General features: G+C 44.2%; 2 protein-coding genes across 2 annotated transcripts; one reads left to right on the plus strand and one right to left on the minus strand.

The window, feature by feature from the left end:
• Positions 1–529: 529 nt before the first annotated feature.
• On the minus strand, positions 530–19,248 carry METRN (meteorin, glial cell differentiation regulator). The gene is made up of 4 exons (XM_081966110.1): positions 18,856–19,248; positions 6,794–7,218; positions 3,655–3,720; positions 530–1,472 (listed from the first exon to the last, which is right to left on the minus strand). Exons 1-4 carry the CDS (start codon positions 18,945–18,947, stop codon positions 1,156–1,158), a joined length of 900 nt encoding a protein of 299 aa, XP_081822236.1. The 5' UTR covers positions 18,948–19,248; the 3' UTR covers positions 530–1,155.
• Positions 19,249–56,185: 36,937 nt separating this feature from the next.
• Positions 56,186–113,821, plus strand: FBXL16 (F-box and leucine rich repeat protein 16). Its single transcript, XM_081966092.1, has 6 exons — positions 56,186–56,786; positions 97,756–98,468; positions 105,152–105,660; positions 109,307–109,391; positions 111,163–111,226; positions 113,434–113,821. Exons 2-6 carry the CDS (start codon positions 97,770–97,772, stop codon positions 113,580–113,582), a joined length of 1,506 nt encoding a protein of 501 aa, XP_081822218.1. The 5' UTR covers positions 56,186–56,786; positions 97,756–97,769; the 3' UTR covers positions 113,583–113,821.
• Positions 113,822–117,538: the final 3,717 nt, after the last annotated feature.

Below are 117,538 nucleotides of genomic sequence, written 5' to 3' on the forward strand. Positions count from 1 at the left end.
GTGGGTTTCAAAATTTTTTGGAACCTCTTCTGTAGGTGTGGCCTGCTTTGTGGGAGTGGCTTGCTGCCCATGTGACTGGGTGGGAGTGGCTTGCTGCCCATGTGACCAGGTGGGAGTGTCCTGAAGCCCTTTCCTCGCGAAAGCTGCGAGCTGGCATAAGCTAGGCTGCCATCCCCCCCTTTGGGCCACGTAGCATACGCCACCTCACAGCTTTTGCAAGGCAAGGCCTGAAGGCCTTTTAAATGGGTGTTAGAGGCAGGCGGGTCGACTCCAGCCTGCTCACTGATTGGCTGGAGTTCAGCCAATCAGTGAGTCGCGGGCTGGGCTAGTTTAGTGTGGATGGGCGGGGGAGCGAGCGAGCTGCGATGGAATGGGCAGGTGAGCGAGCAACAGCCCGGGGCAGGCATTCCGGAACTTACTTCCGGATCCATCGGTGGAACCCCTTCTAACTGGTTCGGTAGATTTGATGAACCGGTTCTACCGAACCAGTGCGAACCGGTAGGAACCCACCTCTGATATTTTTGTCTCTCTTTCTGGCATGTTGGAAGCGTGAAACTTTCTTCCTCCCCCTCTTGAAAATATCTGGCTCTTCATTTAGTTTAGGATGGCCCCCGTGGATGACAGAACCTAATGCTGATCAGCCACGCAACCCCCAAAGAGAAAACTGGATCATCTTTCTTGACTGAACAGTTGAATGGATCATCCATCTAGACCTGAAAACCATGGTCCATCGTGTTGGCTTGGTGACGTATCTGCAGACATCCGCAGTGAAGTGGAAGAGGTGTGGTTTGCTGCAAACTCAGGAATGATTTAGGAGTGGTGGGAAACTCAAAGACCAGAACTCCAAGTCCCACCTCATCCCCATGTTTGGAAAGTTCTGAAAGCTTTTGTCTGTTTTGTTGATGTTCCCCAACTTGACCAGAGAACATCTCACGAGGTTCCTCTCGGACTTTGCCAAGAAAACTCATTGGCGGACAACCAGGAAAAGAGTTATGGGTTGGTAGAAACATTTGGTCTCCCAGAGGAAGGAAAGAGCTTGTCCTGCTTGGGTCTAAGGACAAGGTTCTCCTCCCACAGCCAAGATGAGGGCGGTGGATTCTGGCTTGATCACAGCCCCAGAGGTTCCCCTTCTTCCTGAGCTCGTCTCGTCTCAAGTCAGTCCAACGAGACTTCGCAGGGGTTCTCGTGAGCTTGTCGTGCCTCCTCATAGACGCGGATGAAGTCTTTGTATCGGGGAGCACAGGTGAGCCAGGGCTCTGCAAAGTGCATCCACCCGGTGAATAAAAAACTTCCTGGGCCAGGTTTCACCCCACATCGTAGGAGGGTGTGGATGTTGCCGGTGGATTTTCCAGATTTGCCGACCGGTTGAAACAGAGCAAACTTCTGGCGATGGATCCGCGTGGCGCTCACACTGATGATCGATTCTTGGGCTTTCCTGTCATTGGAGACAGACTTGATGTTGCCACGGATAACTGCAAGGAAGGTTGGGGGGGAAGGGAAAGTGATCATAAAGAAGATCAGCAATTGTTCAATTCCCACCCTCTCTTTTTATAAGATCGCTAGCTGGATACCCGCGCTTCACTACAAAACTATGTGATCGGGCTTGATACTTAAAGCTTGAAAATTAATGTAGAATGTGTAACTCCTTATCATCGGCATGTGTTAATATAAGGCAACTGGCAGTTGGAACAGAGTTCCTTTCAGGTGGGGAGGGGGAGTAGAACATCTAACTCCTTAGCATTGACGTGTGTTAATATAAGGCAACTGGCAGTTGGAACAGAGTTCCTTTCAGGTGGGGAGGGGGAGTAGAACATCTAACTCCTTAGCATTGACGTGTGTTAATATAAAGCAACTGGCAGTTGGAACATGTTCCTTTCAGGTGGGGAGAGGGAGTAGAACATCTAACTCCTTAGCATTGACATGTGTTAATATAAGGCAACTTATATTAACACATATAAGTTGTGGGGGGTTTGCACATGCGCAGGGAGCCCTGGTGCCAAGGGTGTCGCATGTGCATTGCATTATGGGTGTGGGCATGCCCGTGAGCTCTGTCGCGCGCTCATACGCTCTTTCGGGACGCGGCGACAAAAAAGTTAGCCATCACTGTCTCAGGGTAATGTCTGAATCCACTGTAAAAGTATCTGAGTTAAACTATAGGAGTAAAATGAGCTCTGTATTTCTTTTCTTTTTTTAGATAAGAGGGAGATTTGAGATCAATCAGACCAGGTGGCTGCACTCAATTTCATGACCCTTTTCGCCGTTCAACGAACGTTGCCGTTGTTAAGTGAACACAGCGGTTGTTAGTTAAGGGACTCCGTGCTTCCTTCTAGGGGGAAGCTGAAAGTAAATGCCAGTTTGGGGCCAAAAATTATCACCCAAAAACGGTGGCTGTGGGATGCTGCCGTAAATGGGGCCCAGTTGCAATCATGCGACGATAAGGGGTGTTCTTAAAAATTTCCACTGACTCCGATTTCAGGGTGGCAAAAGGGCCTCACTCAGAGAGGCATCTGGTGGGCATTTCTTTGCTGACCTCTCTCTTAATCGGCTGCAAGGGCTTTCGAGGGGCTGCAGAATTGTTAGGATTCCGCCAAGCCCCCCTTGCCCGAAAATGCGTTCGCCTCCCTTCAAGCCATCAAGGAGCCTCTCGGAGGTCTCCCGATAGGCCCCTGGTCTGATCTGGCGTGACAAATCCGCCTGTTCTCTTGTCTGACTTGCCAGTTGCTGTAGCAACCCCAGAGCTGGGCACTCGCGGACGCTGTGACCTCTTTCTTCCACTGTTGAGGATTGCAAATGGGGTGGGGGTGGGGGGTGGGGGGTTAGCGCTTGCAAGGCTGCAAGAAGCAAAACGGAGTGGGGGGGGAGGCGGGTGGATGACCACAAGCATTGCAAAGGGGGAATGCAAGCACTGTACACCTCCAACTATTTATTTGTTTTCTTTCTTTTTCTTTCTTTCTTTCATCATTTATCCATCTATATCATCTCTATCTATCATCATTTCTCTCTATCATTATCTCTGTCTGCCTGTCCATCCATCTCATATATTATATTGTATGTTACATCATATCCATCATTTATCTATGTCATCTTTATCTCTATCTATCTCATCATATCTCATCATATCTATCCATCTATCTATCTATCATCTATCTATCTATCTATCTATCTATCTATCTATCTATCTATCTATCTATCTATCTATCTATCATCTATCCATCCATCCATCCATCCATCCATCCATCCATCTATCTCATATATCATATCATATTATAACCATCATCTATCTCTAGCTATCTATCTCATCATATATCTATCTATCTATCCATCCATCCATTCATCTCTATCTATCCATTCATTCACCCATCCATCCATCAATCTCATATATCATATCATATTATGACCATCATCTATCTATCTATATCTATCTATCTCATCATATCTCTATCTATCTATCTATCTATCTATCTATCTATCTATCTATCTATCTATCTATCATCTATCTATATATATATCTCCATCCATCCATCTCTATCCATCCTTCCATCCATCCATCAATCCATCCATCCATCCCTTTGGGACAACCATGGCCTGGATGATGGAGAATCTCCACAGATGGTGAAGAGAGCAGTAAATTAACGCTGGAGAAAATCTACTCACCAAAATCACTTGTGCAAACGGCCATCAGGATTTCGGTGTTGTTACACGGACGGCAAGTCCCTGCATCTTTGAAAGGGGGGAAATGAAGGAAGAGTCACTAAACAGCAATGGAGTCCATAACCAACATAGAGATAGTCCTTGATTTACGACCTTTCATGTATGTATGTATGTATGTATGTATGTATGTATGTATGTATGTATGTATATGTATACATTTTTCTTTAACATACCTATGTAACTATTTAGTAAACAGTGTATTGTCTGGGTGATTTTACGTTTACATAATTCTAGTAACAATAATATGCTTTACTTATATATAATAGTGTTCTTCCAGTTTCTAATTTTGACCTTTATTATCTAACCATTGATCAAACAAATCCCAAGTTAAAAAGTATTTTGTATCTTCTTTGTCCTTTATCTTTAAGGTTAACCGTTAACCTATCCATTTCTACACAATCTAGTATTTTTTTTGGGGGGGGGGTGTAAAAAGATTTTTATTCAACACAAATTAAAACATTGGACACAGTGCAATTGTCCTGGTGAAATTTATGCCATACAAGCTAAGATATAAAGTCATATATTGTAACCACCCTGCTTTTTAACATTTGATCTATTCCATTTTTACAAATATTGTATTTCCAACCATGTTGCTTTGTGTTTATCTTATGCATTTTCAATGTTATAGCTTCATACATAATTTTAGTCTCCATTCTATGAATCTTAGACATTGCCTATTTTGGGTCTTTCCTTTTTTGTTCCAACCCTCAATAAAATTTATCCCAGATCTTATAATATTCTGATTCGTCTTTATTCTTCAATTCTAATGTCAATTTATCCATTTCAGCATAGGTCAGAATTTTCCTAATTATTTCCCCTTCTTGTGGAGTTTCCCTGTTTTTCCAATTTTGGGCAAAGACCATTCTTGCTGCCGTAATAATATGTATTGTTAAGTAAATTACCCCCTTGTTATATTTATTATTTATAATTCCCAAGAGAAATAGTTCCGGCGTGAATTCTATTCTAATTCTAGTAACAATAATATTCTTTACTTATATATAATAGTGTTCTTCCAGTTTCTAATATCCACCTTTATTATCTAACCATTGATAAAACAAATCCCAAGTTAAAAAGTATTTTGTATCTTTTTTGTCCTTTATCTTTAAGGTCAACCTATCCATTTCTACACAATCTAGTATTTTTTTGATTATATTTTCATCTGTAGCAGTTTTCCACATTTTTCCAGTGTTGTGCAAATACAATTCTCACTGCTGTCAAAACATGCAATATTAAATATACATTCCCTTTGTCATAATTTTCTGGCAATATACCTAAAAAAAATATTTCTGGATTTAAATCTATGTGTTGCTTTATCATTTTCTCTAACCATGTATGTATTTTTTGCCTTTGGACATGTCCACCACATATGATAGTACAAACCTGGTATCTGCTTGCATTTCCAACATTGTAAAGGTAAAGTTAAAGGTTCCCCTCGCACGTATGTGCTAGTCGTTCCTGACTCTAGGGGGCGGGTGCTCATCTCTGTTTCAAAGCCGAAGAGCCAGCGCTGTCCAAAGACGTCTCCGTGGTCATGTGGCCGGCATGAATAGACACCAAAGGCACACAGAATGCTGTTACCTTCCCACCAAAGGTGTCTCTATTTTTCTACTTGCATTTTTACATGCTTTCGAACTGCTAGGTTGGCAGAAGCTGGGACAAGGAACGGGAGCTCAGTCCATTATGCGGCGCTAGGGATTCTAACCACCCACTGAGCCACCCTTTTCCAACATTGACTTATGACCTTTTGTTTAGCAACTGTTTAAAGTTGCAATGGTGCTGCATAAGGTGACTTATGACTGTCCTCGCTCTTATGACCAACCCATCCTCTCCAAAGTTATTGAGCAAAACGCAACTTCCCCCAATGGCTTTGCTTGTTGGAAGCTGGCTGGGAAGACAATCCCATGATTCTGGGATGCTACAACCATTGTAAATACATGTCATTGGCCAAGCGCCAAAATTTTGATCAAACGATCCTGGGGCCACTGTAATAATCGTAAGTGGGAGGACCAGTTGCAAGTCACTTTTTTTTCAGCAGAGGTCGTCCTTGACAACTGAGCCCCAAAATGGATGCCGTTAAATGAAAAATGTATTCAATGAGTATTGCCCCATTTTGCGACTTTTCTTGCCACGTGTGTTAAGTGAAGCGCTGAAGTTGTTAAATTAGTCACACGGTTGTTAAGTGAATCTGGCTTCCTTATAGATTTGTCAGAAGGTCCCAAAAGGGGATCACATGACCCCAGAATACTAAAAAAACAGAGGCATCAGCCTGCCAACACAAGTGTGTATAATCGAGGCGATGGTTTCCCCAGTTGCAATGGATGGCTGTGAAGGTTGGACCATAAGGAAGGCTGAGTGCCAAAGAATGGAGGCCTTTGAACTCTGGTGCTGGAGAAGACTCCTGCATTGAGTTCCTTGGACTGCAAGGCCATCCAACCGGTCAATCCTAGAAGAGATCAACCCTGAGTGCTCTTTAGAAGGCCAGATCCTGAAGAGGAAACTCAATGACTTTGGCCGCCTAATGAGAAGGAAGGACTCCCTGGAGAAGAGCCTCATGCTGGGAAAGACTGAGGGCAAAAGAAGAAGGGGACAACAGAATGAGGTGGCTGGATGGAGTCACCGAAGCAGTCGGCATGAGCTTAAATGGACTCTACAGGATGGTAGAGGACAGGAAGGCCTGGAGGAATGTTGTCCATGCACAACTTCGCAACTAACCACAACTTTGGTGCAAGCCACAGGAGGCAGTAGCTTTTAATATTATACTTGGAGTGTGCAGAAATTCTGTTCAGAGGCTATGTAGATGGTGACATGACCAAATACAATACTCCTTGACTTATAGCCATTTGTTTAGTGATCGTTAAAAGTTATAATGGTGGTGAAAAAAGGGATTTTTGACCTTTTTTCACGCTGACAATCACTGCGGCATCTCTAAGGTTATCAAAATTGGGATGCTTGGGAACTGGCATGAGCTTACGACGGTTGCGGTGTCTGTCGGGCTCACAGCTTCGCAACTAACAACAACAACACGCCCATCTGGTTTTGATTCCTCTCTGGTCCATCCCCGCAAAAGCCAACCCAAACGCACCTTCCACGCTGAGGTTCCTCCAGGGCCAGGAAAAGTGGGCATTCCACTCGCCCCGCAACTCGTACCGGAGTGCTGCGATTCGGCGGCTGATGTCTTGGTGCAGAGTGGACTGGAGGAAGAGGGCCACTTTCTCTCCTGACAGCCACCTGAAGCAGCGCACCTTGGGCTGCAGGGCCGCCTCCGTCTCCGAGAGGAGCAGTTCCAAGACCCCGTCCCGTTCCAGGTAAATCTGGGCTCCCCGGAAGCTGCCGGAGGACTTGATGCAAGCGGTGACGTGCTGCGGTTTCTCTTTGCCGGCGGGGCCCGTGGGCAGGCGGGGAGACAGGCTGAGGCGCAAAGCTCCGGCTGGATACAGCCATTCCAGGGATCCCTCAGCGCAGTGCAAGGAGATCTGTTCCACGCTGCCAGCTTCTTGGGACAGGCCACTGCAAGGGAGAGAGCAAGACAGGATTAGGCAAAGGAGGGGAGAGGGACTTGGCCTGGCTGGCAGGCTTCCTCAAACTGGCGCCCCAGGCACAACTCCCAAATGTACCTGTCCAGTTTCCTGTCCCAAAAGTGCTTTTTCAGGAGGCAAATGGACTTTCTGGGTTTTCTTTGAAGATGTTTCGCTTCTCATCCAAGAAGCTTCTTCAGGTTCTCCTGCTTGTGCAGTGGGCTGGACGAGAAGACCTCTAAGGTCCCATTCTGTTCTAGTCTATTTTGCTCTATTCTGCTATTCTGTTCTGTTCTGTTCTATTACATTCCTATTTCTATTCCTATTCTGTATTCTATTTGCATATTCCATTCTATTCTATTACATTTCCATATTCTATTCCTATTTCTATTCCTATTCCTATTCTGTATTCTATTTGCATATTCCATTCTATTCTATTACATTTCCATATTCTATTCCTATTTCTATTCCTATTCTGTATTCTATTTGCATATTCCATTCTATTCTATTACATTTCCATATTCTATTCCTATTTCTATTCCTATTCTGTATTCTATTTGCATATTCCATTCTATTCTATTACATTTCCATATTCTATTCCTATTCTGTATTCTATTTGCATATTCTATTCTATTCTATTACATTTCCATATTCTATTCCTATTTCTATTCCTATTCTGTATTCTATTTGCATATTCCATTCTATTCTATTACATTTCCATATTCTATTCCTATTTCTATTCCTATTCTGTATTCTATTTGCATATTCTATTCTATTCTATTACATTTCCATATTCTATTCCTATTTCTATTCCTATTCTGTATTCTATTTGCATATTCTATTCTATTCTATTACATTTCCATATTCTATTCCTATTTCTATTCCTATTCTGTATTCTATTTGCATATTCCATTCTATTCTATTACATTTCCATATTCTATTCCTATTTCTATTCCTATTCTGTATTCTATTTGCATATTCCATTCTATTCTATTACATTTCCATATTCTATTCCTATTTCTATTCCTATTCTGTATTCTATTTGCATATTCCATTCTATTCTATTACATTTCCATATTCTATTCCTATTTCTATTCCTATTCTGTATTCTATTTGCATATTCCATTCTATTCTATTACATTTCCATATTCTATTCTATTCCTATTTCTATTCCTATTCTGTATTCTATTTGCATATTCCATTCTATTCTATTACATTTCCATATTCTATTCCTATTTCTATTCCTATTCTGTATTCTATTTGCATATTCCATTCTATTCTATTACATTTCCATATTCTATTCCTATTTCTATTCCTATTCTGTATTCTATTTGCATATTCCATTCTATTCTATTACATTTCCATATTCTATTCCTATTTCTATTCCTATTCTGTATTCTATTTGCATATTCCATTCTATTCTATTACATTTCCATATTCTATTCTATTCCTATTTCTATTCCTATTCTGTATTCTATTTGCATATTCCATTCTATTCTATTACATTTCCATATTCTATTCCTATTTCTATTCCTATTCTGTATTCTATTTGCATATTCCATTCTATTCTATTACATTTCCATATTCTATTCCTATTTCTATTCCTATTCTGTATTCTATTTGCATATTCCATTCTATTCTATTACATTTCCATATTCTATTCCTATTTCTATTCCTATTCTGTATTCTATTTGCATATTCCATTCTATTCTATTACATTTCCATATTCTATTCTATTCCTATTTCTATTCCTATTCTGTATTCTATTTGCATATTCCATTCTATTCTATTACATTTCCATATTCTATTCCTATTTCTATTCCTATTCTGTATTCTATTTGCATATTCCATTCTATTCTATTACATTTCCATATTCTATTCCTATTTCTATTCCTATTCTGTATTCTATTTGCATATTCTATTCTATTCTATTACATTTCCATATTCTATTCTATTCCTATTTCTATTCCTATTCTGTATTCTATTTGCATATTCCATTCTATTCTATTACATTTCCATATTCTATTCCTATTTCTATTTCTATTCCTATTCTGTATTCTATTTGCATATTCTATTCTATTCTATTACATTTCCATATTCTATTCCTATTTCTATTCCTATTCTGTATTCTATTTGCATATTCCATTCTATTCTATTACATTTCCATATTCTATTCTATTCCTATTTCTATTCCTATTCTGTATTCTATTTGCATATTCTATTCTATTCTATTACATTTCCATATTCTATTCTATTCCTATTTCAATTTCTATTCTCTATTCTATTTCCATATTCTATTCCTATTCCTATTCTATTCTCTATTGTATTTCCATATCTATTCTATTCCTATTTCTATTCCTATTCTCTATTGTATTTCCATATTCTATTCTATTCCTATTCTATTCTATTCCTATTTCTATTCTCTATTGTATTTCCATATTCTATTCTATTCCTATTCTATTCTATTCCTATTTCTATTCTCTATTGTATTTCCATATTCTATTCTATTCCTATTCTATTCTATTCCTATTTCTATTCTCTATTGTATTTCCATATTCTATTCTATTCCTATTTCTATTCTATTTTACTCTACTCTACTCTACTCTACTCCATTCCAAACTCTAACTCCTATTCTATTCCATTCCATTTTACTCCATTCCTATTCCTATTCCTATTCTTTCTACTTCTATTCTATCCACTGGATGGCAGGGAATGGAATGATTTATATTCCGTGCAGACAGCTGGTCATTTGCGTTCTTTTAGAGAGTCGTTGAGGCCACTTGGAGGTTTGTCCAGTCAGAAGAAGCTAAAGAAGCTTCTTGGATGAGAAGCGAAACATCCTCAAAGAAGAACAAGAAAGTCCAGTTGCCTCCTCCCTTAACAACGGTGGCAACAAAAGTTGTAAAGGGAGCAAAACTCACTTAACAAATTTGTGGCCATAAATCGAGGATTACCCGTAGTTGCCCCCATTCGTGATAACACGGCTTCATGGAAAATGGATTGCTTCCATTAAAATTAAATTAAATTAAAAACAAAAGAAAATGGCGGACTTTGATCAATGGAATTTGGTAAGTGGGCACAGCTCACCTAGCAAACCTTTGTGATATCCCAAAGCAGGGGTCTCCCACCTTGGCAACATTAAGACCGGTGGACTTCAACTTCCAGAATTCTGGAAATTGAAGTCCACGCGTCTTTAAAAGTGGCCAAGGTCAGAGACCCCTGCCCCAAAGCAAACTTTAGGGTCTACCTTTTTTCCCCACCAACATTTCCCAGGGATCCCTGTCTTCCAATATCTGGGATTTGTAGCTGCTCTGAGGTCATCCATGTGCTTCCCCTTGGATCCTCCTGGGAAGATTGTGGTCGGCTAAACCAATCAGTTCTGCATCTCTGCCTTCCATCACCCGCCGGGATGTGTGGGTGACGGCCATGACTCAGCCTCCCCCACAGCCCATCTGCTCCGAGGCTGCATCCTTAGAGCCTGACCACCACTCTCCACAACTGGTTCTCCTCCACCCTGCCTTGACCTGCTCGGTGCCATCGGAGAGGGTGGGAAAGCTTTGACGGACGCCTGCCATTTTCACAAGCACCGTGACTCATCCCCGCTCGTCTTCTGTAAAGGATCAAGCCTTCCGAGAACCAGATGTGGCAGCTGTGTCCCTCCCCCTCCGCCCTAGTTAATCACCAAAAATAAGCTCTATTGAAGCTCCTCTTCAGAAGCCCCATAGATAATGAGTCTTGAGGACCATTCTTTAGGCATGAAAAACTGCCTGATTCCCAGGGAAAAAGGGATGCACGGTCCACTCCGATACTCAGCGTTGTAAACAGAAACTCAGGATCCCCAAATGCCTTAAATTTCCCTTCTTTTTTCCCACTCTCTCTCCTGTAAACAGTTCTGGAGTCATTTTCTACCAGCTGCTTGGCCCACAGACACGATTTTTCCTGTTTCCTTTTTAAACACTCTACCAAAAGGAACAGGGGCGAAACAAAAGACGGAGTTGCTAATGGTATTAGCTTGATTTCTCGCATGCGAGAGCTCAAAACGATTAACACATTCGCCCCGAATCTCTCTGCCAAACCAAAAAGTATTATCCTTTGGCGACCAGGAAATATGTAGGGGGGAGGGAGAGAGGGAGGGAGGGGAAGGGCAGCAGAGAGAGGGTTGAAAACAGCCAGATTAGAGAGAAATGGCTTGCAATCATGAGATTGACTTGTAGGTGAGGGGGCAGGGATAGGTTGCTACCGGCATTACTACCAGTGGCAGCCCGAGTGACTACCTACTCGGTCGAACTGGTAGGAACCCACCTCTGGTGGAGGGCTGGGGGCTTCTTCCCTAGCCTCCTGGATTTCTGTTTCTCCTTTCTTTTTTGAGCTTTCAAACTTAAGGACATTCCCAAAGCCATCACACAGTTGGGAGTGGGTTGCAAATGTTGACCATTTGACTATGGGACCCTGAAACTGTCAAAAATGTATGACGGTTGCTATGAACCCGAATTACGATCAAATGACTGCAGGGATGCTGAAATGGTGATAACTGCAAGGACCTGAACTAAGTCACATTTTTCAGTTCCAGCATAACTTTGAACAGCTGCTAAACAAATGGTCATTAAGTGAGAACCACCTGTAGCCTAGCATCTTCAACTCCTGCATCCTAGGGCATCATCATTACGAATGGGTACCCTATAATTCCTTCCCCTTCATTAGACGGGCCCTAAACAGTTGTCTATACGGTTGCTAAGAGTCAACACTGCCTTGATAGCATATAATCAATCAGTCAATCAATCAGTTGTCTATGTCTTCAGGAAGACCATCCAATAGCACTGTCAAATATACAACCCCAACCCAAAGCAATTGGTAATATTTACTTTCCATATAATTTGATCCACAATTATCAACCCATCCAATGTCCCAAAGGTGCTTTTTTTTTTTTTCAGAGGCAACTGGACTTTCTTGTTTTTTTTCCTTTTGAAGACGTTTCGCTTCTCATCCAAGAAGCTTCTTCAGCTTCTGGCAGGATAGTGGGCAATGGAAGGATTATCTATCCATCCTGCCAGAGCTGAAGAAGCTTCTTGGATGAGAAGCGAAATGTTTTCAAAAGAAAAAAAACAAGGAAGTCCAGTTGCCTCCTGAAAAAAAAGCACCTTTGTGACAACCATGATCTGGATGACTGAGAATCTCTACACACTTCTAGAATCCATCCAATTTGTTGATTTATTCCATAATTGTCAACCCATGCGATGACTTGATCCATAATTGTCAACTCATCCAATGCGATGATGTGATCCCCAATGATCAAACTATCCAATATGATGACTCAATCCACAATTATCAACCCATCCAATTTGTTGATTTAATCCATAATTGTCAACTCATCCAACATGATGACTTAATCCATAACTATCAACCCATCCAATGCGATGATGTGATCCCCAATGATCAAACTATCCAATCTGATGACTTGATCCACAATTATCAACCCATCCAATCTGTTGAGTTGCTCCATAATTGTCAACAATGATCAACCCAATAACACTCCTTGATTGGATCTGGGGATCAGTCTGAACCACCTTCAATGATAATTCTGACTGAATGGTCTTTTTGAGATCCCCAAAATCTCCAAATCGATTTTATTCATGCTGCGCTAGAACAAACCACTTCCATCATCCCCTGCCCTTTTGGAAGAAAAGCAGGATAACCCCCCACCCCCAAACCTAAGTGAGGTATGCCATGAGGAATAACCAATTCAGTTCTTTCAAGACACTCCCTGAAATAGATGTCTCTTGCTTCAGCAACCCTCTTCGGTTAAAATGACCATCTTTATAATATTATGATAACAGTAAAGCATTGGACTCAGTGTAAAGAATAGCCAGTTATAGCAAAGGCAGTTTCTTGCCTGGGCAGGGGTTGGACTGGAAGACCTCCAAGGTCCCTTCCAACTCTGTTATTCTATATTCTCTTCTGTATTCTATTCTCTTCCCTTCTCTTCCATTCCTATTCTATTCTATTCCATTCCTATTCTCTTATATTCTATATTCTCTTCTGTATTCCCTTCCCTTAACTTCCCTTCCCTTCCCATTCTATTCTATTCCACTCTATATTCCATTCCTATTCCTATTCTCTTCTATGTTCTCTTCTGTATTTTCTCCTCTTCTCTTCTCTTCTCTTCCCTTCTCTTCCATTCCAATTCTTTTCTCTCTTCTCTTCTTTATTCTTCTCTTCCCTTCTCTGCTTGCTATTCTATTCTGTTCTATTCTATATTCCATTCCATTCCAATTCTCTTCCATTCTATATTCTCTTATGTATTCTCTTCCCTTCTCTTCCATTCCATTCCATTCCATTCCTATTCTCTTCTCTTCTATATTCTCTTCTATATTCTTCTCTTCTCTTCTCTGCTTGCTATTCTATTCTATTCTATTCTATTCTATTCTATTCCATTCCATTCCAATTCTCTTCCATTCTATATTCTCTTATGTATTCTCTTCCCTTCTCTTCCATTCCATTCCTATTCTCTTCTATTCTATATTCTCTTCTGTATTCTTCTCTTCTCTTCTCTGCTTGCTATTCTATTCTATTCCATTCCTATTCTCTTCTATATTCTCTTCTGTATTCCCTTCCCTTAACTTCCCTTCCCATTCTATTCCATTCCACTCTATTCTATTCTATATTCCATTCCATTCCCATTCTCTTCTCTTCTATATTCTCTTCTGTATTCCCTTCCCATTGTATTCCATTCCACTCTGTTCTATTCTATTCCTTCCCATTCCATTCATAACATTTCATCAGTCTCAAGAAATTCCTCTTAAGCTTTCCCTCTAAAAAGGATGAATGAACTCCAAGGGGGTGGAGAGATTGGCATTCCTTCCTTTCTGAGCTCCTTTTTCAAAAGAAAAAGAAAGAAAGGGTCATCTCGCCCAGCTGCTTCAGGATTTGCATAAAATATCTGAACTAGTTTTATCTCCAGACTGTTAGAGCCCCACTTGCCCTTGACTGCCAATCCCCAAAATTACCCACCCACCCCCAAATGCTCAACTGGATATCTTTTTCTCCTAATCTTTAAAGCCTCAATTCCATGGATTTTATTTATTCATTTTGTGTGTGTGTGTGTGTGTGTGTGCCTGCCTTTGAGTCAGGCTTGGTTCCTGGCAAGGACATGGACAAAACCGTGCAATTTTCTTTTCCAAGATTTTTCAGAAGTGATTGGTCCTTGCCTTCTTCACTCCCAAGCTGAGAAGTTCACCCAGCTTTAGATTTTGAAGCGAAGGCAGAACTGGAACTCAGGATCTCCTGGCATCTAGCTTGATGCCTTTAATCAGAGGTGAAATTCAGAAGGTTCTGGAGAACCGGTAGCACAAATTTTGAGTAGTTTGGAGAACCGGCAAATACCACCTCTGGCTGGCCTCAGAGGGGGTGGAAATGGAGATTTTGCAGTATCCTTCCCCTGGAGTGGGGAGGGAATTGAGATTTTGCAGTATCCTTCCCCTAGAATAGGGAGGGAATGGAGATTTTGCAGTATCCTTCCCCTGAAGTGGGGAGGGAATGGAGATTTTGCAGTATCCTTCCCCTAGAATAGGGAGGGAATGGGGATTTTACAGTATCCTTCCCCTGGAGTGGGGAAGGAATGGGGATTTCACAGTATCCTTCCCTTGGAGTGTGGAGGGAATGGGGATTTTGCAGTATCCTTCCCCTGGAGTAGGGAGGGAATAAGGATTTTGCAGTATCCTTCCCCTGGAGTGGGGTGAGAATGGGAATTTTGCAGTATCCTTCCTCTGGAGTGGGGTGAGAATGGGAATTTTGCAGTATCCTTCCTCTGGAGTGGGGAGGGAATGGGGATTTTACAGTATTCTTCCTCTGGAGTGGGGAGGGATGGAGATTTTGCAGTATCCTTCCACTGGAGTGGGGAGGGAATGGGGATTTTACAGTATCCTTCCCCTGGAGTGGGGAGGGAATGGGGATTTTACAGTATCCTTCCCCTGGAGTGGGATGAGAATGGGAATTTTGCAGTATCCTTCCCCTGGAGTGGGGAGGGAATGGAGATTTTGCAGTATCCTTCCTCTGGAGTGGGGTGAGAATGGGAATTTTGCAGAGCTCTCATTGCTTGTCCCAGCTTCTGCCAACCTAGCAGTTCGAAAGCATGTAAAGATGCAAGTAGAAAAATAGGAACCACCTTTGGTGGGAAGGGAACAGCGTTCCGTGTGACTTCGGCATTTAGTCATGCCGGCCACATGACCACTGAGACATCTTCGGACAGCGCTGGCTCTTTGGCTTTGAAACGGATGAGCACCGCCCCCTAGAGTCGGGAATGTCTATCACATATATGCAAGCGGAACCTTTATCTTTAACCAACTTGCTCAGACTGAAGAAGCTACCGTGGTGCCTTGCTACTCATCATTAATGAGCTACAGTGGCACAGTGGTTAGAGTGAAGTACTGCAGGCTATTTCTGCTGACTGCCGGTTGACTGCAATTTGGCAGTTTGAATCCCACCAGGCTCAAGGTTGACTCAGCCTTCCCTCCTTCCAAGGCCGGTAAAATGAGGACTCAGATTGTTAGGGGCAAGAGGCTGATTCTGTAAACCGCTGTAGCAATATATAAGTCTAAGTGCTATTGTTATTAATTTGTTCCAGGAGGCGCCACAAGTACCAAAAAGAATGAGCATCAAACAATTTTTTCCCCATAGGGAGCAATGTATTGTGTTACAACACAGCCAACATCGACAAGTTCTGGCTTGTGCATTGAGTACCAAAGAATCGATGAGTACCGGTGGACAACATTTTTGCGTCAAAATGTGTGGAGAACCAAATCCGATGATGAGTTTCAAAGCAGTTGAGTACCGAGGTACCACTGTACTGGGATAAGCAGCGAAATGTTTCAAACCAACAAGGCAAGAATTCTCCAGTTGGCATGACCCAACTTCCAGATAGTTCTACCTGGATGGGTTGGGAATCTTCATTGGCACTTTAACCACTACACCATACTGTCTCTCGAGATGGACTGATCTCTCAAATTGCACTGACCAGCATTGGCTTGGTGAAAGATACATCACAAGCATTAAAGCCCCTTTACTTTCATTTCTCCCCAGACCAACTCATTTCATCTAGAACACCCTATTCCAGCGATGGCGAACCTTTTTTGGCTCGTGTGCCATAAGTGGGGGGAGCGCAGGGGGATCATTTGCAGGCGTGCTGCACCCATAATGCAATGCGTGACCCAGCCCAGTGCGCATGCGCGCACTACAGGCACAAACCCCCCCCCCATTTTTGGCATGCTATTTTCGCCCTCCCCAGGCTCCAGAGGCTTTATAGGAGCCTGGGGAGGGCAAAAACAGCTTCGCCCGACCCCCCCGGAAGCCCTCCGGAGGCTTCAGGGACCTTCAGGAGGCTTCCCTGAAGCCTCCGGAGCAGTCAAAACGACCCTCCGAACAAACCGGAAGTCACTTCCGGTTTGCTTGGAGGGTCGTTTTAAGCACTCCGAAGGCTTCAGGAAGTTTCCCTGAAGCCTCTGGAGCAGTCAAAACGGCCCTCTGAACAAACAGGAAGTCCATTCCTGAACTTACGGTTTGCCCGTAGGGCCAGTTTTTTGTGCTCGTGAGGCTTTAGGGAAGCTCATGAAGCCTCCTGAAGGCCTCCAGGGGGCCCGGGACGGCTCTTTTCGCCCTCCCCAGGCTCCTATAAAGCCTCCAGCTGACAGGGCAGCGCCTCGCATGCCCTGACAAATGGCTCAGCGTGCCACCTGTGGCACGCATGCCATAGGTTCACCATCACTGCCCTATTCCAACACACAAACCCTTGGAGAAGGTGGCATCAAGGTGCCCCCAAAACAGCGTTCATGGCAGGAATCCCGGGCGCTCCTCCACTGGATAGATAGGCCCGTTTAAAAGATGCTTGCATTCCTGCCTAGCGATGCTAAGGAACATGACTAACTGGCATAGTTGTTGTATCAGAATAACAGAACAAGAGAGTTGGAAGGGACCTTGGAGGTCTTCTAGTCCAACCCCCTGCTCAAGCAGGAGACCCTACACCATTCCAGACAAATGTCCAGTGTCTTCTGAAAAACCTCCAGTGATGGAGTACCCACAACTTCTGGAGGCCAGTTGTTCCACTGGTTGATTGCTCTCCCTGTTAGGAAACTTCTTCTTAATTCCAGGTTTCTCCTCTCCTTGATTAGTTTCCATCCTTTGTTTCTTCTCCTGCCTTCTGGCGCTTTGGAAAATAAATTAAACTGGTCCCCACCCCCTCCTTTCTTTATGGCAAACCCTCAAATATTGGATCACTGCTATCACGTCACCCCTAGCATCTGAGTCTCTAGCATAATATTTCTCGAACTTGGGAGCTTGAAAATGTGTGGATTTCAACTCCCAGAATTCCTCAGCCAGCTTTTGCATTTAGAGCAGGAGACGCTAACCTTTCGGATCTCAGGGACCACCAAATTCATAATTTTAAATCCCACGGATGATTTTTTTTTAAAAAAGAGAGAAATAGTATTTAGCGCGATATAAAAAGGCAAAAAAAAATTCGGCGGATTACCAAAATTTTCTCATGGATCACACTGGTTGGTGAATTCTTGTCCAGGGGTGCCTAACCTTGGCAACCTTATGACCTATGGATTTCACCTCCTAGAATCCCCCAAGCTGGGGAATTGGGGGAGTTGAAGTCCACAAGTCTTAAAAGTTGCCAAGGTTGAACACCCCTGATCAAGAATTCAGCAACTCCAGTTTTAGGAGACAGGAGTGGCGATGGAAGAAAGTGGGAGATGTGGAAATCCAATTTGGCAGCAACTCTCAGGAAAACCCTTGGAGGGCATCTAAGGACCCCATCCAAAACACACAGCCTCTTCTCCGCCCCTGCATGGCGGATCGGAGTTTTGCAACTACTGACTACTTCAGCTTCAACCGCAATAATACAGGAGCACACAATACAAACTCAAGGCAAATCGCTCCAAATTCTACTGTTGACCTCACACCACTTCTAAGAGGTCTGTAAGGGGGCGTGCATAAGTGTGCCTAACATCCCTGTCCTACTGTCCCCATTTATTTGTCCCCATTTCCTGTGTTCATATTCATGTTTGTTCTTATTCCTGTTATCTTGTACATGAGTGACAAACTTAAATAAATAAAGATGGATAGATAGATGATATATAGATTATATCTTGTACAAGAGTGACAAACTTAGATAGATAGATGATAGATAGATAGATAGATAGATAGATAGATAGATAGATAGATAGATAGATAGATAGATAGATGATAGATAGATAGATAGATAATACCTTGTACATGAGTGACAAACTTAGATAGATAGATATCTTGCACATGAGTGACAAATTATGATAGATAGGTAGGTAGGTAGGTAGGTAGGTAGGTAGGTAGGTAGGTAGGTAGATAGATAGAGATAGATAGATAGATAGATGATAGATAGATAGATAGATAGATAGATAGATAGATAGATAGATAGATAGATAGATAGATAGATAGATAGATAGATAGATAGATAGATGATAGATAGATAGATGATAGATAGATAGATAATAAAACCTGCCCGGGATGGAAACCCAAACGCGACCAAAGCGATCGGAAGGCGCAACGGGCATCCTCGGAGTTGCCAAACTCCGCCGCTCGGCTTCCTCGCCGTCCTTACCTTCCCCTCCAACTGCACTGATCCTCGGAGTAATTGCAAAAAGCCGGGTCCAAGAGAAGGAGAAGGGCGAGCAAGCGCCTGGTCCAAGGCATGCTTCCACGGACTTCCCTGGCCAAAAGGGGAAAAAAAGGAAAGAAAAGAAAAGAAAGGGAAGGAAGGAAGGGGGGAAAAAAAAACCACGGACGGTACAAGCGCGGAGTTCAAATCTAAAGCAAGGAAAGCAGCCGCCTCTCCCAACGCGTGGGAAGCCTCAGCCGCCCCGCCGGCTCTCCATCCCCCATCGCCGCCGCTTCCCAGCCTTTCCGGGGGGCTTCCGCTCCCCCTTTTCTCGGACGGGGCTGGCTGGTTGGGCGCCAAGATTCGCCTTCTCGCCGTTCCCACCGAGCTCCCGATGGAAACGGCGCTTCGGGACGGGATGCGCCCGGAGGAGCGCTGGTCAGTTTCCAAGCCCAGCTCAGGGATCGGGCGGGGCGGGGCTGGAGGAGGAGGGGGGGCTCGCCCAATCAGAACCCGCCTGGGGGGAACTTGGAACCAACCGTGGGGGAGTTTGGGGGGAGGGAAGCCGAAAGGAGAGGGGGGGGTTAGTAGGATGTGTCGCAGCCGTTCGGGAGAACAATGCCAGTCAGGCACTCGGAGTGGATGGAGGGCGCCTTGGGGGTCTCTGAGCTTGGTTGGGTTTTTTATTTTTATTCTTTTGCAGACGTTGCATGAGCTGACTAGGAAACAGCATCAGTGTTAGGAGGGAGGGAGGTTTGTGGAGGAGGAGGAGGAGGAGGAGGAGGAGGAGGAGGAGGAGGAGGAGGAGGAGGAGGACCATGGGGTCCTTGATGCTCTCTGAGCTTGGTAGTTTTCTTGCAGAAGTTTCATTATCCAACTAGGTAACATCATCAGTGCTAGAGGGGAGTGGGGTTTGCAGGGAGGAGGACCACGATGACTATGGAATCCATGATGCCGTTTGAACTTCTTTCTATTCTTGCAAACGTTTCACTACCTAACTAGGGTACATCATCAGTGTTAGTAGGGTTTGTGGAGGAGGAGGAAGAGGAAGAGGAGGAGGACTATGGGGTCCGTAGAGCCCTCTGAGCTTAGTTGTTTTCCTGCAGATGTTTCATTACCCAAATCCCATTGCCCACTAACACTGCCAGAGCAAGCCACTAGAATACAAACTGCGAGCAAAGCCCACTCCATACTGATGATGTTACCTAGATGGGTCATGAAACATTTGCAAGAAAACAACCAAGCTCAGAGAGCACCAAGGACCTCATCCTCCTCTCCACCAAGGTCATCCTCCTCTCCACAAATCCACCTCCTTCTAACACTGATGATGTTACCTCGTTGGGTCATAAAACATCTGCAAGGAAACTACCATGCTCAGAGAGCACAAAGGACCCCATCATAAATACCTGCCAGTTGCCAAGTGCCCAAATTTTGATCTCTTAACCGTGAGGGATGCTGCAACGGTTGTAAATGCGAGGACTGGTCATAAGTCATTTTTGTCAATGGGTTTGTAACTTTAGTTACTAAACAAATGATTGTAAATACCTGTATTTAGCTATTGTGGCAATTCTCCCTTTCTACTAGATATCTGCTAATGGTTTGGTAAGCAAGTGTGACACTTTTGAGTATTTCTAAATCTCAAATTCCCTTTCTGAGTGGGAACAACATCGCCTTCATCAGCCCCCCCCCAAAAAAATTGGAATTCCCCTGAAAAAATGCAAACTTTTTTTTTTGAACTTGTTTTCAGCTTTTTGAAATACGCCTGTATTTCTCCTGGGGACATGAGATCAACTCTTAAAGCTCTAGTAAGACCACACCTAGAGTACTGCATGCAATTTTGGTCACTACACTATAAAAAAGATGTTGAGACTCTAGAAAAGAGTGCAGAGAAGAGCAACCAAGATGATAAAGGGACTGGAGACTAAAACATACGAAGAACGGTTGCAGGAACTAGGTATGTCTAGTTTGATGAAAAGAAGGACAAGGGGAGACATGAGAGCAGTCTTCCAGTATTTGAGAGGCTACCACAAAGAAGAGGGAGTCAAGCTATTTTCCAAAGCACCCGAGGGCAGGACAAGAAGCAATGGGTGGAAACTAATCAAGGAGAGAAGCAACTTAGAACTGAGGAGGAATTTTCTGACAATTAAAACAATTAATCAGTGGAACAGAAGTTGCCTCCAGAAGTTGTGAATGCTCCAACACTGGAAGTTTTTAAGACGTTAGATAACCATTTGTCTGAAGTAGCGTAGGGTTTCCTGCCTAAGCAGGGGGTTGGACTAGAAGATCTCCAAGGTCCCTTCCAACTCTAGTCTATTCTAAGAACTCTATATAAGAGTTGGCATTTGCTGGAGACTGGAGACTAAAACATACGATAAACGGCTGCAGGAACTGGGCATGGCTAGTCTAGTGAAGAGAAGGACCAGGGGAGACATGATAGCAATCTTCCAATATTTGAGGGGCTGCCATAGAGAGGAGGGAAACAAGCTATTTTCCAAAGCACCCGAAAGCCAGACAAGGAATAATGGATGGAAACTGGTCAAGGAGGAGAGATTCAACCTAGAAATAAGGAGGAACTTTCTGACAGTGAGAGCAATCAACCAGTGGAACAGAAGTTGCCTTCGGAAGTTGTGCGATCTTCATCACTGGAGGCTTTCAAGAAGAGATTGGAATGCCCTTTATCAGAAATGATGTAGGGTCTCCTGCTTGAGCCGGGGGGGGGGGGGGGGTTGGACTAGATGACCTATAAGGTCCCTTCCAACTCTGTTAATCTGACATAAACAAACTGACTTAATCACGATTTTTTAAAAAAGGGAATTGGGAGAAAGAACCTGGAGGCAATTAAGCCAGGCCAACGTAAGGTTAGTTATCCACAATCCAACTGCGGTTAACTTTTGGGGTTTTTTTTTAAAGAGAATTTTCCCACTGCTCACTTTAGATGTGTTGACAGCCAGCAAGGATTTATGTGAACGAATTGGCTGCCAGCTTCTTCTGGTTTTCCTATACTTCCAATTTTTATATAAATGAGATCTTAGCTGCTCCTTTGCACCGAGCAATCCATTAAAAGTCAGCATCTGTTTGCTTAAAGGTTGTTTTCTTTTCGAGGATGGCTGGGTCAGGGGGAAAGGGGAGTAATCTAGCAACCTCGATTAACCACAGCCATGATGTGACTCACATTTTTTGGTCACTGGAGATCGGACTGGATTAAACCCAAAGGAATTTTTATCCAAGCGTCCTCAAGGATTGGAGTGAAGCAGCCTAATCCCCGGTGCGATGGACGAGTAAGATGGATTTTAAAAAACTCAACAAAACTGCTCTTAGCCATCTGATGCTTGTTCTGATAATGAACCATTTGAACACCAAAGAAAAAGACCACAACATTTTCTGAATTATTCGTTTTTTTTTAAAAAAAACACCACCCTTCTTTCCCCAGACAGCCTTGTCCTAGATCTTGACATTAATTACTTAATACTAATAATTAGTATTTTTACTCCAGAATGACTGCCCACCAAAATAAGTGAAGTAAACACGGAACAATTGCAGGGCAGCGATTTGGGCTGAGAACAGGGTCCAGGGGGAAGGCAAAATAGAATGAAAAAAAAATGGACAATGCTACATTTGGAAGGGGCAAAGGGGGAGGTGTGCCGGGTCTGGGGGAAGTGAGAGAAAGTATTCTGGAGGCAACCTAACACTGGAATGAATCAATAGGTCAGAATCCATAGAAAATGGGTGAGAAAGAAAGACAGGCAGGCAGGCAGACAGGCAGAAAGAGAAAGACAGGGAAAGGAAAGAAAGAAAGTGAACAAAAAAAAACAATGAGGAAGAGAAAGAAAAAGAAAGAAGAAAGAAAGAAGCAAACAAACAAAAAAGAAAGTGAAAGACAGTGAGAGAAAGGAAAGAAAAAGGAGAAAGAAGGGGAAAAGGAAAAAAAGAGAATGAACAAAAAAGAAAGAAAGGAAAGGAAAAGAAAGAAAGAACCAAAAGAAATAAAAATAAAAATGTGAAAGGCAATGAGAGAACGGAAAGAAAAAAAGGAAGAGAAAGAAAGAATAAATGAAATAGATAGATAGAGATAGATAGATAGATAGATGAAGGAAGGGAGAGTGAGAGAGAGAGAGAGAGAAAGAACGAAAGAAAGAGAGAGAGAGAGAGAAAGAAAGAAAGAAAGAAAGAAAGAAAGGAAGAAAGGAAGAAGAACAAGCAGATTACAAAGCTAATCAATCTAAATCAATCTAAAAATTAAGGCCACGGAGGGAAATTAGTTGATATGACCAGGTCTGCTTCCTGATAAATTTTTATTTTCTGGGCCTTTCTTAGCTGAAAATTGGTTGCTACTGAGAAAGAGTCTTTTGATCTTGGATCAATATTAATTTATAATGGGTTGTGTTCCTTAGCGGTCCATTATTCCTTGTCTGGCCTTCGGGTGCTTTGGAAAATAGATTGATCCCCTCCTCTCTGTGGCAGCCCCTCCAATATTGGAATCCTGCTATCCTGTCTCCCCTGGTCTCTTCACTAGACTAGACACACCCAATTCCTGCAGCTGTCCTTCATATATTTTAGCCTCCAGGCCTCCTAATCATCTTTGTTGCTCTTCTTTGCACTCTTTCGAGAATCTCAACATCTTTTTATAGTGTGATGACCAAAACTGGATGCAGTACTCTAGGTGTGGTCTTACTAAGGCTTTATAGAGTGGTGTTAGTACCTTGTCCAGAGAGGAATGGACAAGGTCTACTTCCTGCCTCTCTGTTTTGCCAGTCATCAATTTCACTTTCCTCACTTTGCCATTTCTTTCCCGAAAGTCAACAGAGTGAGCTCCCGCTACTTGTCCCAGCTTCTGCCAACCTAGCAGTTCGAAAGCACATAAAAATGCAAGTAGAAAAACAGGAACCACTTTTGGCGGGAAGGGAAGAGCGTTCTGTGCGCCTTTGTCCTTTAATCATGCCGGCCACAGGACCACGGAAACATCTTCGGAAAGTGCTGGCTCTTCGGCTTTGAAACGGAGATGAGCACTGCCCCCTAGAGTTGGGAATGACTAGCACATATGTGCGAGGGGAATCTTTACTTTTACTATGTTGTCTAGAGATCCTGGACTCCAGCATCTTATCTCCACCGAGAAGTCACACCAGCAATAGCATTCAGTTTCAGGACAGGACGGCCAAAGAAAGTCCATGAGTCTCTTCTTCTGTAGTTTCTTTCAGTCCTCCTCCATGATCCTCATCATTTAAACGTTCAAAGCACCAGGGGTCACAGTGCAAAAGTCACAGGGGTCACAGGGTGAGGGTCACACAAGCTAAAAAAAGGATTCCCCCTCCCTGTTGGCTGTTGTTAAGCCTGTCTAACATCAAAAGCCCATCTTCCTATGGGGCTGGAAATATCAGTGGGAGCCTCTGTCTCTTGCCCCTCCATGCCTTTCACTGCCCCTCGGGGCTGGCTTGCCAAATTTTCACAGTGGTGGGCTTGGCCTGAACAGCTGCAAGAAGAATGAAGGGGACCCTTAAAAAGTCAGGATCATTATGCATTAAAAAGTATTTACAGGTTTGACCGATGTTTGCCTTTCCAGGGTTTGATTCCTATGGAAAGAAGCTAGAGAGGGAGAGAAGTTGATGGACAAGGAAGGAAGAATAGCAATTGCAACAGCACTTACAATACAATACAATAGTAGAGTTGGAAGGGACCTTGGAGGTCTTCTAGTCCAACCCCCTGCCTAGGCAGGAAACCCTATACCGTTTCAGACAAATAGCGATCCAACATCTTCTTAAAGACTTCCAGTGTTGGGGCATTCACAACTTCTGGAGGCAAGCTGTTCCACTGATTAATTGTTCTTAGTGTCAGGAAGTTTCTCCTCAGTTCTAAGTTGCTTCTCTCCTTGATTAGTTTCCACCCATTGCTTCTTGTTCTACCCTCAGGTGCCTTGGAGAATAGTTTGACTCCCTCTTCTTTGTGGCAACCCCTGAGATATTGGAACAATGCTATCATGTCTCCCCTAGTTCTTCTTTCTCTTAAGCTAAACATTCCCAGTTCCTGCAACCGTTCTTCATATGTTTTAGTCTCCAGTCCCCTAATCCTCTTTGTTGCTCTTCTCTGCACTCTTTCTAGAGTCTTCACATCTTTTTTACATCGTGGCGACCAGAACTGAATGCAGTATTCCAAGTGTGGCCTTACCAAGGCCTTATAAAGTGGTATTAACAATTCACGGGATCTTGATTCTATCCCTCTGTTGATGCAGCCTAGGACTGTGTTGGCTTTTTTGGCAGCTGCTCCACATCGCCGGCTCCTATTTAAATGGTTGTCCACTAGGACTCCAAGATCCCTTTCACAGTTACTCCTACTGAGCAAGGTACCACCTATACTGTACCTGTGCATTCCATTTTTGTTGCCTAAATGTAGAACCTTACTCTTCTCACCATTGAATTTCATTTTATTAGATAGATAGTTTTATTAGATACTTAGACTTCTATACCGCTTTCCAGTGCTTTCCAGCCCTCTCTAAGCAGTTTACAGCCTATTTACAACTATTACTGGAATCAGAATTTCCATTTGATAAGCAAGGAGGTTGTTAAGTGAGTCGAACCACTTTTTTTGCCAGAAGAAAGGCCTGACATAAATCAGGCCTGCAGAACTCTAGATGACCACCAGAGGGCAGCCAAGGGTTCCACGTGTCCTTGCTGCCCTCTGGTGGTCAGTGAGGTTTTTTTTTTGGCAACACAGAGCTGTTCGCCCCCCACTAACACTTGAGAGCTGGCTCATGAACTGGGGTTAGGGATGGCATGCAGTCCTCTGAAGAGCTGTGTGGCCGAGAAACCGAATCTTTCGCGGCCTACCCCTTCTCCTTTTGTCCGTCTGAGAAACCTGGAGGCCGGCCAGCCTCTTTCCTTCCGTCAAAAGCTTCCGAAACATGGATTTCTTTGCACCTCAAGCGCTGGCTTAATCACTTTGAAGCCTTCACGTCCTTCCTTACAGTAAGCCAGTCTTTCGGGCTTTGCTTGCCAGCTTTCTTTCTTTTGTTTGCTGACTTCCACCCAGCTCCCCGCGTTAAATTTATGAATTCCAATGAGCCTGGGAAAAACAGACTCTCACCCACCCACCCCCAGCTCTTACCCTCCCGGTCTGTGTGTGTGTGTGTGTGTGTGTGTGTGTGTGTGTGTCCATGCCTCTCTGTGTCTGTCTGTCTCTTTGTCTCTCTCTCTCTCTCTATGTCTCTCTCTGTGTCTCTCTGTGTCTCTCTTTCTTTCTCTGTGTCTCCTTGTCTCTCTCTCTATGTGCCTCTCTCTGTCTCCCTCTCTTTCTTTCCCTCTCTCTCCATCTCTCTCTCTCTGTGTGTGTGTGTGTCTCTCTCTCTGTGTGTCCATGCCTCTCTCTGTGTCTGTCTGTCTCTTTGTCTCTCTCTCTCTCTCTCTCTCTGTGTCTTTCTTTCTTTCTCTGTGTCTCTATCTCTTTCTTTCTCTCTCCATCTGTGTGTGTGTGTGTGTGTGTGTGTGTGTGTGTGTGTCCATGCCTCTCTCTGTGTCTGTCTGTCTCTTTGTCTCTCTCTCTCTGTCTCTCTCTCTCTGTCTCTCTCTCTGTGTGTCTCTCTTTCTTTCTCTGTGTCTCCTTGTCTCTCTCTCTCTATGTGCCTCTCTCTGTCTTCCTCTCTTTCTTTCCCTCTCTGTCTCTCTCTCTCTTACTCTCTCTCTCCATCTCTCTCTCTGTCTCTCTGTGTGTCTCTCTGTCTCTCTGTCTCTCTCTCTCTCTCTCTCTCTCTCTCTCTCTCTGTGTCTATCTGTCGGTCTGTCTCTGTGTCTCTCTGTGTGATTCTCTTTCTCTTTCCCTCCCTCTCTCCCCCTCTCACTCCCTCCGCCAACACATCTTCCTTATTGTGTCAAGGCATTGCTGAGGGGTGAAGTAAGGGATGGAGCCAAATGAGATTCCGCATTCAGCCAGGAATTGGGAAAGTTGGGTGGGTGACACAGCCAGCTCAAACGGGTTTCTCTGCGCTGCTGGAATTTTAATTCAGTCAAACGTGGAACTTGCTTTTTCTGAGCCGAGAAGGGCATCTCTAAGACATTTGAAGGATCTCCTGAATCTATCCCTTCTTTGAGGAAAGGTGTTTAGGTGAAAAGGGAGTACAGCTTTTCTCCTGATCTGTGTTCCGTTCTACGCTTTGCCTCTTCTTGTTGCAAAGAGAACTTCTCCAGCATTCTGGAAGATTTTCTTTATAAAATGCAGGACGCAGATAAATAAGAAGTATAGTAAAAGTTTGCCCTCTGGGGTGCATTGTCTGGTATATCAACCAGATCGTCTATGTCTGAAACACAGATTTTCATGCCCTGCAGACTTTGCTCATGCCTTGCAACCTGTTGTGTTTCTCCAAATTGCTCTGTTAAAGGGGTGTTTTTCAACCTTGGCAACTTTAAAGTGTGTGGACTTCGACTCCCAGAATTCCCCAGCCAGCAACCCTTTAAGATATGTGGACTTCAACTCCCAGAATTCCTCATCCAGAATCCCTTTAAAATATATGGACTTCAACTCCCAGAATTCCCCAGCCAGCAACCCTTTAAGATATGTGGACTTCAACTCCCAGAATTCCTCATCCAGAATCCCTTTAAAATATATGGACTTCAACTCCCAGAATTCCCCAGCCAGCATCCCTTTAAGATATGTGGACTTCAACTCCCAGAATTCCTCATCCAGAATCCCTTTAAAATATATGGACTTCAACTCCCAGAATTCCCCAGCCAGCATCCCTTTAAGATATGTGGACTTCAACTCCCAGAATTCCCCAACCAGCATGAAAACACACAAACCGGGCCAGTAGCTTCCTTATTCCTCTCCCTTTCCATCCCTTCAATTATCAATGCAGCCCGTTGGAGCTCAGTTTTGCACAACCTCTTTGGCCCTAAAAGGAATTTGTCAAAGTGTCAGTGGTTCAGGGTTGGGTTTAAATAAATATTTCTCTCGGGAAAGTTTGCAAGCCATGTGTTTTTTACCCCTTCCCATTCTGCGCTCTGTTGGGTGGGTGGGAACCATAGCTGTATTTTGGCAAGATCCTTGTCAGTTAATGAGCTTATTTGGCTCAGATTTCTTCTCCTTTTTATTGTCTGTTTCTTTTTTTCCTATTGCTAAATTGGCCGGGGGTGGGAGTGGGGGGAGCTGGCAGTTGAACTTTTGACTCGTTGTCTTGGCTGGTTCTTATTGGATTAATATTTCGCTCTGACTGGCCCTTATGCCCACAGATGCAACTGCGGGAGAGAAGATGTGGTTTTTGAAGGACAGGAGCTGAAGTAGGTGGCCAGGTCTTGCCGTGTTAGAAGAGAGAACATCGAATAATAGAATGGGAAGGGACCTTGGAGGTCTTCTAGTCCAACCCCCTGCTTCAGCAGGAGGCCCGATAACCTTTCAGAAAAATAATTGTGCAGTCTTTTTTTTTTAAGTCCTCCAGTGATGGAGCACCCATAACTTCTGAAGGCAAGTTATTCCATTGGTTGATTGCTCTCACCATCAGGACATTTCTCCTTAACTCTAGGTTGCTTCACTCCTTGGTTGGTTTCCATCCATTGTTTCACTTCTTGCTGGAAAATAAGTTGAATTCCCCCCAGCCATCTTCTTTTGTAGGAGCCCATCAAATGTTGGAACACTGCTATCCCTACTCCTTCTTTCCATTAAACTAAAAGGTAAAGGTTCCCCTTGCATATCTGTGCTAGTCGTTCCCGACTCTAGGGGGCGGTGCTCATCTCCATTTCAAAGCAAAAGAGCCAGCGCTGTCCGAAGACGTCTCTGTGGTCATGTGGCCGGCACGACTCAACGCCGAAGTCGCACGGAACGCTGTTCCCTTCCCACCAAAGGTGGTCCCTATTTTTCTACTTGCATTTTTTATGTGCTTTCCAACGGCTAGGTTGGCAGAAGCTGGGACAAGTCGCGGGAGCTCACTCCGTTACGCGGTGCTAGGGATTCGAACTGCCGATCTTTCTGATCGACAAGCTCAGCGTCTTAGTCCCTGAGCCCCCACGTCCCTCTTCATTAAACAAGAAAGACTCAATTCCTGTAACCGTTCTTCGTACGATTTAGCCTCCAGCCTGCTAATCATTCATGTTGCTCTTCTCTGCGCTCTTTCCAAGCGTGCATGGTGACCAAAACTGGATGCAATGTTCCAAGTTCATAATCTGCTATTAAAATGTTCTTTGTGGCATCCGGAAATGCTTTCCATCGGTGGTAGGGAAGAAGGGAGACATATGTTTTATGCTTTCCTACGTCTTCTTCCTGTAGTAAACTTCAGGCTACGGTTGGCCTGGCTTTGATTATTCTCCAAGGCTGAAGAGGAAAGAGAAGGACAACATTTGAACTGGAGGCAAATCCAATTCCCAGGAGTTGTGGCTGCTCCGTCACTGGAGGTTTCTAAGAAGAGATTGAGCAATCTTTTGTCTGAAATGAAATGTATAGGACCGGGATGGGGAACCTATGGCACGGGTATCAGAGGTGGCTTGCAGAGTCCTCTCTGTGGGCACATACGCCATCGCCAGTTCTCTTCTGGTTTCTGGCGCATTGGCCAGCCGGTCTTTGCAGGCAGTGGAACGGTGGAAAAGAAGGCGTTTTTTGGGGGCGCTTCCGGATTTGTTCGGGCTGTTTTCTAGGCTATTTTCCGGCCCTTTTTGGTGGCCTGAAAACAGCCCAAAAAAATGGCCTGGAAAACAACCTGAAAAACGGCCACAAATGGGCCACTTCTGGATTTTTTCAGGCTAATTTCCAGGACATTTCTGGGTTTTATGGGGAGGATTTTCTAGGCCTTTTTCAGGCTATTTGGGGGTCTGTTTTCAGGCCATTTTTGGCCCAAAAAACAGCCTGGAAAACAGCCCCCAAACAGCCATAAAATAGGCATGCGTGCACCAGCCAACTGGTCTTTGGGTTTCTGGTATTCCGGCATGTGTACATGCATGCACTTGCACAAGGATTCTGGTTTGATCACTCAGTGCCAAAAAGGTCCACCATTACTGGTATAGGATCTCCTGACTGAGCAGGGAGGGTTGGACTAGGTGACTCAGTGGCTAAGACACTGATCTTGTCGATCAGAAAAGTCAGCAGTTCGGTGGTTCGAATCCCTAGTAAAGCTCTCCTGCGTGAGCAGGGGGTTGGACTAGATGACTTCCAAGGTCCCTTCCAATTCTATTATTCTGTTATCTGGGCAATTCACCTTACCTGGGTATTCTTCTTCAGTTATGCTAGTCGTGAGGATGTTGAGCCTACAGATGTTTCCAGCTGCTATTCTTTCTGTTCCTGGGAGCAGAAATAAAGGATTCAACGTCAACCCAGTGACAAGCCTGAAGTGTATTCATCTCCAGTAAAGCATGACCTAACCCTCTCCAAGTCTTTCACTTCTCAGCGCCCAATTTTCCCCGTTGCCATGGAGTGACATTGTTCGAACCAAGGGTTGTTCTGCGCAAGATAGCGAGGGCCAGAGGGTGAGTGAAGACTTCTGGTGACTGTTCTCACCCATCACCTTTTGACTGCCCAAGCAGCTTTATCTGGTTGAGCAAGAAAGAAAGTAGCAGAAGAGAAAGGAGATGATGAGGTGTGTGGGGGGGAGAGAGAGAGAGAGAAGAGAAGAGAGAGGAGAGGAAAAGAGGAGGGGAGGGGAGGAGAAGAAGAAGAGGAGAGGAAGAGAGGAGAATAAGAGGAGAGGAGGAGAGGAAAGGAGAAGAGAGGAGAGAAGAGGAGAAGAGAGGAGAAGAGAGGAAAGGAGAAGAGAGGAGAAGAGAGGAAAGGAGAAGAGAGGAGAAGAGGAGGAGAGGAGGAGAGAAGAAGAGGAGAGGAGGAGAGGAAAGGAGAAGAGAGGAGAGAGGAGAGGAGAAGAGGAGGAGAGGAGGAAAGGAAAGGAGAAGAGAGGAGAGGAGAAGAGAGGAGAGGAGAAGAGGAGGAGAAGAGAGGAGACGAGGAGAGGAAAGGAGAAGAGAGGAGAGGAGAAGAGAGGAGAAGAGAAGAGGAGGAGAGGAAAGGAGAAGAGAGGAGAAGAGAAGAGGAAGAGAGGAGAAGAGAGGAGGAGAGAAGGAGAGAAGAGAAAGGGGGGAGTGGTTACGTGATCCCCTTTGTAACCTTCTGACAAGCAAAGTTCATGGGAAAACCAGAGCCTGGAATACTGCTTCCAGTTTTGGTAACCACACTATAAAAAAATGAGTGCAGAGAAGAGCAACCAGGACAATTAGGGCACTGGAGACTAGAACATATCAGAATTATGATCAGAATAGAGCTGGAAGGGACCCTGTAGGACTTCTAGTCAGCCCCCTGCTCAAGCAGGAGACCCTATACCATTTCAGACAAGTAGATTGTCCAGTCTCTTCTTAAAAACCTCCAACAGTAAGCACCTACAACTTTTAGTGGCAAGCTGTTCCACTGGCTAATTGTCCTCACTGTTAGGAAGTTTCTCCTCAATTCCAGGTTGCTTCTCTCCCTGATTCGTTTCCATTCATTGTTTCTTCTCTTGCCCTCTGGTACTTTGGAAAATAAGTTGACCCCTTCCTCTTTGGGGCAGCCTCTCAACTACTGGAATACTCCTATTATGTCGGTCCCCCACCCCCATCCTTCCTTTCTCTAGACCAGCCAAAAACAAATCCGGCAATCGTTCTTCAAATGTTTTTATCTCCAGGCCTTTAATCATTTTAGTTGCTCTATTCCAGCAGACAGACGATGCCAGAGTTCCCCTCAATTTAAGGGTGAATTGCAGTAAACAGATATACCAACTTCATCCCAGGAGAACCAAGTTGATCAAACATTTTCTTGATTCCCAAAGGAAGGGTAGAAAGGAGGTTGGAGCATTGTGGATTCCAAGTGCTCCCTTGTGGCTAAAGTTGAATGCAACAAGAACAATGAAATAGGAATTTTTTTTTTCCTATCTGCCCATTCAATATCCAGGCAGACCTTAGATATTAACAACCTTATTTTCATCGCTTATTTTCTGAGCTTCTGTTTCTTTTATGGAATTGCAACAGGAAAGTTATAAGGAGCCGAGGTGGCGCAGTGGTAAGAGTGCAGTACAGCAGGCGATTTCTGCTACCTGCCTGCTGCCTGCAATTTGGAAGTTCGATTCTCACCAGGCTCCAGGTTGACTCAGCCTTCCATCCTTCCGAGGTGGGTCAAATGAGGACCCAGATTGTTGTGGGGCAAGAGGCTGACTCTGTAAACCTCTTAGAGAGGGCTGTAAAAGCACTGTGAAGTGGTATATAAGTCTAAGTGCTATTGCTATATTGGCCCAACACTTAGTGGTAGGGTGTAAGAAGCTAGCAGGGAATAACATACAATGAATAGTACCACCAAGTAGCTGGCATTGTATACAGGAACATCAGGGATTACAATCAAGATCAAGGGAGGTATTAACACCACTCTATAAAGCCTTAGCAAGACCACACCTAGAGTACTGCATCCAGTTTTGGTCACCACACTATAAAAGAAGATGTGGAGACTCTAGAAAGAGTGCAGAGAAGAGCAACAAATATGATTAGGGGACTGGATGTTAAAACATATGAAGAACCGTTGCAGGAACTGGGCATGGCTAGTTTAATGAAAAAAAGGACCAGGGGAGACATGATAGAGTCTTCCAATATTTGAGGGGCTGCTAAAGAGAGGAGGGGGTCAAGCTATTCTCCAAGGCACCTGAAGGCCAGAGAAGGAAGAATGGATGGAAACTGACAAAGGAGAGATTCAACCTGGAAATAAGGAGACATTTTCTGACAGTGAGAACAATCAACCCATGGAACGTTCAGAAGTTGTGGGAGCTTCATCACTGGAGGCTTTCAAGAAGAGACCGGACTGTCATTTGTCAGAAGTGGTGGAGGATCTCCAGCTTGGGCGTGTGTGTGTGTGTTGGACTAGATGACCCACAAGGTCCCTTCAAATTCTGTTAATCTGTAAAGGATACTGAGACTCTAGAAAGAGGGCAGAGAAGAGCAACTAGGATGATGAGGGGAGTGGAGGACAAAACATACGAAGAACGCTTGCAGGAACTGGGCATGGCTAGTCTAGGGAAGAGAAGGACCAAAGGAGATTATGATAGCAGAGTTCCAGTATTTGAGGGGCTGCCACAGAGAGGAGAGGGTCAAGCTATTTTCCAAAGCACCCGAAGGCCAAACAAGGAATAGCAAAATAATATTCCAGATTAAATAGTATTCTGTTTCTCCTTTGTCTTCGATTTCCATTGTCAACCTATCCATCTCAGTGCAGTCTAATATTTTTTTTTTATTACCCCTTTCCTCAGAGGGTATGTTTCCATTTTTCCAATTTTGAGCATATGCTATTCGGGCCGCTGTTATTACATGTAGCATTAAGTATTGGGGTTTTTTTTGTTCTATTTCCCTTCTAATACACCTAGTAGAAATAGCTCCGGTTTTAATTCTATTTGCTGTTTTACCATTTCCTCTAACCATTTTTTAATGAATTTTGATCAGGTGACGATGGGGATGATGGGGGGGGGAACCCCTTATGATGGGGGTCATAAGTGTGAAAAATGGTCATAAGTCACTTTTGTCAGTGCTGTTGTAACCTCGAAAGGTCACTAAATGTTGTAAGTCGAGGACTATTGGTAGTCACTAATCAGGACTGCTTGCTCCTTTGCTTGGGACTAAACTCAAACAGCAGAGGGCAGCATTGCACAGCAAATCCAATGATGGGATTTGAAATGTGTGCCTTCGAATGAGCCTGGACTTGAATGAATGATCAGTTTCCATCCATTATTCCTTGTCTGGCCTTCAGGTGCTTTGGAAAATAGCTTAACCCCCTCCTTCTATGGGAGACCCTCAAATATTGGAAGGCGGCTATCCGGTCTCCCCTGGTCCTTCTCTTCACTAGACTAGCCAGGCCCAGTTCCTGTAACTGTTCATCGTATGTTTTAGCCTCCAGTCCCCTCATCATCTTGGTTCCTCTTCTCTGACCTTTTTCTAGAGTCTCCACATCTGAAGATCTGAAGATTCTCGCATAAAGACAATACTTTCCCCTTCTCCCAGGCCCTCCCTCCTTGTCATCTTGCTAGTGTCCAATAAAGTTCAAATTAATTGTTTCGGTAACAGTTTGTTGCCTCTTTGGTGGGCACTCGTATTTCTTTCCCATGTCTGTGTCCATTCAACCAGTTGACTCTGGTTGGCACTTCTGGCTCCTGTCATCCCCCTCCCTGTATCTTCCTCCCCCCCCCCCATTTTATGACAGGCTGCCATCAAAGCGAAGCAAGGCCGAAGAGGAGTGACGACAGATCCAACGGGTTAAATAATGTGCTAAGATGGAATTATGGGTTAGCATGTGGCATGAACGCAATCTTAGCTAGATTCCTAAACTGTCTGATGAATCCAGAGTAGTTCCTCCTCTCTTTTTGCAGCAAGAAGCAAAGGTAAAGGGAAAGGTTCCCCTCGCACATAAGTGCTAGTCGTTCCCGACTCTAGAGGGCGGTGCTCATCTCCGTTCCTAAGCCGAAGAGCCAGCGCCGTCCGAAGACGTCTCCGTGGTCATGTGGCCGGTATGACTAAATGCCGAAGGCACATGGAATTCTGTTACCTTCCCACCAAAGATGGTTCCTATTTTCCTACTTGCATTTTTTACATGCTTTTGAACTGCTAGGTTGGCAGAAGCTGGGAGAAGTAACGGGAGCTCACTCCGTTATGCGGCGCTAGGGATTCAAACCACTGAATTGCCGACCTTTCTGATCGACAAGCTCAGCGTCTTAGCCACTGAGTTACTGCATCCCTGCCAGAAGCAATTGTCCCCTTCCTCCTTGCTCCAGCTTCTATCCTAACTAATGACTAATGCTTGCATATTCATAATATACTGTGCGTCAACCAGCGTTGACTCATCGCAGATTCTGAATGGATCCACATTCTTTCAATGAGTAGATCATGTCTCTTAACACCCCCATAAATTGCTGTTGCTTAGAATAACTGTCTCCGTCAGAGAGAGATGTGCCATCTAATAATTGCTCCATCTCAACCTTTTAAAAAAAACAACAACCAAACTTTAGAATCATCTCGTTGTTCAAGGAAGGATCTTGAAGAACAGTTGGAGACCATCAAAGTCCATCTTATCTTGTGTGGGCCTTTCTCAGCCTTTCAAGTTGGTTGAGGTCAAGACACAAGAGCAGCAGTGATTTATTTGTTTGTTTTCAAACATGTACAAGATAAACAAGTATAGGTATGAACATAAACATGAACAAAGGAAGTAAGTACAAATAAATGAGGACAATAGGACAGGGACGGTAGGCACGCTGGTGCGCTTATGCACGCCTCCTTTACGGACCTCTTAGGAATGGGATGAGGTCCACGCCACGGTAGACAGTTTGAGATTGAAGTTGTGAGGGTTTGAAGCTGTAACAATGATGTTGGGTAATACATTCCAAGGCATTGGCCTCTCTGTTGCTGAAGTTGCATTTTCTGCAATCGAGTTTGGAGCGGTTTACCTTGAGTTTGTTTCCCTGTGCATTATTGTGATTGAAGCAGAAGTAGTCGTTGACAAGTAGGATGTTGCAACAAACAATTTTACGTACTACGCTTAGATCGGACTGTAGGCAGCCTCGTTCTAGGTTGTCCAAGTCCATAATTTCAAGACTGGTGGGAGAAGGGATTCTATTGTGAGCAGAGGAGTGGAGGACTCTTCTCGTGACCCGCTCAATCGTATTCATGTCCAATATACAGTGTGGTTTCCAGGCAGACGAGCTGTATTCGAGAATTGGTCTGGCAAAGGTTTTGTATGCCCTACTTTGCAGTACAATTTTACTGGAGAAGAAGCTTCAGAAATGATTTCAGAAATGTTCTTTATTCTTCTAGGATAGAGCAATCAAATTTTGAACGTTGGTTTTTCCTCTTTCCTACCTCTTGTACCAAACAGAGTTTCTTTCTTGTTTCCTAGGGTTGAAAAGTCTTCGGAGTCCTTGACGCTCTCTGAGCTTGGTTGTTTTCTTGCAGATGTTTCATTATCCAGCTTGGTAACATCTTCAGTTACTAGCTAGGCCTAGCACTGAAGATGTTCTCTAGTTGGGTAATGAAACGTTTGCAACAAGCTCAGAGAGCATCAAGGATTCCTCAATTCAACCCTGAGTTATAAATACTCTCTTCTATTGAATAATATTTTGTAAAAGTCTCTCCTTAACTGCACCTTCCCAGGTGCAGACCAGCATTCCATCACAACCTCAGATGGAACCAACCAAGATAACCAAGGAAGACCTACCATGCTTGGTGTGTCTGAAGCCCCCTCAATTCTTATAGTCATCTTCTTTTAACAACCCCATAATCCCTTGCTGGGCAACTGAATGGAGCTGAATGTATACTGGCCAGATGCCCTTCCTGTCACCAATACGGAGTTTTGTTCGGCAGATATATGCCCTGAGAGAGATAAATATCTGCTGCTACCTAGGATTGAACTCACAGCCTCCTGATTGTGAGGTGAGAGCTCCACCTCTATGCCACCGCACCACTCCCCCTCAACTCTCATATCCTTCAGCTTAACTCTCTCAATAAATGTATGCCCTTCCTGTTAGGACTTGTCCCAAATTTTACCCAAGCTCTCTAGTAGTCATTGCCAGGTTAAAGAACCTCCCAGTTTCAGACCTTGAAGTTTCCAATGAATAATTTCTGATGCCACCAGGAATTCTTGATCTCAAGAAGTGGAGCTGGACTCCATTAACACCTGGATTTAACATCACCGGGAAACTCTATGCCTGTCAAACAAGCTATGCCATCAAAAAGACTTCCTGTAGGAGGCACACGAGTGGTAAATCATTTCCACTCTGATGTCAAGAAAATTGTGTCTCCAGGAAATGACCAGAAGTAGAGAATCTCCACTTAAAGGCAACTTTTATCTTAATGAGTATCCTCAGGCCAGGGGTGAAATGCTAACGGTTCGGGCCAGTTCAGCCAAACCGGTAGTAAAAAATGCTTAATAAGGTAAAAAAAAGATTTGCCGATCAGCTGTGCTAATGGTAGGAACTTTTTAAAAAACATTTTTAAAGCATTTGCTCCAAGGAGGCTTCCCTGAGGCTGCTAGACTTGGTTCACAATCCATTGGCTCAGGGATGGTCGGTGATTGAAACACATAAGGGGATATTGTTCCCGCTGCCTGGAGTCCGGAAGCAGTTTCATAGGTGGAAGGCGTAGACATTTTGGTGAGGTACCGACGTTTAGTACTGTAAGGAGCCCCAGACCGCTCCTGAGTGAAGGAGTGGAACGTCTGTCGGTTTGAACTGAGGTAACGGAATGTGAGGCAACTGGCAGTTGGAACAGAGTTCTTTTCAGGTGGGGAGGGGGAGTAGAATGTCTAACTCCTTAACATCAGAGCGTGTTAATATAAAGCAACTGGCAGTTGGAATAGATTTCTTTTCAGGTGGGGAGGGGGAGTAGAATGTCTAACTCCTTAGCATTAGAGTGTGTTAATATAAGGCAACTGGCAGTTGGAACAGACTTCTTTTCAGGTGGGGAGGGGGAGTAGAACTCCTTAGCACCAGAGAGTGTTAATTACTGTATAAGAAATACTAATGATCTGATGGTCGTTTCGAAAAATCCTTTCTAGCGAGTACCTAGAAACCAAGAGGAACATGCCAAATTTCAAGTTTGTAGGCTTTGCGGTTCTGGAGATTTCGGGATGAGCGAGTGGCATTTGGCTTTTATATATTTAGACACATTTGCTTGTCAAGCATGATTTCAACCATCGTAAATTAAGGATGAGCTGCTGCCATTATCTGGGCCGGGCAGAAGATGCCTAAGACGTTTTAGCATCTCCTGTTCGGCTTTTTACTTTGGCATATAAAACCTTTGAGAAAAATCTCTTGTCTTTCTTTGACCCACTCTGGCATGAAGTCATTTTCATCCTGCAAACTTGTGAAAAGAAATCCAGGAGAGGTGAGATTTACACTTGTTTAAACAGCACACTTGACTTGAGGTGGGGGGGAAAAAATCCATAGCCCTGAATTTAATTCACAGTCTTTCTTCTCTCCAAGGGGAAACATTTAATATTATGTTAGACTTTATGATTCTTTTCTTATAGTTTATGTTGATCAAGTAGAGGGCTATGTTTCTTGGGGAGCTTGTTTCCTGGTCTATCTTAAAGGGGTGACCTCAATATTGAGAGGACAACAGTGTTTGACTTACTCTCCCTCTGATGCCAAAGACAGTCAAGAAGGAACAAACTTCAGGGCTTTTTTTCCCTCTCTCACACCTTCTTCCTTTCCTGGGTTAATTTATGATTTGTGAATGGCTTTTATATTCCTGCTCCAAAGTCAGCGTTGCAATTCTCTATGGAGCAATGTTTTTCAACCTTGGCAACGTTCAGATGTTAGGACTTATTTTTTCTTTTATGTATTGATTGATTTTGCCAAGCGTGCAGAAGATAAACAGATATAAGTATAAACATGATTACAATACAAAACAATAGCAGAGTTGGAAGGGACCTTGGAGGTCTTCTCGTCCAACCCCCTGCCAAGGCAGGAAACCCTATACCGTTTCAGACAGATGGCTATCCAACATCTTCTTAAAGACTTCCAGTGTTGGGGCATTCACAACTTCTGGAGGCAACTTCTGTTCCACTGGTTAATTGTTCTAACTGTCAGGAAATTTCTCCTCAGTTCTAAGTTGCTTCTCTCCTTGATTAGTTTCCACCCATTGCTTCTTGTCCTGCCCTCAGGTGCCTTGGAGAATAGTTTGACTCCCTCTTCTTTGTGGCAACCCCAGAGATATTGGAAGACTGCTATCATGTCTCCCCTAGTCCTTCTTTTCATCAAACTAGACACACCCAGTTCCTGCAACCGTTCTTCCTATGTTTTATTCTCCAGTCCCCTAATCATCTTTGTTGCTCTTCTCTGCACCTTTTCTAGAGTCTCCACATCTTTTCTACATCGTAGCAACCAAAACTGAATGCAGTATTCCAAGTGTGGCCTTACTAAGGCCTTATAAAGTGGTATTAACCCTTCACATGATCTTGATTCTATCCCTCTGTTGATGCAGCCTAGAACTGTGTTGGCTTTTTTGGCAGCTGCTGCACATGGCTGGCTCATATTTAAACGGTCATTCACTAGGACTCCAAGATCCCTCTCACAGTTACTGCTATTGAGCAAGGTACCATGATTAGGAATACAGGAAATGGATACGAATAAGTGGGGACAGTAGGACAGGGACGGTAGGCATGTTGGTGCGCTTATGCACGCCCCTTACAGACCTCTTAGCAATGGGGTGAGGTCAACAGATAGACAGGTTAAAGTTATGGGGGTTTGGGGAAGAAACCACAGAGTCAGGTAGAGCATTCCAGGCATTGACCACTCTGTTGCTGAAGTCGTATTTTCTGCAATCGAGTTTGGAGTGATTTACATTGAGTTTGTATCTGTTGTGTGCTTGTGCATTGTTGCGGTTGAAGCTGAAGTAGTCTTCTCCTTAGCTAGCCAGGTAGTCAGAACAGAACAAATTAACAGAGTTCGAAGGGACCTGAGAGGTCTTCTAGTCCAACCCCTTGCTCGGGCAGGAGACCCTATACCATTTCAGACAAGTGGCTGTCCAGTCTCTTCTTCAAAGCCTCCAGTGATGGAGCATTCACAACTTCTGAAGGCAAGCTGTTCTACTGGTTGATTGTTCTTACTGTCAGGAAATTTCTCCTTAATTCCAGGTTGCTTCTCTCCTTTATTAGTTTCCATCCGTTGCTTCTTAGAATAGAATTGAATAGAATTGAATAGAATTGAATAGAATTGAATAGAATTGAATAGAATTGAATAGAATTGAATAGAATTGAATAGAATTGAATAGAATTGAATAGAATTGAATAGAATTGAATAGAATTGAATAGAATTGAATAGAATTGAATAGAATTGAATAGAATTGAAGACCTTCAAGGTCCCTTCCAACTCTGTTATTCTATTCTAAAAGAGAAGCTAGAATGAGAGGCCACGATAGCGTCTTTCTGGATGTGTGCATGTGTTGTTAGTCAAAACACCCTCCAGAAAACCTTTGGTGTCTTCAAGTAACGTCCTGATGGTCCTATTAGCTCTTTGAGGTAATCCATTCAGGAAACCACAAATACTAAGATTACCTTTATTGTAAGGTTGTAGTAACAGAATCTTGCAAGTCTGAAAGTACTTCTCCCCTCCCCCTGCCTTTAATTTCTGGAGAACTATGGAGGATCCTTTCTGAAATGTTTTCTCCACTCCCATTCCTTCCTTCTATTTCCCAAGGCCAAAGGCTTGGGAATTCAGGTCCACATTTCCTTAATGGAGTCTAGATGGAATGGAATGGAATGGAGTAGAGTAGAGTAGAGTAGAGTAGAGTAGAGTAGAGTAGAGTAGAGTAGAGTAGAGTAGAGTAGAGTAGAGTAGCATAGAGTAGAGTAGAGTAGAGTAGAGTAGAGTAGAGTAGAATAGAATAGAATAGAATAGAATAGAATAGAATAGAATAGAATAGAATAGAATAGAATAGAATAGAATAGAATAGAATCCTTTATTGGCCAAGTGTATTTGGACACACAAGGAATTTGTCTTTGGTGCAGATGCTCTCCGTGTACATAAAAAGACAAGATACATTTGTCAAGAATCATAAGGTACAACACTTAATGATAGTCATAGGGTACAAATAAGCAATCGGGAAACAATCAATATCAATATAAATCATAAGGATACAAGCAACGAAGTTATAGTCATGCAGTCATAAGTGGGAGGAGGTGGGTGATAGGAATGATGAGAAGACTAATAGTTAGATAATAGAATAGGATAGAATAAGAGTTAGATAATAGAATAGAATAGAAGTTAGAGAATGGAATAGAATAGAAGTTAGAGAATGGAATAGAATAGAATAAGAGTTAGATAATAGAATAGAAGTTAGAGAATGGAATGGAATAGAATAGAAGAGAATGGAATAGAATAGAATAGAATAGAATAGAAGTTGGAGAATGGAATAGGAGTTAGATAATAGAATAGAATAGAAGTTAGATAATAGTATAGAATAGAAGTTAGATATTAGAATAGAATAGAACAAAAGTTAGAGAATAGAATAGAAGTTAGAGAACGGAATAGAATAGTTAGAGAATGGAGTAGAATAGAATAAGAGTTGCATAATAGAATAGAATAGAAGTTAGATAATAGAATAGAATAGAATAGAGCTTAGATAATAGAATAAAATAGAATAGAGAATGGAATGGAATGGAATAGAAAAGAATAGAATAGAATAGAAGGGAGAATGGAATAGGAGTTAGATAATAGGATAGAATAGAAGTTAGATATTAGAATAGAATAGAATAAAAGTTAGAGAATGGAATAGAATAGAATAGAATAGAATAGAATAGAATAGAATAGAATAGAATAGAATAGAATAGAATAGAATAGAATAGAATAGAATAGAATAGAATAGAATAGTTAGAGAATGGAGTAGAATAGAATAAGAGTTACATAATAGAATAGAATAGAATAGAAGTTAGAGAATGGGACAGAATAGAATAGAAGTTAGAGAATGGAATAGAATAGAATAGAATAGAATAGAATAGAATAGAATAGAATAGAATAGAATAGAATAGAATAGAATAGAATAGAATAGAATAGAATAGAATAGAATAGAATAAGAGTTAGACAATAGAATAGAATAAGAGTTAGATAATAGAATACAATAGAATAGAAGTTAGAGAATGGAATAGAATAAGAGTTAGATAATAGAATAGAATAGAATAGAATAGAATTCTATGCCAAGGGTGTTGTTGAGGAAGGGAATCAGAGGAATAACTACGTATACTCCCTCCCCGGGGTCCTAGGTTATAAATATCATGAATGAATAACATAAATAAACCCGGTTCACCGCAGTAGCCCCTTCGCCAGTGAAGGAAGCTGTCTTCTGAACTCTAGGCTAAAAATAGCTTTCAACTCTCCATCTCTAGCTGTGTGAGATATATATATATATACACACATACACACACACACATATATATATATTCATCCCTTGTATTGCTAGGAGACTGGGAGGCAGGCATTGCTAGGCGACACTAGTTGCCATGGTGACAGCTGGGTGCCTGAGTCATCTCCAGTGCAGTCTATCTTGAGCTGGGTAAATAGCGATGGAGCTGCTGCTAGAGATTTCACAGTCTCCCGCTTGTGAATGCCTTTCTTTCGGGGAGGGAATCATGGTGGAAGGTTTGACTAAGCAGGCATCGGTCTTCTTTCCTTCCTTCCTTCCTTCCTTCCTTCCTTCCTTCCTTCCTTCCTTCCTTCCTTCCTTCCTTCCTTCCTTCCTTCCTTCCTTCCTTCCTTAGCAATAGCAATGGCACTTAGTCTTATATACCGTTTGACAGTGCTTTTACAGCCCCCTCTGAACGGTTTACGGAGTCAGCCTATTGTTTCCCCTAACAATCTGGCTCCTCATTTTACGCACCTCGGAAGGAGGGAAGGCTGAATCAAACTTGAGCCAGTGAGATTTGAACTGCCGAACTGCAGCTAGCAATCGGCTGAAGTAGCCTGCAGTTCTGCACTCTAACCACTGCACCACCTTGGCCCTTCCTTCCTTCCTTCCTTCCTTCCTTCCTTCCTTCCTTCCTTCCTTCCTTCCTTCCTTCCTTCTTTCCTTCCTTCCTTCCTTCCTTCCTTCCTTCCTTCCTTCCTTCCTTCCTTCCTCCTTCTCCTCCTCCATTCTCTTCTCTATTTTCATCTCGTCATCCTCCTCCTCTCCCTCTATTCTCTCCTCCTCCTCTACCTCCTCCTCCTCCTCCTCATTTCCTTCTGCTTCTCCGTCTCTGTCTCCCTCTCCTCCCCCTCCTCATCTTCTCCTTCTCCCTCTCTCCTCCTCCTCCCCTCAAAACCTAAATATTTTCTCAGGTTCATACCGAGATCAGAGAGGCATCATGGCCGCAGCTAACATCTGAAATTAGGAAATGCAATCCTAGGATCAGACAGGATCTGGGCGTTGTCTTTCAGACTGCCCTGCAAACGAAAGTTGATGTGTTTGGTTGCTCCTCCACAGCCTGCTTTGTGAGGTCCCCACACATAGAGAGGGCTAGCATAACTGGGAGTCAACTAAAATACAAGCTATTATTTTTCCTGGATCATACGGTCCAACGCATTCAGGATTATCCCGTCTCAATAAAGCTTTCCAAAGCACCAACCTGTCATTGGTATTTTTCTCCTAAAACCAGCTACTAGGACTACAGCCTCTTCCAGGGTGGGTGGAAGTAAAAATAGCTGCAGCCACACAATTGAAGCCCTGTTCCTTTTTAATCACAGACGGCTGGATGGCGATCAAAGTATATTTGTAAACCAAGGTCCTTTTCCTACAAGTCCATTGTCAGGGTCTCCTAGCCCCCAACTTCATAACTGAAGGATTATTCATAAATGAAGGATTATTTAACGCCAAAACGTAGGGTTGGAATTTGTTTCTCTTATCTTTTCTGTACCATCATTTTGTTCCCCTTCTCCTTTGGTTCTGTAACCCAACAAGACGGACACAGACTTCAGAGGATAATCAGAACTGCAGAAAAAACAATGGCTACCACCCTGCCTTCCACTGAGGATCTGGACACTGCGCGAGTCAAAAAGAGGTCCGTGAAAATATTTACAGACCCCTCACATCCTGGACATAAATTGTTTCAACTCCTACCCTCAAAATGACGCTATAGGGCCCTGCACACCAGAACAACTAGACACAAGGACAGTTTTTTCCTCAACACCATCACTCTGCTAAACAAATAATTCCCTCAACACTGTCAAACTATTCACTAAGTCTGCACTACTAATACTATTAGTCTTCTCATTGTTCCTATCACCCTCACACTTATGACTGCAGGACTGTAACTTCGTTGCTTGTATCCTTACAATTTATATTGATATTGATTGTTTCCTGATTGCTTATTTGTACCCTATGACTATCATTAACTGTTGTACCTTATGATTCTTGACGAATGTATCTTGTCTCTTATGTACACTGAGAGCATCTGCACCAAAGACAAATTCCTTGTGTGTCCAATCACACTTGGCCAATAAAGAATTCTATTCTATTCTATTCTATTCCATTCCATTCCATTCCATTCCATTCCATTTAGACTCCATCAAGGAAATGTGGATCTGAATGGCCTGTGTAACCTTGGGAGACAGAAGGAAGAACCTGAGCCTAGACAACGGTTGTGATACCATAAATTTCAGCCGTCAGAAGGAATGGGAGTGGAGAAAGCATTTCAGAAAGGACCCTCCATAGTTCTCCAGAAATTAAAGGCAGGGGGAGGGGAGAAGTACTTTCAGACTTGCAAGATTCTGTTACTACAACCTTACAATAAAGGTAATCTTAGTACTTGTGGTTTCCTGAATGGAGTACCTCAAAGAGCTAATAGGACCATCAGGACGTTACATTGAAGATACCAAAGGTTTTCTGGAGGGTGTTTTGACTAACAACACATGCACACATCCAGAAAGACGCTGTCGTGGCCTCTCATTCTAGCTTCTCTTTTAGAATAGAATAACAGAGTTGGAAGGGACCTTGGAGGTCTTCTAGTCCAACCCCCTGCTCAGGTAGGAAACCCTACACCACTTCAGACAAATGGTTAACATCAAATGTCCCTTGATTGATGCAAATCTGACAACCTGATAATTCATCTAAGAGGCTTAAAATGTCTCCAACCTTTACAAGATACAGTTGATGGAACTGTTCAACTTAGGAACACGTGATTGCAATCAGTATTTACAAAAAAAAAAAAAAACACCTGCACAAATGCTCTCCATTGGGAGAGTTTAATTGGAAGTTTTCATATTTGTTTGGTATGTTGCACGAGGCTGATTTTTTTTACTCCTTCCAAAAAAAAGGGTATCAAACTTCAGTTTCAAATACCGTACAGCTCACGCATAAAAAAAGTTGATTTAGTTTATGAACTCAGCTAATCTCATATGATCCCAGAGGCTGGCTGTCAGTTTTTTAAAAACCGATGCTGTTCTTGTATGCTGTCAGATTTATCAGATAATCTACACCAGTGTTTCTCAAACTTGGCGACTTTAAGTCCTGTGGACTTCAACTCCCAGAATTCCCCAGCCAGCTATGCTGGCTGGGGGATTCTGGGAGTTGAAGTCCACAGGACTTAAAGTCGCCAAGTTTGAGAAACACTGATCTACACCAATATATTCCATCACCCTCAGGCCTGTTTTTCAAATGTTTCTATTCACTGCATGAAACAAAAAAGTACTGCAGGAAGTTAGCACCCACCCACCGCTCTCCTAGAAGAATTAAATATTTTAATGTTAAAAAGGCAGCTTATTATATTTCCCTGGATGAGAAAAGGAGACACATGTTTTAAAGACAAAGCAGCTCCCTGCAGCTTCCTGCCCCCCTCCCCCACTTTTGTCAATGGGCCATTAAGACCTGATCCGGTCTATTCTACATAACAAAGATCTACCTCCTTCAGGCAGAGCCATAATAGGAATCCCAAAACCCTTTCATTACATCATCACCCAGCAAGAGTCAACCAAGCTTGGGACTCAAAGGACAGACAGCCTACAAAGTTAGCTAAGACCCCCCGCCTCCTGGGAGTCTGACCACCAATTAGAATACATTTCTTACACAGGAACAGGAAGCTCCAAGGCGGGACCGAGGAGAGGGTATAAAACACAGGCTCTCTCAGCATCTTTTCTCTTTTTTCTTCAAGATCTATAAAGCATGTGACCCCCTTTCCCCTCCACCCCCCCACCCCCCCAGGATCTCAAATCATGTGGTCCTGCCCACCATCAATAAACCTTCTTTCCAAGCAACTTCCATGAATCTGGTGTCTTTTTCCCCACTTGGAATTGAATCCAGATGGGCATTTCTCCCTACAGTTCACAAAATGGAAAAGAAAGCAACAGCTGTATCTTTTTTTTTTTTACTCCTTCTGTTCAGAATTTTAAAACACCCAATCTTTCTTGCTTTCAAGTTGTTTCAGCATGAAATCGATTGGGCCAGAAACGGAAGGCCAGACGATCAGGTCAATTTCACCCTTTGGCTGACTTCTGTAGCGCTGGGAGAGCAAGTGTTCTCAAGGATCAGAAAAGAATTCACCTCCACCTGCAACTTGGTGCCTTTCTCTGGGGTTTTTTTTTTTTTGTTTCTTTTTTGCACATGGGCAAAGATGCTGATGTTATATTGGAAACTGAACACAGTTATGTTGCTCCAGATGCTGTTTCGAAGAGGAAGTGATGCCTCGTTTGTAACTTGCATCCTTTCCATTTGGATGCAAAGCTGAGAAGGAAATGTTTTGAATGCTGCGTGATTTTGAAAACTGAATTAACACTTAGCTGTAGCAGCACCTTGGAGAGAGAATAGAAGAGAACAACAGAGTTGGAAGGGATCTTGGAGGTCTTCTAGTCCAACCTCCTGCTTAGGCAGGAAACCTGATACCATTTCAGACAAATGGTTATCCAATCTCTTCTTAAAACCTTCCAGTGTTGGAGCATTCACAACTTCTGGAGGCAAGTTGTTCCGCTGATTAATTGTTCTAACTGTCAGGAAATTTCTCCTCAGTTCTAAGTTGCTTCTCTCCTTGATTAGTTCCATCCATGGCTTCTTGTCCTGCCCTCAGTGGCTTTGCAGAATAGCTCGACTCCCTCTTCTTTGTGGCAGCCCCTGAGATATTAGAACACTACTATCATCTCTCCCCTAGTCCTTCTTTTCATCAAACTAGACATACCTAATTCCAGCAACCACTCTTTATATGCTTTGGCCTCCAGTTTCCTAATCCTTTTTGTTGCTCTTCTCTGCACTCTTTCTATAGTCTCTTTTTGACATCGTGGTGACCAAAACTGGATGCAGTATTCCAAGTGTGGCCTTACCAAGGCATTATAAAGTGGTATTAACCCTTCACGTGATCTTGATTCTATCCCTCTGTTGATGCAGCCTAGAACTGTGTTGGCTTTTTTTGGCAGCTGCTGCCCACGGCTGGCTCCTATTTAAATGGTCGTCCACTAGGACTCCAAGATCCCTCTCACTGTTACTATTATTGAGCTAGGTGCCACCTATACTGTTCCTGTGCATTTTGTTTTTCTTGCCACTCAATTCCAATCAAATCTGATTTGCACACTACGTTTAGGAATACCCAAAGGTTTTACTGAAAGGCAAAATCTACGATGAGCTGCAACTCACTTCATCGGACATAGGGTAAACCGGTTCACTTATCGAGACTCACAGATGATCTCAAAGACGTAGAGATGAATCTACTTAGCAAGCATCCCTTCAAAGATGCGTAGATGTTCCGAGAGAGGAGCTACATAGTTATGTGTCACTTCATAAATGCATAGATGACTTCATAGATGGATAGAGGAAACAACTTCGATGCATCGCTTCAAAACTGCGGAGATGAGCTCATAAATACCTAAAGATATCTATATGGGTGCATCCCTTCCTAAAGGCACAGATGTTCTTACAGATACATAGAGGAGCTTACAGAGATACATCAGATCTCCAGAGATGTCCTCATACATATCTAGAGGAATCTATTTGGATGCATCACTTCCTAAATGCACAGATGTTCATAGGTGTAGAGCAGCGGTGGGTTTCACTTATTTGTACCACCGGTTCGCCCCACTGTGTACGCTCGCTTTGCACCTGCACACACCTTCTGCCCATGCACTCAGCCTTCCGTGCATGCGCCTAGCCTCAAAAACGTGAAGAAATAGGACGGCATAAAGCTGGAGCCGCTACTGGTTTGCCTCAACCGATCTGAACCAACTGAATGCCACCTCTGGTGTAGAGGTAAATTTGCATAGAAGCACCGTTTTAAAGATGCACAGATGTTCTTCTAGAGATGTACATTGTAGAGGAATCTACATAGAAGCATCGTTTTCAGAGCTGCAGCAATGACCTCATAAGGTATCTAGAGGAATCTATGTGGATGCATCGCTTCACAAAGGCGCAGATGCATCTCTTCAAAGAGGCAGACATGACAGGGGAGGACAGCAAAGTGTTAGAGAGACAGAGGAGATCAAAAGGCAAGAGGGAAGGCTTGCTTAAATGTGGTCCTTTGGCTCAGAGGTTTTTTTTTAAAGGGGGGGTGGGAGACTACGAAAGCAGCAGAGTGCCAGGGCATTGCCAGATTTCTACTTATCAATGGGATACTTTCATTGTTGGTAAACCATGGGGTAAGATTCAGGGAATGGCCAATGTTGAGTGATAGCCATGATTCAGACAGTGTATTGGTTGTAAAATGCATAATTAGAGAAGTTCTCATTCAAATGGAAACACAAAACTATTTTCTCCAGCACTTCACTGTGTTGTTGTTGTTGTTGTTGTTGTTGTTGTTGTTCTTCTTCTTCTTCTTCTTCTTCTTCTTCTTCTTCTTCTTCTTCTTCTTCTTCTTCTTCTTCTTCTTCTTCTCCTTCTTCTCCTTCTCCTCCTTCTCCTCCTCCTTCCTCCTCCTCCTCCTCCTCCTCCTCCTCCTCCTCCTCCTCCTCCTTCCTCCTCCTCCTCCTCCTCCTCCTCCTCCTCCTCCTCCTCCATCTCTTCTCCTCCTCCTTCCTCCCCCATCTCTTCTTCCTCCTCCTCCTCCTCCATCTCTTCTTCTTCCTCCTCCTCTTCCATTTCTTCTTCTCCTCCCTCCTCCTCCTCCACCTCTTCTTCCTCCTCCTCCTCCTCTATCTCTTCTCCATCTCTCCTCCTCCTTCTTCTTCTTCCTCCTCTTCCTTCTTCTTCCTCCTCCACCTCCATCTCTTCTTCTTCTTCTTACTCCTCCTCCTCCCCTTCCTCTTCCTCTTTGGCCTTGGACCTCTTGAGCAACTTCTTAATTTTATCAATAGCAGGCAAAAAACTGACCCCCACAGCATTAAACCATGGGGCAATTTACAGCCAAGGAGCTGCTGAATCCCTTGGATTTCCCATGGCCTGCAGCAAAAAAAGGATTTGGGCTGATTCTGCAATGACCAAACTCTTAAAGCCTGGGAGGAAAGATATTATTCCTAGCTGAAATCTCATTTCCATCCTCTTGCCCTGTGTCCATAATAAACCGAGGTCACTGGGGCAAGCAAGCCAGCCTGCTACCTCTTCCAGCTACATTTCTTGACAGTTAATCATTTCACAAGCAGGGCTGATTCCTCTCAAAGAAACAAGTGCAGGGAAGGCGAAAGAGGGAAAGTATGTTTGCAGCTCATTAACATTTCATGTTTCAGCTTCTGAGCAGGGATGCGTCTTGCATGCACTAAATATCAGCAGGGATGGGGGAGGCAGTTGCCAGTTGAGAGACATTCCGCTCCATTTTTTTCTTTTGGGTCTCTGGACCGAAGGGAGTCTTTGTTTATTGGCAAGCAGCCCTCCCCGCCCTTCGATACTACAACTCCCATCACACCTAGCCGGCAATCTGAATCCAGGGCAAGTGTCACTCAAATGGAACCTGCCTTTGTTCGGTAAAGAGTGGGCTATTCAGCTACTCACTTTAGTGAAATTGCATTTCTCTTCCTTACTTCATTAAATGCATTCAATTCTCTAACATAGAAGATCCCCTATGTGTTGTGGGTGGAGCTGGCAGCAGATTCGGACAATGAGGAGGTTGGGGAGGAAGATGGGCCAGTCCTGGAGTCTGGGGAAGGCTCTGATGAGGGCTCTGTGTCGGAGGCAGAGAGGGGGCCAGAGCTGTATGCCAGTTATCAGCTGCCTTCAGAGTCAGACATCAGTGAGGCAGAGGAACAGCTGGAGCCTGTTCCCAGTGTGCGCATGCGCAGAGTTGCCAGAGGAAGGGGACAGCTAGAGAACAGGGGTCGACTTGGGAGTAAAACCACAGGTGAATGGCCCCTCCCAGAGGAAATAAAAGAGGAGCGAAAGGGGAGTGGAGTTTGCAGGAGACAATTAGTTCACTTAATTGGTTCGTGACTCTCCAAGACTCCTTGCCAGGTTTTGCAGAGATCGCCCTGGCAGCTCTCCAAACCAGATAAGGTCTGTGACCGTAAATCCTCCCTTGAAAGACTTTGCTGGATGTGAATGAGCAGAATTCACAGGAAATTAATAAAAGGGTTTTGCAGCAACTCAAACGTTCATTGCACGTATCCATCCCAGGGGCCGTGGTTTGAAGTCCCCTGATTTAGTGCAATATTAAAAATGCAAATAATCTTTCTGCGGGCCACCACAATTTTCTCACAGACCACCAGTTGGTGACCGCTGGACTAGAGGACCTCCAAGGTCCCTTCCAACTCTTATTATTCTCCGTCTTCACAAGTTAAGCTTGGTTAGGCGTTGAGTTTTAGGCACGGGGGCCCCCTCTGGCTTGGTTGGGTTTCCTGTCGAATACCCATCCTTCATTCTCGCCCTCCTCTCCAAGTCCACAAGATGGTAAAAATTGCACGCGCCATCTGGCTGTCACTTGCGGGGGGGGGGCTAAATCGATTTCATGTCAGGGCAAGGGAAGCGAAAGCAAGGTGCCCTTCTCCCTCCATGGGTGGGCGAGGCAAGCTGAAGCAGATGGGGAAAGAGAGGCTCCCTTTGCAGGGGAGAGCTCGGTTTTTAGAAATTCACTCACATTGCCCCCCCCGCCCCACCCACCCTCTTCCACCGCGGTTGCTATGGTGCTGGCTTCCTGTCCCACCAGGAGGGCAACCGGCTCATCGAATTCGAGGCGCAGAACAACATCGCCTGCCAAGGGACGGCTGCCCCTGCCATATGCTGCCCACTACCCAACCGTCAGCCGAACGTCTTCCTCCCAGGTGTCTTCGGGACTAGCTTCTCCCTGGAGCCCAGGGAGGCCTGGCTGGCAAGATCCCCACATGGGCCTGTGAAGCCGGGAAGCCTGATTACCCCTTCCCTTTGACTATTTAAAAAGCAGGTCAGGTTTCTTAATTGGGCAGGCGTGCAAAATATGGCTGGGAGGGGAGAGGAAGCCAGAGGCCGGGTTGAAAATAGACACTGTTTCTCCTCTGCTTCGCCCTGCCTGCTGCTCACATATTACCCCCCACCCTCTTCGCTCATCACTTCTCGTCTATTTTTCTCCTCCCCCCCCCCCCCAATCCCCGTCCCCACCTCACCTCCCCGGATCAAGATAGCATCCTTCTTAGTGCCTGTTAAATCATGCAACATCCATTTCGGAAGGCGATGCCAAGGAAACAGGGCGCAATAACCGTAAAACCACATCTCCTCTTGCGTATTAGCAGTTCTTGTCCATGCATTAAGGATTCCTCCTTCTAACCTTTTTCTTTTATAGAAAGTTTTTTATTTATTTTATTTTTGGTTACACCAATAAAAAAATTCTTTTGGGAACAGAGTGTTGTCCGAATTCCCCTTTTCACCTTTCCACAAGCACATAATTCATTCTACATTATATTTCCAATGTTTAGCCGTAGTTTTTCTTCTCGTATTTTCCAATTTCTAATTCTTTACATGTATAAACAGTATCATTTTTTTTCTTTTTTTAAAAAACAAAACAAATCAACTTATCATGTCTTTTCCATCCATTTTCTATTATTAACAACATATACCTTCAAATTCACTTTTTAATATGCTCAGCATTTAACATAATTACTTTACCCCTTTAGAAGTACTAATATAGCTCGCACGCCTCCTAATTAGTACCTATTATTACCTTGTTTACCGTATTTCATTTCGTTCTACTAGAACTAGATCATATCATTGTACTAATCTCCTATTCCTAAATTTTATTTTCTCTTTTTCTTCTTTTTATATGTCTTATATCTTCTCTTCTGAATTTTTTTCTATTGATCTTCAATAGGTTATTTGGATATTTCTCCCCACAATTTTTATTTCCAATCTCCCATTATTTCGCTCTTTCTTTTTGGCTGACTTCTAACTTTTATTGATTGATTGATATATTGATATATTGATATGTTGATATGTTGATATGTTGATTTATTTACTTATTTACTTATTTATTTATTTGTCAACAAGTACAAGGAAACAAGTATCAGTATAGACATGGACGCAAATAAATGGATATAAATAAGCAAAACCTAGCCATAAATACATAAAAAGAGTACATATAAATGGGGACAATGGGACAGGGACGGTAGGCACGCTGGTGCACTTATGCACGCCCCCTTTACGGACCTCTTAAGAAATGTGTAAGGTCCACAGTAGGCAGTTTTTGGTAAAAGGTACGCGGGTTAGATGAAATAACAAAAGGATCAGGTAGGGTGTTCCAGGCATTTACTCCTCTGTTGCTGAAGTCATTTCTCCTGCAATCAAGATTAAAGTGGATTACATTTAGTTTGTATCTATTGATATCCCTTGTGTTATTGCGGTTGAAGTTAGAGTAGTCATTAACAGGTAGGATGTTATGGCCGATAACTTCCTTGGGATTCTTTTTTAGAGTGGGTGGGATAGACAATAGGTGCCCCCTATTGCAGCGCCGTTGATGCAGACAAGGTCTGCTACTCCACAGACACATTTTATTTTGAAGGTGTTGAGACTCTAGAAAGGGTGCAGAGAAGAGCAACAAAGATGATTAGGAGACTGTAGGCTAAAATATAGGAAGAACAGGAATGGGGTATATCTAGTTTAATGGAGAAGACTTCTGTGAGTCCCTTGGACTGCAAGGCCATCCAACCGGTCAGTCCTAGAGGAGATCAACCCTGACTGCTCTTTAGAAGGCCAGATCCTGAAGAGGAAACTCAAATTCTTTGGCTGTCTAATGAGAAGGAAGGACTCAATGGAGAAGAGCCTCATGCTGGGAAAGACTGAGGGCAAAAGAAGAAGGGGACGACAGAGAATGAGGTGGCTGGATGGAGTCACCGAAGCAGTCGGCGTAAGCTTACATGGACTCCAGAGGATGGTAGAGGACAGGAAGGCTTGGAAGAACGCTGTCCATGAGGTCGCGATGGATCAGACACTACTTCGCAACTAACAACATGTTTAATGAAAAGGACTAGAGCCGACATGATAGCGGTGTTCCAATATCTAAGGAGTTGCCACAAAGAAGAGGGGATCAAGTTACTCTCCAAATCACTTGAAGGCAAGTTAAGAAACAATGTTGTTTCTTTCCACTGATTTCATTCTCTTTATTCTGTTAAATCAAAGAATGGAAGAATGTGGAAGAATGAAAAGTCAGCCTGGGGGAAAGAGATGCTCAAACTGTGGAAGAGGTTTAGAAAAGATGACTCCGTCCCAAGAAAGAGGAAAGCATAAGAAAGAAGCTCAAGAAAAACCTATCTTGATTTTGTTTCGTGGCAGAAACTCTGAACCACTTTCCCGATTCGGTTATTCAACTCCAAAGGTCCTTCGTGGAGTCCCTGATGCTTCTGTTTCTTGACCTTTGAAAGGCTCAGTTCACTCTTGAAAGCCTATCACAGTTACTATCCAATCCGTGTTATATACCAAATAAAATTAAGTCAAGGTTATTTTGAAGTTTGGTGTTTCTTTTTAATAATAAATAAATATTTATTTCTTAGCCGCACCCTCTCCCGAAGGAGAAACATTCCATCATGTTTTCCTCTTTCCTGGGAAGGAGTCATCTTTTCTGGATCCCTCCCTTAATGCTTCCATTGTTCCTTCTCCTTTCCCAAGGCTACATCTCCAAATGGAAGAATAGCAGAGTTGGAAGGGACCTTGGACGTCTTCTAATCCTCAACTCGGTTGAGGAATTCTGGGAGTTGCACAAGTCTTAAAGGGGTCCCCAACCTTTCGGATCTCAGGGACCACTAAAATCATAATTTTAAATCCCGCAGACCACTAATATGATCCGCCTAATGACTGGCTGGGTGGGTGTGGCTAAGTGGTCATTTGACTGGGTGGGTGTGGCCAACTCGATGTGTCTCACATTGAGGAGCGCCTGACCAGCCTCTACTCGCCCTTCCCCTCCCAGCCACTCCTCACCTACTCGGGCTTCTTAGGGCTCCAACAGGAAGCAGTTGCTGGAGCTAAGCAGCAACCATGAGAAAGAGTTGGCAAAACAGCTCAGTTCAAATTGGATCTGACCGAGAAGGAGGCTCAGCAGAAGCACCTCCCTGAGGACTAGGAGCATAGGCTTTTCAAGCAGAGGGAAGACCTGCAGGAGTGCAAGGCCAGGAACCGGTGCCTGGAGGCTCACTGGGCTCAGATGGTCAGCCAGTTCCAGGCCATGATGTAGTCTCACTGGAACGAGGCCCTCCGGCTCTTCACCACCAGTGGCACTTCTCTCCAGCCTTCGCTCAAAGTCCCTCACCAGGAGGATGAAGCAGACCCCAAGTTGGAAATTCTGTCCCCCTCCGACCTGCACAAAAATACCCCGAAGGGGGAGACTCTCTGCAGCAACTCAAACGTTCATTGCACGTATCCATCCCAGGGGCCAAAGTTTGATTTAGTGCAGTATAAAAAATGCAAATATTTTTTCTGCGAACCACCAAACTTTACTTGCAGATCACCCGTTGGTGACCACTGGGCTAAAATACATTAAGAACGGTTGCAGGGATTGGTTATGTCTAATTCAGGGGTGTCGAACTCATGTCCTGTGGGCTGGATGCATCATGCGCTGCCCACACGCACTCCGGCTTTAGCAAAAGGGAAAAAAGTTGCGACAACAACGTGATGATGCAAGTTTGCGACCCCTGGACTCCAGTTCAATGAAAAGAAAGACTAGGGGTGACATGATAGCAGTCTTCCAATATCTCAGGGGCTGCCACAAAGAAGAGGGAGTCAAGCTATTCTCCAAAGCACCTGAGGGGAGGAAAAGAAGCAATGGGTGGAAACTAATCAAGGAGAGAAGCAACTTAGAACTAAGGAGACATTTCCAGACAGTGAGAACAATGAATCAGTGGAACAGCTTTCCTCCAGAAGTTTTTTTTTTTGAATAATTTTTTATTGTTTTTGTCTTTTTATCACATATTACACTCTTTATATCAACAGTTTGTACAATGTTACATCGTCGTATCTATGTATGTTTTCCTCTCTTTACCATATATTACAATCCTTATGTCATTTTATCTATACATTTTTATGATATTTAACATATTTACCTATTTTTATATACAGTTCTATGTTTATTTATGTATATTGTTTTCGGCTTAAATGTTTTTCTTATTATCCAACCATTCATACCACTTATTCCAAATTTCGTAGTATTCCAATTCTTCTTTGTCCTTTAATTTTTGAGTTAGTTTGTCCATCTCTGCGCACTCCAAGGTTTTTTTTTATCACTAATTTGTCTGGCGGTGTATTGTTTTGCTTCCAGCATTGGGCGAAGGCAATTCTAGCTATAGTTAATATATGTGTTAGTAAATATTTAATTTTTTTTGTATAGTTCCCTTTAATTATTCCTAATAAAAAGGTTTCGGGTTTATACTTTACTTGTTCCCCCGTAATTTCTTGTGCCCACTTCCAGATTCTTTTCCAGTATTTTTGCGATTCCGGGCATGTCCACCACATGTGGTAGTAGGTCCCACTCTGTTATTCGGTTAATAAGGCTTAGCAAGATTCCCAACACAAATTGACTTCAATCCCATCTTAACCTGATGGTTTGGGTTATAAAAAGCTTCTTTGCTGCCCGGTTATCCACCCAACATGCTTTGCATTGATCAGTATCAATTCCTCTCCCCCTAACCCCCATTCCTGCCTTCCAACCTGACCCTGGCCCACTCCCCTCCTCTGCTCTTTGCTGCCTGCCCTTTGCCTATCCAGCGTCCTCTGGAAGACCCAATGTTTGATTTCCCTTTTCTTTAAAAAAAATGAGGGGGGGAGAGGGTCCTGCAGGTTGGTTGAAGAGAGACCTTCTGTTTCTCTCCATGGAAAGGCTTGTAATCTCTTCTTGGATCCCAGCCAGGAGGTGGGGAGGGAGGGAGGGAGAGAAGAGGGAAAGAGAGAGAGGGAGGGGGAGAGAGGGAGGGGGAGAGAGGGAGAGAGAAGAGGGAAAGAAAGAGAGAAAGAGTAAAGGGGAGAGAGGAGGGAAAGAAAGAGAGAAAGAGGGAAGGGGAGAGAGAAGAGGGAAAGAGAGATAGGGAGGGTGAGAGAGAGAGAAGAGGGAAAGAAAGAGAGAAAGAAGGGAGGGGAGAGAGAGAAGAGGGAAAGAGAGATAGGGAGGGAGAGAGAGAGAGAGAAGGAGGGAGAGAGAGAAGAGGGAAAGAAAGGGGGAGAGAGATGGAGAGAAGAGGGAAAGAGAGATAGGGAGGGGGAAAGAGAGGGGGAGAGAGAGGGAGAGAAGAGGGAAAGAGGGAAAGAGGGAAGGGGTGAGAGAGAGAAGAGGAAAAGAGAGATAGGGAGGGGGGAGGGAGATAGAAGAGGGAAAAAGAGGGGGAGGGGAAACAGTGGGAGAGGGAGAGCAAGAGAGAAGAGGGAAAGAGAGGGGGAGGGAAAGAGAGAGGGAGAGAGACAGAGACAGACAGAGAGAGAGAGAGAGAGAGAGAGCAGCTGCTGGAGAGCGAGTGGCATGATGGATAAATCAAGCTCCTGTGCCTTTAACTGGCTTGGCTTGAGGACACTTGAGTGTCAGGCTAGCTAGGAAGCGTGGATGTGCGTGTGGACGTGAAGGCAGTGAAGGAGGGAGGGAGGGAGAACGCAGGAGAAGCGGCTCCTGCATCTTGCTTCCTTGCCGTCTTAGATAACTCCTCATCCCCACCATCCCTCTTTCTTGGGTTTTTTCTTGGGCTTTTTTGGACCCCCAACTCCTCTCCCTGTTGCTGTTATTTTGCTGGCCATGGGGAGGGAAAGCGAGGCTGGGGGTCCCCGCTTTCCTTTGGCTTCCCAGCCAGACCCCTGGTTCTGATTGCGGGGGTGCAGCGGGGATGCCTGGCTTGGGGGCCCCCTTTTTCCAGATTCTTCTTTGGCTTGGCGGCTCAGCGAACAACAGACCGGTGGATTATTGCATGCTGGAAGAATAAGGGAGAGAAGAAGAGAGGGAAAGAAAAAAACAGCCAGCCATCCGCACCACAAGCCAACATCCTGCTGAGGTCCCTCTAGCTGGGTTAGAAAAGAAGAAATAAATCAAGGGGCCTTCCTGCTTTGCTTCTCCCGTGAAGTCCTTTCTCCTTTTTCTCTCTCCAACGGAAGGATTGTGATATATTATTTTTTTCCTCCCCACCCTGCTCTGGCTGCTGTTTGCAGTGGGTGAAGAAGGGATGAGCTAAGACAGCGGTGTTGGAGGTAAGCGTGCTAATTTGGGGGGCATCAAAGCGGGTTGGGTTACAAAGCTCCCCTTTCCCATCACTGAAGCTCCCCCCAGACCTCAAGATCAGGGTTTTGAGATCTGCAGGAGGCAGAAGACCACCAGGGTCTTCTCACATCTGCCGGTGGGAAAGATCCCCCCCCCTCTCAGTGGCTTTCATCTCCTTTTTTAAGAAGACCTTCTAGGTTGGGATGCCAGGTTGGCGTTACATAAGAACCAGCTTTCTTGTCTTCCTGAGTAGGGGACAGGGGGGGGATGGGAAAGCGGGGAGGAGGTCTCTCGCCTTTGCAGTCCAGATCCCCTCAAAGGATCTCTCTCCCTCCAGGCTTGGGCTTTGGTGCATTGGATGGAAAAATTTTGAGTGGCCAGCTCTGGAAGCCAGCTTGAGGAAGGATGGGGCAGGGTTGGGCAGTGATGTTGTTAACCCTGTTGTTTTGAGGAAGGGGTGGCTTCCTCAAGGGAGGGATTTGAGGCACCTTTGGATGGGCAGAGCTTCTCCCAGGTAACCTGGATTGATGGAGAAGCTCTGGAGAGGCAATGGTGAATTGCGTACCCATCAGGGGAGGGTTCCTGCTAGTTCTAACCTTTTCTATAGAAGAGGTTCCACAAATCTACAGTGCCGTTTAGAACCAGTTCCAGCTGCCTCCCCCCCCCCCCCCGCCCGTCTGCATATCATCAAGATGAAGAGCGAGAGGAGGGATTCTGGGAGTTGAAGTCCACAAGTCTTAAAGCTGTCAAGTTTGAACACCCCTGGGTTTTTTTTCTAAAGGGTTAGGGGTGCAAAGGTCTTGTAACTTGACAGCTTTAAGACTTGCACACTTCAATGCCAGAGTTTCTGAGCCAACATGACTGGAGGAAGAATTCTGGGAATTGAAGTCCACAAGTCTTAAAGCTATCAAGTTTGAACACCCCTGGGTTTTTTTTTCTAAAGGGTTAGTGGTGCAAAGGTCTTGTAACTTGACAGCTTTAAGACTTGTGTGCTTCAAATGTCAGTTTCTGAGCCAACATGACTGGAGGAAGAATTCTGGGAATTGAAGTCCACAAGTCTTAAAGCTATCAAGTTTGAACACCCCTGGGGGTTTTTCTAAAGGGTTAGGAGTGTAACTTGACAGCTTTAAGACTTGCGTGCTTCAAATGCCAGAGTTTCTGAGCCAACATTTTGGTTGCTAAGCAAGAGCGTTGTTAAATGAGTTTCACCACATTTTATAAGTTGGCCACAGCCATCCAGTCACATGACTGCCAAGTGACTCCCACTCGGTCACATGGCTGGCAAGCCACTCCTACCCGGTCACATGGCCAGCAAGCCACTCCCACAAAGCAGAAGAGGTTCTAAAATATTTTGAAACCCACCACTGGTACCCATGTGGCTTTGGAAAGAAGGTAGAGAGACAAGAGAGGAATCTTGGCCAAGCTGTTTGGATTTGGCCCTCAACCACAGTTGGTAGAATCGTCTCTTTTAATGTTGACCCTTTCCTGCTATCTCTCCCATCTCTCTCTTTCTCTGTGTCTCTAATTGAAGATCTAGTTTGGGTTGTAGCTCTCTCGATTTAATCTTGAAGAACCATCACTGAACCTCAGAATGACTCCTGTCCACAAAATTGGCCTGCTTGGATAGAGTTCAGGGCCCTTGGTCTTCAGCTAAGGTAGCCCATTTTTTAATGGACACCTGGTTCTGTGCTTTTTTCCTCTTCTTTTAATGCCAACCTGGATCACCAAGAGATGAGCAATGATGTTTTTCATAACATCCAGAGAAGCCCCCTAGAAAAACTTCACCTGTTAGATTCTTGAAGATGTCTCTTCAGTAACTGTATTAGGATTGTTACAACTTTATTACAAACCATATTTTTAAGGGGTTTTAAGGGACCAAGGGTTGAGATCAGGAATAATTTGGTGCACAGAGGAAAGAGGCAGGGAGAGGGAGTAAGAAGGAGAGAGGGCGGAGGGAGGGAGGGAGAGAGAGAGGAAGAAAAGGAGGGAGAGAGGGAAGGAGAAAGGGAGGGAAGGAGAGAGGGAGGGAGGGAGAGGGGGAGAGAATGAGAGAGGGTGGAGAGAGGGAGGAAGAGGGGAAGATGGAGGAATAAAGGAAGAGGGAGAGAAATGGAGAGGGAGAGAGAGGGGTAGAGAAGGAGGAAGGGAGGGAGAGGGAGGGAGAGGGGGAGAGGGAGAGGGAGAGAGAAAGAGGAAGGAGACACCCCAGCAGATGTTAATAAATAGATATTTGGCTGGAATTTCCTCTTCGTGGGTGAATGAAAGAGGAAAAGAAAGATTATTTTGAAGGTGGGTTCTCTGTGGTTCTAATTCCCTTTCTGGATAGAAGGACTTCCTGGTTCTCTATTCCCAATGTAGAGATGGTGTCAGTCTTTCCAGAATCTACTGCATCCTTGTGTGTCTTTAGCATGCAAACATGTGGGACCCCAAAGAAGGACCCTCCCCATTAACAGAGACCAATAAGGTTGCTTTGATTGGACCTCCTGCATTTTTCTGCCCAACTGCATCATCAAACCTTAAAGAACATCATAGAAACGCTTTCCTTTAGATAGGCTAAAGCATTCAATTAACAGGTTGTGGGAACTGGGTATGTCTATCTTAATGAAGAGAAGGACTAGCTGATGACATGATAAGATACGTCTTCCAGTCCTTGAGGGGTTGCCACAAAGAAGAGGGAGTCAAGCTATTCCCCAAAGCACCTGAAGGCAGGACAAGAAGCAATGGGTGAAAGCTGATCAAAGAGAGATACAACCTAACAGTAAGGAGACAATTCCTGACAGTGAGAACCATCAACCAGTGGAAAAGCTTCCCTCCAGAAGTTGTGGGTTGTCCATCACTGGAGATATTCAAGAAGAGAACGGACAGCCATTTGTCCAGAATGGGACAGGATCTCCTGCCATGGGCATGGGGTTGATTTAGAAGACCTCCAAGGTCTTCTTCCAACTCTGTTTTCTCTAGTCTGCATTATTTTGTGTTGAGAAGCTTCATTGGTTGGCATTGACAGGTCTTAAAAAAAGGTTCAAGAACAGACATGGACAGTTTTCCTGGTCACTTGGTGACTTTGTCTTCTAAAAAGACTGTTGTCTTCTAAAATATGCTACAGTTGAGGGACAATGAACAGAAGGGCCTTCTCGGTGACAACACCCACATTCTGGAACCTCTTCTTGTATGCATAGGGGGATTGAACTGGTGCCTTCAGATTCAAGGGAAATCTTCGTTTTGCAGAATTACAGGTCTCTTAGTTCGGGTGGGTGGGGAGGCTTCAAAGAGTTCTTTTTGCTATTCCTATTGCTGTTTCCATTCTGGCGCTGTTTTGGCTAGGCCTTGGTCTCCTATTTATTTTGCACTGCTATTTTGTTTTGTGTGTCTCTCTGTGTGTAAATGCACACCCTCAAACCCATTTTGCGCCACAAATGCATTTTATTATTGATTACATCTGTTTGCCCCCTCCCATCTGATTGCAAGGACTAGGAGAATGTGTGTGTGTGTGTGTTGTGAATTTACACATTGGTGTATGCGTGTGTACACACACACACACACACCCGATGTATAAAATCACAATGACATCACATGAAAATACAGATGCTAGCTAAAATGAGGAGGAAAGGAGCAGAATGTATGTAGCTGTTAGTAGTCAATCAGTGTGAACTCCAGTGTGATACTGCCCTCTGTGTGTGTGTGTGTGTGTGTGTGTAGAGCAATAAATACAGGAATATATAAAAAGATGACATATGGGCATATGTTATCAAATATACACGAGGGTTATAGCAGACATTTATGTGCTTGTGTCTTTTTTTAATGCACAATTTAATGTCTTGTTTGTTTGTTTCTGCAAAAAAAGCTTTTTTGGGGGGAGTTTTGTATTTTAATTTTTGGAATTGAAAAAAATATTTTTTAAAGAGAAATGACATCTGGACGGCCATTGATAGAAACCCATTAAGCATGGAATGGCGTGTCAAAAATAAATAAATTCAAGGAACGTGCTTATACTCCTCCTGGATTTTTTGCTCCGTTGCTTTTTACATTCTTGGGCAAAACACTTACTAGTGTTTCTCTCGCCATCCATCTACTCAACCTCTTCTTCTCTTCTCCGTTACCAGGAGTAGAGCTAATACTGCTTGTACTTGCAGAATTAATATCTGTTCTTTTTCTTCTTTCCTTACAATGGGGTTAAATCACATTTACCCCCCCCCCCCCGCAGATAACAGTGTGGCCATTGCTAGGAAAGTGGCTAGCTCTGAGCTTTTCAGACAAGTTTTCATTGATTAATGTCTAGCCTCTCCTGTAAAGGAGAGTAGGAAGGAATGTAGAAAGGACCTTAGAAAAAAAAGAGACAGAATATTATGACACATGGAACACATTTTATCAATGGTTGGAAATATGAAGTGGGAGTATAGATCTATTTTGAGCTAATTAGCTCTCATCAGCTAGCCATACCCTTACTGGGATTCGAACCTGGGCTGTATTATATCTTAGGCAGAAGTCTTAGCCACTAAGCCACAGGCTCGCCTCCTTATCAGAATATATATGATTTTTCCTTCACTTTGGTATCTATGGCGGATGAAATGCCAGAACGGTTACACTGTGTTTTGATATAAAGGTAAAGGTTCCCCCACATATGTGTGCTAGTCGTTCCCGACTCTAGGGGGTGGTGCTCATCTCCGTTTCAAAGCCGAAGAGCCAGCGCTGTCTGAAGACGTCTCTGTGGTCATGTGGCCGGCGTAACTCAACACCGAAGGTGCAAGGAACGCTGTTCCCTTCCCACCAAAGGTGGTTGCTATTTTTCTACTTGCATTTTTAGATGCTTTTGAACTGCTAGGCTGGCAGAAGCCGGGACAAGGAACAGGAGCTCACTCCTTTACGCAGCGCTAGGGATTCGAACCACCGATCTGCTGACCTTTCTGAGCAACACGCTTGGCGTCTTAGCCCCTGAGCCACCGCGTCCCTTACAGTGTTCGTTCGATATATGTATATGTAAATAATAAACCTATATTTAAAAAAGGAAAAGAAAGAAAAGAGAGAGATGATTGCTAAGGGAGAAGAAATGGCAGATCAGCGCCAAGAAAGTGAAAGGTGCAGGGGGGGAAACCCGCCTAATAAGCACCTTAAAACCTCAAGGAGAGGCAGAGGGGAAACAGGTGTGGGGCGAAATGTTTACTGAGATGGGAAGAGACCTATAAAGTTTCATGAATGGAAACCGAGTTGGCTTTGGAGTGTGCTTAAATGTGCGCTTGTTTAATGCCAAGGATTTCAGAACTACGTTTTCCTGTAGGACCAGCAGCCCCATCCTACCTATTTGTCCGGGTTAGGGTTACAAAAGTCCATTTTCTGAACAATTGAGCTCTTAGACCTCTGGCCCGATATGTTTTAATTGCTATGTTTGTTAGCCACACAAAGCCACCGAAGGCAAGGAAGTGGCTGTATACATTGCATTAATACATTTTGGGCTTGTTTCTCCTAATACTTTCAGCTCTGAAGTTAGTAATCTGGGATGGGGCATGTCTGCATGGGATGATGTCTTTCCCTTCCCTTCCCTTCCCTTGCCTTTCCTCCTTTCTTTTCCTTCCCTTCCCTTCCCTCTCTCCTTTCCTTTTTCTCCTTTTTTTCCCTTTCCTTTCTTTTCTTTTCCTTTCTTTGCTCTTTCCTTTCTCTTTCCTTCATTTCCCTTTCCTTTCCTCCTTTCTTTTCTTTTCCTTCCCTTCCCTCCTTTCTTCTCTTCCCTTCCCTTTCCTGTGTCCTTTCCTTTTTCTCATTTTTCCTTTCTTTTCCTTTCCTTGCTCTTCCCTTTCCTTTCTTTTCTTTTCCATTCATTTCCTTCCCTTTCCTCCTTTCTTTTCCTGCTCTTTCCTTTCCTTTCCTTTCCCTTTCCTCTTTTCTTTTCCTTCCCTTCCCTTTCCTCTGTCCTTCCCTTTTTCTCCTTTTTCCTTTCTTTTCCTTTCTTTGCCCTTTCCTTTCTCTTTCCTTCATTTCCCTTTCCTTCCTTGTTTGAATCCTGGAGCTTCCCTTGAAAAAGAACCAGTAAGAGGCAATGTAGAACTCTGATTCTTCTAAACAACATGCAACATGGAAATAAAAAAAAATAGATCAGAGAGGATTATGCCCACAAACAACCACATCTGTATATTTTTAGCTTGATCTCAATTACTCCACAATGTGGAAGTCTCACCTCAGAGACTCAGATTTGAGAGTATATGGGCTAGTTTGGGCCCATTTCCTTTATTCATGGAATACATGAATGAAGCAAAGAAGCTAGACCTCTGCATTTTAACATTTCCTTACCGAGGTACATTTGGCATCCTCTGGGGTTACTTTTAAGAAGGCATCGGGGCAGAAATGTGCATGCACATATGCACGTGTTCCCTATTTTTAACTGAACGTTTTAATGCTATCGATTGGAGATGGTTATTTGGAGATGGCGCTTTACAGAAACAGTATAGAAATATATTTAATAGCTGGCTGGCCATTGATTTGAATTCATTATCATGCATTTGGTGAAACCTGGCTTTGCAGGTGCTTTGTAAGAAATTGTATACTTCATTGAAAGTTGGCAGTATTGAAAGGTTTCCTGATTACTGTCAAGAAAAGCCCATGGGAGGGTCGGCGAAGGCATGGAGAAATAGAGCTTGACTCCAGGAGAAATACCATTTTTTTTTAATAAAAGAGTTTTGTACAAACAAATTTTCCCCCTTTTCACCCCCCCTCCACACAATATAAATCTCATACAAATGCTATACCCCCCAACCCCCCCGCAAAAATTCACATTCAAATATTATACCAAACACTTTACCCCCTCCCCTCTCCCCATCTTAAAATAGATTACTCATAACCCCTCTCCTCCCAACAAAAACTATATAAATTACTCTTAAATTAATAATAACACATTGATCATTTTCTAAGCTAATTTAACATCTATAACTCTTAATATAAATTTCTCCTAGCCTAACAATGTTTCATTAGTCCCATCTTCTAATTTATTCATACATATATATTGCCCCACCCTCCACCCTAACCCTCCCCCACCTCCCACACAAACCCACCCCCCTGAAATACCATTTTAAAACAGATTATTTCAGCACCTTGGAGAGTACCTGACTATACTGCCTCTGCAGGGTGAATTCACTACAATCTAACTCAGGGATAGCCAATGTTGGAGTTGTGGCCCGCCAATGGCCCGTGGAGCTGGGAGCAGAGTCGGACAGTGAGGGGGTTGGGGAGGAACATGGGCCAGTCCTGGAGTCTGGGGAAGGCTCTGAGGAGGGCTCTGTGTCAGAGGCAGAGAGGGGGCCAGAGCTGTATGCCAGTTATCAGCTCCCTTCAGAGTCAGACATCAGTGAGGCAGACGAACAGCTGGAGCCTGTTCCTAGTGTGCGCATGCGCAGAGTTGCCAGAGGAAGGGAACAACTAAGGAACAGGGGTTGACTTGGGATTAAGGCCAGAGGTGGACGATGAAGGGCCCCTCCCAGAGAAAATAAAAGAGGAGCGAAAGGGGAGTGGAGTTTGCAGGAGACAATAGTTCACTTAATTGGTTCATGACTCTCCGAGACTCCTTGCCAGGTTCTGCAGATATCAGCCTGGCAGCTCTCCAAGCCAGATAAGGTCTGTGACTGTAAATCCTCCCTTGAAAGACTTTGCTGGAGGTAAATGAGCAGAATTCACAGTAAATTAATAAAACGGGTTTTTGTCAAGACCAGGAGTTTGCTTCATGCTCTTGGGAAGCCTCGCTCAGAACAGTTGGCTATCTTAAGACTTCAACTCCCCGAATTCCCCAGCCAATTGCAAGGAATTCCATGAATTATTATTTTTAAAAGCTTCAAAACATTCCGTATTTGAAGTCCTGTTTAAAAAGATGTGATTTTCCCCTCCCTGCTCTTTTCAGATGAATAACATCTCCAATTGTCTTCTACTCAGATGAAAGATGGAGTGGGGAACCACTGGCATTATACAGGTAGTCCTTGAGTTACCACAGTTCATTTAGTGACTGTCCAAAGTTACAACGGCCCTGAGAAAAAGTGACTTATGACTGTTTTTCACATGTACGACCATTGCAGCATCCCTGGGCCGTGGCCACATATTCAACATTCACACCTTTGGAAACTGACTCATATTTATGACAGTTGCAGTGTCCAGGGGTCACATGATCATCTTATGTGACCTTCCGACAAGCAAAGTCAATGAGGAAGCCAGATTCACTTAAGGACTATATGACTAGTTTAACGGTGATTCATGTAACGACTATGGTAAGAAAGTTGTAAAACAGGGCAAAATACACTTAATTACTCTTTCAGTTAGCAACCAAAAATTTGGACTTAATGGTGGTTGTAAGTACAATACAATAATACAATAGTAGAGTTGGAAGGGACCTTGGAGGTCTTCTAGTCCAACCCCCTGCCTAGGCAGGAAATCCTATACCATTTCAGACAGATGGCTATCCAACATCTTCTTAAAGACTTCCAGTGTTGGGGCATTCACAACTTCTGGAGGCAACTTCTGTTCCACTGATTCATTGTTCTAACTGTCAGGAAATTTCTCCTCAGTTCTAAGTTGCTTCTCTCCTTGATTAGTTTCCACCCATTGCTTCTTGTTCTACCCTCGGGTGCCTTGGAGAATAGCTTGACTCCCTCTTCTGTGTGGCAACCCCTGAGATATTGGAAGACTGCTATCCTGTCTCCCCTAGTCCTTCTTTCTCTTAAGCTAAACATACCCAGTTCCTGCAACCGTTCTTCATATGTTGCAGGAACTGGGTATGTTTAGCTTAAGAGAAAGAAGGACTAGGAGAGACATGATAGCATTGTTCCAATATCTCAGGGGTTGCCACAAAGAAGAGGGAGTCAAGCTATTCTCCAAGTCAAAACAATGTGTATTTTTTTTTTTTTGCTCAATTATAGCCCTATTCAGCTTGTGACTCGGGGCTATTGAGAATTGTAGGTTCTTGAACAAAGGACATGGTGGCTCAGTGGCTAAGATGCTGAGCTTGTCGATCAGAAAGGTTGGCAGTTCGGCGGTTTAAATCCCTAGCGCCGCGTAACAGAGTGAGCTCCCGTGACTTGTCCCAGCTTCTGCCAACCTAGCAGTTTGCAAGCACGTAAAAAATGCAAGCAGAAAAATAGGAACCACCTTTGGTAGGAAGGGAACAGTGTTCCGTGCGCCTTCAGCATTTAGTCATGCTGGCCACATGACCACGGAGACGTCTTTGGACAGCGCTGGCTCTTCGTCTTAATTATGCAATTATAAGAATATATTTGTGTATATACGTATAATGTACGTATACATTATATAGCCTTAGTCAATAAACGAGTCCCAGCCACAAAAACCAACACAGGACCCAGAACAACACAGGAAGCTATCACCAATCACCTTCACCAAACATCAATTCCATCACAACGTCTTTGGACAATGCTGGCTCTTTGGCTTTGAAACAGAGCTGAGCACCATCCCCTAGAGTCGGGAACAACGAGGACATATGTGCAAGGGGAACCTTTACATTTTACTTTCTTGAAAATATGTACAGATGCTACCACTGAGTTGAATACAAATGTTACCATTAACATCTCGGTGGTTCATATATAGGCGCAACAATGTAAGTTTGATCATTTATTTAATCTGATTTATTTTATTAAACTAATTACGCTTCCTCCCTAGGCCCAATAAAAGTTCTTGGGAGAGTCAACCATTAAAAAAAAACCCAGCATGTAAAAGATCACCCATAAAACTTAAGTATGGCATAAAAGACAGTAGCAGAAAATAAAACAAATAGCATCAACCACACTGCCACATCAACCATAAATGAACAGTCAAAGGGCTGGCGATTAGTTGAACTCATTCCAAAACGAATAAGACAAATCAGTAAATGTGGAGGGAATGGATGGACTGAAATGGAATACATCCATTGTAGAACAGTTTAAGGCGTCTTCACACACCAATGTTTCTTTTTTAAAAAAAAAGGTTTTTATTTTATTTATACAATCATATCGTCTTTGCAGCAAATTTTACATCTTTTACATTTCCATTGTGTTTCATCTATCATCCATCTATCTATCTAATCTATCTATCTATCTATCTATCTATCTATCTATCTATCTATCTATCTATCTATCATCTATCTATCTATCTATCTATCATCTATCTATCTATCTATCTATCATCTATCTATCTATCTATCTATCATCTATCTATCTATCTATCTATCTATCTATCTATCTATCTATCTATCTATCTATCTATCTATCTATCTTAAAGTTGCCAAGTTTGAAAAAACACTGATCTAAAAGGTGATGTGTTGTTGTCGTGTCCCCCCCCCCCAGCCTGTTACATAAACCCAACCTTGGCCAACTCAAGCAATTGCTCAAATCCCATTGCTTTCACAACGTTGAACGTTCTCCTGTGGTTTACAGACTATTTTAGAAATCAGCAAGCTGGTATACTACAAGCACCAGTGTATGGTTAGGCATCGTGGAAGCTGTCATCTCAAATGTCTGGAGAAAACTGGGATACCCCTTGGGTAATTTTTCTAGGAATCCCTTCTTTTTCTATTGCCTTACAAGTCCCCCCCCCAACCCCCAAATCTTGCTCTTGTTTTCTAATAATATTCCAGAGATAATGGGGGCGGGGAGAGAAACAAATTATTCTAAAATAAGTTTCTCATTAGCTGTCAAGAGTGAAATATCAGGTTGTTTAACTGCAGGGTGTGCGAATTTTCACAAGGTACAGTGAATTTTCACAAGGTGCAATGTTTTCACTTCTCTCTCTCTCTCTCTCTCTCCCTCCCTCCCTCCCTCCCTCCCTCCCTCCCTCCAAAATCATCATAATATAAAATTCAAATGAAAACAAACAAAATAAGGAAAGGGGAGAAGGAAAAGAGAGGGAAAGAGAAGCGTGGAGTAAGGGGGGGGGAATCAAGGGGGGGGGGGGAAAGCATTAACCTTCAACGTTTTCAGCACAGTCAAATAAAAATAATGAATGACAACTTCACTTTTTACTTTTTACCTGCTGGAGCCATTTCTATAAAACACACTTTTCTAATCTGCAAATCCTAAACACAAATTTTCATTCCTGCACCCCACCCCACCCCACCCCCATCTCAAGCACAAAGTCCAGAAGTGGTTTCCAAGTTGGGAATATTTTCACTTCTTGGAGTCTCTAAGCCAGTGAAAAGGGTTGATCCTGAATTAAGAGACCTTGCAAAAGTTGTGTTTAAAAAAAACCCCAACCCCATTCTTGATCACCACGCATCCCCATAGGATAATGTTGGCAAACCTTTTCAGCACCGAGCGGCTAAATGTGTGCACAAGCCAGAAACTGGAAGATCAGCCGCCTAGGGTTCATGCGTGCGCTAAGAAGATGATCTTCCAGTTTTCAGCGCATGCAAGCGTACTGGCCAGCTAAACCAGAAACCAGGGAGCCAGTGCACATGGACGCACCTGAAACCGGAAATCATCTTCCTGGCACATGCATTTGCACCAGCTGGCACACCAGAACCCGGAAGAACAACGGACGATGGCTCATGTGCCCTGAGAGATGGCTCTGCATGCGACTTCCAGCACGCATGCCATAGGTTTGCCATTACGGCCATTGGAGAGACCCAAAAGGGCCATGAGTTTTTAGAAATGTTTCTCAGAAAGCAAAGCATTTAGTTTATGCACCTGGCAGCTTTTCAGCACCGTAGGTAAATGGCACCACCTCAAACGGCTCAGGGCAAGAGACAACCATAATACACTGCCTAGGATTTCCCCCACCCCCGGAAGAGGAACAGCTGATGGGAGATACAGTGGCAATCTGGCTCCCTTCATTAACCAAGTCTGTCTCATCTTGAAAGGTTTGGCATAGTGGTGAACGGACGGCCCATTTGCTGGCTTTTTCAAACAAAAAACAACAACAATGCAGCAATTTGTAGACCCAGGCAAGGAAAGTTGGAAGGGGGGGAAGGGAAGGGCTGTTGTCATCGTAAAAAGGATGCCAAAGAATTGAAATCCAAGCTTGGTTGTGTAAATAGGGCCCTCAGGGGGTGGGGACTGATGGATGCTCTGTGTGTGTGTGTGTGTGTGTGTGTGTGTGTGTGTGTGTGTGTCTTTGCATCGTAGCCATGCCCATTAACCTGGTTGGGAGAAAGAGGGCAGTGGGTATGCCTGGAAGGCCAACCGTTGCTCACAAAGATGAGCTAAGTATAGAGACTCTATGAAAGGCATTTCAGCCGAACCCAAGGAGGGTACAATTTTAAGTAGGTGTAGGATTCTAACTATAGGATACAATGATGCAGATAACGAAAGCAATTTGATGGAGAAGTTAAAAGCACCAGGCTGGCGCAAAAACGACAACAGGGTGACTTCCCAAGCCGGTATAAGCAAAGAGTATAGGTGGTACCTTGCTCAATAGTAGTAACTGTGAGAGGGATCTTGGAGTCCTAGTGGACAATCATTTAAATGTGAGCCAGCCGTGTGCAGCAGCTGCCAAAAAAGCCAACACAGTTCTAGGCTGCATCAACAGAGGGATAGAATCAAGATCACGTGAAGTGTTAACACCACTTTATAATGCCTTGGTAAGGCCACACTTGGAATCCTGCATCCAGTTTTGGTTGCCACAATGTAGAAAAGATGTGGAGACTCTAGAAAGAGCTCAGAGAAGAGCAACAAAGAGGATTAGGGGACTGGAGACTAAAACATATGAAGAACGGTTGCAGGAACTGGGTATGTCTAGTTTAATGAAAAGAAGGACTAGGGGAGAGATGATAGCAGTCTTCCAGTATTTGAGAGGATGCCACAAAGAAGAGGGCAGAACAAGAAGCAATGAGTGGAAATTAATCAAGGAGAGAAGCAACTTAGAACTGAGGATAAATTTCCTGACAGTTAGAACAATTAATCCGTGGAACAGCTTGCCTCCAGAAGTTGTGAATGCCCCAACACTGGAAGTCTTTAAGAAGATGCTGGATAACCATTTGTCTGAAATGGTATAAGGTTTCCTGCCTAGGCAGGGGGTTGGTTTGGAAGACCTCCAAGGTCCCTTCCAACTCTGCTATTCTAAGAACCATTTGGTCTGTGAACTTCCCATAGATAAACAGGATGCCCGGATAACAGAACAACATAAGACAAGAGTTCCTCCAAGCATCTCAAAACTCTTTTTTAAAATAAGTTTATTTTATTTTTAAAAATTTTGTTTAACAAACATATCGATGCATGAACAGTCTGGCACCTGGGTGCCATACATCCTAATACAAATAAAACTAATAGCATTAATCATAGTTATGACTTTCAACCAACTTATATGTTTCTAACAGTAATACATATTCATATAAAGTTACACTCTGTCATTATTCAATTATTCCACATTTTCTCTTATTATTGCTGTTGTTTTATTATAGAAAAGTGTATACACTAATATTCCCCTTTTCTATTTCTATCTCTTATTCTAACTTTTAACCGTATCATCCTTTGTTTAAAAAAACATTTTCTTTCTATCCTACCTAACTTCTAATCATGTCATCTACCTACAAAAAAAAGAAAAGAAAGAAAAGAGAAGAGAAGCAAATCAAAACAACACCAAAAAACAAAAAAAAATGTCTATCCATCATCTCTTGCCCGCTTCAATATTTCTTTTTCATATTTCATATTCCTCTCTAAGAGCTTTATCTCTTTCTATATTTGCTTCTTGGCTGTTTAGTCTGGAGTACTTTTCCCACAAACATCTCAAAACTCTTGTAACCACTACCAAGAGTAAGGACAGCTTTCTTCCACAACCCGTGATGCAGGCTTACACAAAGATTGGGCATGCCCAAATTTAGAATGGAAACACTAAAGACTACAGTATGTCTTAACACTGTAATTTCATGTCTTATTCCTAGGAATCAATACATTTTCATTGTATTATCCGTATTACCAAATGCTTCTGAATTTTCCCCTGTGCTAGATGAGTGCCAACAAGCGATTTACACATGACTCTTATAATACAATACAATAGTAGAGTTGGAAGGGACCTTGGAGGTCTTCTAGTCCAACCTCCTGCCTAGGCAGGAAACCCTATACCGTTTCAGACAAATAGCTATCCAACATCTTCTTAAAGACTTCATAGGGTTACCCCACTTCATGCAAATCCAGCCGGGGAACACAACCCTAAGAGGTTAGCCTATCTATCTGTCAGTTACATGTCTTCCATCTAGAGGAAAAAAAGTCACCGTGACCAGGAGAAGTGTCTCTGTCTGTTGTTGAACGTTCTGTTATTGTTATTGTTGTTGTTAGTTGCGAAGTTGTGTCCGACCCATCACAACCTCATGGACCATGTTCCTCCAGGCCTTCCTGTCCTCTACCATCCTCTGGAGTCCATTTAAGCTCACGCCGACTGCTTCGGTGACTCCATCCAGCTGTCCCCTTCCACAGCTGAGAGTCCTTTTAGCTTTGGCCCACCCGCTTCACTCTTTTTGGCGCTGATAGTACTAGCCCTCTGCTCTTCCTGAGTAGCAAATCGGACACTTTCCGACCTGAGAGGCTCATCTTCCAGCGTCGTATCTTTTCTGTGGAGATCCTCAGTCATCCAGGTCACGGTTGTCCCAAAGGTGTTTTTTCAAGAGGCAACTGGACTTTCTCATTTTTCTTTGAAGACGTTTCGCTTCTCATCCAAAAGCCGAAGAAGCTTCTTGGATGCGAAGCGAAACGTCTTCGAAGCAAAACCAGAAAGTCCTGCTGCCTCTTGAAAAAACACCTTTGGGTGTTTACAGGCGAAGCTTCCCAATACAAAACAATATATTATATATTGGCATCCTTCAGTCTCAAAAGACGAGGGTCTCGTGCTCTGGAAAGAGGTCCTAAAGCAGCATCTGGTGTGGCTAAAAAAGGCAATTTGAGAGGGGCAATCCGTTCCACACTGAGGGCAGATCCATTCTGTCCCCCTGCCCGGCCCACAGGTTTCGCTGGTTCCGGGACGGCCTCTTTGCCTCAGCCCGCTGAACAAGCGTCTCCTCAAATTGGAGAAGACCATGCTGCATCTTTAGCCGCCAAGATGAACGATCAGAAGTCAAGGTTTCCCAGCAGACAGAATACAGAAAGCAGAGTTGGAAGGGATCTCGGAGATCTTCTAGATCAGGGGCCTCCAACTTTGGCAACTTTAAGCCTGGAGGACTTCAACTCCCAGAATTCCCCAGCCGGCTGCGGAATTCTGGGAGTTGAAGTCCTCCAGGCTTAAAGTTGCCACGGTTGGAGACCCTCCTGTTCTAGATCAACCCCATGCCCAGGGCAGGAGACCCTATCTCTATCCCAGTGATGGCTAACCTTTTTGTTGTTGGGTGCCAAAAATGAGAGCGTGCGCAATAGTTCACGCCCATGCTGGCATCCATAATGCAAAGTACGCCCCCATGTGTGCCTGAGTGCATAACCCCCCCTCATGCTCCCCACACGCACCGTACTGCTTGCCTCCATGCTGAGCTTGTTTTTTTTCCTCCGGGTAGGTGGGGAAGGCTGTTTTCACCCTCCCTACACTCCAGGAAAGCCTTCAGAACCTGGGGAGGGTGAAAAATGGGCCAAATGGGCCCAATGAACTTCTGGTAATAGAAGAGTTATATTATGAATATTCTGGTAATATTATTCACTCTCCCCAGAGTCCGGAGGCTTTCCTGAAGCCTGAGGAGGGCAAAAATGGCCTCCCTTGCCCTCTGGAAGTCCGAAAATCCGATGGCCAGCGCATGCATTCATGCTGGAGCTGATGGCTTGCGGGCTGGCAAATATGATGCGTGGCCCTATCCCATTCCGGACAAATGGTTGTCCAATCTCTTCTTGAAAACCTCCAGTCATGGAGCACCCACAACTTCAATCAACCAATCAACCAGAACAGAGCCGGAAGGGACCTTAGAGGTCTTCTAGTCCAGCCCACTGCTCAAGCAGGAGAACCTATACCATTTCAGACGAGTGATTGGCTAGTCTCTTGTTAAGAACCTCCAGGGACGGAGCATCTGCAGCTTCTGGAGGGGAGCCGTTCCACTGATTAATTGTTCTCGGCTGTCAGGAATCCAAGCAATCTTTTGAATTCTCATCCATGCATGCACACGCACCAGGGCCGAAACCCCGCAGAGAACAGAGATCCTGCTTTGTTCTCCCAAAGTCCTCCGAAGGCACCTCCTAGGCAGATCCCTTGCAGGCCAATCAAGCTGCCTATTGTGTTGGGATGATGAGCTGAACGGGCGTCATACATCCTCATGTATGCCACCCTCCAAATTACGTCTTCGTTCACATCTGAAAAGACAAATCAGCCCATCAATCGCGAGCCTTGATGGGAATCGTCCTGCTCCACCGAGCGGGCTCTTCCCTTCCCGGGGAGAAGGGCTGGGCCGAGCGCCAGCCTTCCCACAAACCTAAGAGCTGTTTATCACAGCTCTTCCCAGCCCTTCCTTCCTTCCTTCCTGCGCTTTGTTATTGCCACGCCGTTCCAAGAGGCGAGAGAAAATCGCAGGTAGAGTGAAGCCAGTGGCCACTCTCTCTCCTGCGGCGCTCTGGGAAGCTGCAGTGATGATGGCCACGTGCCAGCCACAAATGGGAGGCAGGTAGCCTTTTAAACAAGCTGAGCATCTCCGAAAAGAAGGAATGGTCTGGAAAATGGCACAAGGGACCGAAAGGTAAATGGTTGCATGCATTATTTAATTGGGGGGGGAGTGTATCTTGGTAATGGTTTGGGGCGGGGAAGGGAGACAGAGAGAAACGTGTCTTTAAAGATCAAGTTTCCAAAATGTAATTGCTATATATGTATACTTTTTTTTTCCAAAAAAAAGGAGGATATATATGTCAAAATTATTAATATGAAAGATGTTTATTGAAATGAAATTACTAACACCATCAACATTAACTGGAGCCTACTCAGATGCTGAAATACACCATGTAAATGAGATGAAGAGTGTGGAAGAGAGAAGAGAGGCAAGAGGAAGAAGAGAGGGGTTAGGAGAGAGGATGGGGGGAAGAGAAGGAGAGAAAGAAGGAGTGGAAAGAGGAGAGAGGAGGAGGAGAGAGGAAGGGGAAATGGAGAAGAGAAGGATGACAAGAGGGAAGAAAGGAGGAGGTAGGGAGGAGGAGGAGAGAGGGAGAAGAAAGTGATGGCTAGGGTATAAATATGGTATACGGAGAGCAGAAGAGCGAATGAAGTCTTTGGGGGTTGATGGGAAGACGAATCAACATAATATTGAACAATCCAAAATAGTCTTGATTGTGTAATGGTATACGTGTGTCATTTGTGTGAAAATGAAAAAAATAAAAAACTTTTTTGGGGAAAAAAAAGGGACCGAGTTCCAGAGATGTAGCACCAGTTGAATCGATGCCCGGATGGACGGGGCACACATGCCTACGGGTGGGGATTCATGCAGAGGGAACGCCTGCCATTGGGTTATTCTGGCTGAAAGAAAGCGAGCGAGCCCAGAAAATTGTGGCTTTTGCGGGTTGTGTAAATCTCCTCGTCGTGGTTTGCGAATCACGGTTCAGGGTTTCGGGTGTCAGAATGGCTAGCCCAGCCTAGTTTGCCTTGCAGATTCAGCCACGTGCTTTCTTATAGGACCTGGGTGAGGATGTTGTTGTAGGAATACTGTCCTAGCATTTTATGATGGGAGAAAGATGTCCCTGCTCATGGAAGCCCCTGGATGTAGGTCATAATGCTGGCTTGGAGAGACAAAGTAAGATAATGCTGGCTTATAGCGGCAAACAAAGGAAAGTATGGGTGTTTTCGAACAACAGAGAACAAGTCCTGTAGGAGTTCTTCTTTCTTTCTCTCTTCCTCCCTTTCTCTTCTCTTTTCTTCCTTCTTTCTCTCTTCCTCCCTCCCTTCCTCTTCTCTTCTTTTTTCTCCCTTCCTCTCTTTCTCTTCTCTTTTCTTCTTTCTTTCTTTCTCCCTCCCTTTCTCTTCTCTTTTCTTCATTCTTTTTCTTCCTCCCTCCCTTTCTCTTTTTTTCTCTCTTTCTCCCCACCTTCCATTTTCTTCTCTTTCTCTTTCTCTCTCTCTCCCCCCCCTTTATCTTCTCTTCATCTTTCCCCCTCCGTTTATCTTCATTCTTTCTCCATCCCTTTATTTTATCTTCTCGTCTCCTCTCTTCTTTCTTCCTCTCTTCCTCCCTTTCTCTACTCTTCATTTCTCTTTGGTTCCCTTCTCTTTTCTTTTCCCTTTCTTTTCTTCTTTTCTCTCTTTGGTTCTCTTTTCTTTACCAGGGACATTCTGGTGATCCCTGCTGGACCAGTCTAGGCCTGATTTAGCCAGTTTTGCATCTCACTCACACGTCCCCCGGATTTACAAATAGGATATTAACACACTCTTCCCAATGCTCCTAGGACATCGTTTGTCAAGTCTGCAACTTTAAAACACATGGATCTCAGCCCCCAAAATTCCCCAGCCAGTCCACACATCCTAAAGTTGACAAACTTGACAAATGGTCTCCTAGCCAGGAGAGATGGATTTTCATCTTCAGGTCTATTGGCACCATAGCTGAGAATCATGGGAGTTGTATTCATCCGATGCCTCAAATGCTCCACATTGGGAAAACTGGGATCAATCATGATTTCCCTCGCCCCCAGCCACCTAAGATGCATTAGTCACCAAGACCAACGTAGGCTGGGTAAGCGAAAGGCCTTGAAAAAAAAAAAGTTGGATAAGCCATGGTGGCGCAGTGGTTAAGAATGCAGTACTGCAGGCTACTTCTGCTGACTGCCGGATGCCTGCAATTTGGCAGTTCGAATCTCACCAAGGCTCAAGGTTGACTCAGCCTTCCATCCTTCTGAGGTGGGTAAAATGAGGACCCAGATTGTTGGGGGGCAAGAGGCTCACTCTGTAAGCCGCTTAGAGAGAGCTTAAAGCACTGTAAAGCAGTATATAAGTCTATGTGCTATTGCTCTTCCTTTTCCCCTCCCTCCCTCCCTTCCTTCTTCCATGGTGTGTAGTGGTTAGAATGCAGTATTGCAGGCTAATTCTGCCAACTGCCAGGAGTTCAATCCTGATGGGGCTCAAGATTGACTCAGCCTTCCGTCCTTCCGAGGTGGGTAAAATGCAGGCCAGTTTGTTGGGGGCAAGAGGCTGATTCTGTAAACCGTTTAGAAAGGGCTGCAAAGCACTGTAAAGCGGTATATAAGTCTAAGTGCTCTTGCTATTGCTATGGATAAGAATTTAGCCCAAATCCAACATTTGTTCATAAATGGCTGAAAGACTTTTAAGATAGGACTTGAGGGAGTCATTAAGTTCAGGGATGTTGAGAGACTGTGAAAACTAATGGTTTTGAAATTAGTTGCACTCTTAAATATGGAAGAAGGGATGAGATGTCAGACTTCTTCTTTCTAACAGTTTCTGGAAAAGCCAGAGCGGGCCAGGCTGAAAGGAAAGGTAGTCCTTGACTTATAGCCAATTATTTAGTAACTGTTCAAAGTTACAATAGTAAAGGTAATGTGTGCTAGTCATTCCCGACTCTAGGGGGCGGTGTTCATCTCCGTTTCAAAGCCAAAGAGCCAGCGCTGTCCGAAGACATCTCTGTGATCATGTGGCCGGCATGACTCAACGCCAAAGGCGTACGGAACGCTGTTACCTTCCTACTTGCATTTTTACATGCTTTCGAACTGCTAGGTTGGCAGAAGCTGGGACAAGTAACAGGAGCTCACTGCATTATGCCGCACTGGGGATTCGAACCTCTGAACTGCTGACCTTCTGATCAACAAGCTCAGCATCTTAGCCACTGAGCCACCGCGTCCCTTAAAGTTAAACAGCAACTGGAAAAAGTGACTCATGACTGTTTTTCCCGCTTACAACCACTGCAGCAATCCCATGGAGACGTGATCAAAATTCAGAAACTTGGCCACTGATTCACATTTATGGCAGTTTGCCCTATCCCCCAGAGTCAAGTGATCCCTTTTTGTGACCTTCTGACAAGCAAGGTCTATGCGGAAGGGCAATTCACCTTAACAACCGTGTTGCTCGCTTAACAACTGCAGGGATTCACTGGAACAACTGTGGCAAGGAAGGTCACAAAATGGGCCGAAACTTGCTGTTTTGTTTAGCCACAGAAATTTCTCCCGTTTTTGTCATCTCTCAAGATCCAAATTCACTGCCAAAGAAGAGACAGATGATACAGCTCAGCTCACTTGAAATTATTTAATGGGGGGGAGTGTATCTTGGTAATGGTTTGGGGCGGGGAAGGGAGACAGAGAGAAACGTGTCTTTAAAGATCAAGTTTCCAAAATGTAATTGCGATATATGTATACTTTTTTTTAAAGGAGGATATATATGTTAAAATTATTAATATGAAAGCTGTTTATTGAAATGAAATTACTAACACCATCAACATTAAATGGAGCCTGCTCAGATGCTGAAAGACCCCATGCAAATGAGATGAAAGAGTGTGGAAGAGAGAAGGGAGGCAAGAGGAAGAAGAGAGGGGTTAGGAGAGAGGATGGGGGGAAGAGAAGGAGAGAAAGAAGGAGTGGAAAGAGGAGAGAGGAGGAGGAGAGAGGAAGGGGAAATGGAGAAGGATGACAAGAGGGAAGAAAGGAGGTAGGGAGGAGGAGGAGAGAGGGAGGAGAAAGTGATGGATAGGGTATAAATATGGTATACGGAGAGCAGAAGAGCAAATGAAGAGCAGAAGAGCGAATAAAGAGCAGAAGAGCGAATGAAACAAATGAAGATCCAAATTCACTGCCAAAGAAGAGACAGATGATACAGCTCAGCTCATTTGAAGAGGGTCAAAAGCCTTTTCAGGAAGAGATGGATGGTCAGGCAAATAATGGATTTTTTTTTGCTTGGAAACACTTCTTTTTCTATTTCTTCCCTCCGATTTCATCTCTTGCTTTGATGGAAAGCCCAATGGATTTTCTTCTTTCACTGCAGGAATGGCCGTCCACCCTATTTGAGGCTCTGTACTATTTGAGACGAGCGTGAATCTAGTGGAACAGCAGGAAGCCATTAATTGTTTGGAGATGTTGTGGCCCGCCAGCAATCAGCAGAGCTGGCAGTAAATTCGGACAGTGAGGAGGTTGAGGGGGGAACATGGGCCAGTCTTGGAGACTTGCCTCTGATGAGGGCTCTGTGTCGGAGGCAGAGAGGGGGCCAGGGCCGTATGCCAGTTATCAGCTGCCTTCAGAGTCAGACATCAGTGAGGCAGACGAATAGCTGGAGCCTGTTCCCAGTGTGCGCATGCGCGGAGTTGCCAGACTAAGGGAACAGCTAAAGAACAGGGGTCAACTTGGGAGTAAGGCCACAGGTGGACGGTGAATGTCCCCTCCCAGAGGAAATAAAAGAGGAGCGAAAGGGGAGTGAAGTTTGCAGGAGACAATTAACTGACTCGTGACTCTCCGAGACTCTTTGCCAAGTTCTACAGGTATCATCGGCCTGGCAGCTCTCCAAGCCAGATAAGTTAAATGTTTGTTCAGTCTCTTCTTAAAAGCCTCCAGTCATGACGTACGCATAGCTTCTAAAGGCAAGCTTTCCATTGGTTGACTGTTCTCAGTGTCAGGAAATGTCTCCTTAGTTCTAGGTTGCTTCTCTCCTTGAATAGTTTTCATCCATGGTTCTTACCTTGCCTTGCGGTGCTTTGGGAAATAGGTTGACCCCCTATCACCTTTGTGGCAGTCCCTCAAATACTGGAACATTGCTATTATATACTGTGCTTCCTCTGTTTTAACTTCTCTGCACTCTTTTGAGAATCTCAGTATCTTTTTTACGTCATGTTGGCCAAAACTGGATGCAACATTCCAAGTGCGATCTTCTAAAGTGGTGCTAACCCTTCGCATGATCTTGATTCTATCCCTCTGTTTATGCAGCCTAGAACTGTGTTGGTTTTTTTCTGGTGTCTACAGCACACTGCTGGCCCATATTTAAGTGATCGTTCACTGGTACTCCAAGATTACTCGCAGTTACTGCTATTGAGCCAAATTTCACCTAATCTGTACCTGTACACTTGGTTTTTCTTGCCCAAGTGAAGACCTTTGCTGTGGAGGCGCAGTGGTTAGAGTGCAGTACTGCAGACTACTTCTACTGACTGCTGGCTGATTGCAGTTTGGCAGTTCGAATCTCACCAGGCTCCAGGTTGACTCAGCCTTCCGTCCTTCCGAGGTGGGTCAAATGGGGACCCAGATTGTTGGGGGCAAGAGGCTGACTCTGTAAATCCCTTAGAGAGGGCTGTAGATCACTGTGAAGTGGTATATAAGTCTAAGTTCCGTTGCTATTGCTGTAGTTGATTGGATATTGCATTAGGAGCCCTGGTGGCGCAGTGATTAGAATATGGTATTGCAGGTTGACTATGCCCACAGTCTGGAGTTCAATCCTTACTGGCTAAAGATTGACTCAGCCTTCCATCCTTCCAAGGTGGTAAAATGAGGGGGCAACATGTTGACTCTGTAAAACCGCTGTAGAGCCCTGTGAAGCGGTATATAAGTCTAAGTGCTATTGCTATTGCTTACCTTTCTCGAAAACTGAATTTTATTTTGCATGTCTGGAAAAAAAATCCAACCCGCTTTCATATGCCAACCGGCGGAGATCCTTGTTGAATGAAGCTTGCCAAAACCCACATTCCACCCTGAAGATGTTTTAACCTATCTTCCCAGCATGTTCTCAGCTTCTCCTTGAAAACACGCACATTTATCCTTGGTGTCGCCCGCTTATCGTGTGTGCTGAGACAGCAAAAGGCAACCGGTGCATCCAGCAGATTCTGTCTGCATCTATGAGGCATGAAATTGTTTCAGCCCTGATGTGTCGCTAAAAATACATAGCTCTTCAAAGCAAAGTCCCAATGGGATTCTGATTAGGTGCTATTGTTCCGTGGCATCTCAAGCTTAGATTTCAGGTCTTTAAATCTTTCTGGATTGGGTTCAGTGGTGGGGTCCGGATCCCATCGCAACTGGTACACTGAGACGGGACTGGGCGTCCACCTCGGGCATGCGTGGGGGGCACGCATGTGCATGCCACTGCCCTGCGATGCCCCAGCTGCTCAGCGGAGGTTGCGCAGGCTCTTTACGCTGTGCTCTCATGCGCAATTGGCCCGTTTCCCTCAAAAATCCATAAGGAACGCAGGTGGGCCCAACGAGCCACTGTTTTGGTACGGTGGCCACTGCTCCCAGCTGCCACCGGTATGCCCCTACTGGGCCGTACCACCCGGAACCCACCACTGGTTGGGTGGGTTGGAAGACAAAAAGGGTTGGCACCCTTTTACGCTTTGATCAGGATGGTCGTTGAGAAATGAGAATAGAATTGAGAATAGAATAGAATTCTTGATTGGCCAAGTGTGACTGGACACACAAGGAATTGGTCTTTGGTGCAGATGCTCTCGGTGTACCTAAAGAAAAATAAAATAGAATACATTCATCAAGAATCATAAGATACAACACTTAGTGATAGTCATAGGTTGCTAATAAGCAATCAAATCATACTAGGACACAAATGGAACAATGTACATTTTTAAAGCAACATGGTTACAGTCGTAAGTGGGAAGAGATAGGTACTAGGAAAGAGATAGGTTTGAAACGGGCGCTGATCCTCCAAAGGAGGGGAAGAAGAAGGTTTGATTTGGAGGCATAAAGATAGAAGTGTGGGCCATCAGCTTCCAAGGAAGGGGAGGGGGAGAAAATGAGATCATAGGGAGACAAACGCCGTGACAGGAATGTTCAGCTTTTCCTTTGCAGCAGCCCCGTGTGCCTCCGAGGGATTTTTACAGTGGAAATAGATAATATCAATCGATCGGGGCAAAGCAAACAACTCAACCGGCAGGGTCAACTGGATGACATCAACTTGCCGAGTGCTAAGTGCCATCTGCGAAGAGGATCCGAGAGGAGTGCATTATTTATCAGAGGGCGTCTCATTCATTTGGCGCCCTAAGCTTGGTGGGTACTTCGTGGCACGGCCAAGGAAGCCGCTCGGCTGCCGGCCAAAAGATGCAGAGAAGTTCTCCTTTATCTCTCAGGGATGGGCTGAGAATCTGCATCCCACTATGTTTTTTTCCCTCCCCCTCTTTCTTTCTTTCTTTCTTTCTTTCTTTCTTTCTTTCTTTCTTTCTTTCTTTCTTTCTTTCTGGGTGGTGACTTGTAATGCTTGGATGGGTAGGGAGGGAACTGTTCTGAAAGCACGAAGTCAGTTGGGAGTTAACCCTTATTATGTTTCCACTCTGGAAGTGTCCTCTCTATGGTGTCGATTGGTAAGCTAAGACCAGAGCTCAGCCACTGAACTCTTTCTTTCTTTCTTTCTTCTTTCTTTTATACTTCCTTCCTTCCTCCCTTCCTTTCTTTATCTTTCTTCCTTTCTCTTTTTCTTCCTTCATCTCTTTCTTTCTTTTTCTTTCTTCAGTCCTCTTTTTCTTCCTTCCTTTATCTTTCTTTCTTTTTCTTCCTTCCTTCCTCTTTTCCTACCTACCTCACTTTCATCTTTCTTTCATTTTCTTCCTTCCTTCCTTTATCTCTTTCATTCTTTTTCTTTCTTTCTTTCTTCTTTCCTTCCCCTTCCTTTATCTTTTCTCTTTTTCTTCCTTCCTTTATTTCTTTATCTCTTTCTTTTTCTTCCTTTCTTCTTCTTTTCCTTCCTTCCTTTCTTTATCATTTTTTTCTTTTTCTGCCTCCCTTCCTTCATCTCTTTCTTTTTCTTTCTTTCTTTCTTTCTTTCTTTCTTTCTTTCTTTCTTTCTTCTTTTCTTCCTTCCTCTTCCTTTATCTCTTTCTTTTTCTTCCTTCCTTCCTTCCTTCCTCTTCCTTCCTTCCTTTCTTTATCTTTTCTCTTCTCCTTCCTTCCTTCCTTCCTTTCTTACTTATGTATTGGCTGCCCATGTTACCATAGGGTAACTGGGTGGTTTACAGTCATAAAAATATGCCTACACATATACGTGGAAGACAAGAAATGAAGGGTGGAAGTTAAAGAGAGATCCAATCTAGAAATAAGGAGAACAATTAATGTAACACTTATCTCCAGTTGTTGTGAGCACCCCATCACTAGAGGCTTCCAAAAATAGACTGGACCGCACAGCCATTTGACTGGGATATTACAAAGTCTCCTGCCGTGAGCAGGGGGTTGGATTAGAAGACCTCTAAGGTCCCTTCCAGCCTTACGGTTCTGTGTTCTATGTTGCATCGTTTTGTTCATGGAATTTACCTTTAGTTCAATTGCATACAAAGCTGCATATTATGTAAACGAACTCAACTTTACTATTTGCCTTGGGTCCATTGTGGGAATTAAACACTGTCCAGAGCCTCTCTCTCTCTGAGGGGATGGGCACTTAGGAAATGTGATAAACAAATAAAAAAAATAGATAGGAGAGAAGCAACTTAGAACTAAGGAGAAATTTCCTGACAGTGAGAACAATGAATCAGTGGAACAACTTGCCTCCAGAAGTTGTAAACGCTCCCACACTGGGAGTTTTTTAGAAGATGTTGGATAACCATTTGTCTGAAGTGGTGTAGGGTATTCTGGCTAAGCAGGGGGTTGGACTGGAAGACCTCCAAGGTCCCTTCTAACTATGTTGTTCTATTCTATTCTATTCTACTTTATTTTATTTCTTCTTCTATTCTATTCTAGTTCTTATTCTACTCTACTCTAGTTCTTATTCTATTCTATCCTATCCGATTGTATCCTATCCTATTCTAATTCTCTACTCTATTCTAGATCTTATTCTATTCTAGTTCTTATTCTATTCTACTCTACTCTACTCTACTCTACTCTACTCTACTCTACTCTACTCTACTCTACTCTACTCTATTAAGATAGATACTTTTGCCTGGTGGTCTCTTGCATATCAGAGCCCCCAAGCTGCTTACTACTGCCCTGAGGCTCAGCTGAGGGGTTATTTTCAATATTCCATCTGTTCTTTAAGCCATCTTTGAAGAGGGAGATTCTTGCCTCAGGAGACCCATTTATCTCCCAATTCTGATTTTTTTAAAAAAAGAAGCTGAAAATGTTATCTTTAAAGATTTCCGCTCCCCACCAAAGCTTTTCAACTAAGGATGGAGCCCATTTTAATGTGTTTGTGCTGCTGACTAGATTGATGGTTTGATTAATACATTTAGAGGCTGCTCATCTCATAGACATGAATCTTGCCATCTTGTTCCTTCTTTGATTGTATATTTTTGGAGGTTTTGTTTTGTTTTTTTTCTTTTGGGACCAGCCCAACGTTGATTGGAATTGGGAAGCACTAAAATAAAAACATAAATATAATATAATATAAATAAACACTACATACTCTACTCTACTCTACTCTACTCTACTCTACTCTACTCTACTCTATATACTCTACTCTACTCTACTCTACTTTACCATACCATACCATACCATACCAATATATTCAACAGGCAGTTTGGCGTAGTGGTTTGAGATATTGCAATTAGAAGCTGAAAGAGTATGAATTTTAATCCTGCCTTGGGCGCAAAATTCAGGCAGGTGACTTCAAGTTAATCACTGTCTTTTTCAGCCCTGGGAAGCTGGCAATACAGTAGTCACCCTAGATCAGCAGATGGGTGGCATATACATTTAATAAGTAAGTAAGAAAGTAAATAAATACATAAATAAATAAATGGTATCCAAAAACATTGCCAGGAAAACTGCAGGGACTTGCTCCCGAAGCCACCAGGAACCAGGACTGATTCAAAGGAGCATAGCGACATTAAAAACATTGCCTCTACCAAGCCATGGATTATGGGACATAACAGTTTGACGTAACCATTATATTTGGAAGGCCAAAATCTTGAAAAGGCTGTGGTCCTTTGGCATTTTCAGTTTGATGGTCTGGTACCTTCCTTCTCTGAAATCTCTCTCTGTGTGTCTGTCTCGCTCTGTCACTCTGTCTGTCTCTCTCTGTGTGTATGTGTGTCTGTCTGTCTCTTTCTCTCTGTGTGTGTATGTGTGTCTGTCTGTTTCTCTCTCTCTCTCTTTGTCCCTCCCTCCCTTTTTGTCGTGGGTGGAATCCTGATTCAGTTAATTTGTACTTTGTTCTAATTCAGGCTGTATTTATGCTGGTGCAGCCTTCCTTATTCTCATATTCTGCGCTATTCAGAACAGAAACGGTTTTTTTTTTTCACCAGTTCAAATCGGTTTACTATAGCCGTGAGGCCAGATGCCATAAAATATGCAGCAGTGTAACCGTTACATATATAATGATAGTATAAGAAAAAAAGTAATGAATATATGAATGTATAAACTCAGTTAATGTACAGATGATAGCTTGAAATTGGGCAGCTCGGGAGGATATTTTAAAATCCTTGTCTGACTGTATTGACTTAGGACCGTAATTCTGGTCTCAATTATGGTTGAAAGTTGAGGACTATCCATACATTCCTTCCTAGTACCGTGTTTCCCCGAAAATAAGACAGGGTCTTATTTTCTTTTGACTCCCGAAATAAGCGCTTGGCCTTATTTTCGGGGAGGTCTTATTATTTTTGAGGTGCAGGAGGCAGCGAGCGTGGTCACCTTGTGGCTGCTGCTGTCTTGCAATTTTTTTGCTTATTTTAGCGCACGCACTCAAAAGCCCGATTGGGCTTATTATCTGGGGAGGTCTTATTTTCAGGGAAACAGGGTACCTATCTCTTCCCACTTATGACTATAACCATGTTGCTTGTATCTTTAAAATTTATATTGCTTTATTTGTTTCCTAGTATAATTTCATTGCTTATTAGTAGCCCATGACTTTCACTAAGTGTTGTATCATGATTCTTGTTGAATGTATTCTATTTTATTTTTCTTTACACTGAGAGCATATGCAATAAGGACAAATTCCTTGTGTATCCAATCACACTTGGCCAATAAAGAATTCTATTCTATTCTATTCTATTCTATTCTATTCTATTCTATTCTACTCTACTCTACTCTACTCTACTCTACTCTACTCTATTCTATTCTTTCCTTACTCTATTCTTTCCTTATTCTATTCTATTCTAGTCTAGTCTATTCTACTCTTTCCTTTTTCTATTCTTTTCTTATTCTATTCTATTCTACTCTACTCTACTATATTCTATTCTTTCCTTATTCCATTCCATTTCATTCCATTCCACTCCACTCCACTCCACTCCACTCCACTCCACTCCACTCCACTCCACTCCACTCCACTCTACTCTACTCTACTCTATTCTATTCTTTCCTTTCCTAATTCTATTCTATTCTATTTCAAAATTGTGCCGGATGATAAATAAAAGGCTGCAGCAAAAAGTGAAAAAATTTGGCTGCTCTCCAAAGTATGGGGGGGGGCAACCCACCTAAGGACATTTTCTCACTGTCCAGGGTGCTGAAACATCCCCCTTGAACCAAGTCTTCTGGGAAAGTAAAATAATTTTTTCTTCTTCTCTTAATTACATGGGCTGGTTTATAAGGGGATTTTTTTAAAGATTCTGAAAGGACTCTATTTGCATCCTTTAAACCTTCCCTAATGTCCCCTCTTCGATAGAGAAGTTACCATTTGCAAGAAGATAATGATTTCTATCATCTGTTTGTTTCTTTTTTTAAATGTTCAATTAGTATCCCTAATTCATGTGGATAGCTGCACCAGTCCTGGCAAAAATTTTAAGGTGTCCCAAGTCGGTATGTCAGCTTTCTTTCCTGAAGACTTTGTTCTAATAGACAAACTATTGTTTTGCTCCTGCCTAATATCTTTGCCATAGTCTTGGGAAGAGACGGATATTCCCAAAGCAGCCAGAGACCAATCATCTTCCTATTTCTGTCAAATAATTTAATTGGAAGTATCCATTTTAGTCACCGGCAAGCTGTACTTGATCTGAGGGAGTTTTTGGCCTTTCCCCCACTAGGGTGATTCTATTTATGCATTTATTGATGTCTGCTCCTTTTGCTCTCTCTTTCAACCCTAGCAATAAATTATCTAACTTTTCCACATGGAAAGTCAGCTAGACGTTAAATGAGTGGGTGAAGAGACTGCAAATCTCGGACTGACTCTTCTCCCTAGAGCCATGATGGGGAACCTATGGCATGCATGCCACAGGTGGCATGCAGAGCCCTCTCTGCGGGCACACCAGCCGTCGCCACAGCCCAGCTGCACCACGCATGCATGTGCACCTCCCACCGGCCGGCTGGTCTTTGGGTCTCTGCTGTGTATGCGCAGGGAAGGGACCTTCCCCGATCTCCACAGGTTCCCCAAAGTGCGCCCTACCTTTCTATTCCATTTCTGCTGCCCGCACCAACCTAGAAGCCAAAATGGCACATGTGCGGGGGATGTGCATGCACTGCATTTTGGGGATTGGGACACCCTTGCTTTGGGCACTTGGCACCAAAAAGGTTAAGCATCACTGCCCTAGAGTTATGTCCATTCTTCAGACAGGACCCTAACCCAAAACCCATCTCAAAATAGTCAGTGAGACACAATGCAAAAATGTGTCCACAATCAGTAACAAGAAGCCAGAATGAATACATAAATGTCCAAACTCAGTTAATGGGCTGGTGTATTGTACAGATAGTAGCATGAAACTAGGCAGCTTGGGAAGGATATTTTTAAGTCCTTGTCTGAAAGAAATAACAGGAAGAAGAAATCCCACTTCCTGCCTGGAGATTTCTTCATAATCAGATAAATGAAGGTGTGGTAGAGTTCTTATATAGAGAACAGAGGGATAGAATCAAGATCACATGAAGTGTTAATACCACTTTGTAATGCCTTGGTAAGGCCACACTTGGAATACTGCATCCAGTTTTGGTCGCCACGATGTAGAAAAGATGTGGAGACTCTAGAAAGAATGCAGAGAAGAGCAACAAAGATGATGAGGGGACTGGAGACTAAAACATATGAAGAACGGTTGCAGGAACTGGGTATGTCTAGTTTAATGAAAAGAAGGATGAGGGGAGACATGAGAGCAGTCTTCCAGTATTTGAGGGGCTGCCACAAAGAAGAGGGAGTCAAGCTATTCTCCAAAGCACCTGAGGGCAGAACAAGAAGCAATGAGTGGAAACGAATCAAGGAGAGAAGCAACTTAGAACTGAGGAGAGATTTCCTGACAGTTAGAACAATTAATCAGTGGAACAGCTTTGCCTCCAGAAGTTGTGAATGCCCCAACACTGGAAGTCTTTAAGAAGATGTTGGATAGCCATCTGTCTGAAATGATATAAGGTTTCCTGCCTGAGCAGGGGGTTGGATTAGAAGACCTCCAAGGTCCCTTCCCTCTGTTATTCTATGATTCTTAATTTCAGCCACAGCAGATGTGCTCCACCTCCACACATGCATTTCTATTCTGCTACGCAGGAAGTCCTTGACTCACAACTCCAACTGAGTTCAAATTTTCTGTTGTTTATAGAGGAAGCCAGATTCACTTAATGACTGCATGGTTCACTTAAGAACTGCAACGTTTCAATTAACTGTGGCAAAAAAAAAATTGGGAATGACTTATTTAATAACCACCTTGCTCAGCAATGGAAATTCTGGTCCCAATTGACGTCATAAGTCGAGGACCACCGGTAATATTTTTCTTGGAGGTCTCAACCCAAAAGAAATAATCTGTTGATTGGGTTTTTGCCGTTGTTGTTGATTAGCTGGAGAAGTTAGCTTAGCAACATGTATGGGTCTGTAAGGAGTTAAAATTAACCTCTTTGTTGTATTACCAGGACACGGTGGCTCAGTGGCTAAGACGCTGAGTTTGTCGATCAGAAATGTTGGCAGTTTGGCGTTTCGAATCCCTAGCGCCACATAACGAAGTGAGCTCCCGTGACTTGTCTCAGCTTCTGCCAACCTAGCAGATCAAAAGCATGTAAAAATGCGAGTAGAAAAATAGGAACCACCTTTGGTGGGAAGGTAACAGCGTTCTGTGCGCCTTGGGGGTTTAGTCATGCCGGCCACATGACCATGGAGACCTCTTCGGACAGCGCTGGCTCTTTGGCTTTGAAACGGAAATGAGCACTGTCCCCTAGAGTTGGGAACGACTAGCATGTATGTGCAAGGAAAACCTTTACCTTTACCCCTTATTAACCCCCCCCCCCAATGACTCAGTTAAACATACGGTGGGCACAGAGTGTGTGACCTCGCCTCACTTCATTGGCTGCCACAACATGGGATGAATGAAGCATTGATGAAGTAATGCCAGATGTCTCACCATGAGTCTGATTACAAAGGAGAGCTGGAAAACATAGAGCATGAATAATGCTGCAAACCTATATTCTGTAAAGCCCTTAGTCATTCTTTTAATGAAAAGAAGGACCAGTGAGACATGATAGCAGTCTTCCGATATCTCAGGGGCTGCCTCAAAGAAGAGAGAGTCTAACTATTCTGCAAAGCACCTGAGGGTAGGACAAGAAGCAATGGGTGGAAGTTAATCAAGGAGAGAAGCAACCTAGAACTGGGGAGAGATTTCCTGACAGGTAGAACAATCAACCAGTGGAACAACCTGCCTCCAGAAGTGGTGAATTCTCCAACACTGGATGTTTTTAAGGAGATGTTGGATAACCATTTGTCTGAAATGATATAGAGTTTCCTGCCTGAGCAGGTGTTGGACTAGAAGACTTTGAAGTTCCCTTCCAATTCTATTATGCTATGCTATGCTATGCTATTATTCTATTCTATTATTCTATTCTATGCTTTTCTATGCTATGCTATTCTATGGTATTCTATTCTATTTTCTACTCTATGCTTTGCTATGCTATTCTATTTTCTATTCTATTCTATCCTATTCTCCTGATGTATTCTCAGTCTGTTCTCCAAAGAACATCTCATGAAGTATAAGCCCCCACTGCTATCACCACAATTTATTTCCATCCCTGCCTTTCTACTTGAAGAGAAGATCGAGGCGGTAAATGAAATGCCTCTAAGGAGGAAAAGACAGTTTGAAACCCACCAAAACATTATAATGTCGAAAAGTAAGTCCGGTTCAGAATAATGTTAACAGAACAACGGTGTTGGAACAGACCTTGGAGGTCTTCTAATCCAACCCCCTGCTCAAGCAGGAAACCTTATACCATAGGGATAGAGATTCTCAGTCATCCGGGTCATGGTTGTCCCCAAAGGTGCTTCTTCAGGTCCCTTCCAGCTCTGTTATTCTGTTACATGTCAAACTGGCCACCCTCTCCTGTCTTCTCCTCTCCCCACTTCACCCCGCCTATGAAAAACCTGAGTCTCCAAACGCCGCTCTCTGTCACTGCAGGAAATGGAAACAGGCCCGTCTCCCAGCCTACGAGCCCCCATGCTGGGAGCGCATTATGCATCCACTGCCAACAGGCGACAAGTGGCGTAGGAGGACATGAGCCCCTAATTGGCATCTTTCCTTTGAATTGCAGAGCCCAAAGCTCCCCCCCCCTCCGGGGAGGGCGAAGCTCTGTTCTAATCAGCGGGAAGATATTGTGGGCAGAAATCGCATGGCACACAGCCTCTTGGGTTGCCCTATCACACCGTTCATGCCATCAGCTGCTGTTGCCCACCCACTCACCCAGATTAAAAATGGAGGCGGCCGTCCAGGAGAAGCGATGGGCAGGTTAGATAGAATGATGGGCTGTTCCATTCCAAACTGCTGGGGAAAGCAGGGGGCGGGGGGGGGTATATTTGTATGTGTAATTTACAACTTGTAAATTTTGCTTTCACTGATAGAAAGCTAAGACAGCAAGGAGAAGACTTCTGTTCCAAGCAGTGGGACATAACAAACATTGATGCAGGTAGCACTCGACTCGCAGCAGCTCGTTTAGTGACCGTTCGAAGCTACGTTGGTGAAAAAAGTGACCAATGACTGTGTTTCACACTTGCGACCCTTACAGCACCCCGAGGCCCATGTGATTTACATTCAGGTGTAAATTGTCAGGTTTCCTTGTCAGGTTTCCCAAAAAAATGCATTATTTAATAGAACATAGAATAACAGAGTTGGGACATTGGAGGTCTTCTAGTCCAACCCCCTACTCAAGCAGGAAACCCATGTCAGACAAATGGTTGTCTGATCTCTACTTCAAAACTTCCAGTGTTGGAGCATTCACAACTTCTGGAGGCAAGCTGTTCCACCGATTCATTGTTCTCACTGTCAGGAAATTTCTCCTTAATTCCAGGTTGCTTCTGTCCTTGATCAGTTTCCACCTATTGCTTCTTGTCCTACCTTCAGGTGCTTTGGAGAATAGCTTGACTCCCTCTTCTTTGGGGCAGCCCCTCAAATATTGGGACTCTGCTATCCCATCCCCCCTACTCCTTCTTTTCACTAGACTTGACATACCCAATTCCTGCCACCATTCTTCGTGTTGTTTTGCTAGAAAAGGAAGACCGGCTTCTTTTGCTTTAATTTAAAATGGCTGCAGAATCCAGAGTGTTAGGGGGCATCTCTGTTTGGAGACAGAGAGTAGCACAGCGGAATGTGCAGCCAGAGAGAAAAACGTTGCTAGTAGAAACACGCGAATAGAGTCACAGACACTGCTAGTAAAATTAAGTAGCTTTACTACTAAAGTTGCTTCACAAGCAGTGAGAGTAGATATTAGTCCAAACACAATTCAAAGAACAAACAATTGCTTACAGTCGCAGTTCACGTTCCAGTCACCAAGTCATCAATCATAGGACAAGCAGAGAGGGAGAAGGAGCTCTCCTGACTTCCTCTTATAGCAAAGATAATTAAATCTGTTAAGTATATCCACTCATTTAAAGTAACAGCAACCTTTTTTCATTGTAGATAAATATATATTGCCTGCCCAACACTAGGAGTATACTCCCAACACAGATCTTTCCTCTACAACGCCGTGACCCATGGTTTGAAATCTGGAATAGAAAGCTTTAAGCGTGGATCACGGCCTCCCTCTTCTTTCCCCCTTGGAAAAGGAATAGCTTGCTTCTGAATTTGCTTTCCCTCCCTGATCAGCTGCTGGCGCGTCTCCTGAATTCAAGGAAGGCCCAGGCCCTGTTCGTTGGCAGCGAGAAAACAGCACGCTTGTCAAATGTGTGTGTCTGAGAGGAATTTCTCCGAGCCAGCCATCTGCATTGGCACGTGATTGCAGGAAGCCTGAAGACAGCAGAATCCCAGCTTGGCTTCAGAGTGTCTCAGCCAGAGAGTCCCTGGAGATGCGAGGCCGTCTCTCTGCTTTCACTCAAGTTTGGGCTGGTGTGCCTGAGACAAATTGGATGTGACACACAGATTGTGCGTTTAGAATGTTTCCAGCCCGGGTGGAAAGCTTGACCTGACACATGGAAGGGACCTTGAAGGGGCCATCAATCCTTAACTGGCATATTTAAAAGGAAGGAGAATATCCAAATCCTGGCCAGGAGGTCCGCAGTAGGTCAAGAAGGCAATGTGGTGGCCAGCTGTTCAACCAGCTGTTCGAGCTGAGCTTTAAATAGCAGATTTATCCGTGCATTGAGCCGATGCTAGAAATTCTACCCTACTGAGGTCACATTCGGTCTGGTGAAGCAGCCGTCGCTTTGGAAATGTTTCCAGGGGAGGGGAAAAATCAGATTTGATGAAAGTTCCTTGGGAGGGAAGGGAATATTTTTAGATGTTTCATGTTGGGTGGAAGCTTGTTAAAAAGTGACCCAATCTAGAAGTAAGAAGAATTTTTCTGACAGGGAGAACAATTAATCAGAAGAATAACTTGCCTTCTGGAATTGTGGGTACTTCATCACTGGAGGTGTTCAAAAATAGACAACAACCCTTTGACTGGGATATGGTATAAAGTCTCTGCCTTCATCAGGGGGTTGGACTAGAAGACCTCTGAGGTCTGCAGCGGCAGCCAAAAAAGCCAATGCAATCCTAAACTGCATTAAGAGAGGGATACAATCAAGATCAAGGGAGGCACTAATACCACTCCATAAAGCCCTAGTAAGACCACACCTAGAGTACTGCATCCAGTTTTGGTCACTACACTATAAAAAAGAGGTTGAGACTCTAGAAAGAGTGCAGAGAAGAGCAACCTGGATGATGAGGGGACTAGAGGCTAAAACATATGATGAATGGTTGCAGGAACTGGGCATGGCTAGTCTAGTGAAGAGAAGGACCAGGGGTATCATGATTGCTGTCTTCCAATATTTGAGGGGCTGCCACAGAGAGGAGGGGGTCAAGCTATTATCCAAAGCACCCAAAGGCCAGACAAGGAATAATGGATGGAAACTGATCAGGGAGAGATTCAACCTGGAAATAAGGAGGAACTTTTTGACAGTGAGAACAATCAACCAATGGAACAGAAGCTGTGGAAGTTTCATCACTGAAAGCTTTCAAGAAGAGACTAGACTGCCATCTGTCAGAAATGGTGCAGGGCCTCCTGCTTGTGCGGGGGTTGGACTAGATGACCTCCAAAGTCCCTTCCAACTCCGTTAATATGTAAATCTATACATCCCTAACTATTTCTTCCTAAATATTTAAAATGGTTAACTTCCTGCAGGAATGGGGAGGGCTCCTCTTCAATTGCAGATGTCATCCTTTTCCTGTTCTTTTTTAGAAATATGACATTCCACTTAACACAATAGTCGAGTAACGGAGAATGGCTTGAATTACCTGATTTTCAGGGGTATTGATTGACGGTTCCTGAAAAATCCAATACGACTTTTAGCTCAACAATAGATTCTCCAGAGAGCAGGCTAATCTTGGTGAAATGTGACAGGGTTTTAGAAATAAGAGCCCGCACAAGCTCATCAGAAAGTAGGCAATGTACGCACACCCTCGCTCAATGCAGCATGTGGGTTTCACAGGTTAGAGCAGGTGGCTGATCTTCAAATACCTGAGTAGGGTTAGATTTATGACTTTCGATAGGAACTGTCCGGAATTTGCAGGGATAGTTAAACTGGGAAGTTAAACAATATCCCAGAATAAAAGAACATCGCAAACCATTTCCAATTAACTACCAAGAAAATCACATGCATGGCTGGCTGGGGAATTCTGAGAATTGAAGTCCATACTTCCAAAGTTGTCTGGGAATTCTGGGAGTTGAAGTTCACCTGTCCTAGAGTTGCTCAGTTTGAGAAATACTGTTGTTGGCGGTCAGCAGAGTTGGCAGGAGAATCGGACAGGGGGGAGGTTGGGGAGGAACATGACCCAGTCCTGGGGGCTGAGGAAAGCTCAGACGAGGGCTCTGCATCGGAGGCAGAGAGGGAGCTAGACAGCAGTGAGGCAGAGGAACAGCTGGAGCCTGTTCCCTGTGTGCGCATGCGCAGAGCTGCCAGAAGACAAGAACAACTAAGAAAGCAGAGCTCACTTACGAGTAAAGCCACATCTTGGAGGTGATTGGCCTCTCCCAGAGGAAATAAAAGAGGAACGAATGAGGAGTGGGCTTTTGAAGGAAACAATTTGTTCATTCGGTCCGGAAAGTTCTGTTGGTGATTATGAGAGATCCTGTGCCAAGTTTTGCTTTGCCCTGCTTTTGGACACTATTTATCTGGTAGCTCTCCAAAAGAGATAAGGTGCGTGTGGATAAACATTCCTCTGAAAGACTGTTTGCTAAGCCTTGCTGACTGGGAATGAAAGGAATTCCTGGTCGTGTAAATAAAAGAGGTTTTGTCTTGCTTTCTAAGGAACCCTGGGTCAGAATAAATACTGACTTGGACCCTTAACGGGGGTGGGTGGGTGTGTTAAGAAACCAAAGGGCTGCAAGCCAAACTAGGAAATGGGAAAAAGACTCCAGAAAAAGGAAATGACTTCCATATCAAAGCTAAGAAATTAGAAAACTAAATGCACATGTCCAGCTTATCTCAAAGAGGCCTTCTTATACTTAAATGCACTTGCCTACGAGTCCAGTCCTAGCTAGACTAGCCCATTGCTAGACATGCTAATGACAAGTTGGCCTCCATCCAGCTCCAATTGCCTGTTGTTGTTGTTGCCTTCGATCTGGAAATTCATCCCAGATTGACTGTCCTTTGGAGGTGGCTCAGGAAATCCATCCCACAAGAAAATTAGAAGCAAATATTATCGAGACAAGCCTCCATAAGAGAATTGTGCAGGTGTGATTGTCTTTTTCTCTCCTCTTCCTCTTACCTCCCCGTAGGACATGAAGGAACCAGCCTAAATTTCTTCCAAATACTAGCTTTTCCCCCTACCACCCCCACCCCCAGGGCTCAGTAAATACTTCTGGACTTTAAAACAAATTATTATTATTTGGGTAACTGCTTTTGAAAATTTCCTTCAAGGCATAGCCCCAGCAAATGGTAGCAGCTGCTGGAAGGATTTTGCTGCCAGCTATTTTCCAATCTCAGCTTGTAAGCGTTTGGGGTGAGGATGATTAAACTACTGAGCTACTTCAGTACTTTTAAAAGTTTGACACTCTTGGGAAGTGTCTGAGCTTGCCCAAAAAATATACATTTCAAGAATCCTTTGCATTGCAATCCAGGGTATTGCAATGAAAGGATTTGGGGAAAGTCACTGGAATGGCCTGTTTATCAGCTAGTTGACTGATTAGTTGGTTGGTTGGTTGGCTGGTTGGCTAGTTGGTTGGCTAGCCAGCTGGTTGACTGGTTGGTTGACTGGTTGACTGGTTGGTTGGCTGCTGGTTGGTTTTCTGGTTTGGCTACCCACCTTTAGAAACACAACTCAGGGTAGCTCACAACAGCAACACAATCCTGAAAAAACACTAGAAGCAAAAATGTCAGCCATTCTTCTTCAATCCAACTAACACCACTCTCTTTAGTCTTTAACTAGGCACTTGGGGAGGGGGGAGACCATAATGGAGGGAAGGATGGGAGGAATCAAAACAACCTTATTCCATCATTTGAACATACAGTAATCCACTGTTACGAAATCATCAACTAGTAGGGATTTCCTCCCGCAACGTTTCTCAACCACCACAATAGCAATAGCACTTAGACTTATATACCGCTTTACAACATTTTACAGCTCTCTCTAAGCGGTTTAGAGTCCGCTATCACCCCCAACAATCTGAGTCCTCATTTTATTCACCTCGGAAGGATGGAAGGATGAGCCAACTTTCAGTCTGGTGAAATTCAAACTGCCAAATTGCAAGCAGCCGGCAGGCAGCAGAAGTAGCCTGCAGTACCGCATTCTAACCACTGCGCCAGCATGGGTGACTGGAGCATGTTGTCTGAGGAATTTTGGGAGTTGAAGTCCACCCATCGTAAAAGTTGCAGAGGTTGAGAAAGGTTGGGTTACAGGACAGGTGTGAGTGGACATTTTTTTTAGGGTACCAAGAAAAAGAAAATGCCCTGATTGGGAGATAAGGGCCTCGTAAAGTCAAGAGACCCAATGGTAAAATAGACAGGTGTGTCCAGGGGGACCAAAGAAGTCAATGACACTTTTCAAACGATGTCACTGCTATCTTGACACACGGAACACAAAGCCCCTTGCGCAGAGGCTGTTTGTGGAAGATGCCTGAGATAAATTGCCCAAAAATGCACCTATTGTATGAAGCAGAAATTATCCGTGATTTATTTTGCTCGCGCATAAAGTGAGGCTGTTCGGAGAGGTGACATATGGTGCTGGAATATGCAAATCAAGGCTGGGGGAATGCACATCAAATCCAGGCAGCCCACAGTTTTCATTTTGTCCTCTCTGACTTGCGGTTCAAGACTCTCGTGTGCGTAAATCAAAGTAATCTATGGTTTGCTTTCCTATTTATCGAAGAAACTCCGCTGGCTGTTTTTCCACGCCTTACTCGGCTTAAAACGCAAAGCAAACACTTTACGGCTTAGCACGGGCGAGGGACTCCAGCTAAACTCCCCTCCGCAAAGAGTTCATGAATTAACTAGGTGGGGATCAATAATTCAAGGACAGTCCTTATCACCCCACGGTGACAAGACCTATAGTCAGTTCTGCTCTTGTTTTTGCTCTGCGTTTTTGCTCTGCTGGCCCAAGGATGGCTGCTTTTTCCTTCATTCAGCCGGTTCCACTTTTGGTTCATTACAGATTTTAAAAAGGTAGCAATTTCGTGAGTTAAAGAGTTGGTGAGCTAAGGACCCTTCATGCCGTGCTCTTAGCATTAATATGGAACTGTATTTGTTGTTATTTGCAATTTCCCATGGAAGGATTCTTCTGGGAAGAGCTGAATTCAGGATACTACTAGTGTAATTGATATTTTTTGTTGTTAGTTGCGAAGTTGTGTCTGACCCATTGTGACCCCATGGACAACGTTCCTCCAGGCCTTCCTGTCCTCTACCATTCTCTGGAGTCCATTTAAGCTCACGCCGACTGCTTCAGTGACTCCACCCAGCCACCTCATTCTCTGCCATCCCCTTCTTCTTTTGCCCTCCATCGTTCCCAGCATGAGGCTCTTCTCCAGGGAGTCCTTCTTCCTTCTCATTAGGTGGCCAAAGGCTTTGTGTTTCCTCTTCAGGATCTGACCTTCTAAAAAGCAGTCAGGGTTGATCTCTTCTAGGACTGACCGGTTGGATCTCCTTGCAGTCCAAGGGACTTGCAGTATTCTTCTCCAGCACCAGAGTTCAAAGGCTTCCATTCTTTGGCACTCAGCCTTCCTTATGGTCCAACTTTCACGGCCATCCATTGCAACTGGGAAATCCATAGCCTTCATTCTATGGACTTTTGTTGGCAGGGTGATGTCTCTGTTTTTTAGTGTGCTGTCTAGATTTGCCATAGCTTTCCTCCCCAGGAGCAAGCATCTTTTAATTTTAATTTCTTGGCTGCAGTCCTCATCTTGGAAAATAAAATCTGTCACGACCTCCATTTCCTCCCCATCTATTTGAAATTGAGAGGGCCAGATGCCATGATCTTGGTTTTCTTAATGTTGAGTTTCAAGACAACTTTTGCACTCTCCTTCATACTACCGGATACTAATAGTGTACTATTAAAGGAGAAGGGGAGGGAGAAGGGGAGTCTCAGAAAGACAAGTGGGGTTTTCCAGGGAGGAGGCAGCCCATTCCAGAGAGGGGCCCAAAACAAGAGACTGCACTGTCCTGAACTGCATGGAGGAAGGAGAAAAAAGTTCAGGGTAGCCACACTCTAGAACTTCCCAGGGTACATCTGTTATTAGATTACAAGGTTGTAGCTTTAGTCTGGCAAGATTCTGTCTGTTAAAGGTTTAAAGGTAAAGGTTTCCTAGGTCTAGTCCAATTCTAGGAGGAAGTGCTCATCTCCATTTCATAGCTGAAGGAGCTAGCATTATCCAAAGACACTTCCATGGTCACGTGACCAGCATGATTATTCTCCAAGGGTACACAGAAGACTGTTCCTTCCCACTAAGGTTGTACCTGTTTATCTACTCGCATTTGCATGCTTTCGAACTACTAGCATGGCAGAAGAGGTTCAAGGTAGCCTTACCTTACAATCTCCCAGGGTATATCTATTAGGTTAGAATAGAATAGAATAGAATAGAATAGAATAGAATAGAATAGAATAGGAATAGGAATAGGAATAGGAATAGGAATTAGAATAGAATAGGAATAGAATAGAATAGAATAGAATAGAATAGAATAGAATAGAATAGAATAGAATATTGGAATGAAGAATGGAATGGAATAGAATAGAATAGAATATTGGAATGAAGAATGGAATGAAGAATGGAATGAAGAATGGAATGGAATAGAATAGAATAGAATATTGGAATGAACAATGGAATAGAATGGAATAGAATAGAATAGAATAGAATAGAATAGAATAGAATAGAATTCTTCATTGGCCAAGTGTGGTTGGACACACAAGGAATTTGTCTTTGATGCATAAACTCTTAGTGTACATAAAGAAAAATAAAATAGAATACATTCATCAAGAATCATAAGGTACAACACTTAGTGATAGTCATAAGTTATTAGTAAGCAATCAAATTATACTAGCAAACAATAAAACAATATAAATTTCAAAGGTACAAGCAACATGGTTATAGTCATAAGTGGAAAGAGATAGATACCAGGAAGGATGAGAAGAATAATAGTAATACAGTCTTACTAAATAATTAGATAGTGTTGTGGGCATTAGTTGTTTAGCAGAATGATGGCATTCAGAAAAAAAAACCTGTTGTGTCTAGTTGTTCCGGTGTGCAATGCCCCAAAGTGTCGTTTTTGAGGGCAGAAGTTGAAACAATTTATGTCCAGGATGTGACGGGTTTAGCTTTAGTCTGGCAAGATTCTGTCTGTTCAGTTCAAACCAATAAAAAATATTGGGCTTGACCAGAATTCTACGGTGTCAACTTTGGACTTGTGGGTGACATCTAATGCTTCTCTGTTGTTGTGTTGCAGAGTGATCTTGGAAGATGTCGAACCTTGGCAACAGCGATACCAAGCCCCCTTGTCTACCCCGGAATGGACTCGTTAAGCTCCCCACCCAGGCCAATGGACTCGGCTCCGCGAGCATCACCAAAGGGACTCCAGCGATGAAAAACCGCCTGTGCCAGTCTTCCGTGCCTGCCATCATCAGCCCAGCCTTAATGAATCACAGTGACCTGTCCATGCCCGGCCTCACTTCACCGTTGTCTTTGGCGGCTCTGGCAGGAGGGCCTTCAGGAGCCACCGTGATGGGACTTCCCGCCGATGAGATTTCTCCCGCCAATGGCGACCTCCCATCCCTGGATGACCTCTCTGGCTCCCCCACCAAAAGACACCTGGCCGTGGATGAGAAGATCCTGAACCGTTTGTTTATGTACTTTTCAGCCTGTGAGAAATGCATCCTGGCCCAGGTGTGCAAAGCGTGGAGGAGAGTCTTGTATCAACCCAAGTTTTGGGCGGGTCTCACGCCGGTGCTGGACACCAAAGAACTCTACAACCTCCTGCCCAACGGAGACAAGGAGTTTGTCAACCTTCAAGGTTTCGCCATCCGGGGGTTTGACGGTTTCTGCCTTGTGGGGGTTTCTGACTTGGACATCTGTGAGTTCATCGATAATTACGCCCTCTCCAAGAAAGGGGTGAAATCTATGAGCCTTAAGAGATCGACCATCACAGATGCAGGACTCGAGGTAGGTCTTCGGTTGCCAGGCTGATGGTGGGGCCTCTGTTGCAGAGTTCAGTCTGGGGTCTCTAGAGCAGCGGTCACCAACTGGGGTTCCATGGACCACTGGGGGTCTGCGAGAAAATGTTGGTGGTCTGCAGAAAAATTATTTGCATATTTTGTGTTGCACTAAATCAGGGGTCCTCAAACTACGGCCCCTGGGATGGATATGTGCAATGAATGCTTGTGTTGCTGCAGAGAGTCTCCCCCTTTGGGGTCTTTTTGTGTGGATCGGAGGGTGGCAGAAATTCTGACCTGGGGTGTGCTTCTGCCTCCTGGTGGGGGGCTTTGGGTGAAGGCTGGAGGGAAGTGCCATTGGTGGTGAAGAGCCAGGGGGGCTCGTTCCAGTGGGATAGCATCGTGGCCTGGAACTGGCTGACCATCTCAGCCCACTGAGCCTCCAGGCGCTGGCATCTGGCCTTGCACTCCCACAGGTCTTCCCTCTGCTTGGAAAACCTATGCTCGTAGTCCTCAGTGAGGTGCTTCTGCTGAGCCTCCTTCTCGGTCAGATCCAATTTGAACTGAGCTGTTTAGCCAACTCTTTCTCCTGGTGGCTGCTTAGCTCCAACAACTGCTTCCTAAGGAGCCCAGGTGGGCAGGGGAAGACTGGCTGAGAGGGGAGGGGTGAGTTAAGGTGCCTCTCAATGTGAGTGACATTAGGTTGCCCATGCCCACTCAATCACATGCCCACCTAGCCACGCCCACCTAAGCCGGTCATTAGGCAGATCATATTAGTGATCCACAAGATTTAAAATTATGAATTTAGTGCTCCCTGAGGTCCGAAAGGTTGGTGACCCCTGGAATAGATGGCTATGATATTAAAAGAAAAAAAGTAAGTTGGCCTCCAGGAGAACCTAATGAAAGTTCCATCTCGTTTTTATGTGGCCTACATGTAATACGTGTGGGGCTGCTGGAGGTCTTCTGAATCAATCCCACCCAGCCCACTTTAAAGAGGATCAAATAGGCTTATAGCCCTCTCCACTTTGGAGAAGGGGCCTCTTGGTGATCAATGTCACTGGAATAGGCGTGTAAGAAAAGCTTTTACACCTCCGGTGTCTTTGATGCTAGAAAGTTAAAGACTCTTGAAAGAGTGCAGAGAAGAGCAACAAAGATGATTAGGGGACTGGAGGCTAAAACATATGAAGAACGGTTGCAGGAACTGGGAATGTCTAGTTTGATGAAAAGAAGGACTAGGGGAGACATGATAGCAGTCTTCCAATATCTCAGGGGTTGCCACAATGAAGAAGGAGTCAAGCTATTCTCCAAAGCACCTGAGGGTAGAACAAGAAGCGATGGGTGGAAACTAATCAAAGAGAGAAGCAACTTAGAACTGAGGAGAAATTTCCTGACAATGAGAACAATTAATCAGTGGAATAACTTGCTTTCAGAAGTTGTGAATGCTCCAACACTGGAAGTCTTTAAGAAGATGTTGGATAGCCATTTGTCTGAAATGGTATAGGGTTTCCTGCCTAGACAAGGGGTTGGACTAGAAGACCTCCAAGGTCCCTTCCAACTCTGCTATTGTATTGCATTGCATGAATCAGATTCACCTGTGGGCTTCCACCAGAAGCCACGGTGGAGCACCACCACAAATGCTTGTGTGAAAAAATAAGGAGCATTGAACAGCCTTTAATTCAGAGATTCCAGATGGAATAAGCACATTATATGAAATCTACGGAGATTCTCCATCATCCAGGTCACGGTTGTCCCAAAGGTGCTTTTTTTTTAAAGAGGCAACTGGACTTTTTGATTTTTCTTTGAAGACGTTTCGCTTCTCATCCAAGAAGCTTCTTCAGCTCTGATTGGATGATGGAGAATGGAAGGATTTATACTCCTTGCAGACAGCTGGTCATTTGCATTATTCAGGTGACCCTGAGGTCACAGACAAACCTCCAAGTGGCCTCAAGGACTCTCCAAAAGGATGCAAATGAGCAGATCCCCACCATCCAGTCAGAGCTGAAGAAGCTTCTTGGATGAGAAGCGAAATGTCTTCAAAGAAAAACCAGAGAAAGTCCATTTGCCTCTTGAAAAAGCACCTTTGGGATTATACGAAGTCTATGCCATATTGTTACTAGAAATCGACTTCATGTGTTGCGTGACCCATCCCTTTGTCAAACATGGCTTAGTCTCAAGTGGGAACCTAGCTACTATAGGTTATTCAGCCAACCACAGTTAAAGTCAACCATGGCTTAGCAAGAAGTAGGAAATCACTCCATAGGTCTCACCTTCCAACGACATCTCACTCATGCAGGATTTTGCAATCTGATCCCACATGCATTCATCCTAACAGTTGTACAAAACACCAGACAAATTACAACTCTGGTTCGTTTCTTTCTTTCTTTTCATGTTTTATTTGTTTTATTTATATTACTTTCCGTTTCCATCAAACAGTGCGCGATCTGGGCTCAGTTATTTGAACATTCATAATCTACATCTTTGTTATTATATCCAACATAATAATGTTAATAATATAACTATATATTAATATAATTACAATAATACATAGCATCTTCAACGTCAAATTCTCTCCATGTTAACATTTTCCCTTTTCATAGCTCCTCCTTTCTAACTTCTGTTTCTGTTGTCTAACCATTGATAAAATTCATCCACGTCAAAAAATATTCCATTTCTTCTTTATCCTGAATAATGAGCTTTAATCTGTCCGTTTCTGCGCATTTTAGTATTTTCTTAATTGCATTCTCATTTGACGGAATCTCACCATTTTTCCATTGTTGTGCAAATAGAATTCTGGCTACAGTTAGTATATGTAAAACCAGATATATAATCTTTTTATCATATTTTTCCAGTAGGATGTCCAACAAAAATATCTCTGGTTTGAAGTCTATATGCTGCCTTATCATTTTTTCTAACCCTGTGTTTTCATCCAATATTATTTAGCTTTTGGGCAAGTCCACCACATATGATAGTTTGAATCCAATGGTTGATTACACTTCCAACATTTAGCAGATCTATCTTTATATATTTTGGGCAATCTTTCCAGTGAAAAATGCCATCTATAAAACATTTTGTACAAATTTTCTTTATATGCTGTTGACATAGTCAATGTAACATTTCTATCCCATAGTTTCTGCCATTTAACTAATTCTAGTGCATATCCAAAGTTTTTACTCCAGGCAATCATTGTCTCCTTTCCCTTTTCCCTTTCCAATTTAATACTTAGTATACAATACAATACAATACAATAGTAGAGTTGGAAGGGACCTTGGAGGTCTTCTAGTCCAACCCCCTGCCTAGGCAGGACACCCTATACCGTTTCAGACAAATGGTTAACCAACATCTTCTTAAAGACTTCCAATGTTGGGGCATTCACAACTTCTGGAGGCAACTTCTATTCCACTGATTAATTGTTCTCACTGTCAGGAAATTTCTCCTCAGTTCTAAGTTGCTTCTCTCCTTGATTAGTTTCCACCCATTGCTTCTTGTTCTACCCTCAGGTGCCTTGGAGAATAGTTTGACTCCCTCTTCTTTGTGGCAACCCCTGAGATATTGGAAGACTGCTATCATGTCTCCCCTAGTCCTTCTTTATATAACAATATAATTTCTTATATAAGAAGTATATAACAATATAATTTCTTTATCAGTTTATAATCTGTTCCAGTTAATATCTGGTCTAACTCTGTTAATTCTTTATTAAAGCCATACATTTTAGCATCTTTCTGATCCCAATTCTTGTTCTTTTTGGGAGGGGTAGCAAGACACCATTTCCCATAAGCTTAATCCAGGAGTGTCTCCACATGCTGCCTAAACCCCATTGGAACAGATGTCTTCCTGAGATATTAAAGCAGACGGGTGAAGTTGCTATTAGTGAGCAATTACGATTACAGTAATTGGAAATGTTGTCTTTGATTGTTTCCCGTGTCCTGATATAGTAACGGAACTAAAATAGAGTCACGGGTGGTGGGGGGAGGGAGAAGCTTAATCTTAAATCATCATATTTCGTTCCCGACTGATTAATCAAGCAAATGGCTCGCGGTGACTTTACCAATTAGAAGTGTTGGTTTTATACTGGTTGAAGACTAAAGTAGTAGTGTCTGCTTGAGTGAAACATGATTTTGCCTGCATTTGAGAGGAAAGCGCGGAAGATTAAACCAGAAGCATTTGGTCTACCAAGCATTTGCAATGATATCGCTTGCGCAAGAGACGAAAATGACAGATTTCGTGCTAGTAGCATCTAGAGAGACATAATCGGTATCTAAAACAATTAGCCCCTCCTAATAATTTAAACAATACAGCTAAAAGACGAACAGAGGTAGATGCAAACCTATTTTATTGACTCATCAGTACCTACATTACAATAACACAGTGTTCTCACCTAGGCTTCCCAAGATCATGAAGCCGACTCCTCATCCCGACAAAACCTCTTTTATTTAGGGTAAAGGGAATTCCTCTCCAGCAAAGTCCCAGCCAACAGTCTTTCATGAGATTTCACAACTACAGACCTTGATCAGGCTTGGAGAGCTGCCAGGCCGATATCTTCCAAACTTCATGCTGTAGCAGCAATTACTTGGCAAGAAGTCAGGAACAGATCTTGACCCTAATGAACTGAACTAATTGTCTCCTGCAAACTCCACTCCCCTTTCGCTCCTCTTTATTCCCTATGGGAGTGGCCATTCACCATTCACCTGTGCCTTGACTCCTGAGTCGGGCCCTTGTTCCTTAGCTGTTCCCTTCTCCTGGCAGCTCTGTGCATGCGCACATCGGGAACAGGCTCCAGCTGTTCTTCTGCCCCACTGATCTCCATCTCCAAGATCAGCAGGCATTTTTACACAAGAGGCTAATCGTGAGTAATATTAATCTTGGTTAGTTTTGGGGAAGCTTAACTTGCAGTGTGTTGTACAAATCCATACTCCTAGATACAATACATTTTGCAAAACTAAATGCTGAATTGGTTAATTCAGTAACCAAGTTGAGCTTGTTGCGCGAATTCAGCCACCTGGGTAAATTCCTCCAGTGGTTGACAGCAGTTATTCTCTAACAATCATGGTAAACATGATCATAAAATTGGGTCCAGTCATATTCAGGCCACATTGCTCAATGACTGCATCACTTAGAACCGAAATCCCAATCTCAATTGTAGTCGTACATCGAGGAGTACCTCTACAGTAAACAGGTGAAAAGTGTTGGGTAAAGGCAGTTGGCCTTATTTGACTCTCCCTGGTTTAGAGTGGGTTTTGTGAACTTAGCCTACCTTTAACAGAGCCTTTAACAGATTAACCGAGTTGGAAGGAACCTTGGGAGTCATCTAGTCCAACCCCCTGCCCAAGCAGGAGATCTACACCATTTCTGATAGATGGCAGTCCAGTCTCTTCCTCCAAGCTTCCAGTGATGAAGCTCCCAAAACTTCCAAAGGCAACTTCTGTTCCCTTGGTTGATTGTTCTCCCTGTCAGAAAATTCCTCCTTATTTTCAGGTTGAATCTCTCCTTGTTCAGTTTCCATCCATTATTCCTTGTCTGGCTTTCGGGTGCTTTGGACAAAAGGTTGACCTCTTCCTCTCTGTGGCAGCCCCTCAAATATTGGAAGACTGCTATCCTCTCTCCCCTGGTCCTTCTCTTCTTTTTTATATACACATTTTTTTCCTTTAATACAAACATTTCAGCATTCATTAGTCAGTGTGTCATCCAAGTACATGTTTTTGTCTCATAATAATTAAAGCTACCACCATATTATTTATAGATATCTAATCTTATCATAACATTACCTCTCAACATACCTACTCTTGTAACATTTCTCTTCCTAATGATTTAATTTTATAACACATTTCTCCATATTCATTCTCCAGCCAATCATAAAATAATTCCCGTATAATATAATAACCAGATTCTTCCTTTCCTTTAATTGCTAATGTTAATCTGTTCATTTCTGCACATTCTAATATTTTCTTAATCACATTTTCATCTGTAGGGATTTCTTCAGCTTTCCATTTTGTACAAATACAATTCTAACTGCGTTTATCTCCACTAGACTAATTCCTGCAACCGTTCATCGTAGGTTTTAGCCTCCGGTCCCCTCATCATCCTGGTTGCTCTTCTCTACACTCATTCCAGAGTGTGGTGAGAAAAAATGGATGCAGCATTCTAGGTGTGGTCTTACTAAGGCTTTATAGAGTGGTTCTAGTACCTCCCTTGATCTTGATTGTATCCCTTGTTAATACAACTTAAGATTCATCCAGTGATGAAGCTCCCACATCTTTTGAAGACAAAGCTGTTCCATTGGTTGATTGTTCTCATTGTCAGAAAGTTCCTCCTTATTTCCAGGTTGAACCTCTCCTTGTTCAGGTTCCATCTGTTGTTCCTTGTCTTTAGGTGTCTTGGAGAATAGGTTGACCCCCTCTTCTCTGTGGCAGCCCCTCAAATATTGGAAGTCTGCTCTCCTGTCTCCCCTGGTCCTTCTCTTCCCTAGACTAGCCAGGCCCAGTTCCTGCAAGTGTTCTTCCTATGTTTTAGCCTCCAGTCCCCTAATCATCCAGGTTGCTCTTCTCTGCACTCTTTCCAGAGTCTCAACTTCTTTTTTATAGTGTGGTGAGCAAAAATGGACGCAACATTCTAGGTGTGGCCTTACTAAGGCTTTATAGAGTGGTATTACTACCTCCCTTGATCTTGATTGTATCCCTCTGTTAATGCAACTTTCAGGTCATGCTGGAACAGATGCAGGGTCTTATGCACCTGGAGCTTTCTGGATGCAACGATTTCACCGAGGCTGGTCTCTGGTCGAGTCTGAATGCCCGCATCTGCTCCCTGAGCGTCAGCGACTGCATTAACGTGGCCGACGATGCCATTGCGGCCATCTCACAGCTGCTGCCCAACTTGACGGAGCTCAACCTTCAGGCCTATCACGTGACGGATACAGCCCTGGCTTACTTCACTGCCAAGCAAGGTTACACCACCCACACCCTCCGCCTGAACTCCTGCTGGGAAATCACGAACCACGGCGTGGTCAACATGGTGCACAGCCTCCCCAACCTGAGCGTGCTCAGCCTCTCCGGCTGCTCGAAGGTGACGGATGACGGTGTGGAGTTGGTAGCGGAGAACCTCCGCAAGCTTCGGAGCCTGGACCTCTCGTGGTGCCCCCGGATCACCGATATGGCTCTGGAGTACATCGCTTGTGACCTCCACAAGTTGGAAGAGCTGGTGTTGGATAGGTAAGGTGGGCTCCGAGTCCTCTGATTCCTTTTGCAGGTGACAAGATTTTGCAGGCCCGAAATGAGACACCGCAGGGAATTAGGGTTCACCGGGGAATAGAAACCTTTGGACAGCTCGGGGTTGTCCCTTTGACGGTCTTCAACTGACAGAGCAGATCCCACAAAGGACACCACTCAAAGAGGCGAAGGGACACTGAGCCACGGTGGCACAGTGGTTAGAGTGCAGTACTGCAGGCTACTTCTGCTGCCTGCCGGCTGCCTGAACTTTGGCAGTTCAAATCCCACCGGGCTCAAGGTTGATTCAGCCTTCCATCCTTCTGAGGTGGGTAAAATGAGGACTCAGATTGTTGGGGGGCAAGAGGCTGACTCTGTAAACTGCTTAGAGAGGGCTGGAAAAGCACTGTGAAGCAGCATATAAGTCTAAGTGCTGTTGCTATTGTCCTTCCTTCCCTCCCTCCCTCCCTCCTTCTTTCCTTCCCTTCCTCCCTCGCTCCTTCCTTCCTTCCTTCCTTCCTTCCTTCCTTCCTTCCTTCCTTCCTTCCTTCCTTCCTTCCTTCCTTCCTTCCATGGTGCACAGTGATTAGAATGCAGTATTGCAGGCTAACTCTGCCAGCAGTTCGAATCTCACCAGGCTCCAGGTTGACTCGGCCTTCCCTCCTTCCGAGATTGGTAAAATGAGGACCCAGAATGTTGGGGGCAATAGGCTGACTCTGTAAACTGCTTAGCGAGGGCTGTAAAGCATTGTGAAATGGTATATAAATCTAAGTGCTATTGCTCTTGCTCTTTTCCTTCCTTCCTTCTTTCCTTCCCTCCTTCCTTCCTTTCTTCCTTCCTTCCTTCCTTCAATGGTGCGCAGTGGTTAGAATGCAATATTGCAGGCTAAATCTGCCAGCAGTTTGAATCCCACCAGGCTCAAGGTTGACTCAGCCTTCCATCCTTCCGAGGTGGGTAAAATGAAGACCCAGATGGTTGGGGGGGGGGCAAGATGCTAACTCTGTAATCTGCTTAGAGAGGGCTATAAAGCACTGTGAAGCGGCATATAAGTCTAAGTGCTATTGCTATTGCTATACACGGTAGAGAGCGGGACAGACAAGGATGAGGTAAGGCAATGGAAAAACCCATGGGATGGTCCCAAGTTAAAGAATCAGAGAAGGAATTTGGTCCAAGATCGCTTCCAAAGTTCTATCAGCTTCTTCAGAACCTCAAAGCGCCCAAATGAGAGGAGAACATTTTCTCAAAAAGACCTATGATTCATGGTCACTTGTCACCAAGGACCACTTTTGTTGCAACACATCCAATAAAGTCTGTTATGGTGTTATCATCCTCTCGACATCTGATCCATCCACTCCTTTTTTTCAAATCCCTACGGGTAGCTCCCTTACTAGTTATAAGACGAAATTCCAAGCGATACCGCAGTGAGTTTCCCTTTGGAATGGATCTTTTCCTAGAACCAGGATGGAGGCGGGGGTGGGCGGAGGGGGCTGCTTCCCTGACCACTTTCTTAATCATCAGAGGTCTTCATATATGGTAGAAGGCAAGTTCTACCATTTAAAACCCTTCTTCTCCAGCTGGGCATCACCCGTCCTCTATGATCTGATCCTGCCCTTGAGTTGTGTGCTGGGCAGTAGAAGTTGTCGCAGCTCACACATAAGGGATATTGGGAAAGCCCAAGTAACATTTCATCACTGGTTGGGCCATGATCTACCCCCGTGATGGTGGACCTGTGGCACGCATGCCACAGAGCCATTTCTGAGGGCATGCGAGCCGTTGCCCTGTCAGCTCCAGCGCGCATGCCAGCTGATTTTCGGACTTGATTTTCATCTGTTTTTCGCCCTCCGGAGGCTTCCCTCCCCAGGCTCCTAGAAAGCCTCTGGAGCTTGGGGAGGGCGAAAAACAGATCTACTGAGTCCACCGGAAGTCAGAAAACGAGCCATTTCTGATCTCCGGAGGGCGGGGGAGGCTATTTTCATCCTCCCCAGGCTCCTAGAAAGCCATGCACACATGCACAGGGCAGTGGGAGCGGGGGGGTGTCATGCACGCATGAACAGGGGGCATTGCACCAGGGGGGCATTAAATTATGGGGGTGGGCACGCGCATCCTTTTGGCACCTGAGATGAAAAAGATTCTCCATCACCGATCCACTCCGTTCCAGACATTGCATTTTTCCAAGGTTAGTCAACTTTCCAGGGGCCTTCAAAACTCTGAGCAGTTTTTAGCAAATTCAATTTCTTCTTTGATGATGAAGATTGCAATGATGATTATGGTTATTGCGATGATCCTGCTTTGGAGAATTGATGGAGGTTTAAAGGCACAAAGGCCCGTTGAGAATTGCAGAAGTTTAAGATACTTATTTCAAGGTGGCTCAGTGGCTAAGATGCTGAGCTTGTCAATCAGAAAGGCTGGCAGTTCAGTGATTCGAATCCCTAGCGCCGCGTAACGGAGTGAGCTCCCGTGACTTGTCCCAGCTTCTGCCAACCTAGCAGTTCAGAAGCACGTAAAAAATGCAAGTAGAAAAATAGGAACCACCTTTGGTGGGAAGGTAACAGCGTTCCGTGCGCCTTCGGCATTTAGTCATGCCGGCCACATGACCACGGAGGCGTCTTCGGACAGTGCTGGCTCCTCGGCTTTGAAACAGAGATGACCACCGCCCCCTAGAGTTGGGAACAATGAGCACATATATACATGGTGAACCTTTAATTTTAAGATACTTATTGAATTCCTTCATCTTCCAAAGCCTCCCTCAAAACTGGCCCTTGTCCTACCTTCATTTTTGAGTTGAAACAAAATGCACATGTGCAGTATAGGTGGTACCTTCCTCAATAGTAGTAACTGTGAGAGGGATCTTGGAGTTCTGGTGGACAACCATTTAAATATGAACCAGCAGTGTGCAGCAGCTGCCAAAAAAGCCAACACAGTTCTAGGCTGCATCAACAGAGGGATAGAATCAAGATGAAGTGTTAATACCACTTTATAATGCCTTCGTAAGGCCACACTTGGAATCCTGCATCCAGTTTTGGTTGCCACGGTGTAAAAAAGATGTTGAGACTCTAGAAAGAGTGCAGAGAAGAGCAACAAAGAGCAACAAAGATGATTAGGGGACTGGAGACTAAAACATATGAAGAACGGTTGCAGGAACTGGGTATGTCTAGTTTAATAGAAAGAAGGACTAGGGGAGACATGATAGCAGTCTTCCAATATTTCAGGGGTTGCCACAAAGAAGAGGGAGTCAAACTATTCTCCAAGGCACCTGAGAGTAAAACAAGAAGCAATGGGTGGAAACTAATCAAGGAGAGAAGCAACTTAGAACTGAAAGAACTTTCCTGACAGAACAATTAATCAGTGGAACAGCTTGCCTCCAGAGGTTGTGAATGCCCCAACACTGGAAGTCTTTAAGAAGATGTTGGACAGCCATTTGTCTGAAACAGTATAGGGTTTCCTGCCTAGGCAAGGGGTGGACTAGAAGACCTCCAAGGTCCCTTCCAACTCTGCTATTGTATTGTATAGGTCCTCAACATGCTGCATCAAGTCCAGTGTGATTCTTGACCTGACAAAACTTGCATACTTACCGGTACTTATCTCTTTGGAGATAACCCCATTGTTCTCCTGCTTTTAACTTTACGGTGGTCCATCTTCATTTCTCTGGCAGGTGTGTACGGATAACAGACACCGGGCTCAGCTACTTGTCCACCATGTCCTCGCTTAGGAACTTATATCTCCGCTGGTGCTGCCAGGTAGGTCAAAGGGAGCTGGGATTCTCTCCTTGTGAGCCTCATCCAGGATAAGAACTTGCAATTTGTACGGGGTCATTGGGGACAAAGTTGACAAAACTCCGCATTGGCGACAGGAAGGGCATCTGGCCAGGAATCCCTCTGCTCCATTCCATTGCCCTGACTCCAACCCGCAAGGGATTATGGGGTTGTTAAAAGATGATGATGATTGGGGACCAAGTTTGATTTTGTATCTGGAAGCTTCAGCTGGTTCAAAATGTGGCCGCCCGACCAGTTAAACTTAGTGAAATTTAGTGACAATAGATATAGTTAAATAAATAATTGATAATGATAATAATGTATACAATGTGTAGTGTTATGATAAGTAATAATTGGATATGAATATTGAATGGTACCCATGAAAGGAAGATTAGAAACCCTTTTGGATTATATATAAAGGTTAATAAAAAAAAGTTTTAAGTTAGATTCAGTTAAGTCTTGATTATTAGGGGGGGAAATGTTATGATACAGGAGATAGTCAAATAAAGGAGGGATAATGATAAAAACGTATATCTATGTATGGGTACAACATAAGGAAATGGGATGTAAATTGTAAACAGTGATTTGGAAATGAGGATTAGAAAACTTTGTTATTAAATATTATGGATGTTTAGCTAGAACAGGACATAAAGATTCAATGTGATTGGAGGATTTTAGAAATAGTAAATGAAATGCCAGTATGTGGTTATGTATTAAATCTTGGTATATTTTATAATGAAGGACGTTTAAACAATTATAGTCAAATGAAAATGGAGGTATGATAATAATAATTAATAATAATAATAATAATAATAATAATAATAATAATAATAATAATAATAATAATAATTTATTAAATTTCTAGACCGCCCCCTCTCCCCGGAGGGACTTGGGGTGGTGTACAGGAATAAATTTAAAACATACAATCATACACATAAATAAAAATCAGATTAAACAACCCCTGTACAATTTATAAAAATTAAAAAACAGACCTTAAAACCAATCTTAAAAAATTTAGAAATAGAACTGAGGTGGGATAGGTGGAATTAGGCCAAGCCGGCTAGCTGGAATAGGTGGGTTTTAAGTTTCTGACGGAAGGAGCGGAGATCCGTAGTCATTCTAATGTCGGGGGAGGGAGGTCATTCCAGAGTGTCGGGCCCATCACAGAGAAGGCCCTTCCCCTAGGCGTCGTCCGCTGGCACAGCCTAGTGGACGGCACCCGGAGGAGTCCCTCTCTGTGTGAGCGAATCGGCCGGAGGGATGTATGGGGCAGAATATGATCCCGCAAATAACTAGGTCCTGTGTGATGATGGTAACATGTATAAATATCTGAGTTAAAATGCTTGAGTTAATATGAATGATGTTTGTTGACTGTGGAAGAGATGCACGAAACCCTTTTTGTAACCAACTTTCTACAGTATGTAAAGAAGGATGTGTTGTGTTTGTTTTGAAATTTTTTTTTAAAAAGACTTTTATTTAAAAAAATGTGGCCGCCCGCAAAGGGTTGTGCAAATCTAGATTGGCACATGTGTCACCTCTCTTGAGGGTGCTGCATTCTGATCCAACTGAAAGTGACGTGTGTCGCCTTGAAACGACAACAAGACCTGGGACCAAATTGTTTGAAGGACCATCATTTCCCAGTCGTATCTGCCAGCGGTTGAGTCGACAACTACCTGTATATATATATATATTTTTTTTTCCAGAAGTAAATAAATGTGTTTGGTGTCTCACAATCCTGTCTTCTGCTCCCTTGTAGGTCCAAGATTTTGGCTTGAAACATCTGTTGGGAATGAGAAGTTTACGTCTCCTGTCGCTTGCCGGTGAGTATTGGATTGGGGTGGACCCTTTCAGATCCGGTGAGACGCAGGTCTGGAAGAAAGTTTTGGAGGGCCCTCAGGGCCTGAATCCTAAATCCCCAAATCACCCAACTTCCTTTGATCTTAGACTAGCTTGTGGTATGCACCCACTCCAGTGGTGGGTTCCGAATCCTGTTCCAACTGGTACAGTTGGAACGGGCCCGGTGGCGTCCACATGCATCTTAGCGCCTCCACAAGGCTCCGCGACGCTCCAGCTGCTCAGCGGAGCATCGCACAGGCGCTGTACGTGCCATGCGAGTGAACGGAAGTGCCAAAGGTTTTAAAGACCGGTAAGGAGCTCAAGCAGGCGGGTGAGCCCCCCCGGAGCACTATACCGGAATGGTATCCGGTGCTCCGGGCAGGCTCCGTTACGCCCGTACCAGGGCATACCGCCTGCAACCCACCACTGATCCACTCACCCGTACAGGAGTGGGATTCAAAAATCTTAGCAAGCGGTTCTCTGCCCAGTTGCTTTATGGGCGTGGCCATGCTGGGCGTGGCCTACTCAGCCTCCTGCACCACAGTGGGGGGAGGCATTATCGCCCTACCCAGTCTCCAGAGGTTTTCCTTGAGCCTCCTGGAGGATGACAACGGCCTCCCACGGACTCTAGAGGCGTTCCGGAGGCCGAAAACGGGCTTGTTTCCGGACTTCTGGAACTTATTTATTTATTATTTATTTATTTGATTTGATTTCTAGACCGCCCCCTCTCCCCGAAGGGACTCGGGGCGGTGTACAGGTACCAAATTAAAAATCATACAAATAATCATAAATATAGTTAAAATCGGATTAAACTTTAAACCCCTGTACAAATTTATAAAAATTAAAAACTTAGCCTAAGACCAACTTCCAGGAGGCCCATTTTTTTGCCCCCTCAGAGTCTCTGCACAGGCTCTGCGCTTACCTGCATCCATAACAGGCTGCGTGGAGACTCCTGGGAGGGGAGGGGAGGGACGGGCGGGGCCAGCCAATCCTTTCAACTACTGCTTTGCTGAACCAGATGTAAAATTAGCATTGGGTTCACCCGAACTGGTCCGAAACGGCTGAATCCCATCCCTGGTGGTGCACACCGGGCTCAGATGAACAAACGCAAATGGATACAGGCAGGCATACAGATGTGCATATGGAGATGCGAAGAAGTATGCTCACAGATGCATCTGCATGCACTGATAGGCAAACCCACCTTCCCACCCCCGTACGCGCAAAAGGGCCAATCAGAAATAGTTAAACATTCTCAGAATGGAAGGACGTCCCCACCCCCCCTTTTCCTTTCCAAGCAATCTCTGATTTTAGTCTTTCCAGCGGAGACATTCTTTCTTATCCTCCCTCCTCTCGGAGCTTGATTCTTTTCCTGCAGACATTTGCATTGATGCTCCTACCTAGTTGGGTAATGAAATGTCTGCCAAAAAGAAAAAGGCAAGCTGAGCGAGCACAGTCCTCCTCCCCACTCCTCCTCCCCTCCTCCTCCTTCCCCTTCTTCTCCCTCTTCCACTCTACAACGCCCACTCCCTTCTAGAATGGATGTTATCCAATTGGGTAATGAGACATCTGCAAGAAAACAAGCAAGCTCAGAGAGCAGTGTCCTCCTCCTCCTCCTCCTTTCCTCTCCTTCTCCTCTTCCTCCTCCTTCCCCCCTCCTCCTTCCCCTTCTTCTCCTTCTTCCACTCCACAAAGCCCACTCCCTTCCAATTGGGTAATGAAACATCCACAAGGAAACAAGCAAGCACAGAGAGCTCCAAAGACCCCACAGTCGTCCTCCCCTTCCCCCTCCGCTCCTAACACTGATGATGTACTCTAGCTAGGTAATGAAATGTCTGCAAGAAAAGTCTCCCAAAGTCCTCCTCCTCCCTCTCTCTCTTCTTTCCCCACCTTCTCCCTCTTCCACTCCACAAAGCCCACTCCTTTCTAGCATTGATGAGGCTACTTAATTGGGTAATGAAACATCTGGAAGAAAACAAGCAAGCTCAGAGAGCACAGTTCTCCTCCCCCTTCCTTCCATTCCACAAAAGTGACTCCCCTCTAGCACTGATGATGTTACGCAGATGTCTCTCGAGACGTCTGCGAGAAAACCCACCCAGCTCAGAGAGCACCAAGGACCCCTCCTTCCAGCCCCGAGCTGCAAATGTTCTCCATTATTAGTTCTTTCTTATATTCTGATTTTCACTTTTACCAGGCTGCCCTCTGCTGACCACCACTGGACTTTCAGGCCTAGCTCAGCTACAGGACTTGGAAGAATTGGAGCTGACCAACTGCCCAGGGGCGACCCCAGAGCTCTTTAAGTACTTTTCCCAGCACCTGCCTAGCTGCATGGTGATTGAGTAAGCCGCTCGCTAGAAAGATCTGGCCAAATCCTGGAGCCGTGTCCTCCAATCCTAACTCAGCACTGACCAACCATCCAGCATCAAGGTTTTACTTTCTTTCTTCGTCATTGATATATAACTGCATATGGAGATATACAGATATATATGGATGATTTCTTTCCAGAAGAGGGGGGGGGGCTGTTGTTGTTGTGACTTGAAAAATCACACGCTCACCCATGTACACACTCAAAACGGGGAGGGGGTAAAAAACGGTGCGATGGACGCACACGAACAATTGAGAAAAGAGTTGGTCATAGGGCGGATCGGCCGTGGCTGTAACGCAAAGCGGGAGAATCGACTACTCGAATTTGTAAATCCTGACGTCGCCATCATCTCTCATCTTCCTCGTCGTGAGCTGTTTGGGAAATCTTTTATCTTTTGGGGGTTAAAACAAAACAAAACCAAGAATAAGGGAAACACACAACGAAACCCCGAGAGCGAAACCAAATAAGAAAGGGATGTAGGTTAAACCAGCTAGGAAAATCCCAACGGCCGATTAGCCTTGTTGGCGAATAAGCCAATATCCGTGCTGAATGAAAAAGGATTTGTGCCCGTCCGGGCTTTTCATGCCATGGGGCAGAGAGAGAGAGAGTGGTTTGCCTATGAGACTACCCGATCTGGGTGGCCTAAGGTTCATAGGGGTCAGTCCTTGCGAAGGCCTTCGAGGTGTGGAGGTTGGACGGTTGAAACCTGCCCGCGAAAGGCAGGCGTCGTTTACATTGGAGATTGGGAAGCTGAAAACATGTCGTCGAGGCCTCCGGAGATATTCCTTGGATGGGATGGAGCATCGATGGTGGTGAAATGGAGCCGCTTCTGAATTCCAAGCATGGGAGCCTGCAGAAGTGAAAGGACTCTTGTTTGAGGGGTGTGGAGAGAGAGGAGGAGGAGGAAGAAGAAGAAGAAGAAGAAGAAGAAAATTGACCAAGACTGTGAGAGAAATGGTCCCGGAAATTCTCGGAGCTCTGGATTTTGGGGAGCTCCTGATTCTTGGACATTCCAGAAAGTGAGCAAAGCTAGCGAGTAAGGAGATCCTTTGGAGAAACTGACCTAAACTGTCCCAGCTGACTCGAAGCTCATACAACACATGATCCCATCTGGTGGATCCCATCTGCCTCCTTTGTTTTCTCCTTTTCCTCTTTCTCTCTCTCTCTCTCCCTCCCCCTCTCTCTTTCTCTCTCTCTCTCTTTCAATTTCGTTTCGACTCTCTTGATTTTGCGAATGAATAAGGAGGGGTTTCTCCCCTTCTCTCTCTCTCTCTCTCTCTCTCTCTCTCTCTCTCTCTCTCTCTCTCTCCCTCCCTCCCTCCCTCCCTCCCTCCCTCCTTCCCTCTCTTTGGAGCAAAACCACAGCCTTTGCATGTTGCCTTGCTTTGCGTCTTGTAATAAGGTAGAGTTTGAATACTGCTTTTGGGCTGTGGGTGGCAGTTTTTTTGATCCTGGCTTGGCTCGTCTGTTCTGGTGTTTAAAAAAAAAAATAGAAGAAGCTGATGATGAAGAAGAAGCTGATGTGGCTTGTTCTACTATCCTTGTTCCATTTCTCCAAACCACACAGATCACCTAGCTATCCATCCCGGTCTTCTTCAAGAGGGGTGAAAACATCTCCTTTTCTTCCTACCAACCCCAGTTCCACCTTTCATCCTGGGAGACACCCCCCCCCCCAATCAATCACCAGATCCTCTTTCCTTCCTGACTTCACCCCACCAAACCAAGGGGAAGTTGTACTCCTTGGCTCTCTTCCAAGCCAACATTTGCTGCTGACCAGATGTTTGGTGACCCGTGGCTTTCGCCCCATCCTTTTTTTAGAAGCCATTTCCAAGCCCCCCCCTCTCCCCCCCCACCCCGTGGAAGAATAAAGGGGCGGGGCTAAGGTCATCTCCAGCCTCCAGGCATTCATCCTTCAGACCCAGAGATCTGTTCTGGGGCAGAATCATGCACTGGAAGAAAACAAAAATTGGGAGAGCTCCAGGCTCTTTAAGCCATGGGTTCAAGTTGCATCTCCAGCCTTGGAGTAAGGGTAAAACCACCCCTTCTGTGCTTTCAAAGAGGGGCTGGGCTCTTCACGCAACCCCAAACAGAGTCCCTGTGTGATTTTGGTTCATCTTGGTCGACTTATTTGGAGAGAGAGAGAACCCATTTCCAAGGGTGGGGGGGGGGGTATGTCCACAGTAGAGAACCTCTTCTCCACCGTTCCTATCTCCAAGAAGCTATTGGGATGGGTGCTGGGTGCTTTCCACTCTCCAAAGTTGGTAGGATGAAAACCATACCTCTATTTTTCTTCCTCCCTCTTACTGCATGGGGCAAACCATGGAAGCAATGCATCCCCTTCCCCCAAGGCCCAGCTCTTTGCATGCTAATATACCTAGAAAGAAGCAGGCATGGCAGTTAATATTAATACTTCCATGTCAAATGCTTCTGTGGCGAAAGGATTTGGTGGTGACATCCCCATTGCCTGGGGGGGGGGGCAGATTCCCAGGAGGCTCCTTTCCTGTCCCCACAAAGCTGCCCAATGAAGTGGTACCCATTCATCTACTTGCCCGCTTTTGGAGCCGCTGGGTTGGTGGGAGCCGGAGTATGTGACGGGTGCTCCACCCACTCTGAGGCAGCAACGGGTCTCGAACGTTGAGGCTGCAGATCCTCAGCCCGGCATTCTAACCTCGGCAGAAGCAGAGGCAGGGTTTCTTGCTTGGGCAGGGGGGTTGGACTAGATGACCTGCGAGGTCCCTTCCAACTCTGTTAATCTGTTAATGCACCTCAGGAGCCATCGAGCTTCCGGCATGGTGGTTGAGCCGATGGAAGGCATGACTCGGTGGAACTTAGTCTTGTAAAACGGAAAGTAGGGAAGATTGTCCTGAAGGTGGGCTTCAAATAATATGGCGTTGAACGAGTTGGCACTACCCTTGGGCATCCGACTCGCATGCGGTCCGAGCTCATTTCTTTTCAGGACCCACCAAAAGGGCAGCCGAGGGGACCTTGCCATAGACTATTGCATGTTGTTCTATCTTCTCTGGAGGAAGGGGAGGGGGAGCTGGCTATCCAGGCAGGCAGGCAGGCAGGCTGGGGATGATGGAACGGGTAGTTCAACAGGTCTGGAGATGCTCAAGTAGGGAAAATTGCTTTCGTGGTTTTTTCCCCCCACCGGATTGTCTCCCTTAAAACGTGGTTGTGAAGCAGCCGTTTTTGCCAGGAGTCTGGCCTTGAGCCAAGACTGGCCTAGTTGATGAGACAGCTTTGAGTGCCTTTGGTGGCCGCCTCATTTTTCTTATAATTTAAATAAAGCCAAATAATAATAATAATAGTAATATGCACCCAGCAAACTACCGCAGTCTTTCAGTTCTGATCTTGGAGCAAAAGAAAGAAGTTGTACCATAAAGCCTGGCCTGATTCTACCACCTCTTGAGCTCTTCCAGCAGCTGGGCAATGCCCTCTCTGTATGTCAGCAGACTTCAACTACTGTGTATCACACTATGGCTTCGGAGTCTTCCCAGCATGGGCATCTTCCCTGGGGCATCATCTGTGCCTGGAATTTTGGAGCCAGCCATGCAGTTTTGCCAAAATTATAGGCTGATTACCACTCACCCCGTTTTAATTCTTTCCCCCAGGTGGTCAATCTCGTTTTCTGGGAAGCAAAAAAAAAATCGCTTTGATCAGATCAAGTAGATGAATGAGATAAAAGGTAAATCCTCCAGTTACAATCAAACCACAGTCAAGCCCAAAATGTACGTGGTGCAGTGAAAAAGGTTTTGCCCTACTTACGAGCTTTCTTACAACTGTCCTTAAGTGAATTGCCGCAGTTAAGTGAGAAGCACGGCTGTTAAGTGAAGCTGGCTTCCCCATGGCTTGTCAGGAGGTCACAAAGTGACGGCCGGGACAGTGCAACCATCATAAATATGAGTCAATTGCTAAGCGGCTGAATTTTGAT

The sequence above is a fragment of the Natrix helvetica genome (genome assembly GCF_964273705.1).
Source record: "Natrix helvetica genome assembly, chromosome: 13".
In the NCBI taxonomy this organism is placed as follows: Eukaryota; Metazoa; Chordata; class Lepidosauria; order Squamata; family Natricidae; genus Natrix; species Natrix helvetica.

What these genes read in the sequence shown, in the direction of transcription:
- METRN (XM_081966110.1), bottom strand. Translation starts at nt 18,947, where the DNA reads ATGCCTTGGACCAGGCGCTTGCTCGCCCTTCTCCTTCTCTTGGACCCG. An exon ending in CAGTGCAGTTGGAGGGGAAG is followed by an intron (nt 7,219 to 18,855) that starts GTAAGGACGGCG and finishes TCTCCCTTGCAG; the next exon opens with TGGCCTGTCCCAAGAAGCTG. An exon ending in GAGGAACCTCAGCGTGGAAG is followed by an intron (nt 3,721 to 6,793) that starts GTGCGTTTGGGT and finishes CCCCTTTCAAAG; the next exon opens with ATGCAGGGACTTGCCGTCCG.
- FBXL16 (XM_081966092.1), top strand. Translation starts at nt 97,770, where the DNA reads ATGTCGAACCTTGGCAACAGCGATACCAAGCCCCCTTGTCTACCCCGG. An exon ending in GAAGAGCTGGTGTTGGATAG is followed by an intron (nt 105,661 to 109,306) that starts GTAAGGTGGGCT and finishes TTTCTCTGGCAG; the next exon opens with GTGTGTACGGATAACAGACA. An exon ending in ACGTCTCCTGTCGCTTGCCG is followed by an intron (nt 111,227 to 113,433) that starts GTGAGTATTGGA and finishes CACTTTTACCAG; the next exon opens with GCTGCCCTCTGCTGACCACC.